This window comes from Anopheles ziemanni, chromosome X (genome assembly GCF_943734765.1).
Source record: "Anopheles ziemanni chromosome X, idAnoZiCoDA_A2_x.2, whole genome shotgun sequence".
Lineage (NCBI taxonomy): Eukaryota > Metazoa > Arthropoda > Insecta > Diptera > Culicidae > Anopheles > Anopheles ziemanni.
The window spans coordinates 8,263,244-8,393,406 of NC_080707.1; the positions used below are offsets into that span (position 1 = coordinate 8,263,244).

Here is a 130,163-nt window from a genome sequence, read left to right on the forward strand (position 1 = left end):
GTCTTCCCCTTGGTCGCCCCGGGAACGTGCCCCGGACAATAACAATCTCGGTCCGAAGTGGAAACCGGAACCGTGGTTCCAGCTCGCTAACTAATGCAGCCGCACGTTCGCGTTGTCCTTTTTTTTTGCTCTTTCGGTGGCGTTTGGTGGGGCACAGGCAAGAAAGAAAAGCAGAGAGAAAGAGAAAGAGGGCGAAAAAAAGAACAACATAGCAAAAGCCGATAAATGATGTGTAAATCAATGGCTGACAAGCCGTCGACGAGACGAAAGAGCATCAAAAATGGCCCAGTTTCCTGTCGTTTTGACGGCGAAAGAGCAAATGCCCTGGTTTGCTTCATGCAGAAGGGTTATTAGACTTCATCCGAACCCTTTCGTTTTATAACGCTGAAATAAACATCGGGAGCGGTTGATGGAAAATCGCGGGAAAGCTAGAAAGATCTAGTTTGAAAAGTTAAAAATAGCTCTACCATGATCACGTACCACGCAGTAACGTTGTAGTGACACTGGAATAGGGTTCCCTAGTGGAATAGTCTTTAAGACACGTTCCAAATCGACCGTTTTCGCTGGACTCGCTTTGGTTGTCGCCGTTCGAACGTGATCTTCTGGGAAAATAAACCAAAACAGTTAATACCATACGGTGATGTCAAAAATTGACTGTCTTCAGCAATGTCGAACGAACTTATTTTACTTTCGAATAATTATTCAAATATTATTTTACAAACAACTTAATAATTGATAATTATAGCTAAATAGTTGAAGCAGCTCGAATGCGGTTAACGCACCGGAAATCTGTGGTTCCACCGTTTTCCCCCGGGGTCGGTCATGTGCCACAGGTATTTCCATCCCAGGCACGGGCAGCATACCTACCCCAAGCTCCTGAACATATGCATCAAGCCGGGAACATAACACGCCCACCGGTGCACAGCCAACTCGATGCTGATTGGTCGCTATAAAAAGGCAGACAGTGCCAACTACCCCTATTCACGGGGGTTGCGGCGTGACTCTGTGCTCTTGACGTGAAAGGGCGTACCCTAATGTCGTCCACGAACAATCTGGGGTAGACTTTGGAATGGCATTCCTTTCCCAACCAGTCTTTCAGCTGGTTTCAACGATTTTGCATGTTAAAACCAAAAACGCTAAGAGCTTTCTTTAGAAAACATAACCAAGAGTAGCATTTAGTTAGTGTTTGATAGAAATCTGACAGCGTTATCAAATAACCCTAATGCTTACGACCTGTGGATGTTTTGTAACTCTGAAAAATCAATAGTTCCGTGCATAGAAATACCAACTTCCTGGAAACAATAATGAGAAATGAGCGCAGGTGACATTACTTGATGTCTGAGAAAAATTAAATTTTCCCTTCAATCTTTTTAGACGTTTAATTCACCCCATGGGCAGAATTTTATTCGTTAGCTAATCTCAAACTAGCGGCACGAAGGCTATTTAATCTCCAATTATGTAGTGAAAATCTTATGTTTCAGCAAGCTACCACACCAGCAAGTTCGCTCTTCCTACAGATGAAACTGCAAAAAACTTAATCTTTTCGATTAAGCCCTAAATTATATTCTTGAAGTAACTCTTCATTGGCTAGATCTGTTGTTTTTTGTTGCCAAATAGATGTGTTTACTATCTGAGCCTAAATATACAATTTCTCGAAAGTAGCCTTGAGCCATTTTTGATAGTTAAGTTTATAAAAAAGTATACCAAATCGAACTGTCTTGAACACTATGTCTTGATAACTAATTGAAAAGATTATTGTCATTTACCAACGTGTAAAACATATTAAATCAATCCATAAGTTCAAGGCATGGTAACATTATGCTTTTCAAACCCTATTATATCGTATATCATGCGGTCATTTTGACCGCAAAGCAATTTTCGAATTCAATACCTCGAAAACAGCTGAATATTTTTTCAAATAAAAATGTCTTTCTTTTTCTGTGGTTTTACACCAAGCTAGCGGAATAATGAAGAGGTGTATCAAAACAGTGTATTCTTGTATAAAGAAACCTAATCGGCCAACGAATCATACCTAACATTCCAACATCAGCTATAGCTAAAGTTTTCTCGACTGTAGCTAAAAATTCAACCAACCGTCGAAAGCCGCCGGACAAGACTTTGTTTTACAAAACCTAAATACAGACGAATAGATAGACGAATGTACTAATAATTAGTTCATATTGTTGGAAATTTGATAAAAAAAACGAGTCCAATTACTGTAGAGAGCAAGCACGCTAGGAAGATGATATATTGAAACTCCCCTCACGATGGCCCATTTTCGAATTTGAAAAACCAAAACTAACGGCTGTTTTCAAATTTTATTGCAGTTCAAACGATCGAAGCTTTATAAGGGGCTTTGTAAAGCTCCCTTTGATGAGCTTAGCTCCTCTTGTGCGAGCTTACTTCTAGCTGCAAACTGCAACGTAGTCCTTATTTTATGGCATGCATTAATAAAGTGCATTTTTTATGACGTTGCATTCATGATATAATGTTGGTGTCGTGCAAAAGAATGTTGTCGGTAGAATATTTGATGTGTTTTTTGCAGTGCCCGAGGACGATGTTGTCTGTGATATCTTTGTTGTGAATGATGGAGCGGTTTACATACCATAGTTCATTACTTCATGCAACCGATCCAGTCACGATCGTTGCATTCCCGCACACGTACGTACGGTGTGTACGTACACGAACATCAGGAGAGCGCTCTCTCATGCTCTCTCATATTCCAACCGGCCACGAACACCACTGAGCCGCACCACAGAACGCTACCTGGCAGCGGAACTTCTACATTCTTGCATACCTGATCGTTGAGCAGTGTACGTGCGAACACCGAATGGCGCCCCGTTGATGCTGTAGTGGTGCTGGACGCCGCAGCGTACCCTCGGTCACTGGTAGCGAGAACTGCAACGGCAGTAACAAGCCAGCTAGCTGCCACAGTCCACGTTTCGGGGGTTCGCCGTCGGGCTCGGAGCACATCGTCGACGCCTGTGACCTTCCAACAATCAAATCCCATTGGGAAAGAAACAATAGGCACAAAGTGACAAGAAAGAAAGACTGGCGTCCTCGGCAGAGAATAATCCGTCCATCACCGATCAGCAATCAAGCTCCAGCAGCAGGAAGTGGCAGTTGAGTGGAAATGTGGTGCGCGTGAAACAAAAGTTCGAGTGTGAATCGTGCGCTTGGAACGCGCTTTGCAAGATCGCGTTGTGTCAGAGTGAGCGATCTTCCGAGTTCCAGCGGGGTTAGGGCAGCAGAGTGAACAAGTGGTTAGGAAAGAGTGAATGTGTGTGCTTTTTTTATTTTTGTATAGTGCAACCTGGTCACCGTTGGCAAAAGAAATGCTAGAAGGAATGTCGGCCGAGTGTCGTGTCCGCCCGTTGGTACAGCAGTTCTGACTAAAGGCGTGAGCTGTAAGTGTGCACACACAATACACGCTGGCGTGTACGTACGTGTACACTTCGCATCAATCTACACTCGGAGAGTGCAGTGCGAAACCGTAAGTGCGCGCGCCCTACATTCCCACGAACCCCGTGAGGCAACACCGTTCGTTTGCACGGGAAACGGACGGCGTTCTTTTTGTTAGCACCTGAACCAAAGCGAAACGATCGTCGTCGCTGACTGTATTGGTGCGGTTTCGAAGTTGCAGTTTGTACGGGGCTTAGAACAGTCAACCGATCGGCAGAGACAAGTTTTCTTGCTCTAAAGCGCCTTGATAATCCAACGTTGATGATGATGATGATGTTGCGAAGCGGACACCAGTAAGGACCGGAGGATAGGGGGTTTTAATGCAAGCGGGCAGCGGTGGCCTACTGTAGCACCCTCCCGCCATCCCCGGAACTATGCACCACCGGTACGACCGTCATCATTATCATCGTGGCCGTTGTTGCCGTTACCTGAAGCGCACAGAAAGATGGTCGACGGTGTGACGGCGTCCTATAGGAGGGTAGGCCAGCGGGCTGCCATTGATCGTACCCGCCGTTTCCATGCCCGTCTGCCGATGGCAAGCGACGAGCTGCCGAACGTCGATCGGATGCCAGGGGGAGACGACCCGATCGTTCAGCGACTCTGGGGAGAGCAACCAGAAGGAAGCATTCTTCTCGCCAGCGTAGTGAGGGAATTTTACCAGCGCCCGTGGGCGCGGTCCACCGGTGTGCTGGAGCCGGAAAGATGTCCCCGGGATGACGCAAAAGTCCACGCAATACTAGCAACCGATCGAAGCGACACACCCGTGGCAGAGAGGCGACCTCCGGGGACAAGTAATGGACGCCGGTGTCGTCCGACGGTGGCCTGCAGTTTATTGATAACGCTGACGCAACTGCTGATAGTGCTGGCCTGTCTGCTGCCATCAACGAGTCGCGCCCAGGCAGCGTTCGGTGGCCCATCGGGTAAGTGTATGCGCTATCGCTTCCGCAATCGATGCCATCGGTTTGCCAAACCCGGCTGGTGCACACTGCCTTTCCCCAATCACATACCCCGATCGATGGACGGCGACAGCAATAAATAGAACAAAATTAATAATAACATAGTTTCTCGATAGCATGCTTAAAACATCACATTTCCAGCCCTCGCATTAAATGGTTATGGTTTCTTCTGAAGGCAAGGAAAAGGTTTCCGCTGAAAAGACGCGCACCACTTAGGGACATCGATATTGTCGTAAAGTAAAAGGGGCGCACACCCTCGAGGGGCAATTGGCTCCGTTCCCATGTGCGTACATACGTCACCGACGTCATTTTCCTTTCTCCCAATTCTACTAGGCCTGGGTTAAATTTCCTTCACTCCGGTGTGCGGTTCGTGCGACATCTTTTCCGGTCTAGGGGTTTTCTTTCGCCGATCGATTGGATTGTGGGATTATGATGGGAATAGCCTATGCCTAATGCCAACGACTTTCGCTTTGGACGATGAAGGCGAGTGAAAAAACAAATCGACAAAAATACCCTCTGGTGGAAGCCAAAAAAGCAGCGGCGGGGTTGCAGTTGACGCCGTTTTCATTTCGTTGGTACTATGTACATGGCTCCCATTTTTCCTTAAGTTTTTTTTTACCTTGCTGTTTCTTGAATGCATCTTGCCCGACGTAAACAAACAGTGCCCTGTGTTTATTGGTTACTCTCCAGTGCGCCGGCGGAAACATTGGAAAGCATTAAAACAATTCCTGTGCCACACCGAATGAGCCGGTCGAGGAAACCACCATCAAATCAACTGCACAGAATGTGTCGAACAGATGGAGTGTTCCTCGAATGGATGGATGCAAGGATGCCGGGGATGGCAGGCGATAAACCCGGGAGTGATGGTGCAAGCGTGAACAACATATTTCGTGCAGCAGGCCGTATTTTTAATTTTCATCCATCCCGGGTACCTTTCGTTTGCGGCGTTTGTTTACGTTTATGACATGATAACTGTCAACTTGTATTCCAACCAATCATAAATTCTGTTATACGCCCGAATAGAACTGTACTACTCGTGACGGTATTAAATCGTTAAATTTCAAATTAGAGCAGGGGAAAGAATGCAAATTTATTAAAAATTTAATAAATCGCGGTGGCCAGCTTGTCAATAAGCCCACGATTTCCGTCGATATGTTTTTTACGATAATTATTTAATTAAAACAAACGACGCTACTTTTGAAAAAGTACTTTGATATATAGGATAGTTATTTGATCCATACCTACCCGTTATAAAAACGGGCGTTTTTACCGAAATTTTACGATAAAAACTATTTAAAAACTCTCATGAATCTTGCCAAATTTTAGCGATTTCAATTGCAATGTAAATGCTGCTAGCGTATTCGAACCACTGCTGGGCCATAGGCAGAGTTCGGGTGTATTTTCCTTGCACTACATTATAGTGCATTTTTAATCGGGAATAGTAGGCATCACCTACCAAATCATCAAAGCAAGCTGTGAGCTCGAAAGAATTCACACTTTCAGTCGCTGTAACGGAAGCCTACGGAAAGACGTGTCGTGCATACAAGCTAACCAGAATGGCAAACATGGTGCAGAAAATTTGTTTAGTAGGAAACGTTTTGGAAATTGGAAAAAAATTTTGGAAGGGGCGATTTTTGAAGCACTACGTGAATCTAATGAAATGCTCCTTGGACCACCGGCATTGCAGCAAGCTGCCAGAGTGTGCAATGAGTTGACCTACCAGCAGACAGAGGAACCCGTTTACAACAACGTCATGCGTGGTTTTGTAATCTGTTTTGCGGGTATTCGGCAGGAAAGTGAACGGTCACGGCTGGCACAGCTGATACGTTGGATGGGCGGCGACATTAGCGAAGAGATGAATCCAGACATCACGCATCTAGTTTGCAATGCGAGCGGCGGTAACAAGTATCGACACGCCAGATCGTCCCGTTTGACCATCGTTCGACCGAGCTGGGTGCTGAACGCTTGGTTAAGCCGTCACGATGTCAACTTTACCGCCATGTCCTCCTGGTTCACCGCCTACCAACGGGTGAAGCCGTTCGATGGCCAGAAGATGTGCTTCTTGGGCGTCTCGCCGGAAGACCAGCAGGACATGATCCAACTGCTGAAGGAGTACGGTGGCGAGCCAACCAACCGGGATGATCCAGGCTGTACCCATGTTGTTGTCGGACCCCATGCGACTGACGCGGCGGAAGTTGACGCTGGGGGTGGCGGTGGTGATGCTGTCGGTACGGTGGAGCGCCGAAACCTGAAGCGGCAACTAACATCTCGCAACATGGAGGCACCGTGCTGCAAGCGACAGAGGCTGGACGGCCAGACGGTGAAGCCTGTGCAACAGTTCATCGTTAAGGCGGATTGGTTTTGGATCACGGTGCAGGCAGGATTCGCAAGCGAACTCGATTATCTCTATGGATCGACACCGGCCGATACTGGCGTGCCGTCCCAACCCGACAGCTTCACTGAATACATAACGGATCTGGAAGAGCACCACCGGGAGTCCAGCGAGAAACACGTCACCGCCGAAGCAATGCCGAAAGCATCGATCGACGGTCAGCGAAGCATGCGCCAGAACCATTTCTCCGAGTTGGTCCAGACCGAGTCGAATTACGTTGGCATTCTGGACGTGGTGCTGACGCTTTTCAAGAAACCACTCGACGAGATGGCTCAAGGTGATGATCCGATGCTGAGCAAATCCCAGTTGAGGACCATATTCGGCGCGCTCTTGCCAATTTATGCCGTCCACAAGCGCATGCTGGTGCGACTGGGGCAAATTCAAGAACACTGGTCGGAGGACGTGCTGATCGGTGAGGAGGTGCTCGATCTTCGCGACGACCTGGTGGGCGAATCCGCGCTTTACTGCCTTCCTGGAGCAGAATCAGGCGAAGCGGGAGTGTGGCCGCCAATCGCTCCAGAGCTTGACGATTCGCCCGGTACAGCGCTTGCCCAGCACGCTTTTGGTTTTGAAGGAAATTTTGCGGCACACCGCCGGGACGAATCCCGACCATAAAAAGCTGATGGAATCGATACATGCGCTCGAAGAGTTGCTGAAGTTTATAATAGAGGACAAACGCAAAACGGAAGCACAGACGGCCATGTTTGATATGTTCCACCAGATCCTAAACTGTCCGCCAAACCTCATCGCGGCGCATCGACACTTTGTGTCCCGGTGCGACGTTACGGAGCTGTCCGATGAGCTCAGCGGTCGGGACGACCCGTTGGTTCTGTTCCTGTTCATCGACACGCTGGAAGTGTGCAAGAAACGTTCGCGGGCGATGGTAAGCTGCGGCCAATCCACGGCGACAAGCAAACGGAGCAACGGTCTTCGGAAGGCTAAAAAACCATACAGACACGTGCAACTGCTGCCACTCAGCTCCATCCGGCTGGTGGTCAACATCGTCGACCGTCCGGGCGCGTTCCTGCTGATCCGACGCGAGTAGTCGCATGCCGCTTGGGACCGGCCAGTACTCGTTCAACATGCCCAACGCCCGGGAGGATCAGAAGCTGGCCTTCCTCCAGAGTCTGGCGCAAATGGTGGAGAACGTCTCCCAGCGGGATCCGGGATCCGTCCTTGTCACCAGCACCGCCGAGCAGGCCCAGCTCGGCCTGAGCAGCACAAACGACGGCGGTTCGCATTCGATGGGTTCCAGATTTGCATCAAAGGCACGGGCAATGGCTAAGCGTTCGTTAAAGTTGACCTCCCCATCGAATCATCACGACGATGATCTCGGTTGTTTCCCGTTGCCCAACGAAGTCGATGGTGAATAAGCTGGTGTTCGAACCCATCTCGCCAAAGATCCCGTAACTCTGCAGCTATTTGAATCCTAAATCTTTTGTGTTATTCGAAGCCACAGACATTTTAGTCCTTTTTGACCAGGACGTCAGCCTATCCAATAATTCATCTCAAAGCGCGAAAAGCGATGAACAATATTTTTCTTTATGCATACATGTACATGTACGATTAATGTATGGACAACGCTGTGACTAACATTTGATGCAGGATAAACTAATCCGTGGTCTATTTGGAACACGATCTGTAGGAATGAAAGCGGAGTGGAGAAGGAAAGCTGTCTCCAGACAGTAAATTGTTTTTTCGTTGTTGCGTTTTGCTGTCGAAAACCCTTTTTTCGATCCTCCGTATTCTAGCTCAAACCATTATCTTCTTTCTTTCGTTTCAATAGTTGCTAGTTATTCCCCAGACATGCTGTTGCCGTAGAATGATTGCCGTAAAATAAGGACCTCTTCTACTTGAAGAAAACATGATCATTCGATGTTCCGTGATTTGTAAAATCACATCATTTCTGTGAATATAAACATCCTTACACTTCCGTTTTGCGTTAGCGTTTTCTTCCTCCTTAACCAGTGCTTATATAACTTTTACATTATATGTGGAATTCATTTTAGTCTGTGAAAATACGATTGACAAAAGGCCAAGCCAACTTAGCTGAATTGCGAGTACTTTTTGGCGATAAAATGTTGTATTTAATTGTTTGTGTTAGAACAAAGTTATAAACAATAAAGAGACGAGGGGGGATTTGACGCTGCACATGTTAATAATGTCGTTTGCAGGGCATATTATGTCTCTTAAAGTGTCCTTTTTCACCGTACCCAATTGTCTAGACTTTGCGCATAATTCGCAGTAAAATAATCGAATTTCATTTACCTTATCAATTAATTCACATTTCAGAAGAGTTATTGGACAGTAATGCATACTAGGAATGTTCCGGGAATGCTGCAGGCTGGCGAGAACTGATTAATTTTATTGGTGGAATGGAAATAGACTCGATGCAGATTAGTTCGAGAAACTCAACCCGATTAGGCCACCGCCTTCCACACCGTGCAACTGTGAGCTGATGGCAGTGCTTTGTACACACAAAAACGCAGTGTTCTCGGAAAACTGATCGGAAAAATGAGGCTCTGAATGGTCGAGCGACACGGAGAACATTTCTTACACCCGTTCTCCTTTCTATTTCCATTCCATTCCCCCTGCTTTCTTTCGCCCGCTGTCCTAAAGGGCCAACATTCTTAAGAAGGCCCGTGGCCAACATCTCCGTCCGTTTGTATGCGTGCGCGTTGTATCGGTCGCGTGGGAACTGAAGTGGCGAGGGTGTGTACGGCCGCAACAACGAGACACGGCGCAACATAAACCAGACAAAGGTGCTGACTGTTTCGTCGGTAACCCCGCTAACGCGAATAGGAAGGTTCGGTGTGCGGGTGTGTGTGCCTGCTTAAATCTGAAACCCCGTCTCTCGCTCTGGCTTTTAAAAACACACCATCGCGATGTGTGGCAGCAGCATAAAGAAGCATTAAACCGAAAGAAGTGTACAGCAAAGCAACCGGACCGGGGAGAAGAAAACACAAAAAACCTGTTTCATGGCTGCCTTTTTTACCCTCTCGTCCCGCGTTCCCTCGTTCGGGCTTCGTTTGGTACCTTTTTCCAGGCCCTCTCTATTGCATTTGCGGCTGCTAACTTCAACCAGATGCTCCGACCTGTGCCGCTCGAGAACCGTTCGTCTATACATGTTTCCTTCAGAAGAGCAGGGGCGAGAAGATCACATAAACATATCCTCTTTCCCCCGTTATAACGAAGGAGGAGGGAGGGAGGGGGACAGAAGTTCATCATGCTTCAAAGTTCATATGTATGTCGGGACGCGTCACAGTCTGGAGTCTATTTTATTTTACTCCACCGGACGTTAAAACATAATCAACGAAGGAATCGGGCTAAGAAAACCACGCTTCGAAACTGTCTGCATTTGTTTCTTCTTGTTCTGTTGGCTAGATTCTCCACTCGATTATTTGTCTTTGGGCTTCTGTTTTGTACTCCTCAATGCGCTTGATTCTTTCACACTTCCTCCCTTCTTCGCCATCCATTTTACCTCCGCCATTCGCTTTTTCCAGCAATTTTGTCGATCGTGCACGAAACACATCTTTTTCAACAAATCATAAATGCTAGGCAGGCTTTTTGCCCGGTTGAGGTTAGGATGGGGTGCTTCACGGAGGTTAAAGTGTTGCCTTCCCCTTGTTCGCCAACTCAAAACCTGCCTAAGATGGCCAACCGTCTATGGTCGGTTTCCTCTTCGCCGAAGATCGCACCTAGCACCGACCAGCATTGGCTTCCATTAGTTGCGCCGTTTTGTTGTGCACACACCAACCAACCCCCCCATTAAAAAGTACCATCGCCTTTTAATTGTAGCCTTCGGTATAGTGCGCTTCCATCGAACCAAAGTGCTGTAATTCATTCTCATCTGATCGTGTATTGCCTTGCTTTTTCGTTTCGTTTGTTAGACACTCAGCTGCAGGCGCCCCGGTTCACAACGCAACCATCGTCGTCCGGCTCGATAGTCAACGAAGGCCGCACGAAGATCCTCCAATGTCACGCACTCGGTAAGCAACTAGAAGGATTAGCTCAGCAGAGAGAAAGTTTCACTTCAACGCGGTCCGTTTCCTTTCAGGCTATCCCCAACCGAACTATCGCTGGCTGAAGGATGGCGTCCCGGTGGGGAACTTTAGCAACAGCCAGTACTTAAAAATTCAGAACGTGACACGGGAGGATGCCGGGAAGTATCAGTGCCAGGCGGAGAACAAGGCCGGCACGATCTTCAGCGACAAGACGGACGTGGTTGTTGCCTGTAAGTTGGCCATGGTGGTGTGCGGAAATAAGACGACACCCAAGTAACAGTTTTAGTTTCATCGAGTTAGTTAACGATGTTGTTGATGCTACACCATTTAAACACATCTTAAGAATACGTATTCTTAAATGCTGTGTCTTATATAATTCTTAAAACCACTCTACAGAACGTTCTGAAAACCATCCTTTAAACCAATTTTTAAACTGAAAAAACGTGAACCCAATACGTAACCTAATTAATAGAACCGCGTTACATACACATTAAAATCATTCATTTACATCAAATCCGTTCAAAACCAAACACAAAACAATTGCAGTGTTTGTGTTGTGTTTAATGCAAGTTGTTAATGTTACTGACATATTTTTTTGGACGGTAAAGGCAAATCCATAACTTTACCATATATTCATGTCAGCTATAGTCGCGACACGTTATTCTCATTTTAGAGTTTGAAAACTAAATTACTTCAGACGAGCAGAAAACTATGGCAAACCAATTTCATTGATAAAATATCATATACTTCGAAATATGATGAAGCGCCGTACTTATACGGAAAAATATCACGTTACAAATGCTTTGCGAAATAATTGTTAATTGATAGAATGACCCATATTCCCTCTTATGAATACCGATAATTTCAGATCGTTTGGGATTGATCAAATATTGTCAACACCTTGTTAAGTTGCTATTAAAACTAATTTTATAACGTACACGTAGTCTTAAGAAATCATCAACAAGGAAACGTTCCTTGTTTATTTTATCTGATTTAACACAAACTCTTTAAAGTCTACTAAGCAATGGAAATGTTACTTCGAAAAGGACGACTGATTGACCAACTTTCCTTTCAGACATGGGCGTGTTTACGGATCTGTCAGAAAAGGTTGTCTCGGTAACGTCGGGCTACGCGGCGATCCTCAACCTTTCCTACATCGACTCGGTTCCGGCCCCGTCCGTGTCGTGGCAGAGCGAGGAGGGTCCGCTCAGCTACGACATCAAGTACGCACAGACCGCGAACAATCAGCTGATTATCCTCAGCGCGGACGAGAGCGACATTCGGGCGTACCGGGCGCGTGCGATCAACACCCAGATCGGACGCGAGGAGGTGACCGGGTACGTGCGACTGAACGTGACCGGCAGCCAGCACACGGAGATCGCGCCGGAGATCATCGTGCATCCGCGCAGCATGAAGGTGGTGCGCGGGGCGCACATGGTCGCGCTGGAGTGCATTGCGAACGCGCGGCCCCTACACGAGCTCGAGACGATTTGGCTGAAGGACGGCATCCCGATCGAGAACACCGGCATCACGTTCGCGCAAACTGACCCGTGGAACCGGACGGTGGCGCTGCTGCACGTCAACCTCACGCACACGGGCGAGTACACCTGCCAGGTGCAGATGCGCACTGGCGGCCACCCGATCGTGTTCTCGATGGCGCGCGTCACCGTGCAGGAGCCGCCGACGTTCGTGACGCCGCTGCGCACCGAAACCCTCGGCGAGTACGGATCGCGCGTGGTGCTAGCCTGCGACGTCATCGGAGAGCCGCTGCCGCGCATCACCTGGTTCCGGAACGCGGCCCCCATCGAGCAGGCGGCCGGCAAGTACGCCGTGCAGGACGACAACTCACTCGAGATCTACAAGCTCGGCATGGACGATACGGCCATGTTTCAGTGCCTGGCGTCGAACGAGGCAGGCGAGAAGTCTGCCTATACCTGGCTAAAGGTGAAAAGTTAGTATCCCAGCCAATACCCTGCCCGCCTTTCCCCCTCGTCGCAGTCTACTAACGGCCATTCTATTTCCATTTTCCATTTTCTAGCTTCCACCCCAATAATGGAGGTTCCGCCCGGCAATCAAACCGTGCTCGATGGAAAGGACGCCACGATCAACTGTCGGGCGATTGCTGCACCAATTCCAAACATCACTTGGATCTACAATGGTAAGTTTGTTGTTCGCACGGGCACACAGTTCCCGTGTCTGCATGCCACTAATTCTCCACTTCCTGATTTCCCACAGAAACGCTCCCGATCGAATCGTCCACCCGGGTGCAAATTCTTGACACGGGCGATTTGCTTTTATCGAACGTGCGCGAAACCGACAGCGGTCTGTACACGTGCATTCGCGAGAACGAGGCCGGTCGTATCGTCGCGTCCGGTTTTCTAACCGTCCTGGGTAGGTATCCACATTCAATTAAATGTACACATCGGTAGTTCCGACAATATGAGGGCAGAAAAAAAAAATAATATAGGAACTTGAAAACTCGCTACAAAACATTCATTCAAAGAGAACTTGAACTAGAACAAAAATTCCGTAGTATAATTTACGTATGCTGACTTAATAAACGACGAAAAGCGACCTGCGTGAACGTGTACCAATTCCGGATATGAAAGGTTTTTAGTTTGTAAGAGTCATTCCAACAATACTTTATTTGTTTTTGTATTAATAATTTAATATTTAGAAAGAGAAACTCTCTTCATAAGTTTGGAGGATGTATTGTTGTAGTCTTGGGAGTTTCAATGTTTCTAATTTGTTCGTATTATTTGATAAGTAGCTTATTGTAATAGCTTACGTCTGATTTAGTATAGATAAAGTTTAGCTTTCCATTTTTTGTATTTGTTTTCCAATCCTCAGATCGTTTTGAGTTTAAAAATCCGCTAGGTGTAGGTATGGAGGCGTCATATTTGTGTTCAGAATGTATGGCGTGATGCTTATAGTACCCAGACTTACATTCTTACCTCACCTAACGAACGACGGAGAGCGACCTGCGTGAACGTGTACTAATTCAGGACATGAAGCTGTTTAGTTTAAGAGCCATTCTTTTGTTTTGTTTTGCGTAAATAATATACAATTTGGAAAGCGAAATTCTTTTCACCGAACGAATAACGATCTACCTGAACGTGTACCAGAACACGGAATTCTTTAATTCATAAGAGTTGCTCGGAGCGTGTTTTTGCTTGTTCTTTCTTATAATATTTGATGGAATCGCAACGTAGATAAACTTGTTTTTTTTTTAATGGTTTTGCTATTTAAGGTATATCTTGAAGTTATTTCAAGTAAATGTCAAAAGGTTCAGCTGTTTGTTTGTTATAGTATCTACATAAAACAGCTTGAATATGTTGAAATGATTATTGTTAATATTGCTTTTATTGTGTTCCTCTTTCTATTTGCAGTTCGTACACAAATCATCCGTCCTCCGGATGATATGACGGTGTTGCTTGGGCACTCAGCTTCGCTGGAGTGTGGTGTTTCTAGTGATCCGTCCGTGCCGTACAATATCGATTGGTACCGGGAGCCAAAGTAGGTTTTTGAATGAAGCGATGTTTGGTTTGGAGATTATTTAAATCCAACCTCCACTAACGTATGTCTCTTTGCAGTCGGTTGCCGATCAAGAATAGCCAACGAATCGGAGTGAAGGGTGATGGCACGCTGGAGATCACCGAGGTGCGCCCGTCGGATGTAGGCCAGTATTCGTGCATCGTGACGTCGCCGGGCGGCAACGAAACGCGTTCGGCCCGGCTCAGTGTCATCGAGCTGCCGTTCGCACCCTCGAACGTGCAGGCCGTGCGACTCAGCGCCCCGCAGCACCGTGCCATCAACGTGTCCTGGACGCCCGGGTTCGACGGCAATAGCAAACTCATCAAGTTCATCGTGCAGCGGCGCGAGGTGCCGGAACTTGGCCCACTGCCCGACCCGTTGCTCAACTGGATCACCGAGGCGGCCAACGTGTCGGCCGAGCTGCGCTGGATACTGCTAACCAACCTGAAGGCGGCCACTGCCTACCAGTTTCGCATCAGCGCCGTTAATCGCGTCGGCGAGGGCTCGCCCTCCGAACCGAGCAACGTCGTGAAGCTGCCACAGGAAGGTGAGCGCTTTATGAACCCATGCTTTATCTCAATGTCACCGACCGTTTCATCTGGTGAAGTTGGTTAGCACACAGTGCAAAGGGAAAAACCAATTGGGATACTTTACAGCATTTGTTTGACACTGAATGAATGAATGAATTAATTAATGATTCTTTATTGATTGGTTAAACTCGTATGAGAGGGCACATATCTCCTGTAAGATTATTTCAACATTGGTTATAGTTCGTTAGCTTAGCTGGGTTTGATCTGTTTTGTCATGTAGGCATGATTGGAACCTCCGGAAAAGTTGCCAAAAACCCACGAGGCCAAAATATGAATTTGTTGTCTAACTCAAATACAAACTAAGCTAATCGAACATAAAATCTAAATAGATCAACTGATTCACCTTTACAGCGTACATTTAGTACGTATTCAATAAAAAACATTCTAGTGGAGGTCAATTTGGTGCTCGGAAATGGTCAAGCTCGAACATTGCGTTGCTATTTGAATTAGTCTTCACACAGATAGAGTGTGTACGTTTGTTTTGAGGAGAAAATTGACATTAAACAAGTCCAGAACGCTTCGTGGAGCGATGTATGGTTGGATTCATCCAGTTTCTTCCTCTTTGAACGTGTGTAGCGCCGTCGGGGCCACCGGTCGGGTTTGTCGGATCGGCCCGTTCGTCGACGGAGATCATTATCCAGTGGCAGCCGCCGGTCGAGGAGCACCGGAACGGTCAGATCCTGGGCTACATCATCCGCTATCGGTTGTTCGGGTACAGTGCGAGCCCGTGGAACTACCGCAACATCACGAACGAGGCGCAGCGGAACTACCTCATCCAGGAGCTGATCACCTGGAAGGACTACGTGATACAGATCGCGGCGTACAACAACATGGGCGTGGGCGCATACACGGATGGGGCGAAGATCAAGACGAAGGAGGGTATCCCGGAGGCGCCCCCGACGGACGTGCGAGTCGTTGCGCTCAACTCGACCGCCGTGCGCGTCTGGTGGACACCACCCAACCCGCAGCAGATCAACGGCATCAACCAGGGCTACAAGCTGCAGGCATGGCGCTACGAAAGGCCACCGCCTCCTGGTGGTGGTGGTGGTGGTGGTGGTGGGGAGGAGCAGACCGCCTCGGGCCACTCCACCGAGGGTGAGGAGCCGGTCGAAACGGAGATGAAGGTGCTGACGGTGCCGCCGAACCTGCTGGATCCGCTGGCCGAGCAGAGCGAGGTGATGGTGGGCTTGGAGAAGTACACCGCGTACAATGTGACCGTGCTGTGCTTCACCGATCCGGGCGATGGCGAGCGCAGCACCCCGGTGCCGGTGCGCACCCTCGAGGACGTCCCGGATGAGGTGAGCGCGCTGCAGTTCAGTGGCATCTCGGACCGGGAGGTGAACGTGACGTGGGAGGTGCCGCGACGCACGAACGGCATCCTCGTCGGCTACCAGGTGCGCTACTACCGGAAGGAGCATCCGGAGGCGGCGCGCACGGTCAACCTGACGGCGGAGTCGCGCAGCCTGCGGGTGACACACCTGACCGCCACCACGCACTACACGTTCGAGGTGAGCGGGTGGACGGCGGTGGGCGTCGGTCCGCCCAAGATCGCCACCATCCAGTCCGGCATTGAGCCGGTGCTGCCACACCCGCCCTACCAGCTGGCACTCTCCAACATCGAGGCGTTCTCGGTGGTGATTCAGTTTACGCCCGGCTTCGATGGCAACTCGTCGATCGCGCGCTGGATCGTGGAGGCGCAGACGGCCCGCAACCTCACCTGGTTCGTCGTGCACGAGCTGCACGACCCGGACGCGTCCACCGTGACCGTGCTCGGGCTGACCCCGTTCACCAGCTACCGGCTGCGGATTATCGCGTGCAACGTCGTCGGGCGCTCGGAGCCGTCGGAGCCGACGAAGGACTTCCAGACGATACAGGCACCGCCCAAGCACCCACCGTTCAACGTGACGGTTCGGGCGATGAGCGCGACCGAGCTGCGCGTCCGCTGGATCCCGCTGCAGCAGACCGAGTGGTACGGCAATCCGCGCGGCTACAACATCACCTACCGGAACATACAGGAGGGCGGCCCAGAGGAGGCAGAGGTGGTGACGACCGAACTTGCCACCTCGGCGTACGGTGTGCGAAGCGTGCTGATCGAGGATCCGACCTCCAACTCGCACGTGCTCGACGGGCTGGAGGAGTGGTCGGTGTACGAGATCGTCATGACGGCCGTGAACGAGGTGGGCGTGTCGGCGGACAGTAGCCCGCATGCGTTCGAGCGTACCCGCGAGGCGGTGCCGTCGGGTGGGCCGGCGGTGGTCGAAGCGAATGCCACCTCCTCCACCACGATCGTGGTGCGCTGGCACGAGGTGCCGAAGGTGCACCGCAACGGCCAGATTGAGGGCTATCGGGTGTACTACGGGTCGGCGGTGGGCCGCACCCGGCCCGTGCTGCACAAGACGATCGCCAACAACTACACCTTCACGGCCACGCTGACCGAGCTGAAGAAGTTCGTCCAGTACGACGTGCAGGTGCTGGCGTACACGCGGCTCGGCGACGGCACGCTCAGCACGCCGCCGGTGCGCGTGCAGACGTTCGAGGACACGCCCGGCGCCCCCTCGAACGTCTCCTTCCCGGACGTGTCGTTCAGCATGGCCCGCATCATTTGGGACGTGCCGGACGAACCGAACGGCGAGATACTGGCGTACCGCGTCACCTACCTGCTGAACGGCTCGCAAAGCCTGAACTTTACGCAAGAGTTCCCACCTTCCGACCGGACGTTCCGTGCGACGCAGCTGCTCGCCGAGCGCTACTACCTGTTCAGCGTGACGGCGCAGACCCGCCTCGGCTGGGGCAAGACGGCGGCCGCGCTCGTCTACACCACCAACAACCGCCAGCTGCCGCAGCCACCGTCCGCGCCGCAGATCTCGCGCTCTCAGGTGCAGTCGGAGCAGATCACGTTCAGCTGGACGCCCGGGCGCGACGGCTTTGCCCCGTTGCGCTACTACACCGTGCAGCTGCGCGAGAACGAGGGCGCGTGGACGTCGATCCCGGAGCGCGTCGACCCGTCCGTGACGTCCTACACGGCGAGCGGGTTGCGGCCGCACACGCACTACATCTTCCGCATACGCGCCACCAACGACCTCGGCCCCTCCAGCTACAGCAAGGAGAGCGGCCAGATCCGCACGCTGCCGGCCGCACCCTCGGAGGGCATCACCGGCCTCAAGGTGGTGCCCATCACGACGACGAGCGTGCGCGTGCAGTGGAGCGCATTGAGGGCGGCCGCCTGGAACGGAGACGCGGCGACCGGCGGCTACCGGATCCTCTACCAGCCGCTGTCCGACTTTCCCTCCACGCTGCAGAGCACGCCCAAGCTGGACGTGCCGGGTGTCGCGCAGGAGTCGGCCGTGCTTGCCGACCTCACGCAGGACCGCAACTACGAAATCATCCTCCAGCCGTACAACTCGCAGGGGTCGGGGCCACCCTCGCCACCCGTCGCCGTGTACGTTGGCGAGGCTGTGCCGATAGGCGAACCGCTCGACATCGACGGCGTGGCTGTGTCGCCGACCGAGGTGCGTCTCCGCTGGAGCCCTCCACGCCAGAACACCCAGAACGGCGAGCTGCTCGGCTACAAGATCTTCTACCTCGTCACCGACTCGCCGGAAGGGACGCCATCTCCCGTGGCAACGATTCCTGCCGCCGACCCGGAGGTGCATCTCGCCGAGGCGGAAGTTCAGCGGGCCCGCCACGGTACCGCCGGCAAGCCGCAGGCGGCCACCACCACCGAGGAGGAAATCGAGGTCGTGCCGGCGTCCTACAACACGCACAATCTCGTCTTCCTCGACAAGTACACCGAGTACCGCATCCAGATACTGGCCTTCAATCCCGCCGGCGACGGGCCCCGCTCCGCACCGATCACGGTGAAGACGCTTGCCGGGTTGCCCGGTCCGCCGACGCATCTACTCTTCGGCGACATCACCATGAACAGCCTCACCGTTAGCTGGGAGGCGCCTCGCAAGCGCAACGGGCTCATCCTCGGTTACATCGTCGCCTACGAAACGACGGAGGATAACGAAAGTGAGTATCGCTGGGTGAACGTCGTGCATCTCATCCTACACAGGACACATAAGCACCATTTCGTGATGTGAATTACCCCATTTTAAATTATTGGCAATTCCATTAACACATGTTTTGGGAAAGTAAGAAATCCGAACCTGTTACATCATAGTTGTAGGGAAATTCACAAGAAGAAGTAAACAAAACTATTCGCAGTATTTCATTTCATATCTTGCGTAAAGGTCAACGTCTTTTAGAAGATGCCGCGTGACAAATGAACATGGATTGTGGACATATGACTGTTACAGTTTAGATTGGAACTTCTATTCACCCAATGCCCATTTCACATGGATCGAAAATAACACACTGAAACCAGTTGTGTTTAGGTATGTGGTTTAATTTGAGTTAGAACGCCAGATGTTGCTTTTTAAAAGTATTTGACGAGAATTTAGTTGGAGTATAACGTTTCTTCTTTGTGTCACTGGCGCTTTATTAAACTCGTTCTTCCTGTGGTTGCGATCAAAAGAGATCCCCTCGAGCGCGAATCTCGATTGTTTTATATTCTGGTTGCCTACCTTCCTACATATCTCATTCTATTAGTTTGTGTGTGGGCTTGACTTAGTGTATCTGTGCTATCACTGCTCGCACCAACTACGCCAAATGTCAATTTGGCGGCTTGCGGCAAAATGGCTTACGGATTGATCTATCCGTGCCGGTATCACTACAGGTGCATAGGATGGTGGGATTGAAAGGCCCTATTGTTTCGCACTTTTTAAACACTGCCATACGTAATTTGTTCAATCTGTTTGTTAGCTCCGAAAGTACGGCTCTTGTTGTAATGATTTCGAAAAGTTACATACCAAATCTTCTTCGTTCAATTATTTGTGCTCTGGATGCGATTCTTTTTTCGGCTCTTGGAAGGAAGAGGATGTTGATCATTTTAGTTTGGAAAGTTTATAATACATGGTGTCCAATATATTCGCATACAAATTCAAACATCAATTATACCATATCGAATATATTCCGATTTACTTTTTTTTTGTAAACAAAGATAGTAGCATGTTAAATAATCATGTAGAAAATAAATAAAGTGTAGTGTGTCCACTAAGGCTCGATGAGTATGGTGTATGGGAATATATGGGACCCCGTGTAATAACAACAAAACAACAACTAAAAAACATACACCCTTCTGTCTCGACAGAATTCAGCAAGCAGGTGAAGCAAAAGGTGACCGGCACCAGCCTGGTGGTGCAGAACCTAGAGGAGGAGGTAACCTACACGTTCACGGTGCGCGCACAAACCATCGACTACGGGCCGGCGATCAGTGGCAACGTGACGACGGGACCGCAGGACGGCTCGCCCGGGTCGCCGCGTGAGCTCACGATTGCCAAGTCGCAGGCGAGCGTGCACCTGCACTGGATCAACGGCCAGTCCGGCAAAGGCCCCATCCAGGGCTACTACATCGAGACGAAGAAGCGCGGTAAGTGTGGTCGGGCACGTACTTTTTTTTCTTGGTGAATTTATTTGTTTAATTTTGTTCCGTTTGCAACGTTGCAGATGATCTGCGGTGGGAGACGGTGGCGCGCACGAACAACGGGCCGCTGCAGGAGTTCACCGTCAGCTTCCAGAACCTGCTGCCCTCGACGGCATACAAGTTCCGCGTGATCTCGTACAACCGCTACGGCATCAGCTGCCCGGTGTACTCCGACGACGCGGTACTGACGCCGTCGAAGCTGTATCTCGAGTATGGCTACCTGCAGCTGAAGCCGTTCTACCGGCAGACCTGGTTCATGGTAGCCCTGGCGGCCACCTCCATCGTGATCGTGATCATGGTCGTGGCGGTACTGTGCGTCAAGAGCAAGAGCTACAAGTACAAGCGTAAGTGACTCTCACTCGTGCAGAGCTTATCTGTGTTTCTGTATTATTTCTAACTGACCACACCATTGCAGAGGAGGTCCAGAAAACGCTCGAGGAATCGATAGCGATGTCGATCGACGAGCGACAGGAGCTGGCGCTGGAGCTGTATCGCTCTCGCCACGGCATATCGGCGAACGGGGGCGGTGGTGGTGGGGGCCTGATTGGGCCGGGTGGTGGGCTGGGTGGAGGCGGTGGCACCGGCACCATGATCCATAGCACGCTCGGACGCCGAACCGGCACGATTCTCGGCCGCAAGGGTGGAGGCAGTGGGCCGGGCTCAAGTGCGGCAGCAGCCGCCGCCTCGCTGGGCAAATCCCCGCCTCGACCATCACCCGCCTCCGTGGCCTACCATAGCGACGAGGAGAGCCTGAAGTGTTACGACGAAAATCCGGACGACAGCAGCGTCACTGAGAAGCCGTCCGAGGTTAGCTCCAGCGATTCACAGGTATGCTGTTGTACGAAATGTGTTCAACAATATCCAATTTCATGTTCCTACCAGAAGTTTCAATGCCGTAAAGCGTTAGCAAAACGTTACGACAGAAATAAAACATATAAAAGATACAACTATCTTTTAAAAACGCGATAGGTTCATCGAGTATCATGCAATGAAATGTAGTTCAATATCGTATTTGTTGGAAAAGATCCCCAAACATACTTTATCATATACATATACATATTCCCTTGTTTGTAAACATAAGGTTTAAAGAACTTAATATGTGTTAGATGTAGTTTGAAACCATTGTTTTTGTTATCTTCTAAAGGTAAACAATGAGAACTACGTTCGTGAACTTCCAACGAATCTAAATTTTCATCGTCGAGATCATCGCTTTAGATATTAGCACTAGTTCAATAGCGGATAGTTCAACTAAACTCATCGGAATTGCAATGTACTGTAAAAGTCTGATTTTGCTCGTCAGTCATTGTAATTTAGATATTAATACTACTTATTCTTCACTTAATCCTTTAATGTTGTTATAATAATTAAACCAAATCTGATTTAAATACTTCTGACAGATTCATCTGCCTTACCAAAACTGACTGACCAACAGACCAAGACTGGAAATGTATTTAAATATTGATCAAGTTCTTGTTACTGATCGTTTTCATATCTTCATTCAATAGGCGTCGGAAAGTGAAAACGAGAGCGTCCGCTCTGATCCTCACTCGTTCGTGAACCACTACGTCAACAACGACCTGCTGCGCCAGTCGTGGAAGCGCCAGAAGCCGGTCCGCAACTACTCCAGCTACACCGACTCCGACCCAGAAGGTTCAGCCGTCATGAGCCTGAACGGGGGTCAGATCATCATGAACAACATGGCGCGTTCCCGGGCTCCGCTGCCCGGGTTCAGTTCCTTCGTGTGAGCGGTCGCATCCGTATTACTGGCAGCTTATCGGCCACCCTTTCGGTACACTTACTTACTTACTGCCACTACTGTCGTGTTGGGAAGGGCGCGCAACTTACTCATAGATAGTTAAGCTATAGAATTTGACTGCTACGGCATGCGAGGGATAGGACTTGATCTGAAGAAGGGAGGACTATGTACTTCCGACGCGCTTATTGGTCGTTCAGCTGATAAGTTTTTAACTTTTATTTTTTACTCTACTTTTGTGTATGTTGCCGTACGTGTCTTACGTGGAACCTAGTAGTAGCATAGAGGATTAAATTAATGTGTAGTATCAATGGTCTTAGAGTAGAGTAGTGCCTAGGAGGAGCTGGTAGTGTTTCGAAGCAATTTATTGTTTAGCACACAACGCGAGGGAGATCAGAAACGGACATAACGATGTCTTTATGCTGTTGCTCGCCACTGCCACGGTCCTTGTGCGTTTTTTTTTACGAAACACAACATTAAGAACGTGATGCATATTATTATGACAATGTCGCCCAACAAACGTTTTGAAATGATGACGATCCGTTTGCCTTTAGCGAAGGAGATGCGATATACGATAGTTAGCCTAGTAGCACCAACCCTTTTTCATAGTGAAAACGGGAAGGGGGTTAGAATTTACTTATATACAACAAATATACAGAGTCACACGACACACGAACATGCGAACATGCAGAGCAAGCAATATATCTGTACACGCAGGAGGAAAGTTTTATGTGATAACAACATATATTCGACAAACAGGAGATAGAGAGCGAGCGAGAGAGGAAAGCAGGCACGATTAGGGAAAACGCGCCGAATGGCAACTAGATAGACGAAAAAAATGAAGAAACATGCAACGGTTGTGCTGCTATTTGCCTTTGAAAATGACCAATTATTCGTCCATTTGATACTAACTGAAATTTGTGCGCGTAATTGCAACCTAAGAAAAAGCCATTTTCGTAAGTAAAATTATTATACAAAATAAACTAGACTCCCGCACGTCCACTGGGACGGAGCGCTCGTAAATCAATTATGCACGTGTGTGCATAATGAATTTTCCGTTTTTATCCTTGAAAAAAATGATGTGGGTGTGTAAAGTAAGTAACGCATTTTATTGAATCCTACTTTCGGTCTCGAAGCTTGCAGAACTCATCTAAATCGTAACAATTATGTGGTGGTTAATTTGTTTTATTTTTACCTCAGTTTTACCTTGACACGAGGCAATTAGAACCACGTTGCTAAATGTTTGTAATGGCTGCTGTTTTACATTGTACTGCTTCCTATCACTGTTATAAAAGAGAGGTGGGTGGCGGAGATACGTCAGTAACTTAACTCCTTCCACCTCTCTTAGCTCGCTTTGGGGCATGGCAAGAAGGATGCGAAATAGAAGCGCCACTAATGAGAGCGAAAGACTTGATACGGACTGGCTGGAGCCTTTTGCACGCAAGGTTTGTCCTGACTTCGTTCCTGTGCCAAATTTTCTCCAATGCGCACCTGGCAGTGATCCTAACATGGATGCACCATTCACAATGTCTGAACTCTCACTAGCTCTTTATTCAGGCAAAAATTCCTCGCCGGGAATGGACCAGATTGGAAATAAATTGATTCTCAATCTACCAGACGTGGTGCGGAAACGACTGTTGTGTTTATTCAATAACATGTTTGAGCACAACATCGTCCCTCCTGAATGGAGAGAAGTGAAAGTAATTTCTGCGTTGAAAAACGGCAAACCTGCATCAAGGCACGACTCATATCGCCCAATTTCGATGATGTCCTGCCTGCGAAAATTGCTCGAAAGGATGATTCTACGCCGCTTGGATAGTTGGTTAGAAACAAACAACCTCCTGTCCGAAACCCAATTCGGCTTTCGCAAAAGCAAGGGCTCTAATGACTGCTTAGCTCTTCTTGTGACTGAGATTGAGTTGGCTCATTCTCGAGGCGAAATGATGGCCTCAATCTTCTTAGATATCAAGGGCGCTTTTGACGCAGTATGTGTAAATATACTGTGTGAAAAGTTAGAAAACGCGGGATTGGGACCGCGGTTAAACAACCTTCTTTTCAATCTTCTTTCGGAAAAGGTAATGAATTTCGAACATGGTCAGACTAAAGTGCGCTTGACCAGCTACTTTGGACTTCCGCAAGGGTCCTGTTTGAGCCCGTTATTGTACAATTTTTACGTGAGTGATATTGACTCATGCCTGGCGCCAAATTGTACCCTTAGACAACTAGCGGACGACGGTGTTGTTTCAGTCACAAGCAACAGCATCATCGGATTACAACGCCCTTTGCAAACCACGATGGATAATCTTGTCACGTGGGCTGACAACCTAGGTATTGAGTTCTCTACTCAGAAAACGGAGATGGTTATTTTTTCTTTTCACTACAACACGGCGGAAAATAGGCGAAAGAACCTAGTAAATCCCCAATTTGATGTCCATATCTATGGCTCAAATATCAAAATCTCCAGCACGTTTAAATACCTAGGTGTGTGGTTTGATAGAAAGAATATGTGGAGAAGCCACATAGACTACCTCGCTCAAAAATGCGCTAAAAGGATCAACTTCCTTCGAACGATCTCGGGGTTCTGGTGGGGGGCACACCCACAAGATCTCCTGAGATTATATAAGACAACTGTACTGTCCGTCTTGGAATATGGGAGCATATGCTTCCACTGGGCGGCCAAGACGCATTTGATCAGACTAGAAAGGATCCAGTACAGATGTCTTAGACTTGCACTAGGGGCTATGAAATCCACTCATACCATGTCCCTAGAAGTGATGTCAGGAGTGATGCCGCTTAAACTTCGCTTCGAGCAACTTTCGCTTCGCCTTCTCATCCGTGCCTCAGTATCGAATCCGTTAGTGATTGACAACTTTAGCCGGCTGCTAGAGATGCGCTCAAAATGTAGGATAACAAAAACTTTTCATGACTACTTATCCCTACAGGTAACCCCTAGTCAATTGTGCCAATATCGTGCCAGTCTCCCGGAGTCCTTCAGTTCCTCTTTTATAACTGATTCCTCAATGAAGGAGGAAATGAAGGCTATTCCAGAAAGCCTTCGCTGGACGCAGATTCCCAGCATTTTTATGGAAAAGTATGGCCACCTAGACAACCAGTTCTACACCGATGGCTCCTCATCAGAGGAAGGCACGGGTTTCGGGGTGTACAGTAGTTCCACCGAAATCTTCTTTAAGCTGAGGCAACCTTGTACAGTGTACATATCAGAGTTGGCCGCAATATTTTACGCTCTGTTGATTATCAGCGCGAGCCCTGCTGATCACTACCATGTTTTTACGGACAGCCTCAGCGCAGTGGAGGCGCTCAGGTCAGTGAAGGCTGCTAAGAGCCCCGATCATTTCATAAAACAAATATTGGAATTGCTGGGCTCATTGTTTGATAAATCATTCAGAGTATCTCTGATATGGATCCCATCTCATTGCGGCATCACCGGCAACGAGAAAGCGGATGAGTTGGCCAAACAGGGGGCCTTAGCCGACCTGTTTTTCGAGAGACCAATTCCCCCTCACGAGTTCCTCCGTGTCCCTCTACAGCTCTGTCTCTCACGATGGCAGGGCTTGTGGGATGCGGATGAGCTCGGCAGGTTCTTATATTCGATATCACCGCGGGTTTCCCTGCGACCCTGGTTCAAAGGCTTTTCTGTGGGTCGCTCGTTCATTCGCATGATGTCGAGGCTAATGTCAAACCATTATGAGTTGAATGCGCACCTACAGCGCATAGGAATAACTGATAGCAAAGCATGCAGCTGTGGCAACGGATTCCACGACATTGACCATCTCCTCTGGTCGTGGAGTTTGAAGCCGCCAGACCCGAACTATTTGCCGCAGTCCGAGCGGCAGGAAGAGTCCCTGTGACCCCCATCCGTGACATCTTGGGACAGAGAGATTACAAGTATGCATGGATCATATTCGCTTTCGCCAGGGAGTTTGGAATCACTCTCTGACCTTCTCCTCTTCCTCCCCATATATCCCTTAGCCTCCCACGTCCTATCCATTCCTACTAATATATGTTAATCCTTGCTCGTAGTCTCGTGTAATTAGTATATCTAAGTAGTAAATGTTATACGTCTTGTTCGGCAGGGCGGTTGCCAGGCCAAGTATCGGGCACTGAGCAACCGAGCAAGACAAGCAAGAATGCTGAAGAAGCATTAATACGGCCTGGCCGTTCAAACTAAAAAAATTTAATTTATCACTGTTATAAGTTGAGCGTGACTGTATCGGGGAAATGTAAAAACACAAGTTCTTATCAATTTATTTATGTTCTTGGTACCATATTTGTATGCATTTTATGAAGATGATGATGACGATCACGTGATCATTATGCATACACATAACTGATACTCCGTATCAGTATATCTGCAATGATTTTGTTTACTTCGACTCCGTCAAGTCGAAATGCAGATGACGATCGCATGATCGTTATTGTAAAATTGCATTTCTAGATTCAATGGATTGTCGAAAAAGGATAATTAAGAGTTAATAAGCTGACGCGTTATCTCAGCTACTTGGAGAATAGAAACAGAAGCAGCGGGAAAAAAACCAGAGCCTTCAACATCTTCGTTTTGGTCCCGGGCCGAAAGTCCTCGGAAATAACTCATGTCAAATCAAAAAAGAATGTCATCACAGTGCAGATAAACTATTTCAAAAGCCGGCGTGTATTGTTTTCCCCTGTCTTTATTTCTCCGACCCTTTGTGTGTCGTATATAGTCGTATATCGCACGCATTAATCCCTAGAAAATGTATGTCCGGCAGCCGGATTCGCGTCTCTGCTCTCCCACTGCCCTGCTTAAAACCTAGACGCACAAATCGATAGTATTTCGTGTAAATGCATGCATGCATCTGTGTGCTTGCCTCGCTCGAGATAACTCCAATGTAATCTCGGGCGCGTGCTTGCACACCTTAAAACAAAATGAACAAATGCTGTATGGCTATATTTTCTTGCTGTGTTATGTCTCTGTGTTTGTTGTTTTGTTGCACGCTGTGCAGTTTGACAATTCGCAGGACTGAATCTGCCTTACGAAAGCCCTACAACACCGAAGCACCAAACAAGAAGAAAATGCTACAGGGTGGGTTGGGTGGTCGCTTTATCCACAAACCGGAAACACAAGAAAATGCTACGTTTCTTGAAAACGAAAGCAGTAAAATAATAATGGGTTTTAAAAACATGCCTTCCATTATCGACACGCCATCACTTCCTTTTCCTCATCTCAGTCTAATATAACGCGTTTTGTGTTTGTTCGTTTTTGTTTGCTTCTTGTTTTGTTCTTGCACGTGTAATAGGCTCAGCAGTAATTCACGCTATGCTACTTCGTCAGCCTTACTCTTCTAAAACAATTGTTGGGCTTTTGCTTCCTGTAAAAATTTAATCGATGCGCAATGCTGTCTAGCTCTCTCTCTACATCATAGACATATTTCAATACAACGCATCGTAATACGGCCGTGACTCTGCGCTACTTTAGTGGAAGGTTGGGACCAGTTAATAATTTTCTTCTACGTCTTATGTATATATATATATATTCATATATGTATGTATATAATATAATTATTGTGTTAATTTATAATCGTAATTATAATTGTAAAAGTAATAATAATCCTGTGTAATTCGAAAAACGCTGCGCAGATCACAGTAAATGTTTGTTTTTTTCTTCTCCACTTTCTTTTCTTGCCCTTCTCTCTTTTTTTCGCCTTCTCTCTCTCTCTCTCTCTCTCTCTCTCTCGCTCTCTGATCCTTTTTCATTCCTTGAATTTCTACACCACTAATATGTTTGTTCGCTTATAACATGTATATTCCTATTTCCTGTTTCGTCTAGTTTTTAAAACCACGTCAACGGTACACACACACACACACGTACACACACTATATGCGGTAAACAAAATAAACAAAGTGCCACAATGGCAAAGAACGTTTTGGACACAACGTTCTGTTCTGTTCCGCGAGTGTGGTACAACCAAAAATTCGAAAGGCAATCGCGCACGCATCCTCCATGAATAACACGACGATCGGTGTATGTGTGTGTGTGTGTATATATATGTGCGTGTGCTTCCAGTTCGAACATTGTCCCGATAGCTTCGGAGTTGGCACACGTTTGGCAGCAACTGTCGCTTCCTTCCCTGGCGTAGAAATGCTGTGTGGTTTAAAAACAAGCTGGCATTCCTTCCTACTTTTTTCCGGTTTGCCCTTTTTAATTACACTTCTACAACACCGATGGTTAAAATGCGTTAAAATTCGTGGATCGCTACACGGACGGACGGAATGGTGGTGCACACAGACACACACACACTCTATGGGCGCTGGTCGGATGGGTTGGTTGGTTGGTTGGTTTGTTTGTTGGTGGCTCTGGTTGGATCAACTTCTCTAGTTGTGTCCAGCAGCAGCTGCAGCTGCTGCCTTTTTGGCCACTGGCGACGGAGAGTTGGAGGACGAGCCGGCCGGTGACGTGCCGTCGTCGGAGGAGCAACCGGCGGACGAACCGATCGATGCCGACGAGCGTGACCCGGACGACGAGGACGATGGCGACGGCGAAGAGGGTGAGTGCGATCGCGGTGCTTCCGGCTTTGGCGCTTCCTGCACGGCCTGCTGCTGCTGTTCGCTGTCCTTCATCACCACCTGCTGCTGCTCCGATCGGTTCTCCTGCTCGCCATCGTCGTGGGCATCGTCTTCCTCCTGCTGGGTGAACATTCCGGCGGCGACGAAAGTGGAATCGGCACGCGGCGAAGGCGAAGATAAGGTACCTCGCTGTTGTTGGTGGTGGTGGTGCTGGACGTCGGTGCTGGACGACGATGCCGATGGGTAGCGGAAGTCTCGGTGCTGGAGCGCCGCTTGGAGTGAGATCGCCGGATGGTGTGCGTGCACCGGCCGGCTGTGGTAATACTGGTGCTGATGGTGGTGGTGACCTTGCGGATGCTGCGGATACTGGTGCCAAAATTGGTGCCCAAAATCATCCAGCTCTCCTCCCCCCATGCCGAATTCCTGCTGATGGTGATATTGCAACTGGTGCTGCTGCTGCTGCTGCTGCTGTTGCTGCTGTTGTTGCTGCTTTCCGGAGGTGGTGGATGTCAACCGTCCATGGAGTCGTCGGAAGCGATTCCAAAAATTACCGCTGCTACCACCGTTGCCTCGCTCGGACGAGCGGGTGGAGGGTGCGCCGAATGCGGGCCCAAACTGACCCGCCCCTTGGCTACCGATGGTGCTCCAGTGCGTCGTTGTTGGCGGGTAGCCGACCGGAGGTGCAGGTTGCTGGTGACGATGATGCTCGGTGAAGAAGCAGCAGGAGGCGACCGTATCCGGTGGTGGCGGTGGATCCGGTGCGTTCGTCACGTTCATCATCCCCCCGGCGGAGTGAGTGGAGGAGTGAGCCGCCATCGCCGTCGCCGACGACGACGATGTTGACGGGTGCAGAAAGTGGCTACCGGTGGTGGTGGTGACCCGCGCGCCGGGCAGTGTTAGTGCCCCCAGCGGAGCGGTGCGTAGACCGAACATTGGCAGCTTCCGATGGGGTTGGGTCCCCCCACCACCTTGGGACGTCGACGTCGAGGAAGCGTCCGGCTGCTGGTGGTAGTTGGTGATGCTGCGGTAGAGGATACTGCTGGAGTAGCTGGTGCCGCTCGTGCTGCTGCTACTGATGCCGCTGTCCACGTCGCCGTACGACTTGCCGTACGAGATGGTGGGCGAGTGGCGTTCCACCACCACCAGCGAGGTGGACGCTGCGCCCGGCGGTGGCGCTGGTGCCGTTATGAAATGAGGGCGTTTCAGTACGGTGGGACTTGACGGACTGCCCCCGGCTCCGATCCCCCCACTGGCAACGACACGGTGGACTGGTGCTGGTGCTTGGTAGGACAGCTCCTGGTTCGCCTGCTGCTGCTGGTCCGGGCAGCAGTGTTCGTCGTCGTACGAAGGCATGATGAGCCGCTCGACGGACAGATTCAGCTCGCCGATGATGCGCTCGTGCTGCACCTGCACCCGCTGCCACTCGGCGGCCACCGAGTTGTTGTTGACGGGACTGGCGGCGGCGCTGCCAGCCGGTGGCAAGGGTGGCGGTGGTGGCGGCGTGCTCACACTCGCGGACGGCGGTGTTGGTGTGGTGCTCGCCGTCGCCACCGTGGTCGTCGTCGTGTTCGTCGCCGCCGAGGCCGCCGCCGCTGCACCGGCTCCCGATGGCAAGGATTGTTGGAGGGCCGACTGCGACCCGATATCCTCGTAGATGTTCTCCTTCGTACCGTAGCAGGTGGTAAAGGAATGGCGCTCGGGTGGTGGTGGCGGTGGTGGCGGAGGCCCGACTAAACGGTGGTGCATGCTGTTGTCCACCCCGCCCCCTCCTGCACCAAGGGCGGCATCGAGAAACGGCGGTGTCGAGGAGAAGGCGGCGTTCAGCATCGCCCCGGACGACGACGATGAGGATGACGACGACGACGACGCTGACTTCCGGAAGAAGTTGGTAAATAAGGCACGCAGTGAGCCCGTCGTCGTCGTCGTTGTCGTCGCCGCCGCCCCCGCCGTCGCCGCCGTTACACCCTTGCCGATGGCGCTGTTCGGCAGCGTGTAGTTGTGATGATGGTGGTGATGGTGATGGTGCATAGTGGTGCCCACACTGCGCGCCACGTACGAAGGAACTACCTTAGACGACGACGACGACGACGACGCCGACGGGAAGCCACCACCAACACCACCACCCCGCATCGACGACCGCGCCAGGGGTGGCTGCAGGGGCAAGGGCAACGCGGGCGGCTGATGGTGGTGATAGACCGGCACGCAGTACGCGGACGAGGCCGCGGGCGGTGGCCCGGAGAGCCCCGCCATTGGTGAACCATCCGCCGTCGCCGCCGCCAGGGGTCGCTGTAGTAGTATCGGTTCGCAGTAGGCGTACGAGTACTCGGCACTTCCGACGCCCGACGAGCCCGAGGTCGCCGGGTCGGACGCGCACGACGTCGTGCCGTCACTCCCGAGACGCTGCTGGCGGTGGTTGTGGTGCTGGTGCTGGTGGTGGTGGTTGTTGGGGGGCGGCTGACCGCCGCTGGCAAGATTACCCAGCTCCGAGGAAGGTTCCCCCGGGAAGGCACTAAACCCCCCATCGGCGGCACCACAAGCCCACTTGCTACGATACTGGAAAGGACAACAACAAAATGGACATGTTAAGGTGCAGATCGATGACAGCAACTTTCACTCACTCAGAAACATTCCATCTTCATTTCAGTTGAAATTTTCCGAACTCGGCACGTTTGCATTAAAAAAACATATGAGGCTATTTTGATTGAAAGGACCGAAACGACACAAACTGTCAGATTTCTCATCGCTGTCCAATACAAAAAGTAAACAAGACATCTTGGACAAAAGCGGAAAAATGGCTACCCTCAATAGACAAATTTTCGTCGGCGATAAGAAAAAAGTGAACCAAGCTAATCTAAGGAAGTAAATTTTACTGTAAAGTTATATAACTTTAGTACTTTCGAAAAATATTCTGACGACCAGCCAAAGGTTGTTCAAACCACTGGATCATACTCTTTATGACGTTTTCTGGTGAAGTTGCTTAACTTCCGGAAGGCATTTCACACTATGTATACACTTTTCCATACGCTGGAGGTCTTGATAGAAAGAACAGCGACTTTGCGCATAGCCTTCTCGCTGATTTACAGCTACGAATGGGAGTTAAGGGTCTCCAAAACATTTGAAACATACTGTAACATGCTTCAAAAGCAACATAAAGTATCTGGTTTTTTTTACCAATCGTCGCCATTTCCAAATAAGCTATAATAAATAAGCAAACTTAGTTGGTTTGATGTTTTGGACACGGTGGATTCGATTTAAATGATAAAGTTGTCCTAACTTGTTCTGATTTTAAAAGAAATGCTACTCTTTATTTTGGTTTGAAAAGAAAATGTGCTAGCGTTTTCCGTTTTGTGCATGAGAAGCCGTCAACATTTGTGTATTTTAACTGCCCGAATAACTATACAGACAGCTGAAATAAACCACAAACAATGGACAGTTATGTTGCGATTCAAGATTCATACTCTGTAAAGTTTACACTGAGAGCGGGAAATGCATTTTGCGGTGTCAGAAAATATTGACCAAATATGTTTCGCTTCATCGAAAAGCATCTGATCTTTCCTCGATGCATCTGACTGGCTGAAGGAAACGAAGAGAAGACACGTTTTATTTATTGAATTTGTTTCATTTTTGCTCCACACCTGGTTTTTTATATGTTCCAATTCGAACGCTAGAAAGACTATGTTTCGTATGCCGTCTTGTCAGACAACGAATATGCAAAAGAAAGGCAACGGAAACGGTTTATTTGTGAAAAAAAAAAAACAGAAAACATATCGCACATCTGGTAGCATTAATCAAATAATGGTCTTGATGTCCGCACTTTGGTCCGACATTTGAGTGCCTGACACAACAAATCCGCACTGGCTTACAGTATAATTGTTGAATCTCAAATGAAGGAAATATCTTAACTTGAAAAAAATCATCTGAAAAAATGGAGATTTACGGTTTTAAAAAGCAATTGAACGACGAAAAAGTTAGTAACGATTTGAACAAAACTATCCGGATATAACAACATTAAAACCGGATTAAGGAGCCAAAGCCAAAGACGGTCTTATGGACGCGTATTTTAGAACGAAAACAATGCAACTGTAAAAGAATGCAACGACATTCATGTCGCAACCCTTGATGACGTAATGTGTAACTTTATAAAATGTACATTCGTTATAAAGAATGAATACACTCGTAAAACGCAACGCTCGCAATGGGTTTGCAATAGTTTCGAGAAAACGGAGCAAAAGGCAAACGCGATGTCAAGAGAAACCTTTTGATAGAGATGAAAAATACATTCGTTGTACAACTGCTACATAACACATTTAACGAAACCGTTTTCAATACGATTGGGAAGAAGTCACGTAAACAAAATATTCACCACATCAGTGGTCAGAAAAGAATGCTTAACCTAAAAATTCTTTTTTTAAACTGACAGAAACAAGTTTGGGGGTCCTGGAGGAGTCGAGCACAGATTACCGAGTGTATCGAGAGAGACCCACCTGATGACATGGACCACCTATACCGGTACATTGGTCCGCCAGATCCATCCGCATGTTTGGTGCGTGTGAGATTCCTCCCTGTTGCTGCAGCTGCTGCTGCTGCTGTTTGTCCCGGTACAGCTCGATGCTGTCGGGATTGTCCTCCGGGTAGCAGTTGTTGCTGGTTCGCTGATCGCTCCCCTTCCGGCAGCACGCCTTGGCGGCCGTGCCGGTGCGCGTCGCTTCATCCAGCGGCGAGGAAGCGACCGCCGACTTCAGGCCGACAACGTCGACATCGATGACGGTGGAAAGGTTGACGCCGCCGCACGGTTGGTAGAGGTTTTCGTTTGCCGGCACCAGCCCGGGTGCGTTTGGGACACCGCCGGCCGCCGAACCCCCGCCCGCAAACTGCAGATACTTCTGTATGGTCGGTGGAGCGTTCCGCTCCGAGCGGTCCTTCTTCCGGTGGCGCTGCATCGTCCCGTCGACACAACTAGGCGGTAGTCCCGCCGCTGATGCTACTGTTTTTGCTCTGGTTCTGCACTCTGCAGAGAGTTTTGTAATTATTGCTTCGGTGTCGGAGCCGGAATCGGTCGATCCACTCCGATCCTGGGTGCTCCAAGGACCCGCTAGTGATGCTGCCGGCCTGTTCGATGATCTCGTGCGTAAGGCGTACGAGGAAAAGGTCGAAGAGCACGTGCTCGGCTCAGTCGTTGGCGATGGTGACGACGGTGGTCTATTATTGCTGCTGTTTCCACTATTGCTTTGCTGCTGGTGCTTACTAACACCACCACTGGTGCTGCTGCTGCTGCTTTGTACATCGGGACAACAAAACGTTATGCGCTCGCTTGGCGACGGTAGTGACGAATTGTGTATGCATTTCAACGATTGCTTTTCGGGTGCTTCCGGGTGACGCGGCCACTGCTGCTGCTGCTGCTCCGGCCACTGCAGGTGCTGCTGCTGCTGCTGCTGCTGCTGCCGAGAGGCCATATGACCTCCCGGTGGAGGGTGCTCCATTTCGACGTAACATTATCGTACAGGCGAAAATGTCGTGCGTTCGTCCTGCAGCACCCCAAAACGGTGTCTCGCCACCCACCCACCGCTAATAGCCAGGGAATTGTTTATGTAAATAGCTTCTCTCTCTCTCTCTCTCTCCTTTCTACACCCCCACAAACACCGGTTTTTCCGCGATGCACAGGGGCGCGTCGTCCCCTCCTTTCCCAGCTGTTTGCTGGTTTTGTTGTTGCTGCGTTGCTGTATTCGTTCGCTTATTCGTTTTTTTATTCTTAATTCGCCTCCTTAGGGACGCCCTTTAACCGGTCCCGGGCATAACAGCCGACATCTTCACGCTCCTGCCTGCATTCGCTTATTTTTCTTCGTTGCTTGTTGTAGTGCGCAAGGAGCAGCAGCCTTCCGAAACGATAGTCATTGTAGTAGCTTCGAGAGCGAGGTGTGGTGGCTGTACGATGGTGACGATGGTGACATGAAACGAGCCGAAAAGAAAAGAAATGAGGGAGAATAAGTACCTCGAAAAGAGTCTATTATGCAGCTATATAGCAAGCGAAGACGGCGGAAGAGCAAGCGGCGGGCTTGGAAGGTAGCACGCGTACGCGCAATCAGCAAACTGCAGCCAATTCTGCCAATTCTGCCAAACCCAGGGGGAAGGCACCCGGTTTCCATACCGGCGGCAAATGCAGTAAAGTGCAGTCGGCTTACCATTTGAACTGTGCTACACAGTGCTGCACACGAAAACATTGCACAGCGCTAAAAAAGGCCCCGCGATTCGAAGTAGAGAAAACACGTCAAGTTTATGCAATGAATCACTTCAAATTAAAACGATCTTTGTACACAGTTGCAACGATTTGGCTTCAGAAAGAATTTTGGCAGCTGTCAATAGATATTGTCAATAGAGCTGTCTATAAGCTTAGGTTGAAAGTGGACTTTTTTGCGAAATAGGAAGAGGCCTTCTGTAATTCACATTCAGATTGATGAGGTGCCGAAGTTTTTAATGAGGATATTCATAAAGTTTCAACATAGATCATAAACGTCGAGTTGATGTAATGTTGGATTTGTACAATTCTACCGATGTTGATGTATGTGGTTTTGTTTATTGTCGCAACATTCTAAATCTCATAGATAGATTCCCAGGACTATACACTAGAAACCTATGTTGAACACCGCGTTTGCCGTCAACTGCAAACATCGACGGGGATGAGAACGTTGCTTCAAGAAACAGGAATTCTAAAAAAAAATAAAAAGTAATGACGGACGTAGTATTCGTAGTTCCAATTCGGCGTTGCATCAGAGCGGATCGTTAGCAGTGCACGGGGTTCCTGAAATAGTTAGCGAAAAGTAAGGTTATCTTACGGCACGACCGCGTGGTGACGCCGAGCTCGAGCTCAGGTCAGACAAATCCTAGCTGCCGCACATCTCGTGCCGTTTGAGACAATCAAGCGGACCACGAGTTCTTGTGTCCTGACAACGGAAGGAATTATCCCTCCCGTGGACGGCGGGTGGACATATGGCTATTATAGCCGGTCGTAAAGGACGAGCCCCTTCATAGGAGTTCGGACAGAGTCGGTAAGCCTCTGATTACGAGTAAGGGAACAAATTGTTCGACTTAGCGTAGGAGCATAAACCCCGATTCGCATAACGAAAGAAGAAGAAGAAGAAGACGTAGTATTCGTATGGCACACCAAAACTGAAACGCAAATTTCGAGTGCAGCACTGTACGTCGGTGGAATCGAAAGACGAGAGGGGATAAAAGAGCCACGCAAACATCAGTGGCAAGAAGAAACAAAAAGAAAACTCTACTGAACCAGGGTTAAGGTTGCAGGACAAGAGGGGTATATAAAACAAACTGGAAAATATCAAAAGCCAATTATTAGGAGACCGAGGCGCGCGAACTTCACTCTCCAACCGGGGGACTGGTGCGTTCTGAAGATAAAGCTATAAGGATGCTCTCTCCAGTGGCGAAACGGAGGGTGGAGACGAATCGCGGGGCGACGATGAAAGCGGAACTCGCTCATCCGTTCGCACAACCCGGCACCGTTGCGTTTTCGTTGCAAATGCACGCATAGTGCACACACTCCATATGCACCAACGGCGGCTTTCTTTGCCTCTCGGGTTTTCCCTTTTTTCTCTGTTCATATTCGTTAGGTTCAAAACACTGCACTGGTTATGCACATTTTACACCGCCACGTCCTCCTTCTCTCGCTTCCTCTTGTTGGTACGTTCTCTTCCGGCGCCCCCCCCCCTCCCCCCGCCCCCTTAGAGCACACAATACGGACGAATGTGGCCCCTTTTCCCAGCAGGATTTCAATAAATAAAAAATCCAAAAACAAAAAAACGGTTTCTTTGGCGGCATTTTTGCTTGTTGAGTTTCGTCGCCGCGTGTGACATTGTTTTGATTTAACGCAACCGAACAAAAAAGGATGGAAAAAAGTGCCCCCCCTACCTTGGGTTCACCCTCATCCACACCCCCTCATGCAATCCAGCCCAATTCTTCTCCTACTGTTTACGGGATTCTAATTTTTCATCATGTGTGTGCGCATCATGTGCATATGCGCTGTTGTTGTGTTGCACCGAGTGTGCGTCTATTCGGGGGCAGCATCCTGCTTCGCTGGAAGCCAGCGGAACTAGACCGGGACATGTACGGCAACATTTTGCATTGATTTCAACTTCGGTGTGACGGATGTTTGCTCGGTGGGCATTGGCACACTGAGGTGTTTTGCAATGCGGAACCTTACCGTTTTGGCGTAGCAAAGCGTGCATCGTAGTCTTCGGTCCGAAACATGTCTTTATGCTGGTTTCGGGGAAGGCTTGCCCTTACGCAGCGCAGTTAGGGTTACGGATCCACATTCTGCAGCGCCTGCAATCCGAGCCGGCCAATCCCCGTACCGTCGGCCGGTTAGAATAAAGGCCCCCTTTCCGGCCGGGTCGAGCTGCCGCTGGTTGCGGTAATTAATTGATTTTACGCTCCCCTCCCCGCTCTGGTTCCGGTTTGTTTGAAGTGAAGCCGACATCCGCACGACTTCGATTGGCAGGCACAGGACGCAACGCAATGCAATGAGCTCGAGCTGTATATGCATATCCCACAGAGCACACACAGGAGGGCAGGAATAACCTAACGCCGAAAGGGAAACAGGATCCTCCTCTCGGGGACTTACCAAATGCGTCCCCCCCCACTTTCCATCGAACGACCCCTCGTACAATGTCATCATACCGAGAGCGTTCTTCCTGTCGATCAATATTCTAAGGATAATGGACGGTTGCTTCATCACTCAAATCCAACGGCTTCCGTTCAAAAGTGCGCACCCACGGGGGGCAAGGGAGCATGCATTTCAGTCAGGCACTTCCGCATCCTGACCCTTCCTCGTGCCATTCCTGGAAAGCTAGTTACAAATGTTCCTCGGGAGACAACCCCTTTCCTGGCACATTGATGTTTGGTACGTACTAGGTGTAATGCCCCAGTTATACGGACTCCTGTTGAGGAAACAGTCTGCAGTACTAACCTAGTGATATTTTTTGAGGGTTTGTAAATTTAACAGTCTGCTCGTACCGGACAGTGGTCACGAATTAGTAACTTGGTAGCGTCCATCTCTTATTGCCCGTGCCAAATCTCCAAACAATATCATTTCTCTACCAAAATCGTTGGAAAACAGGAATGTACTTTGATTATCCAAGTATCCTTGCATTTTCTGCTACCGAGCTGGTTGCTCTGGCGAGTAAAATAATGCAATGGGATTTCCGTGTAACGTTGTTGTATGCAAAGTTGAGGTTTTGCACCGATTTTGATGCGCTACTTTTCCAAAGTAGGGGAGTCTCATCATCAAGTCGATTTATAAAAAGATGTGTTTTCCTGTTCTCTTTCTGCATCGATTGTGCTACTTGTTCCATTGCTTGGAATGTGTTGGGGGACGAAGAAATTATTTTCTAGGCGTGCAGAAAGTCGTTTTTAAAAAATGCCATTCGATGGAAAACGCCATAATATTTGAATGAAATAGAGAGAAAGCAAATGAGGATCTCAAAACAAATGAGGATGGCAACAGTCAATTGGTTTGATTCTCTATACGTTTTACAACGATACATGCATTCATGTGCAGTGGGTATCTTTTAACTAGTTTAAATCAGTACATTTTTTGCCGTTAAATCTATCGCATGATGAATTTATCGTAAAGAGAATTATGAATTACTCTTTACGATAAATTTGCCAAATGAAAAACTTATTAATATTTCAATTTGACGGGCTTGAATTCGCCGGATTGGTTTGTTTTTTTTTTTAACAAAAATTGATCAATGCTCAGCATTCTAGCTTTCATGGGGAAGTCTTTCCCAAGCATCGAGATTTTTTCGAATTCTCTGCTTCGTCAGCAGTAAAACCAGTACAGTATAAACCTCTCCGACCACGTAATGGGTAAAGGAGATTTATATTTTAATTCTGTTTAATCAGCTCGAGGCTCCTTCGGACGCCTTTTGGAATCAAATCGAACCCTTGCGAGATGGGAGGTTGCTGCAAGATGTTTTGTGCAGCGTAAACAAAAACCATTCTTATCGCTAGGGCTCGCGTACGTTCGAGTACACCTACACATACACGCACCTTCTCCCGAGAAATTCTCATTCACCCTTTGTGATCTTGTCGGCCACCAGCACAGGGAGGCAGAACAGCATCGCGATGCTGTACCAAAACCTGTAAACATCTTGGCATACCGCAAAAATAGAAACTCCCGAAGCAACGGAGGAGGAAAGAGACAAGAATGAGAGAGAGAAAGATAGAAAGAGAGCAGGAGAAGGCAACCAAGTTCCCAAGAACATATAAACATAAGAAGGTAGAAGGTACGGGTCCGCCATGCTGCGTTTTTGCAGCCGCATTCCTCCAACGTTCTCTGGATCTGTATGTTTGCGCGCGTGTGTGTGTGTGTGTGAGCGAGCAGACGCGAGTTTGATGAAGGATAAATTGGGCTGATTTAGCGATTTTTCGTTTGCAAAAAAGCCAGTGTAAGCCTTGCCGGTTTGAGAAGTTTAATACTTCATCAACGGAATTGTGCTTGGTTTGCGTTCCTCTTATATTCGCTCCCTCCTTAGACCGCCCCCTTAGACCCTTTCGTTCAGGGCAGACCAGCCGCTGACATCGCTGACATCGCTCGCCATTCCCCTGTGTCTCTCTTTGTTCGAGAGAGTGGTTTCAACAAGGACTCCGGGGGGTTCGGTGGGACGGATTACGAACTCCTCCGCCCTCACGCGCGCCTAAGAAAAAGCCTCACGACAGAACATGTTCGGGGCATGGTGCTCGAGTTGGTGATCTTTTGTACGACCTTTGAGGCGCAGGTGGGTCCGTCAAGGGTGGACGAGGAGAAAAGGTGCTCCGTTGCAGCAGAAGAAGTGCAGCTAAAGTAAAGATCGTTCACGGCACAGCGACGACTGCTGGATGTGGAGGCTGAGGGAGATGAGGGACGGTGGGTCGGGCAGAGTCTATTGATCACATTCGGCAAACTTGCAGCCAGCAGCTAGCAGCAACAGCAGCAGCAGTGGGGTCAATGGGCAACGACCCACGGGGATCGGTTTGCGTTTGATGGCGAATGAAGGAATTTGAATTTTTTGATTGGCGAATCATTCGGTAGCAGCGAGGATGTATTTCTTTTTTTCCATCTCCATTCCTGGGATGTATTTCTTTTTTTTTTCATTCATGCTCTACCCTCACTCTCTGCGGTGCCAGACGACTCAACGGTCTCTAGCATTCGGGCGCATACCATAGAAATATGGGCACAAACTCACGTACGTACGCACACACAGGCACACAAACGCACGCGGCGTGAATGGTAGGAATAAAGAAAAGTAGCTGTTACACGGCATATTAACATTGCCACTGTGGCGGCCGCCCGTGTTCTTCGCTTTAAGGTACAAAATAAAAGCGTTCTTTCACAAACATGACGGTTACACGGCGTTACACCAACCGTTACGGGCGTCCGTCACACGAAAGATGACAACAGAAGAAGAGGAAGAAGAACCAAAAGGCAAAGAAAAACAATCATACCACACGGTCGGCCCGCGAGGTGCGGGTGGACGCTGCACACGGACGGCGGGTTACTAAACACGGTGCACCGTACACAACACCACCGAGCGATGGCACGGGCCACCAGCAGCCCCGTTGGACATAATTTTCACTTTACGCACGAAATCGCTGCTCCCGTAACCGCATGTGAACCTTGGGCTGCTGTGACACAGCCGCCGACGGAGAAAAATAGCGAAAAAGGCGAAAAGAAAAAGTCTCCCGAACTGAAATCAATGAACCGAACCGAAAGACACCGCTTGACAGTTCATGAACCAGCCTGCGACAGGCTGGGATTGAACGTGGACCGCGAGGAACGATGTATGCGAGTAAACTGAACCACCGTCCATCCAGCATGGCCGTGTAGCGCACACGCAACCTTCGACTCCGGCGTGACGGCGCGCGTGTGTACGTGAATTCGAGTTCGAAAGAAGCGCACACACATCGCTGTGTGTGAACCGCACCACGAGACGAACAATACACCCTTTGCTGGAATAAACCCATTTAGTGGATCGTTCAATGTTAGCAGCGGGTTTTAAACCAGTTTATCGTTTTTATTAAAACACTATTACTTTTAGTTCTCACACTAATTACTTTTAGTTTATGTTGCCTAGGTATTTTTACATGGTTTAAAATCAACATTAAAAAAGTCCAGGAACACATTAAGTTCCTACTGTACCAACATAGTTAGGCGCCTTCTGTGCTTCTGTCCTGATCATCTGATTTTTCATGCTTTTAGAAAAGCTAGTTGGAAGTATGTTTTTCCCACCATCCTTGACACTGGACGTAAATGTTTTTCTTGAAAAAGTTGCGAAATAGTGTTGTTATAATTTGTTGCTTCCTGGGCCTTTGCAAGCATTACTTGGCTGGTGATATAAACCTCTAATAATAGTACGACTAGCTACTAAGGCTATATGCTCATTTTTCTGTAAGTGTGACACACTTTCTGTGCTAAGGACTCTGCCTTTCTGACTTTCTATTGCGAAACGTTTGTCAAATTAATGTTATCTGCTGATCTTTCAACGTCTATCATTTATCCAGCGTTAATGTCGGTTCGATGTTTCTACTTGTTCGCTGAGGACTCGACAAACCTTCCGTGCTGTCGCATCGGGATCATAACTCACCGCGGCTTTGACAACATGTTAGACATATTCAACGAAACGATACACAGGTTTAACAAACCGCTAATGAAACTGCAGGAGCCATAGAACAGTTTTAAAACCCCGTTAAACTGGTTAAAGGAACCGCTATCGAACACGCTAAAGGGTGTAATACGAGTCCGCTCCCCTATAGCTGGAGATGTGCATGTGTACATGGCAAATAGCATAGCGACAGCAGCATATGCTGTTATGTGGTATGCCACTGCTCCATCCTTTCTCCATATCGCTCTCTCCCTCTTTCTCGATCAGTTCTTTATTTCCCCCCTTCTGCTTCGCTGTCGTTGCGTTTTCGTGATTTTTTTTAACGTCGCCGCGGCCAAAGATGAATTTACACGCTCTCAAAATTAAAAAGGACAAATTCCGAGACGCGGAATCAAAACCTCGCGCCCGCGATTCAGCGGAAATTTATTGCTGGAACCACTTTAGAGGCATCGTTTCATGCTCTGCTTGCCAGCTTGTGGTACACAATGTGGCGCAACGTACTTGTGTGCCGAAACTGCGTTTTTTTTCTTTCGGAATGCTCGATTGGTCTTTGCCCGCAGCTGCCGAGCTGGCGCGACTCGTGGTATCCATCTCCTTTTCCGTTTGCCCGAGAAGTGACTCATTTGCTGGGTGAGTGCGTTTTTTTTCTCCACCGAGCTGTTGGACAGCGAGGGCGGGAGGGCGGGAGGGCGTTAGGGGTGGCGGGTGGCGTCGTTAGCTGCCAATCGAATTTGTCGTCACCGCACAAATCAGTCAGCATACATACAACCCCCAAACCCCCCAATACCCCCCCCCCCCCCCCCCCCCCATCATCCTCTACCTCAACACACCCTTGCGCCGTGCCCTTTTGGGTTAGACAAAAATTGGAACGAAGGAACACGGAACGGGATGCCTTCTTTTCTGGTTTTCCTTTTTTTAAATAATTGTTTAAACTATTTGTTCCCTCTTCAGGGCAGATGCTGCACACGGGATTTTCGCTTAACACTGTCGTAATGGTTTCGCGTTTTCTCCCTTGGTAAGCATATTTTTTTCCCCACCTCAGCCTCCCTTTCTTTCGACGACAACATTTCGGGTTCGGTTTGTTTATCGAAATGTTACCTCGCACCCCGCTCATTCATCCCCGCCCGTACCCACGCCAAGCCAAGCCACCCCCCCCCCCCAGCATCCCAGTGGCGGCATTGGCATAAAAATGTGGTTTACGTTTGCGCGCCTTTGTTTGATTAGTTTCGCTTCCCAAAAAATCCCCGTTTGCCGATTGAATGCGAAAATGCAAACATTCCCGTCCCCACGACGGGCGGACGATAAGCGAACACGGGTTGTCCCATTCGCCAAACCTCCCGAAAGTGGAAGGAGCGTCATGCGACCTGACTGTGCGCTCCATCAATTGTGGGAAATGTAGTTTCCGTCCCGGGCGGTCGCGTTCAAAATTCAATTATGATTTTGGCGATGGCTTGTTTTATTGCACCGAGCGGTTGTCTCCGGAAGCCAGCCATGGGTTGCTGGGAAATGGAACGGTTCATTTCATCTTTACTGAGCTTATATACATTCTCCCTGACCCAATGCGGGGTGAGGGCACGGTAAGCAACGGGGTTTTTCGCCTGCAACCCTCTACCAGAACTATCGTTCTGGGGCAAATTTCCACGAACCAGTTTTTATCGATTTTTGCATGCTTTCACGATCGCGCTTCGGTTGACTTGGGCGCAATGGTTGACTTGAGACTTGGCACGGCATGAAATTACCTGTGTGTCAGCAAAAAAAAAAAAACGCGATGCATCTACCGGCCACCGGGAAAGTAAACCACGGAATATTCTTCGCCCGCTCTAAGTCGTCACTTTCCGAGTCCGAGTACATCCGACCGAGTCAAACAGTTAACCTTTGAGTAGGAGGAGACGTTTTTTGAATTTCATAATTAAAGCATATTCAAATGAGCTGTTGCAAATGTCGATAGGTAGCAGGGCAAACATAAACAAACGTTTTCAGCTTCAGCGTTTTGGGCTAGTTGCAGTGGCCTACGTTAAGCAAAACATCCCGATGGTATGGGACTTCCGAGCAAAATCCACTCAAAGATCTTTATGTATTTTGCACATTTGTCAAATGTTGAAGATGGTCGTGAAAATGAAGAAATTTCTTGTATAATTCTATGTTGGTACACCTACCTACCCCTCTATTGGTCACGCTCACTTATCCAAATGATTCGCAGCGTTTTCGCATAGAATCTTCCAGTACTTTGGCAACTCGCCCCAACCGGGGAGCGTCTTGTCTATCGATTGCGGTTTGCCGTGTTGTTGCTTGCGTTTTCCACTCTCTTCTCAACAACTGCTGCAAAAGAAAGTTTTGTTGAGGTACCGTGGATTTGGGGAAAAAAAACATGGTCCATTTCATAAATTGCGTACATAATCTATCTAGTCGGTAGCCGAAACTGATCGCTTCCGTGTTCCCCGGCGCTGGCCAGCATTTCGGGAATCGGGCCCGTATGGCTGTTGGCATTACGGTAAAAATGGTGTGTTTGAAAATTTCGCCATTCCCGTCCGGTTTAGCACTGCTTCGATGCAAATGTTTCTTCTTCCAACGAACAGTCGTCGCTGGGTCCGCTGTGAGTTTTGAATCCGATGAGCGTTGTTGTTGTTGTTATTGTTGATTTTATTTTTGAGGTTGAAACAGATTATCAGCCAAATTGATTCCTTTCTTTGCGGGCCGGTGCGATCCATGTGTAGACGGAACAGGGCATCGCTGTGAACGCGCGATTCTTCATTAGTTAGCTATTATAACACATTTATGTTGTTTCGATTCCCATCGCGTTTTGTCGATCGGAATTTTCCCGTTTGCTGGTGCTCCGTCTCCGACTCGCTGCCTCTCGCACCCGCTACCGTGCTCCGCTCGGTCCGGCTGGCTGTTCCACCTTTCATTCGCTTTTGGCCATCTTTACCTTTCCTTTCTCATTTCGATTCACTTCCATTTGCTTTCATTTAATTTTATTTCGTTTTATCGCAACCGGGGCCTCCTCGATCAAGCTCTAAAGTGGAGAAAGCCTGCCGCTCGTGCACCCCCGGAGGCGGCGGCAGTCCCACCGTCGCTGCCAAAACCGTGCCGTGCTTCGTCGTTCACTCGCGGTGGACCCGCGTGCAATCGTTCCTTCCCGCTCCGCCGTGCGCTGTCTGTAGTCCGTCTTTCTCGCGCTGCTGGCGTACACTTTCCAGCCACTTTCATCGACAACCAGCTCGCGCCGTACTTACACCTCGCTCGCAACCAAAAAGTTTGCACTCCGACAGCGTCCAGTGCGCTCTATTTAGCGCTTCTGCACCGTTCGATGGAGGTCCCCGGGATGCTGCGCTGCTGCGCGGGGACGGGGCAGACGAAGCTTTAGCTTCACTCCACTTACAACTGAACAGGTTTTTCCTGCTGCACGCACGCACAGTTGTAAACAGTTTGTCGATGTGTTTTCTCTCTACCAGTCCACGGCCACTTTGCGCCCCGTTCGGTACTTTCTGCGGAGCCCGCGCAGAAGTGCGCAGTTGAACTAAATAGCTGGTCCGATCTTTGCCCAGCGGTATGTGTAGGAAGCAGCAACTGCTGAGCGTTTTTGCGCCGATCTCAGCTCGACACTCTTTTTCGAGCCACACGATTCCAAGCAATGCAGTTTTATCCTGAACGAAGTGAATCTTTACATCTGTTGGCAGGACCCGTTGGAGGGGCAGGGAGAAGAGATCTTCAGATAGCTGCAAAACCATGCTTTCGATAACGTATCGATTTTTTACACCGTAACATTCCTATTTCAAGAGGTTTTTAAAGCTCTACTTGTAACGCTTTTACTGTATCCCTCAAACAACACGTCAGGATTATCACGACTTTATTGTGTCATCAATAGGTTCAAAGGATTCAGATAAAGCATTGCACATCGCGTTCACAGGTGGCGAAAGGTGTAAATTCCAAAAAGGTCTAAATTACGTCTATTGATGGCATCGTGTGGCGGCCACTATTCCGTTTTTTTTTTTATTGTCTGGTGCACAGTGGACCGAAGGGCGGTCTTAGTTTATGTTTGTTTCCTAACTAAAAAAAAAATTTCATTGTTCGAGCTCTATTGGTAATCCTTTTTTTTGTTGGAACACACAAAAAATACCTTTATTTGTATCACCTAGCAGCACTATTTAGCTTTTCCTTTCTTTGAGTCTTACGATTGGCCTGCACAAACTTATAGCCTATGACTTAAAAACAATCCTGATTTGGTGGACTTGATTTCAAAATAGATTCAAATTTTTCAAATTTGTCAAACCCGTCAAATTGAATATTTCAAATTTAACTGAGATATCACAAACTAGGGAAACCAATACATATTCGCTGTTGGAGCATCAAATCTGTAATTCACAATAGATAGGGAAGTTCTGGCAGCTTCATCTACTTCATTGGAGAAATGAGCGTCTTCGGTTCTACCTGCCTTTTAAGAGATTATTAGATTCCTTTTGCATGCGTGGAAAGCCCGCCCTCTCGTACAGGAGAAGGTCCCATCTCGGTTATGATCCGAAAAACTCAAATTGTTCTCAATATAACATTTCGCTGACACTATACCGAAAACTGGGGAAATCAAATACGGTATTGGTTTCGGGAGCAGCTTGTGCAGATGACCATTTTCGAAATAAACATTTAAGATGGAACATCTTCTATCCTACATAATTGGTAATCTACTGTTCTTTAAATTATATTATGTTTTTAAATTGTTGAATGAGACTTGGATGCAAAAAAATTCAATAACTTGTATTTTGATTGCCAGGCTGAGGTAACATTTCGGCAGGAAATATTTCAAGTTGAGAAGAAACAAAATCTTCGTGTGTAAGGTGTCAGCCGGGAGTTATTTCTAGCCTATTGGAATTGGAAAAATGGTTATGATAAAGAGCAGCGTAAGAAAAGGCTGTGGCTTCGTTTTTCACGTTCTTTATCCTTCTCATTTAGTACATAACGTACTTAAAAAGTAAAACGGCAATTGTGCCTACGAGGCTCCACCGGCTCGCCCACTGTGCGGCGCCTCGATCGCGATCGTACTAAAGCGGTACACGGCGGGGGAAAACAGAAAGAGAGAAAGTATAGGGCGCCTTCGCAGCCTTGGGGAGAAAGGCAGAAGCCACACGCGCAACCGCAGCCCTCTCTCCGACCGCTCGGAGGGAGGGAATGTACCTGTGTGTGCGTGTGTGTGTGTGTATGTGGCCGCGATTTGACAGCGATCTCGTGTCTGCCTTGGTGCGCTTCGCGCAGATCGAGCCCAAGTCCGCGGAGTCACTACCGTTTCGACCGCGCACCGAAGCGGAGCTTGAGCGAGTTCAGGTGTGTACGCGCAGCCTCTGCAGCCCCCACGGAAAATCTCGCTCCCCCCCAAAAAAAAAAAAAAAGGAAAACCAGGCAGACAAACTCGGAACCGCGGTGTTGGAAAATTTTGGGAAAAGCAAAACGTAGAACAAGCAAGCAACAAACAAATCTGAAGCCGAAAAGCAACAGAGTCCAACCAACAGAGGATGTAAGAAAATAGCATCCCCAAAAGAGTGCACTGTGTGTTCGAAAGGGGGTTGAAGTTTTCCGTTTGAAGAATAAGGCAAGCGAACAGCGTGTCCTTCTCGGTCTTCGTTCGGGAAAAAGGGATTGTTCCGCGGTTGTGTGTAGCTGCCTGTTGTTGAACGTGATGGCTAGTCGGTGCATCGATGAGTGTATGTGTGTGTAGTGTGTGTGTGTGTGTGCACACGCGTAAGCGTCTGCTAGCCCGAATTTAAACCGTGTTAGCCAAATAAAAAAAAAGGCTAGCAGGCTTAACGGCTTTTTCCAGCATATTTTTTTATGTTCGAAAGGCGGAATGAAAGCGCAGTGCGTCGTAAGCAAAGTGAAAAGTTCAGCCGAAAAACCGGGCACCAGCGAATAGTAGGAAGGTGGAAAGAAAAACAAACAGTCGTCAGGTTTGCCGCTTCGCACGCCGTGTGTTAGAAGAACCTAAGTTTTCCACCGAAAACAGCATCAAACAATCGAAGAAAAAAAAACCACCAATCAATCTCAAACGGGGCGCCACACAGCACCAAGGAAGGGTTTATGTGTGTGTGTGTGTGTGTGCTGTGCCACAGGAAAGAACTGAAAGAGCCCTCCGCATGGGAGGCACCAGTTTGGCCGAAAAACCAAACAAGCATTCCGGAAAAGTGTACCATAGCGTAAATAACAACGCGACGTCGGAAGCGGCCCCAAAAGCACCCCAACAGGTAAGCTTTGTTAAAGTTTTTCGGAGGGGGGGTTGGGGTGGGAGGGAATGCGGATACAACAGATACAGCCCGTCGCGGGGCGGGCGTCGTGAAAAGTGCACGAAACAACCAAAAAAAAAAAACGCCAAAAATGAAAACACCTCACGGAGAAGCCACCGTGGCGAGGTCAACAATAAAATTTCGAAAATCAGATCCCCAAGACGGGGATCTATTGTTTGTGTGCTGGTGGTTTATCGAATTCCTCTATTTTGTTCGGTGCTCTCAGCGTGTGTGTGTGTATATGTATGTGTGGTTTGTGGTGATGCAGTTTTCCCATCACCGATCGAAGATGAGCTTCGCGGCATATTCTTATTTGATTCGTTTTTCCCTCCTTCTAACCCGCCAAGGCTTTTCCTACTATTTCGAGACGCGTTACTTGCTTCTAGTGTTTTCCTTTTAATTTTCCTTTGCTTTTCCCCTCCAATCGCCGAACCACAGAAATCGTTCGGCCGAATGAAGAGTATTTTGTAATTGTCTTATTAGAGCTAGCGTGTCACGATCTGAGTTTACCCCACCTTTCTCTCACCCACCCTCACTGGAAATATTTCCATCATCGATATCACTTCGAAACCCCCCTCCCATCTCCATCGTTCCATTCATTGACACTCGAGTGACAGGTCGAGCTCTCGGGAAGTGAGAGTGAATGGCCGCGCGCTTGGAAAATTGATTTTCGTGGTGATTATTACAATTTCGTCGAGCCCGCGTGCCGCGTGTCGGGGTAGGTTTTTTCCTTTTTGTTTTTTGCGGTCGGCTCTTTTGCTTCTTTTTCTTCACTTTCGATTTCACCTGCCCCCCGAATGGTCGGAAGGGGGGGGAGAAAAGTGCGTGCGTTGCGTGTCGGTTCGAAACGAAATCAATGGAAGGTATTACATGCGAGGTTACCGGGGGGGAGGGAGAGAGGGTGGAGGTGAAGGGTACGGTGTGTGGTGGTCTTTTGGGTCTTAGGAAACCGGATAGACTTTCTGTCACGCTTTTCCGTCCTACGTCGAATGTCATTGCACGGCGCAACGGTTATTTCAAATGTTGATTTTCCAGAAAACAGTTTCCCTTGCGAGAGAGGAAATGCGGAAAACCAAGGGATTGCAAATCAGTTTTTTAAGAGCAACCCACGGTAACGGTTGTCGTGTAAAAATTAAATCATCGTGTCCAAAATGGAGGAGAGACCCTCCTCTCAACTGGTTCGATTTTCCGACTTTTCACCGATCGCGTGCATACGCAGCATGCACACACACACGCACAAAATAATATCGTGCGCATAACTGTACAATCGTACTTTTCGCGCAAGAGTTTTCGACCAGCCGGAACGGAAACGGGAAAAAGGCAAGTTGGGTGTCTTGGCAAACCAACGGGGAAACAAACACCGAGAGAGGGAAAGAGAGCTGCGGGGAGATAGAGTGAGCGAGCAATGGGATTCCCAGGCAAAAGCAGCAAAAGATGCAGAAACGGACGGAGCAAAATAAAAACGGTAAATATCTAACGGGCAGCGGAAAGAAAAATTGTCCGGAAAAGCACATCGGAAAACAAGACCAACGCGAGAAAACACAAACTTACGCTCGCCTTGGGGGTTGTTCATCTGGTGGAGCATGTTGTGTTGCGCTAGATACATCCCCCCCTCCCCCCCCGCCCCCGGAGCCTGTCTTGAGCCTGCAGTTTGTGTGCTAGTTTACTTTGGTGAAGAACTCTCCGGTCCGCCGGACCGGGTTCAAGTTTACCCCAGACCGGGGACCGGTCGGGATTCCTGCGCTCAATCGATGGATAAGCCCTTGTCCCGGGGAATCAGGACTTGGGTGTCTTGTCCTAGCCTACAAAATTCCGCCGGGGGAACGAAAACGAATGTCAAACTTGTTTCCGTTTCGTTTGGCGTGGCCTACTTGCGCGGCGTACAGTTCCCAATTCCTGGCCACCTGCTTTCTCTCCCGTAGGTCAGGTACCGGTTTTGGAGCACCAGCACCCGACAGCATCCAACCAGCACTGGTGGAAATTCGCGTGGTCAGGGAAAATGGCACAATGTCACCCGTCCAGCGTCTTGGCCAAATGTCGGAATCGCTTTGGTCGCCTCGATTTGCTTCGGTTTGAGCGCAGGTGCAAAAAAATGCAAAACATGCATTTTGGAAAACGTCTAAGACAAACATCGTAGAACAAAAAAAAAAAGAGTCGAAAAAAAACGAAACACAAATTAAACAACAGGGAAATGGCGAACGACACAAACCCGAACCGAATGGACCAGTGCCGACCGAGCGGCAACCGGAAGCTCGCGGACAGGGCTTTGCACCTTGCTGCTACGACGGCACGCTACTGGCCAATTAGGCACGCACAATTTCCCCGGGACTTCCTGGGGCCCTTTCACTGTGCATTTTGCACGCACTGAGCGCGATCAGCGCCTTAGTGCAGGGGTTGGCAAAGTCCCCGGTCTGCCAACTAATTTTTTTTCGGGTCGTAAGAAAATTTTGGTGCATCATACAAAAAACACATCTCAATTTTTATCGGATTTGTTCACGATGTCAGGATTGTTTTTCACCCAAAAATGATGATTAAAATTGTTGAACAAAATGTTCAATATCAGGTGACTTCCTCGTATACTTTTTGTTAAACTTTTTCTAACGTACTTGCATTATTGTTCGTTCTAAAATTTCCTAGTCTCGAGACTCACAAGATACATTCAAGAAATACAGTTTTTATACTCATTACGATATCAAATAAGATTCGCAACATTGAAAACTTTTAGTAGCTGAGTTATTTTCACTATTGCGAGTACGCTAGTAAAACCAAGATATTTAAAAAACATTTGAGTAACGAATTAATTTTAAGTACAGTTGAAGAAATTAATCAACAGTACTACGAAATAAAATTTATTTGTTCATAAAAAGATCAAAATGCAACGAAAAGAAGCGCGAAAATATTTTAAAAAAGTTTAATGATGAAATTTCGAAAAGAAAAATTTTCTTATATTTTATCTTATACTTCTTTTTAATATAACCTAACTTTACTACCCTTGAAAAGGGTTAAGTCTTACTTTGAAAACTTTAAATCATCGTTTAAAGTCTCCGGCCCGCGCTTTCGGTTTCTTTTAAATCATCTGGCCCTTTTAAGGAAATGTATGCCGACCCCTGCTTTAGAGTAAGGTGGGGCCAAAGTGCGCAAACACGCTCTTTCAAAAGGTAAATTTCTACAAAGCTGCACAATATTGGCGTAGCTTGTTTGCGCTAAAGCTGATTAATATTTTTAAACAAAACATCGATTTCAAGCTGATTTAATCGGCTCAAAGGCTGGAAATGGTCGGGCAAATTTAAAAACCAAAATTAAAAGCCCATCGCGAATGAAGTGTTTCCGTAAACGAGGGCGAATTTTCCCACAATGCGACCAACCAATTGTGTAAAATAAACGGAGTTTACAGCGTAGTTGTTTGACTAAGTACTAAGTTCAAATTAAAACGCTCAGACACCTTACATATTGAATAGTTATTTGATACTACTCTGTGGTGCAAAATTATGAATCAGCTGAACCTTTAATTTGTTGGTGCAATTTATACTTTACTTTACGACTCAGTTGTGAGAAAATTGTAATAGAAGCAAGCATTCGCAAAAACAATCTATAGGTACTTGTTTTCTTCCACCTGAGTGTGACTAAACCATTAACAATTGTCAAACTATCTTTTGAATTGAATTTGAGCCCGGAAAAACTGTTTTTGTGACGTAAACAGTGGGCGATCTTGCAGGATATAAAAATATTCTTAAATGTAAATCAAACAAGTGCATAAGGAGCTGTATTTTCGAAAAAGTATACTTTTATAAGCAGGAACCTAGACTGTTGCTTTTTTAACGGGCAGATTGTTTATGTTTCGTGGTATAGTTTGTTTCCTAATGATCGATAATTGAAATAATCAGTCAACAGCACACTCTATTATTCCCCGTGGAGATCGGAAGGGCCAAGTTTGTGTGTGTGTGCAGATCTGTCGGTATGTTAAAATGAAAGCTTTCCTGAAGCTTAGAAAATACCTGAATTGTCACAGCAAGAAAATCGAAATAATGTCGTATTAATTCGATTGTTTTGCGCCGAACCAAATTCGATCCGATTTTCTGACGCTGGGTGAGTTAAATTTTTCCCCGGGGGATATGCCCGGGCTTCGCGGCTGGGAAATGCCTGGCGGACGAAAATGAATCCGCTCCGGGCTGCCTTTTAGCTACCCTTCTATGCTCCACTCCGTCCTCCCCCGATTTTCCGGACCTTTCGTGGGGAGCTACTTTTCCCCACCCCACCCGCACAAACTGTGTTGCGGGTGGGGGTGGGCGGCGAACAACTTAATCGCATCGCAAGGAAAAAGCTCCGGCGCGAAGGAAAAACGGCACTTCGCGAAAATCGCATCAGCCGGAGCGTATCGTGTATCGACCGTGTCTCGCCTTTTCGGTACGACAATACGGAGCACGGTGGTGTGGGGAGGGGATGAAGGAAGAGGAGTTTGAACAGAGGGAAGGAGGGGGATTGTGTTGGGGACGACGTTGGGAAATGGCTGGGCTTGCGTTTTGGTTTGACGCTGGCTGCAGCTGGGTGGCTGCTCGCTTTAATAGGCTCGTCGATAGTTAATAGTGCATTGAACTTCGCATCTGCACTCCGCTCCCTCTCCCTCTCCTCCCTTCCCATCCCCCCTCCATGCACGAACAATTAAAGAGAAATGAAAAGAGAAAACTTATGCACGCCACGCCACGCGAAAACGGATGTGTGCGCGCTTGGGAAGTTGTTGGGTGCGAGAAAACCAAGCAACCAGGCAAGCCCTCGACGGTAGACGTGCAAAAAAAAACCCCTCCACACACACACACACACACGCGGACATGCATGCAGTCGGGGGCTGCTTGGGAGAAAGACAACAACAAAAAGTCGAGGAGGAAAAACACGAGGGGTAAAAGCATAAGAAGACGATTGGATAAATCGCGGCCCTCAAAACAGCTGCTACCAATTTTTTTTTTTTGTTTTTCGGAGAAGAGGAATGGGAGAATTCCTGCGGGAAGGAATGCAACCGTTGGGAGGGAAATGCACTTACCACGTCCGTGTCCGTACGTATTTACCGCTGAAGCGAGGCTGATGAATGGTCACGGGGCGAGGGTTCTCGGAACGGCGTCTGGCGGAAGGTACAGGTGCAACCCCGTCGAGAATCGTTTTCGCACAGCGATTCTCAAGCGCAACGTTTTAAAGCGAGATGAAAATTTAAATGCTGAACGAATGGAAAATAAAACATTTAACAACCAAATGAATTACGAGCTCTTTAACACTAGAACTTACGAGCTTTTACAATCACATTTATTTCTTAAGGTTGAACAATTCTACCAAATATTAATGCATGTTTTTCACACATCCAATGAAATCTTTATTCTTTCTTTCTTTTTAATATTGAATATAAATAAAAAAGGTAAAGTTTCAAGCGTCCAAATCGCGTTAGTTTGAGTGTTAAGGCACTTAATAAAACTGATTTTTTTATGTGATCTTATGATTTCTCAACCTGCTGCAACACAAAACCGTCGATGGCCATCGTAAGGGAAAAACAACCACTTTTTGAACAGCAAACGAGTTCATTTCGGTTGTAACCTACATGCGAAGGATCATAGAAATCAAGAAAAATAGAAAGGACAGAACAGAGTTGGGTTTTTGTACAACTAACATTTCAATGTTTACATTGTGGCTTTGCAGGCTTTTGTATATTGAGATTAACAACAAATGCCATGCTTACTTCTTTTCGCTTGCATTTAATGAAGGATTTGTTAAGAAAATCATGATAAAAACATCACGTTATATTGCATAGCATTGATTTTATTAAAAAAACTAATATTTATATTTGTGATAATATCGAGTTTGTTTTTTGTCTAGACAACAAAAGCAACTCTGTTATCGCAATATTTCAGACGGTTTTCCTATGCATTCTGTTCGTCCGTTTCAAGTGAAACGAGTTGACATTTACACCAACGTGAGGTGGATGAAAAAGCAACCACGATCATAGATGGTACGAATGTCGTTAATTTAGATTCGAATGAATGAAAATATATTTTCAGTCTCTCGCTTTGCCATCGTCAATACTAGATCACACAAGAAAAGCTTTTGGACATTCGTTGAATATAAAAATAAATAGCATGGTTCAGGTTGTTCTTTCACCTCCGCGATCGGTTTGAGAAGCACTGCACATTAGCAGCAGCTCAGTTGAACATGCGAGCGGGATCGGGAAGCGAAACAAGAATGCCGGAAGCGGGCAGAAAATTGCGCGCTGCAGTAGAGAACGGAAGAGACGATTAATCACGGCCCTGGAACAAGGGGGGGGAGGGGGGATGGAATGTCTAATAAAACGGATGAAAATACAGATGAGGAATTAAATTAAATAATGAACCGGGAAACATGCAACCGTGGGGAAGAGTGATTACGTACGGTGGATGGGCTGGCTTGGAAGGTATGGTTTGCGAGAGATAGCAAGATAAAAAGCAAAAAAACAACACTCTCCCATGCACATGTAACACTTACACACACACACACCCGGAGCATTTTCCGATCACCGGGTTGGGAAGATGCAAATATGCAGGCAAGCAGGAAAAGCATTGACGCCGAAGAAGGAAAACTTCTGCGCCAAGGAGGAACCGCGCGGAGCTTTTCCGTGGGTGGCTTTTTTAATTAGAGGGTAGCTGGATGAGGCTTTTCCTCTCGCTTGACTACCCTAAACACTACTTATGCCCCCCCACCCGGCACTGTAAACGCGCGCCGCACGCTTCCTGAGTGCCTCTCCTCTTGTTTACGCTTCGGTGTTCACTTCCTTATTAAGGGAGCGCCTTGAGCGAATGTTGTTTTTCGCTGCTCGCCGCGGGTTTTCCACCGGCCAATATTGTTGTTAGCTGTAGCTGTTGTTGTTGTTGTTGCTAGTGGGGTACACCCTTCACCCCCTGTGGCCGGCCATCTTCCCACCCTTCCTTTAAACGACAACAACCAAATGGTGTCCACACACGGTAACTGCTTCGTGAAGCAGGTTGTTCGAATAAACCACACTCCGTTGGCGTTTTCCTTGGTTTCCTTACGGCTGATGAGCTGTATTTGTCTGTGTGTGTGTACGTGCGCTGTAGATTTCCTTTCTCCACTTCTAGCAGCAACGCTAACAGAGGAAGTCCAAGTTGTGGTCGGAAAATAATAAACCGTTCTCGAGTGGAAATAGGCAATACCATAGGCTGCTGGGAGTTGGGGTTGCGAGGGGTGAAACGGGAACGAGTGATGAATTTATGTAGTGTAAGCATGCAGATCGTCACTACCCTCCCCCTCGCCGAGCCCGCCCGAACGCCCAAGTGGTCCATTTTGTTTTCGCTGCCTTTTTTTTATTTGCTCTCGATCGTTCGAACTGGAACGTCCAAGGTCCGATTCCTTCTGGATCTCGCGTAAGAAGTAGTTGGAGATAAGTGTGGCGCGAGTGTACATGTGTGAGGGTTTGCTCCACATATCATTGGATTGGAAAACCCGAGGGAAAGAACAATCATCTTTGGATCTGGTTCGCTCGAACGAGCGGCCCGGTCGGAAACGGGTTTGAGGAGAATCTAGCACACACCGAGCGTAGTGTTGAGGTTTGATGATGATGCTGATTGCATTTTAGCGAATGGCGTTGGCCTTCTTATGGTGGTTTTCCTCAACCCCTTGTTTTCCGCTTCCCAGTTTTCCAGCGCGTCGTAGGCGGAGGAGCCCGTTCTTTTGAGCCAGCGAAGCCAAGACGCGCGCAAGTCACGCGAGCCGGCCTCAAAGTGGAGTACGGCGGGAGCGACTACAAGGAGTCCAGATACCGGCTGCATCTGGACACGTCCCATGCCCAAACGATGGCCTCGAGCGAGCGTCCGGCCGGTGGCGCCCTGGCGCTGCACTATGCCGCGGCTCGCGGCTGCCTCGACTGCGTGCGGCTGCTGACAGAGGCTGCGCCGGACATCAGGTAAGAGCAGCAGGGGACCATTTATTTGGGACTCGGTCCAGCCAGCAGTTGGAGAGCTGGAAGCGCTCAGCTGACACGTCTCCCGATCTCGTTTTTGTCTCGCGCAGTGCCAACACGCAGATGGACAACGACGTGACGCCGGTCTATCTGGCCGCCCAGGAGGGGCACCTGGAGGTGCTGAAGTTTCTCGTGCTCGAGGCGGGCGGATCGCTGTACGTGCGGGCACGCGATGGTATGGCTCCAATCCACGCCGCTTCCCAGATGGGCTGCCTCGATTGCCTCAAGTGGATGGTAAGTGCAACACACGCAAATACCAACGCCATTGATGTCATGGATTTATTCCAAAATGCGACTACTTCCTCTAACCTTAAGTATTTAACATCCCAGACTCTGAAAACCACGGTTTTCATGGTCACCAATCCTATGTAAGATAAACTGACTTCAATGCAGCGTGTGGAAGTAGTCCCCTCGAGATCCTTTAAATTCTAGTCTAATTGCGCTCCATACAACCCTCTATAGTTGGGACTAACAACCCTTTTCAATTTGAATCAGACTGAACTGAATGATTCGATTCGTTTTGTTACTCTTTTGTGATTGAAACGCGAAAGATGAGGTATTAGTCGCCACAGAGAGTCTAATACTTAACAGGGACTCCAATCCCAAAAAAGTGATAGAGTGGGCTCTCTCTCTCTCTCTAGTTTATTACATTTTTGAAGTACTCTTACGATTAAGATTCGAATCCCTGATGAGGATTTGAATCCCTACTTGGCAGTCGATTCCTTGTGCGGATTCAAGTGTCAACTCAATTGCTTAGTCAGAAAAGTAAACGTAGAAACCGTGTCAGCCTTCAATTAATCGTATCATCTGTTTGTTTGCAATGTTCCTGAGTCCTATTGTGCGATGACTGAGTTCTGTGTGTCCTATGAGGGTTCCTTTCTACCACTAACTAGTACATAAGTTAACTTGGTTAAGTCCTTGAGCCTTTTTGAATGTTTGTGTGTAATGACAACTGTGGACGCACTTGTGCACCTTGCCTACAGATTGAAGACCAAGCGGTGGATCCAAATCTGCGTGACGGTGATGGTGCCACCCCACTGCACTTTGCCGCGTCGCGCGGTCACCTCAGTGTGGTGCGTTGGCTGCTGAACCACGGTGCGAAGCTGTCGCTGGACAAGTACGGCAAGAGTCCGATCAACGACGCCGCCGAGAACCAGCAGGTCGAGTGTCTGAATGCGCTCGTGCAGCACGGGAACCTGCACGGAACGGCCGGATCGGCGGGTGGCGCCGTGGCCGGGGACGTGCCGGAGAGCGTCGGCATGCAGCAGCCCGCCGCCTCACCGAAGCAGCCGGCCCACCACAACCACAGCCACCACAACCACCATCAGCTGCAGGACGCGTACCATTCGCAGGTGCTGCCCGGGCACGGATCGCTGCCGAAACATGCGCGCGCCTCGCGGAAGAGCTCGGCCGGCAGCTACACGCGCGCCGGCAAGTCCCTGGCGGTGCACGGTGGTCACGGGCATCACAACAGCAACACCATGCTGTCGACCAAGTCCTCCACCGGCAGCTCCGACTCCGAGCCGTTCTATCTGCATCCACCGACGATCCGGAAGACTAAGGTATGTACATTCCTCAAACACTCTCCCCTTCCAAACAAAGTTCCGATACGCTTCCTGCAAAAGACCAGTCAACTATTGGTTGATTCCCAGACTTCACACTTCTTTGCCACCTTTGCGATGACACCTTGAATGTTTGCACTGAATCGAGAGTGACACCCAGATATTTAACTTGGGAGTCTTCAGTCTGGAACTTAAAAATTATCCTCTGCGCTCTGCCTGTTAGATATCCACTGAATCAACTGAGTTACCTCTCATAAATACCACCGTTTCTACTTCGCGTGGCCCAGGAATAGTGCGGTTTCACAGGAATATCCTTCCAGATATCCTGACTGATCCCGGGCAAGCAAACCATTCTGGTCCAAGTATTGCACCAACTGGTCCTTGGTTCCAACCTCCAGGACCTGCTCGTCAGTGCCCAAGAATTTCGGTGGAACTACCCTCTTCCGCTTTCACAGCTCCAGCCAATTTTGGAATAGATACCACCAAAGAAAGATCCTTTTCCCCCTCGTCTTGGCGTCCTCGTTCCTCGTTTTGGCGTTTTGGTTCTGAGTTCTCCCGCTCGACCTTCTACCTTTGTTTTGATGTATAAATTTCCCCAGGATGGGCTGTACGCACGCCAGTCACCGGACAGCTACTACGGCTCGGTTCTGCCTAACGACGGTGTGTACGTGAATCCGATGCGCCGCGGCTCGTCGACGCCACCGAGCCCGAGCGGGAGCATCTCCGGCGAGTCGTTCTTCCTGCACGACCCGCAGGAGGTCATCTACAACCGCGTGAAGGACCTGTTCGATGCGGACGCCGTGTTGAAGGAGGAGAAGATCGTCAACAACCGCTCGATAGGTGAGCAAACAGTAGCAAACTAGCCAATGGCCGGGAGTTTCACGGACTCCATTTTGCATTGCAGTGCAAGCGGAGGTACACTCGAGCAGCAGCGGTGCGGCTAGCGGCTCTGATGAGGATCTCTCGGTGTCGTCATCGCATTCCGGCGGTGATGGAGGTGGCGGAAATGGTGGTGGCGGCGGCGGTGGAGGCGGAGGTGGTGGTGGAGGCGGAGGGGGAGGAGTAGCTGGAGAACGTGGTGGCGTCGGTGTCGAGCTGATCAACGGCAGCGTCAGCAATGGGGGCGTCATCGGCGGCGGTGGCAGCAACCATAAAGCGTCGAGCAACGTCAACAACGCGAACGCCGTCAACAGCCACGAGCACGACTACGAGGACATCTACCTGATGCGCGAGGAAACGCAGTACGGTGCGACGCAGGCAGGCTCCAACGGCCGGCTAGGGGTAGGACGCAGCCGCTCGAGGGACAGTGGCAGCCACAGCCGGTCGGCCAGTGCCAGCTCCAACCGGAGCGACGTGATACTGCAGCTGACGGGCAACAGCAACCTTCACCAGGTGAGATCTTACTTCTTTCTTTCCTTTTTTACATATTTCACAACGAATACCAAGGCTTCCGTCGGCGGTTGTTAGCTTCGGTAGGTCTCACCATAGTAGTCAACACTAGCGCATATACTTTGAATAAACAAAATGTAGAGAACAGCTAAATGCTTTAGAAAGCTGATGAGAGATTGTCCCTAACGCTAGACGATGCCGGTTCCATGGATCATTCATAGATTTCGAGAACCAGACATATTCTATACGTCCTTGTGTGATGAGTTGCATAACAAATCTGAAGAAACTAAAACCAGTCCAAGAGTTGAGGAAATCTCAAGAGAAATTTGAAGGATCCTTTTTATTGAGATCTGGTTTGAGATGTGCCCGATGTAGGGTTGTTTCTAATTAATCTTTAGATTACCTTCGGCGAATCGGGTCTCTAGATGCTAATCAAACTATAAACATTCAGGAATCTCTATGATTCGCCAAAGGTTCATGAATCTCCCAGTCTTGATGATTGATGAAGCTGTCATTCAACAATTAAGATTAGATTCATTTAATACTAACTCTACCTACAAAAGTGCATACCTTAACCTTACAAATTTATAGACATTAGTTTTTACAGATATTAGTTTTTACTTATAGTTTTCACTTTTCGATATGAGCGGCGAGCGAGCTCAATCTTTTTTTTCTAGTTAGAGTTTTGGTATACTTTTATATAGCGTTATTATCGTTAATGTTCACCTGGGTAAATAATGTTTTCATTCGGTCTTTTTCGGTTTAATCTTTCCGTTTGAAGTGCCTGCAATTCACAAGCAAAAGTGTGTATTGTTACGCATGCCTAAATTTGTATTTTCCTCATCGTAATTTAAATTGAGCAAAGGATGTAATCATTGAAAAACGATTTCAAATTTATTGTGCAATTAAAAAATAAATAAAAATAAATACAATGGTAGCTATTTGCACTTCTTATAAAATATCCTCTATTAACAAACGAATAGATTCAATTAAAAGAAGAAGAACATAATGCAATCACCGGAGACGCAAAAAAGTTGTTTTCAATAGACAACTATTATGTCTGCTCGGTATAGGATTTGAATTGAAGGCCTTAATGAACAGCAAGATTCAGATAGTTAGGGAAGTTTTTTACTTGTTTATATTGTTTAGGTGAATATGATGAATTCTTACAGTTACATATCAAAAAACATGTAAATGGCGTACTGTTGATGAATTTATAGAAATGATTGAAAATCGAATCTGAAGTGTAGAACTAATCGGAAGTGATCAATCCGGTTTAAAACTGTAGCTTGTTTAAAAAAAAATTCTTCTCCTAATATTGCCCATGTCGATCAATTGACATTTGTTATACATTATGAATCGGAGGAACAGAAAACTTTTTTATTTGTTTTAGAACTTATTACTATTGATAAACATAGCAACCATATGACAATATTGCAAACATTTATAATGGATAACAAGATCTTTTAAATCAAATAAGTCCTACTTTGGCATTTGGTATAGACATATTTGATTACCCCAGCGCTGGGGGTTAGATAGAACGCTCCGCTTCTGGTCGAAGAGCTGCTGTTTGATGCCTTATCCATTTTTTTTTGGGGGGTTTTCCAGATTAATGGGCCAAGAAGTTCCTAAAGGGGAGATGACTGAGAGCGTGACTACGGTTTGGTTTAGAAGTCGAGACTAAAACTTTGCGTTTCTATCGTTGCATTGCGAACAGGCCAACAACAAGGAACATATGCTGCTAGCCAAGCGGAACAATATGCTGTACGAGCAGCATCAGCAGCAACGCAGTCATCATCAGCAGCATCACCTGCAGACGACCGGGACGAAGCCGCTGCCGAAGCCGATCTACAACAACATGGGCGGCAAGGCAGGCAAGGGCCAGGCAGGTGGGCCGCACAACCCGCAACCGCCCGCCCTACCGGCCACCGGTCCCCCGCACCGGAAGTTGATGGCCACCGACGATACCTACTCCAGTGCCACGCTCCGGTCCTCGTGCGCCGCCACGGACAACGCGTACGAGAGCGTCTGCTCGCCGGAGGACGTGTACGAGCGGGCCGCCGAGATGGGGCTCACCACCGGCAACAGCAACCTCCTCCAACACCACCACCACCACCACCACCGGCAGCAGCAGCATCAGCAGCAAGCCGGTGCCGGAGCAACAACAACTGGAGCAACCGTTAGCGCAAATGGTGCCACCAACGGTACAGCCTCGGCAGCCTCAGCAGCAGCAGCAGCGCAACCACCACCACAAGCGGCAGCCAAACGAAACGGGCCGCCACCACCGATGGGCGAAGAAAATGAAAATGCAGGTAAGCCACCGCCGCCGCCACCTTCCTTTTACAGCCTCTTCCACCACGCGAAGGAGCGCAATTTTCATGCTCTATTAAAATCGGATTCCAGCCGCGCGCGGAGTATCATTCGAAAAAACAACAACAACAACAACGGAAAACCTCCTTAATGAGCTCCCACCTTTCCCCCCTTTGGTTTCCCTTTGCTTGCCCTGTGACGAAAACTCCGCGCATTCCAGCCAGTTCTTTCTTTGCCGTTTAGGCTTTCCTTTCCTTCTGCGCTGCGCTTTTTGCTTTGTCGGCAAGCCAAAAGGTGGCATTCCGTGCTGTTTTATCTTAGAAGGTGTGTGTGTGTGCGCGCGTGTTTATGTGCATTCTCCGCGATGTGTCACGCATTTCGGTCGTAATTTCGATCTCGACCCGACGCCTTCGTTGGTTGGGGGGTTTTCCTTTCCCGGGTTTTCCACGCGGCCCCCCCCGCGATGCTGCAACGATGAATGCGATGGATGGGCGCATCTGACTACGTCCCTCCCCATCATCCGCCGTTGATTGGGCTGAAGATGCAACTCCGCGATATCGTTGGCCTCTAACGCAACCCTTTTGGCCAACCATATTATAACGTTACGCGCATCACACACCACCACCGTGCCTTTACGCAATCCATCTTCTCCTCCGGCCACACGCATCAACAAACACACACACACACACACTGGGCTCCTCTTGTTTTTCTTCCTTGTGGGTCCTTTCGAGATGGTTGGCGAAGCGTGGCCGTTTGTTTTTTTTCGTAATCCTCCAATACAAGCACTGCACTTTCGATTCGAACGATATTTTCGATAGTCGGCTTCGTGGCCAACTGCCAACGGAAACACATTTCTTACTTTAGCCACCTTGGTGTAGTAGTTTAAATATTGAGCAATGAAAAGGGAAATCGAAAACAATAATAAAAATAAACCACATCGAGAGTCGGGGAGGTTGTGTTCGATAGGCTAATCTGGAACGTTGCACAGTGGTCTAGCGGCGGTGGCATTTTTCGGGCCCCCCCCCACATTTGTTTCTAGGACGATCGTCAACCGGGAGATAAATGCAGGTCTTACCGGGCTGACAAAAAAAGAAAAGTTTATCCAAATTCTATGGTTTAGGTTTGGTTTTTAGAAGTTTTACTTTTTTTTTTTTAACCAACAAAGTTCCACTGCAGGCAAAAGGCCACTTCAATAGTCGTCTGGCTCGTATCGGATGAAAGTTCGGTGGCACAAATATGTTCATGAAATATGTATTTGATTGTTGTTTTGCACAACAGTGATTGAAATCGGAAACAGTCGAGACGACGGTACCAGCGGCCGATCGCGTTTTGCAGGATTTGGTCAACAATCGATTATCCTGCGCAGAGGAAGTGTATTTCGCTGTGTGGTGAATTGCGAGAGCGAGACAAATTTCGTCACGTAAAAATTTAAATACAGAGCGTTAATTTTCCTTTTGTTCTTTTTTTGTGTTGAGTCCAGCCTACCGTAACCTAAACCCAGAACTGTCATAATGCTTTTAACTACAAATGTTAGGTTGAAAAACATGGAACAGATGATACACACTGCGGCAAACTGGAAGTGCAGTTGAAGTTTATAACAATATTTTTTTATAGTTTTTTTGCATCAGAAATGCAAATTCGTATTATTTTGAAAACATTACGCTTCTCTTTAATCGTTGTACATATGAAACGCCTTCCTTTCTGCTCAACAGCAACCAAAATGTTTGGAAAGGGGAAGAATATATTTCCTGGATAACAAGAAACCCTTTCTCTCTTCCCTAACCCCGTTCACAGTTTTGCCCGAGTGTTATATGTTAGTACCCGAGTTATTTCGAGTGCACCTGCTTCGAAAACACGTTCTTATATGTTTTTAAATGTCTATTCATTTATTTGACACTAATCGATGCAATTGAACCAAAGCTTTGCTTAGTATTGACAAATCATTGCTGATCACAATCACAAATAACACATATGGTAGAACAATAATACTTGCATAGTTGCTTGCACAAACTGACCATCAGTTAATCAATAACATCCTGCAGTTTTTAGAAAAATATATTTTTTAAAGACTAAAAACCATACATAAATGTAAAAAAGCAGTGTGACAATTTTTGGAGCCATTTTTCTCGACTGGTGTGAAGAGGTTGTAATGTAGGACGAAATATTGTTATGCCGATGGCCCACTGTGCAATGCGGTAGGTTTACATAAAAGGCACCTTGTTCAAGTCATGAAATTAGCATTCCGTTAACACATTACATCGAGCGATTTGATGATGCCGACCAATAACTTGTTGTCACCCGGTTCGGAAATTGGGTTTACAACGTGCAGCGAGTGGGGTTCATCATCCGCCCAAGGGAAAACGGGTGGTACAACGGGAGAATTGACCAGCTTCTTCCAGTCCGTCGCCGTGTGCGGCACACTTTCTCCGAACTCTGTGAGTTGTGATTTAAAATGCACTTCTTCACGTTTGGTAAAACGAAATGGAAGCACCGCAAATGAAGCAAGTGTGTGTGTGTGGAAAATCTTAGATAACGGCCTGTATGGGGGGGTCTCGCGCTTGCCAGTTCTGTTGTTCGTTGTTGCTATTAATTGAGTGATATCTGTCGCCGGGGCAGAGCAACGAAGCGGTCGAAAATTGGGCAGAAAACAGTTTTCACTCCGCGCATTTTCCTCGACGACTCCTTCCCTCCTCTCGGCGTTGACCTAATTCGCGCACACGACTCTTACGTACGTCTCTTCTCCCGTTACGAACGCAGGACCACCGCCACCGCCGCTTCCGCCGCCGCTGAAGGCGAGCAACTACGGGTTCGCCGGCAGCGGCGCACATCCAGCCGCCGCGGCCGCAGCCACCGCCGCCGCCGCCGCCGCTGCCGTGGCCGCCGCAGCGCTAATTGGCGGCTCCCGGGGCGAGGGCTACGGCTACTCGAAGAGCGCCTCGGCGCGAGCTGCAATCGAGCAGCAGACCGTGGCGGCCTACGTCGAGCAGCAGCAGCAGCACCACAAGCGCCTGGCGTCGATGATGCACCACCATCGGGACGGGGAGCCGGGACCGGGCGGCGACCACCTGGACTCCGACTCCGGCCTGGAGGTGCTCGAGGAGTCCACGCTCAAGCCGTCCGATCTGATCCGTGGCAATCACAACCGAAGCATGTCCATCATTTCGGGTAAGTTGGCGGCTCTAAGCAGGCGATTCTCACCAGCGGACGCATGCTAATGACTGCTTGGCGTGCGTTTAGGCCAGATAGCGAGAGGCAACTGTGCGTGAGCTGTGGCACACATCTTGAGGAGATACTGGACATAGTACACAGGGGAATACTAGATTAAAACCGCACCCACCGTTGTTTGGAGTTCGCTCCGAATAGCTCAGAATTGTTAGGACTCGCTGCACATTCGCTTCAGATATATTCTCGATCACTAGAAAGCTAAACAACTAGAGTCCTTTAAGCTACTCCTTTAGGAATACAAACATTTTAAGCTCACCCGGTTCATCTCCATGAACTCGAAGCTGGGAAGTACCAGAAGATGCCGCGAACTTCCAGAAGCAAAACCGATCGGTACATCGCAGTGCAAGGCGTATTCGGCCCGGATTGCGATCGATTTTCACTCCAGCCACCCGCCACCCCTCCTTCCTTTCCGCATGCAATTGTGGTTGAATTTTCCCCGCGTGGCACTTCGACTGATTTATTATGATGATCACTATCCGATACATATAGATGCAGCAAGCATATATAGGTAGGAAAAGGATTGTGTGTGGCGATTGAGCCAAGCAAGCTGAGCAAGATGCGCGATCTCACGATCGCTTGCGCCCGCTTCATCGTCCATAAAACAACAGGGAAGGTTTTTGCAGGAATAATAGATGTGGTAGGAAAGTTTTTCGCGAGCGACCGGTACCACGGAGACACGGGTGCGAGGAATTAGGAGAAGAAAATAAATTAAACAACCACAACAATAACAGCAACCAGCGCTGCTGCTGTTGGCTGCTCTCTCCCCCTGGTGTCCGGTGCATCTGGGGGGGGAAGGGGGCTAGTTAGGGGTGAAGTGAAGCATAGATAGCGAACTGCGCGGAAGCGCTTGACGAGGACGAGACGAGACGGCTCGCCGCTCGCCGCACGCCGGAACCCAGAAAAGCTTATTTTCTTTTCCTTTTCCGTTTGTTTTCCATGCTTTCTTTCTTGCGCCGATCGCCGTGCCGTACCGTGCCTGGGGTTCCCCCCCAATTTGTGGCGAGCAGCGAATAAGAAAGCCAAGCTGATCCAAGCGAACGGCATCGGTAATGGTGGCAGCAACCTACATAGCGGCGGCGGCAGCAGCGTGTGCGCGGCGGAAAATGGTTCACCGTACGGCGGCTCCAAGGCGTCCCGAGTCGGTGCGGCAGCGTCAGTCGACGAGCAGCACTGCCATCAGCAACATCACCATCAACCGCGACTGTTGAGCGCCCAGCCGCACCCGGCAGCAGCAGCAACCACCGCATCAAGCAACCACCACCACCAGCAGCAGCAGCACCCGCACCACCACCAGGGACCGAACCTGGTCAACAAGCAGCTCGTGCTGCCGTTCGTGCCGCCCAGCTTCCCGAATGGTGCCGGTGACGGCTCCAACCATCTCATCAAACCGTCCGAGTATCTGAAGAGCATCAGTGATAAAAAGTCCAATGCAGGCTCGCAGAGGTTAGTGTCGCTGAGGTCCTGAGTGTGTCGCAAGTGTACCGCCTTGCCCGGGTCGAGATATACGAAGCGCGCGACGTGCTGAACTTGAGTGTATTCCCCGGTTCCTCCGAGCAACCCAACGTGTGTTCACACTACTGGGAGCTGGAGATCCGGTACATCACCGTTATTTGCTAGGGTTTTGCAGTGGATCAATGATGAAGTTTTACGCTCTAAATCTGGCCCATTGGAGCCGGAACACGTCGACTTTTCAGTGTGTGCTGCCAGGTTAGGCTTCAGGAGTCCCTGCTACCAGTTAATATGTTGCTTGTGGCGTTAGAGTTTAGGAGTTCCGGCTATACGTTTACAGCAGCAGTGAACTCCACACCAAGAGGGACAGTTTCGGTTCTAGGCAAGTTGGTATAAGCTCACCGAAAATCTTGGACTATTCGGGTGTGTGTACTTCCAAGTTCAGCCTTCAGGCTTTCGACAGGGATTCAATCTTAGGAATTCCAGCTATAAGTTTACCGCAGAAGTGAACGCCACTCCAGGTGGGACAGTTTTGGTTCTAGGCAAGGATTTCTTGTCGTTGTTTTAAAGCTCACCGAAAATCTTGGACTATTCGGGTGTGTGTACTTCCAAGTTCAGCCTTCACTCGTTCCCGCCGTAGGGCTTTCGACAGGGCATTAAGTCTTATTAGTTCCGGATATAAGTTTACAGCCTCCAATGAACTCCACCGGTGGGAGCTCGATCCTTCTGCGGTGCATCCTTTGAAGGATGCGTTGACTCATGCTATATATCAGGGGACCTAGACGAACTCCTGCTGACCAATGGCGCGATCTCGTTTCCCTCGTCCCCAGATCATCCGACACGGAGGATTATATGCCATTGAACACACCCCTGATAGTGCAGGCGGGTTCGGAACCACCGAAGCCGCCCCCTCCACCGCCGGCACCGCCCCTGCACGGCATCCATAGCGCGGCCCCATTGCACTCCACCCTGTCGCACGTCCACCATCACGGCGGCAGCGGCGTCGGAGGCGGCGTCGGCGGCGGCAACAACCACAGTCACACGACGGGTCCACGCGGCTCGACCGACGCGGGCGGCGCTGGCGGTGGTGCTACCGGCGGCGGCGATAAGGCAGGCGGAGCGGCACACCCACCGCCACCGCCGCCCCCGCAGGACACCGACATCCGGAAGCTGCACCAGCCGCTATCGGCCATCTCCATCCAGGACCTGAACAGCGTGCAGCTGCGCCGGACGGACAAGATGCTAGCGAAGACCTACTCGGCGCCGACCAGGAGCATCAGCATGCAGTGTCTGTCCAGCACCAGCGAGCAGTTCCTCTCGCAGAAGACGGACCTGATCGCCGAGCTGAAGCTGTCGAAGGACATTGCCGGCGTGAAGAAGATGAAGGTCGAGCGGGCCAAGCTCGAGGACCGGCAGGCGAACGAGGTCTACTCGGAGGTGACGCGCCAGTTCACCGCCCAGAACTACGTCGATCAGGTAGGACCTCTCAATTCCCATTCCCTACCCATTCCTACCTTCCTGCCCTATCTCTGCACCTCTGTCTGGCGCTTTTCCGCCCTCTGGTTCGCACCAACCCTTTTCCCCTGCACCTCTCCCCGCTCAAGAGGGGAGGGAGAGTCCCTGGGTTTTGCGTGTTTCATATATTCCCTGCGCCTCTCGCTCGTCGGTTTCATTGCCGCGTGGAAGTAAACGCGTAGGTAGTAAACCTCATTCTCATATTACCGCAATTTATTGCCTCGCGTTTCGACCTAATTCAATCTTTTTAGTAAGCGAACGGTCGAAAAAGAAATAACAAGAAGAAGTAAAAACGCTCCCCGAAGCAAACGACGGAGTAAACAAGAAGAGAAGGAAAGCAACCAGCGAAAACAAGAAACACGGAGATGGTTTTGGGGAACGCGCGCCTTCGTGCTGGCGTTTTTTTCATTATTTTCTTCTGGCGTGGCCAGCTCTATATGCGTGTGCTCCACTTCTTCCACTTCTTCTTCTTCTTCTTCTTCTTCTTCTCTTTGTTTTTTTTTTTATTTTTTTGCCCGGTTCAGTGCGTTTTTCCTTCGTTCCCCACGACAAAAAACCTACCGAACCGCGGCGGCATCTTCCAATTCACACTCGCGCTCGCATGCTCCAATTTTCCAATTGCTCGCTTCGGGACTGAAAGAAGGAGGAAGGGAGGGGGGGGGGGGGGGGCGGCGGTTTTAGCACGTATCCGCAGCCTCACAGGCACCAATTTTCCCGTAAGTTACCGGGGAAAAAAAAACCCCATACCCAACAACGACCCGAAACCACTCATCTGTCGGTTTCGGCGATGAAGCGCCGTTTTATATATTTCGCCAAAACCAAAGTAAAAGAGAAAGAAAGTTAGTAGAAAGTGTCAGAAACCAAACAGAATAAGTTCGCAACTTATGAAACAAAAGTCCTGCAAACAAAATGTTCTAAATCAACTGTGTTAGGTCCTTTTTTGATGTTTTAAAAATGCAATTCGTTGCAATAAGGACCATTTGACTTTACTTTGGTGATTTATACCAATTTTTAAAGTTTACGAATGCACTAATGAGGTTCGTCTATGAGCTTTATAGATCACATTCATTTTAAAGAGATATCATAAGCGAGCAAGTACTTTGGCTCACAAAGTTTAATATTGTTTTAAAAAATCGAATCTTGTAAAAGCCTCAGGATTAAAGAGTAGAGTTTTCATTTCCGGAGTTTTTTTTTTCATTAATAGGATAGATGTGTGGGAACCGAAAATTGCGGTATTTTTCGATGATTTGTTTCCTCGTTTCTCGGATATGTTCTGTAACCCTCAAATGATGATCGTAAGACATGTTTGGCCCCGCAAGTGTTGAACTTTTTTTATCTGAGCTATTTAAATTTGTTAAATAGGAAAAATTTCGTTTTTTTATATAAATCTCAATTGATTTTCACGTATATCGCGCACTTGCACCAAACCATGTTTATGTCTATATTTGTAATGTATGCTTTAGTTTTTCCTCTGCTCCTAGCTCCTTTCTTCAATGAATCCTTTTCTCCACCGGTGTTGGGTTTTATCCATTGTGTTTGCACCATCCCGCATTTGCACAGTCACATTCACACACACACACACACACTCACGCGCGCGTCACGCTATCCATCCATATCTTTTGTGTTTTTTGATCTGCTCTCGATAGCCTTATCATACAGCTGATAAGATCTTTCAGGTACCGGAGCGGGATAACGCGGGCAACATCATCCCGGACTGGAAGCGCCAGATGCTGGCGAAGAAGGCGGCCGAGAAGGCGAAGAAGGAGTTCGAGGAGCGGCTGGCGCGGGAAGCGGAGGACCGGCGGCTGTCCGCCATTCCGAAGTGGAAGCGGGACCTGATCGCGCGCAAGGAAGAGGCAGAGAACAAGCTGAAGTAAGTGGCGCTGCGGGGAGCGCACATTTTCTTTGAAGTTGACCGCTCTAACACCCCCATCCACATACACTTCTTGCAGGTCGTCCATTTACACGCCGAAGGTGGAGGAACCGCCCCGTCGCTCGGACTCCTGGCGCAACCGGATCTCGCAGCGCGCGATGTCGATCGACAACATCAGCTCGTACGGCACGACGGACCCGGATCCGGCCGGCACCGGGTTGCGCTACAACAAAGAAAACCACCAGTACCAGTACCCGGGCGGTGCGCCGCCACCGGTGGCCAACAACAACGGTGGCCGGGCGACGTCGGCGACGAACGGAACCGGCACACCGCAGCCCCCGCTCACGTCCAGCATGGCACCGCGCCGCTCGATGGAGAACATCAGCAACGGGAAGCTGGAGGGTGGCACCGCGCACGGCTACCACCTGCCGGACATGGCCCCCTCGACTCCGAGCGAGTCCGTGTGCGCGGCCGACAACGACGACGACAGCGAGCAGATCATCCCGTGGCGGGCGCACCTGCGGAAAACCAACAGCCGCCTGTCGCTCATCGGCTAGAGGCGGAATGGACGTAAACAACTACAACCCGCAACAAACGTACTCGAAGCGAAGGAACGCAACTAAAAGACAACTGAAAGACAAGCTTGCTCCCGAAGGCAAGCGAAACGATGATCACGTGGAGGTGGAGAAAGTACGCAAGTGCGCAAGACGAAGATAAAAGTTAACAAGAACAACAAAAAAAGACATGATTAAAAGCCGAAGATTTCGTTGCAATATTATTTTTATTATTACGATTACTCTCCTGCCCGAGTGGGACCAATTCCTACGCGACGTGATTCCTCATCGACATGACGAAACACCTGTGGACCTAATATACAATAGGGGGGGGAAGAAGAATATACAGTTAGCGAAAAAGGATTTATACAAAAAAAAAGAAACCCAACTGTTTAAAAAACCTGCGTTGATGAGGTTGCATCGCAAGCCGGAATAGCCGCGAAATATTTTTACTACTTACTACTCGATATGCTATTATAATAATTATAATTACCCTGTATTATGTTATCTTAACGCAATAGGAAAACCTCCCAGTACGTTACTAGTTATTGTTTCTTGTTTCTTGTTCGTTATGTTATAGTAATATATTATGTACTGCTTGGCGCTACTCGTTTGTAAGGTCGTTAGTTGGGTGGCACGTTTTCACCCTCCACGACATACGTACACAAACACACTAGACCATTTTCCCAACGGATCGGCTGTCTCAAGGCAACCTCCGCTCAGCTTCGGTCGGAGAGCTGTTGTTAGTTCTTGTTTATTATTTTTAGGTACTGTTCGGTAAACTGTTTTCTCCTGTCATTTAATATTGTTGTTTATTGAGCGCGCATTTGCGTTTGCGAAAGGCTTCCCTTGCTCTCTCTCTCGATCGAAAGGGAAATAAAACATGCCCAGGCAAAAGGAAGCACTAACAGTGGAGGAGGATGCACAACGGGAGAAACCGGCCCCAAACCGGCTCCCGATCGGTCCCAGAGGAAAACCGAAACGGTGGACCCAAGACACGCAGTAATACATAAACCGCCCGGCATGCGTCGTGGAAAGTATCTTTATTAGTAGGCTTTAGGCGAGCTTAGGGCTCTAGCGAATTTATATGGACAAATAAATCAATTCAACAATCATATACCGTCGCTGCAATATGGCTGCTCAGTTCGGGGGAGCTATCTGGCGTGAGTCATTTTTATTTATAATGCGACAAAACGAATACGAATGATGACATTTCGTGAGGGAGGTATCAAGCGAAAAACAATTATTTGATTTACTACATCGCACATTCTAACACAGGTGTTTTTGTGCTTTACAACCTCAGCAATCGAGTGCGATACATTCGCTTGTAACTTGGGCGACTCGATTAAATGACTCAAATGTGGACTTATGTCATGTGATAGAAACGAGAATGCAGAACAAGTTGTTGTTCAATTAAAGAATGGAATTAAATGATAGATTTGAAATGAAATCAAACGAATAGGATAGCGTATTTCGTTGCTAACCACGCGGAGGAAAGGGACCATGGTCGTCAAAGGCGCGCCGTGGAAAAACAGCGAGTGTAAGGAGCTTGTCTAGCAGCATTAGAAGGAGCAGGATGAAAAACCCGTAGCTCGGTGCACCGAACAGCATGCCTCCGAGCAGCAACGAGCAGGCGATGACGGCGAGCACCTTGTAGGAGGCCAAAAAGCGGAGGCTGATGCGAGCCGGCAGACACTCGGTGATTAGTTCTTTGGTACCGTTGGCCTGCCGGGCGAACCGGTGGACCGTGCACGGTGGCATCAGTAGCTGGCGGGCGACCATCCCAGGCAGGCCCTGGTTGTACCAGAGGGCATGCATTTCCGTGCCGTACATGAACTGCAGCTTCGAGCTGACTGTGTACAGGAAGCGCACCAGGAAGGCGTTTTCGTTGCCCCGGATCGGTAGCAGCACCGGATCCTTCCAGTCGACCGCTAGCACCGGAAAGCGCCCGACGCCAGACACCGACATCGAATCTTTCAACTCCGTCATCACGATCTCCTCGCATGGATCGTCTCCACCGGACGGGAGGTCGAACAGAGCGACCAGGACGGCCTCGATAAATTCGAGCCGACATAGCACGTTCGGCAGCTCGGATTGCTCCTGCTGCGGTGGCTGGAACAGCGCGATGAGCCAGGCAAACCTTGAACCAAACCAGGAAGGTTCTTGTTTGCTCACCGTGTGCGACGCCATCGCGCCGCGCACCTTCCGCACCAGCGTTTGCAGATTAGACAGTGTTTCCTCGCTGAAGAGCGGCACGTAGTACTCGCCACCACCAAGGTGGAAGCTGGTGATGGCTGGCTGCTGTTGGTCTGTCAGCTCTTGCGAGGTGTCAGCTTCGTTTTGCAATGCCGTCGTCGGTATGTTGCGCTTGCTGGCATCAACAAAATCGCGCTCGAGTTGGCGCAACAGCGAGACCAGATTGTGCTGGCCGAACACGCGGCACAGCCGGTACAGAAGGTTCGCGTTGATCAGTCGGCTCAGGTCGGCACTGATGAAGCAGTTCGTCAGTTTGACGAACGTTTGCGTGTAAATCTCTATGTTGGCCATGATGAACACCTCGTACTTGGATTCAATGGCCCGGTCCACCTTGGGCACCTCCTGGCTTGGCGAACAGTAGCGCCACGGTTGGATGAAGCTCAGCCACAGCTCGACCAGGTTCATCAGCGATACGTCGTACAGCGGCCAGCGTGGAAAGGCGAGATTGAAGAAGCCGTTGAAGCGCTCGCTCAGCAACTCTAGCGCCTTTTTCCGCAGCGCAACAAAGGCCGCACTGTCTCGCCGGTCGGTGCTGTTGCTGAAGGTGTGCACCTGCTTGACAAGGCCGCGCATGCATCGCAGCAACTCCATGCTTGGCAATCGGTTCGCTCCGGTCAAGTTCATGCCGAACCAGATGTCGAGGAAGATATGTAGGATGCTCGTCGAGCGCCAGTGCACGATCCGGGCGGTTTCTGGCTGGGGATGGTCGGCCTCGACTGGCCCATGCAGGTCCAAACGGTGTGCCAGCAGATACTTAATGCTCTGCATTGGGCTGTAACAATAGAAAAATGTTCGTCATACGGTGCTGCGGGGTAGGCCTCGCACCACCTATTTCTACTTACGCCTTGGCGGGCTCGATATCCGGCATCGTTCTAACCAATACATCCGCGTTTGGCGGTAGCACTATGTACTGGCTATCCACTGGCAGGAAGGTGCATATATACGTGGAGGACAGCAACACGTAGAGCGATTTCCCTTGCTCATGCTCTGGGGTTGCCGAAAAGCCGTACGGAGGAAGGATGGGGTGCGACACCGTACCGTGGATGGCAAAGTAAAAGAGGAAGTAATCAAACGGATCTGCAAGGGACAATACCAATAATATAAATGCAACCAGCATCATTTAAGTAGCTCGTAAAAGCTCGTGTTGCACTTACTCATCTGAAATCCTATCATTTGGTTCTGGAACGGATCTATCGAGAGAAAGCTTTTGTAAAAAGCTGCAAGTGTCCCATAACGGATCGCATCTTGAAGTTTGACCTGCAAACCGGATAGAGTGACAAAAAGTGGTCAACCACTGCGCATAAGCTTGCAGTTACGAAAACATAAGCGAAATCAAAAAGGTACTGACCGGTATATCAGAGAAAGGTATTCCAAACCTGAGCGACTCACCCGTCAAGCGGTACAACATGCGAAACATTGGTCCACTGATGGGATTGAAAAAGTTTTCCAACGCCTCGTACTCGGCCGGTGACTGCTCGCGGGTGATGAAACGGAGCCGCCAGCCTGCCCCGCCATCACCGTAAAATATTGACCGAATAAGCATCGGGAAACTGTCGTGCAGATCCTTTAAGCTGGATGGAAGATAAAGCAGAAGATAATATGTTTATTCCGTTTCGAAGCACCATCTTGCGCGCCACAAGAGTTATCCGTATGAGTACCTTGCGAGATCGAAGTAAACTGCCACTTCTTGACATCGGTACAGCAACGATAATTGCAATATATTCTGAAAAACGAAAATATATTGGATATTCAAACTGGCAGTGTGATGCACATGATCGTGAACTTTTACCTTCAAAGTTTTCATTTTGGCAGTCTCTTCGGTGGCGATTGATGAAGTGAAATCCGAAACCTTAACTTAATGTATTCCGAACGGCGTCTGATGATCACATAGCTTACTATGATCACAGCACAATACTGTTCTCATAAACCCGCACTTCAAAGTCTGAACACAGCTCAACGGAACTCGTTCAATCCAGTCGTCGAACGGTACCCACGTTTACCACAACAGACTATATTTATACAAACTCGTCAGATTAAATTATCTTCTACTAAACTAACGCATCGCGCAATACAATCTGATTGCTCCTGCCTAAATTTGTTGAATTTTAGCAAAAGAACACAAATCTGCAACCGCGTCGCTACCGGTCGATTGACAATTGCTGTTAGAGATACACCTTCGGTGCCGGATCGGATCATCAATCCGAACGCTAAGGGAATCACTTCTTCATACGAAAAAAATGTACATATTGCTAAGATATTGGTTTTACTACCCAACCTGTGCTGAATAAAATCACCAGTTATTTCGGGCTTGTAAAAGTACATTAACCTACATTCGACCTCCCCTGCATGACAAGTTTAAAACTTTATGTTCTTTCAAGCGAACCGTTAGCGTTCAAAGCTATCAGTAGGAAGATGAGGATCTATGCTCATTTACCCTTTAACTGTAGTCTTCAATCGCTTCAATCAATGGAGAAGTAAATGTTTATTCTTGGGAAATGCTAGTATTGAAATTCACAGATTTTTATTGCTTCGCGCCAGGAGCTAATTCAGAGAGTTGTCATTTGTCGTTCTTTGATCCGCTCCGCTCTGATCTGGATCAAGTCAAGGCTCCTAAACTGCCATTATAGCAGGTTATGTCAAAAGGTGCTTATGTTGTTCAGCAAAAAGAATAAGTTGGGTTTTAAATTTAGGGTAATTTCTAATATTCACAAATGAATGCAATGAAATAAATCAACAATTTCTGGTTATTGATGCCATTAGTTGAATAGGTTTGTTAACAACAAACTGGCTTCGAAAGCATAGCGACCAAGAGTCGCGACGGCTTATAGCTGATTATACCAGTCAAGGCATGTATAAACGGCCTATACCACTGCTTCGGCCGCGAACCCGCTGGCAAGCACACTTGTCAAACCGACCGAGTGAGCTTAGCAGCGGCTGCTGGCTAGGTGTGCCAATCATCCCATTACATCGGTGTGCCATTTGCATGCGAACTGTTTGACAGGAAGGTTTCGGTGTGCAGTGTCTTTCGTGAGAAAGAGAGATTCAGCCCGTGTAGTGTTGTAAAAGTCAGCTTTCGGTTCGGAAGCTGCATGTTTCTTGTGTTTGCCCGCTGCTCGTCGTAATTTTTGTCGGTTGTGTTTCGCTGCGTTACCCGTGTGCCGTTGCGCGAGCGTCAGTTCAGTGCGCCACCGCGGGGCGAGACCAAATTCCAGCCAATCGGCGTCTCTGTCCGTTTCATCGGCTGCCAAAACCCAGCCCACCAGGTCGCAGCCTACTTGCTGCGCTTCTACGTCCGCGACAAAATACCAGCGCGCTCCTGGGTGGCTTCACATACGCGAACCTTTTGCATTTTTCCTGCTGCCTGGTGACAAATGACAGAACGCAGCAGCGCAAGGTAACCTTTCCCGTGTATAGTGCACGGCCTGCTGCTTTGCAATTGTCACCACAGGCACAGGCGACCCAGGCAGCAACCCGTATCATTCTGCATCATCATGTCACGCTGTTGCGCGCTATCGCTGCAAATAAAGGGAAAACTAGCAAAAAGTAACAAGTTCTAAATGTAAAGCAAGTGCATCAAAGAGGCCTTGGGGGCGAACGAGAACACGGCGAAGACGACGACGACGACGACGACGACGCTGTGTTGTGTGGTGGAGAGTGTGTCAACAAGTGGTACTTAATGCTTATACACAAATAGGTACGGCTTGGCCGAATAACAAACAAACGGGGAAAGGCTGCTGTGCCTAATCTCTTCCGGACGGGAGGGGTGGTGCTGTATGTGTGCGCACACACAACGGGTTAGCAAAACAACGTACGACTCATCAATGTAAAAAGGAAAGAATAAACAGAGCGGACACACGGACACCAGCACACACATACACAAACAAACACCCACGTACACACAAGAGCAGCCAGATGGAGATGGAATCATCGAGCAAAACCATGGACGACGCTCGTCGGAAGCGGTAAGTAGTGTTTTGTCTGGGAGGACACCCCCGTACGGGTGTCAATGTCCAAAGGACACCAACATGCGTCTCCTTCCGTGGCCCTTATTTTCTTTCTTCTTCTTCTTCTTCTTCCTCCCTCGCCCAAAGGCTGATGGAGTTGGAGCAGAAGATTCGCGATCCGTCTGGCATCGCGAATATCGACTGCCTGCTGGACGCGGTCACCGCGCTCGTGGCCGATTGCGATCACGACACTGTAAATATAATAAAAAACATAGAAATTTTCATCGGACGATGTAAGTAGCGCCTATAGTTTAGTTGATGTGCCCACCCCTTGCTACCAGCACAGGGGATGGCCATACGCATATAGCGGTGTGTACTGTACGTTTTGTCTTTGTTTGCTTTTGTTTCTATCCCGTGCCTGGGCCGTGTTGGACAACCGGATGAACCCCATCACATCCGCCCATAGACAAAGACTTCGCGCAGGACATCGTCAACCTGCGCATGAGGCCGGACGATTTCACCTCGATCAAGCTGATCGGACACGGTGCATTCGGCGAGGTGCACCTCGTGCGGCACAAGAGCTCCAAGCAGGTGTACGCGATGAAGCGCCTGTCGAAGCTGGACATGCTGACGCGCCATGATACCGCCTTCTTCTGGGAGGAGCGGTACATTATGGCGCACGCGAACTCGGAGTGGATCGTGCAGCTGCACTTTGCCTTCCAGGACACCAAGTACCTGTACATGGTGATGGACTACATGCCGGGCGGCGACATCGTCTGCCTGATGAACATGTACGAGATCCCGGAGAAGTGGGCGGTATTCTACACGATGGAGGTGGTGATGGCGCTCGACACGATCCACAACATGGGCTTCATCCACCGGGACGTGAAGCCGGACAACATGCTGCTGGACAAACACGGCCACCTGAAGCTGGCCGACTTCGGTACCTGCATGCGCATCGGTGAGGACGGGCTGGTGCACTCGTCGAACGCGGTCGGCACGCCCGACTACATCAGCCCGGAGGTGCTGCAGTTCCAGGGTGCTCAGGGTGGATACGGGCGCGAATGCGACTGGTGGTCGGTCGGCGTCTTCCTGTACGAGATACTGATCGGCGAGACACCCTTCTACTCGGAGGGGCTGGTGGGGACGTACGCGAAGATCATGGACCACAAGAACAGCCTGCAGTTCCCGGAGGACGTGCCGATCAGCGAAAGCGCCAAGTCGATCATCAAGGGCTTCCTCACCGACCAAACGGTGCGCCTCGGTCGCAACAACGTCGACGAGATCAAGTCGCACCCGTTCTTCAAGAACGACACCTGGACGTTCGAGAACGTGCGCCAGTCGGTGCCGCCAGTCGTACCGGAGCTCAGCAGCGACGACGATACGCGCAACTTCGAAGAAGTCGAACGCAAGGCCACCGTCGACGTGCAAATCCCAAAGCCAAAAATCTTCTCCGGCTTCCACCTGCCGTTCATCGGTTTCACGTACACCAGCGACTATCAGCTGCTGAGCGGGGCGTCCGCTGGTGCCGCCGCCGCACAGGAGGATGCTACCGACCACAACGACCACCAGGGCGCCCGCGCCCAGCATCGCCACCGGCCGTCGAACAACGCCGAGCTGCAGCGGCTGGAGAACATGCTGCAGCGTGAGCGGAACGCGGTCGAGACGCTCGAGCGCCAGGAGCGGACGCTCCGGCAGCAGATCGAGCTGATCACGAAGCGCGAGTCGGACATCCAGACGCTCGCGAACGAGTACGAGCGCGAGCTGACGATGCTGAAGCACAACTACCGCGAGCTGCAGCGTAAGGCCGACGGCGAGCAGGAGACGCGCAAGAAGCTCGAGGGCCTGCTGCACGAGACGAAGCAGCAGCTGCAGGACGAGCGCAGCAAGCGCACGCGCGAAATGAGCAACCTGCAGCAGTACAACGATCGCATCAACGCGCTAGAGAAGCAGCTCGCCGACGTGCAGGAGAAGTACAAGGCGGAGGTCGAGGGTGCGCAGAAGAGCAAGAAGCAGATCGCCGAGCTGCGGATGGTGGCGAGCAATGCGGAGCAGCGGACGCTCGAGCTGCACTCGGTCATGAACGGGCTGCAGACGATGCGCGACATGCTGCAGCAGGAGGTGGCAGACCTGCAGAGCCAGCTGGCGCAGGAGCGCAAGACGCGCCTGAACCGCCTCGAGCTGCAGAAAGAGCTCGAGGTGAAGATTCAGTCTATGTGCGGCGATATGGAGCGGATGGCTGTGCGTGAGCAGCAGGTCTTCGCCGACAATCAGACGCTCACGGATCGCATCTCCAAGCTGGAGAAGGAGAACGCTTCGTTCGAGTGCGAGTTGAAGGCGCTCATGAATCGCTATCAGCAGGAGGTGAAGGCCCACCAGGAGACGACCAAATCGCGCCAGCTCAACAACGAGGAGACCAACATGCAGGAGGTGAAAGGTAAGTGTTCACCATCCGGAGCTGTGATTCCGTTGTATCCGTCCAACCGTACCGTTATCCATTCCCTTCTTTGCTTACAGCCTTGCAAAGCAAACTCGCGGAGGAGAAGGTAAATCGCCAGAAAGCGGAGCAGAACTCGCAGGAGAAAGAAATCCAGCTGTCTATGCTCTCGGTGGACTATCGCCAAATCCAGCAGCGGTTGCAGAAGCTGGAGGGTGAATTTAGACAGGTTAGTAGCGACGAACTCACAAATGTTAAAAGACCGTCCGTACGTACCCTACCGTAGATTCTGGTAATCGATTGTAATTTCCCCCCTTTTGCTCCAAACTTTCACAGGAATCCGAAAAGGTGCTCGCCTTGCACAGCCAGCTGGAGCAGGAGCAGAGCAAGAAGAACAGCCTGCTGTCGGAAATAAGCCTGCAAAGCTCGGAGGTGGCCCACCTGAAGGCAAAGGAGGTGCAGCTCATGAAGGAGGTGCAGCAGCTGCGCGACACGCGCAAGAAGCTGGAAGAGGACGTGACGAATGTGAAGAAAAATCACAGCATCAATATTCTTCAGGTAAGCAGGTCGTTTGTTTTTTATTTCGTTAGATTCACGATTCCTCTCGCCCGTTGTTACCGAACATCATTCTAACGCAGAGGTTGATCAATCCATTGCGGGCCCCAAGCGGTGGGAAAATCGGATAAATTTGTTGGTTGAACGCCATGTACGTCGCTTTATTTAAAAAGCATTTTACCAATACCAGAACATCACTCTAAACTTAAAAAACAATTGTAATTGGGTCTTGTATTTCTATATATCGTCAATTGTCTTCATAGGGTTTTATATTTCTCGTATTTGTCAGCTTATATGCTTTATTCTAAATTTAATGCTCGTAAAGTTTACGAATGATTTTTTTTAAACTCGCAAGTGGCATGTATTAAACATATTTTTAACATCGTTTGTACACTGGAGAATGCATAGTAAATTTTACTAGCATTTTATATACTGTACCTATTTCGACCTTGGTTTTTTATTCGGTATTATTTTCCTTTATGAAAATGGTGTAATGGTTTTACTTTGCCATTGATGTTCATTTTTTCGATTTCATTTAAATACACGATTAGTGACTTTAAAAATTATTAAGTGATGAATTTTCCCTTTCAACCCGAAGCTTGGTATTAATTGTTCCTTCCTCGACACTACAGTCTTATAATTTTAATGTAGGATCTTTTCTTTTTGAATACTTTTCCTCAATCATCTCTTCAATCGAATTTATTTAATTGTTAATAGGTGAATATTTAATTGTTAATAGGTTAATAATTTTAATGTAGGATCTTTTACAAAAAGTGTAACTCCGTAAATAGGTTGATCCGCCTCTGCTTAAAAGCTAGAAATGCGTTGGGAGCCCAAACAGAATCTTAAGTAAACATTTTGGTCGGAATTTTACGATTTAAAAATGTTAATAGCATGCGGGAGGATTAGTTCCAGCTTTCTGAGACCTAAATACAGTTTGAAAATATTAAATCAAACGTACGCAAACGGAACAGAATGCCGCGTAATAGAATAAACTTGTCAAATGCCAGATATTATAACCTTTTCAAATCCAATCAATGAAGCAAATCCAAATTTGGAAATTTAACTTTTGTTTCGTTTTTAGATGAAAGAAATGCAGGATCAGCTGGAAGCGGAGCAGTACTTCTCCAAGTTGTACAAAACGCAGTGCAACGAGATCCGCGAGGAGATGAAAGAGCGCGTACGACAGCTGCAGAAGCTGGAGGAGGAACGCGGCACCATACTGCACCAGCTGCAGCTGGCGAACGTGCGAGCCGAGGCGGAGGCGCTGTCCCGCTCGATCGCACTCGAAACGGTCACCGATCTCGAGAAGGAGAAGACGATGAAGGAGCTTGAGCTCAAGGACCTGCTGACCAAGCACCGCAACGAGATGATGGCCAAAGATGCGGCCCTCGCGTCGCTGAAGGACGTCGAGGCGGAGCTGAACAAGAACCTCAACAACAAGGCGTACGAGCTGGACGATCTGGCGCAGCAGAACAAGAAGCTGCAGGAGGAGATGTACCGGTTGAAGCTGGAGGTCGGCGAGCTGGACAAGTGTCGCGCGAAGCTGCTGAATGAAACCATCCTGAAGCAGCAGGCCGTCAACAAGCTGGCGGAGATCATGAACCGCAAAGACAACAACCTCACCAGCAAGCAGAAGATGAAGGTTAACTCGACGGCGGAGGTGCGCAAGAAGGAGAAGGAAAACAAGCGCCTGCAGCAGGAGCTGACGGTCGAGCGGGCCAAGTACGACGAGCTGTGTCAGAAGCATAACGAAACGATCAGTCAGCTATCTCGTGAGATCGACGTACGTATTTCCCCGTTACACACATATACACAACATCATCGGCGTATTGTACTAACATTCGAATTTTGCTTCCCTTTCTTCAGATCAAAACCAAACTGCAGATGGAAATCGACTGCAAGGCGACGGAAATCGAACATCTGCAGATGAAGCTGATCGAGACCGCCTCACTGTCGTCGGTCGACAACGACATGATGGAGGAGAACCAGGACTCGATCTTCGAGGGCTGGCTGAGCGTGCCGACCAAGCAGAACATCAAGCGGTACGGCTGGAAGCGCCAGTTTGTGGTCGTCTCGCCGAAGCGCATCATCTTCTACAATTCCGAGCAGGATAAACAAAACACTAGCGATCCCTTGCTGATCATTGATCTAAGGTAACGTACTCGCAACCTAGTTCCCGAGCGACGCAATGCTTTATTTATGTTTTAGCTATATGTCAATGCACACTCTCTTGTTTATCTTCCACTGCGATAGGCTCTTAGCTTATTAATCGAATTACGTAATTCGCTCATAATTTGGGGTTTGATTGAAAGGTTAACAATTGTAAACTGGCCTTTTTGCTTTACATAGAGCTAGAGGAATGATTGAGGGGTCCATAAATTTAGTTCTTACTGCTCAATCATGTTAATGTTAAATTAATTTATTTATTTAGTTCTTATTGCCTGTATATCAATCTTGTTAATTATTGAGGCGGATATTGAAAAGAAAATGATGCAAATTCGCTCGAGTTGAAGTGCAAGTAATGCAATTAATGCGATCTGCTTTATGTTTGATTGACCAGTTTATTGCTAGATTGCTTTCATTTTTCAATTTCTGTTATTTTATCTAATATGACAATCTTCCACATTCTCGAAGATAATACGTTTCTTTTTGGTTTGTATGTGGTTCCTTGATTTTGATTGTGACTGTTGTTGAAGTGAAAATGTTAAATGGAAATGTTTCCCCGGATGGAGAATTAATATGTAGCATGAACACGCATTCGTTAGTAGTTTTGATTGCATCGTTTGAGTGAGGATTGCTCATTACATTTCTGTTCATTGTATTCCCCTACAGCAAGGTGTTCCACGTACGCCCGGTAACACAAGGAGACGTAATTCGGGCCGATCCCAAAGAAATTCCGCGCATCTTCCAGCTGCTGTACGCCGGCGAGGGTGAAGCTCGCCGCCCCGACGAGCAGCAGCAGCTCGACATCAACCCATCCCGCAGTGAGGAAAAACCGTTGACGCTACAATATAAAGGTAAGGAGCTAGTCATTGTCTTGGTGTTGTTTTGTTTCACACGTTCCGTGCCGTTCTCGCCATTTGCAGGCCATGAGTTCCTACACATCAGTTACCATATTCCCACCACATGTGATCTTCCGTCGTGCCAGAAGGCCCTCTGGCACATGTTCAAGTCGCTGCCGGCCTACGAGTGCAAGCGGTAAGTGTGTTTGGTGATGATGTTTAGTTCGGGAGGTCCGAGTAGACGTGCTGATGATGCTTTGCTTTTTTCAGTTGTCGCTTCAAGCTGCACAAGGAGCATGTCGACAACAACAACCCGCTCGCACCGTGCAAGCTGCACCACGATCCAAACCACGCCCGCGAAATGCTGCTGCTCGCGACCTCCACCGAGGACCAGTGCCGCTGGGTGAACCGGTTGTCCAAGCGCATCCAAAAGAGCGGCTACAAGGCGAACAGCTCCTCCACCAGCTCGACCACGCTCGCCAGCGGCGGCAACACCAGTGCCACGGCCGACTCGACCAAGGGCATGCCGCGGTCCACGATGCCAAGGTAGGGTCGCGAAGGATCTTCCGATCGACCGGCGCACACCGACGCTCGAACATCCTCCGCTCCCATTTCATGCTTCATTTGTCCGTCGATTTGTTTTCGTTTGTTTCGTTTCGTTTCGCCCGTCTCATCATCCGTTCCAACGGTCTTTTACCCGTTTTTTTATAAGCGTACCGTAATCGTATCAATAATCTCTTCTAATCACTTCTTTTTCCTCCCTGCATTTCACATTCAATCCATCCTGCCTTCCTTCAATTTTACTTTCCTTTCTCTCTTTCTCTCTCTCTCTCTCACTCGCTCTCTCTTCGTTCCTATCTTCTACCCATCTACAGCCAGTCCACTCGGTCGAATTTTAAGCCGAGTTCCGCCGCGAACGTTCAACGGTCCGCAACCCTGCCGACCAACGCATCGCTGAAGCAACAGCCGCAACCCTAACCCTTGCCGCGGACCGGGTCCTTACGGGGGGAAGTTCGTGGTGGTGGTGGTGGATGTATCTTCTCTCTTTACTCGCTGCGCCCCCTCGCCCGTCCGGGCTGGAACTTCTTCATCTTTATTCATCTATTTCATTTCACTCACCTGCTCAACCACAATCAATTTCACACTCCCCGAAGAAAATAGAAAAAGAAAACGTCGAGTGTCGCATTTGGCGCGTCAAGCTGCCAAGGCTGGGTAGACCACTGCTGGCTGGCTGCGCTGTTCTAATCCAGCTGGGACCATACAACGTTACAAGAACGTTACCACCTCGCGACTACAGCCCTCCCGTTCAGATTCCGTTTAGTTAGGTAGATTTCTGTTTTACGAATTATCTGGCGGTAGAAGCGTAAGCTTTCTTTCGAATTTGTCAACCGTTGTCAAGTATTCACTTTGCGATTCGTTGACGCAAACCGCACGGTAGTAGTAGAAGAAGTCTAGTTTAGATCAGGCACTTATTCGATTTTACTACTTGTGTCGTTCTTACCGCTTCGAGCACGGTCCTGGGGGCGCTACAACACCAACACCCGTTGTACGCCTCAGGGTTTTGTGTGTTGTCTGTTTATCAAGTGCATTATCGAGAATGTACGAATTTTCTCCATTCGAATGCGCCGATTAGATAAACCGACGCGGTATATTTTTCTCTTACATTTTATTTCACGAACATGCACCATTATTTATGCATACCTTTATGACAGGAAACCAGCGCATAACCGTTCGAAACATTTGTAGTGAGCGAAGGGGAGGTAACACAATACGCATATCAATTCTTCTACGAAAGGAAGAAACATTAGGAAGGTTTGGCAGGTTTCGAGCGCAAGCAAAGAGAACTTTAAGGAGGTGCGTCTATTTAGAAGGTTTGAACGAACAACACATGGTTTTATCTTACGCATTGTCATTGTCGAGAGCATACGAATTCGCTCCATCCGAATGGCTTAACTTTCTCTTACTTTTTAATTCGCGAACGTGCACTATTATTTGTGCATACATTTATTTAAATTTTCAATCAAATTATTCAATTAATTCGAAGCATTAGAAGTCGCAGTATAGGGAGTCGAAAATCAGTAGAAAATTAGAACGTCTTTACAACCGTTGCCGCAGCCAGCAGTGGTCCCAGCCGGACGAAGGTGAGATGATTCGAGCCAAAACACACACACGAGAATTGTTAGCGTGCGACTGAAAACGATTGGCTATTACATTTTTACTGCGCTCTTTAATCCATTTCTGTTCAAGCGCTGCCAAAGAGACAGGCTTACAAACGATAACAAAACATGAAACATTCGCTGTAGATTATAGCAACCGATGTACTTCGTTTTCCATCAACTATAGTTGTGTTATTTATATACTTTCATCAAAACAAACCTTGTATGTGATCATCGTAAACAACATTTCCAGCCGCCTAACCCTGCGCGGTTTCGCCTCCTTTTTTGCTTGCCCGTCGTCCCCCCCCCCCCCCCCCTTTCCTCCATTTAAGGATACGTTCCTACACGCTTTCGGTAACTTCGAACCATTGCACATTCCTCATGGTACAACAATAATACTTCCGTGGCGCCGTGACGCCGGACACTAAAATTAATGCACTGATTTTCTGAAGCTCGCGCGTACACAATGCAGTCCTGAATTGTTCTTTTTTCCTACTTCATTCTCACTCGATTTGTCTTTTAAAATAGTTCTGTTTATTATTTTGATTTTTGTTGCCACTCCGCGAACTCCGTATGCCAAGTGTGTGTGTGTAAGAAAAAGGACAGAGGAAACGAAAGCAAATCTATTTTAATAAGAGGAACCGCGCGCCTCATGTTTGTAGAAGGCGGTCGCGGACTGTAAATAGGTCGTTATTACTCTTATCGATTAGTGGAGTCGTTTGTAATTATACACCCTTTTTTTTGTAAGGCAAAGCGAAAACGAAAAGCGGAGAAGCGGAGGAAAATTAAGAGAGGGAACGTGTGCGGGAATGTATAAAAAGTTAAAAAAAGGGATAAAACCGGATGGTCAGATGCGCGGAATTTTTGATCCATCGACCGGTAGTAATAGTATTATAGTGCTGCGTTCACACTCCCCCCCCCCCCTACCCCTCCCCCCTCATACCGTTCCGTAGCGGAACGGAAAGGTGGCGGAACAATTCCGTTGGCCGTTGCAGCATTTCGTTTGTTTGTTTTTTTTTATAGTAACGGGAAGTATTTTTAGGAGGTTAGTAGAAGAGAATTTCTAACGGTAGTGTATTTTGTTGGGAAGTTAACATATTTTAACGTAGCGCTAGAAAAAGGGAGAGAGAGAGACGAATTGAATCGATGAATGTGGACGCGTTGGTGTGGGTGGGAGGGTGACACAACCAGCCGGAAATGCCAACCGCGCTGCTGCGTGAACTACTAGATCAATGAAAAGTGGGGAATTCTGAATTCCCATCCCTAGGCTGATGATGCTGCTGACACTGATGAGGAGCTTACTTTACACAAGACACAATCAATCAAAGGGCGAGAAACGCAAGCGAGTTGAAGGAACGGATCTTTGCGTAACTAGCGTGATTTTGGGCGCCTAATGCCTCCCCAAGAAACCCTGCAGGTTCATTCATTAGGCTAATGTAAGGGCGGTTAGTATAGCATTTATATTTTTATAACACTTTACAAATCGTTATATCGGAGCAATCGATGCATTTTTACACACGCCTACCACTAATCAAAACCCTCGGTTGGCCAGCCACCACCGCAGAACACCAATCCTAAGCCGAGAGTAGAGAAACCGGAGAGAACAATCCCTGTCCCGTGAACGAACCGTGTTGTGCCCCCCAGCGGAAGTTGAGAAAGTTACGCAGGAAAACTTAAGTGCCTTTGAATGAATGAAACGAACGTCTTATGCCCCCCCCCCCCGAAACCGTTCTAACACGGTTCGACCAATTTTGCCCACAATCCGGCCCCACCATCGATATTACTTAGACGATCCTATACCAGCGTCCGAGGAGGTTTTATCATATAAAAAGAGAACGTTGTGTTACAAAAGTTAAATTATATAGACTGGGCAAAAATAAACGGGACGGGAACGAGAGATGTACATAAAACACAGTCCCACCTTTCGGCTCCTGCCAGGAAGGTAAAACGAACGCTGGAAAACGAGGAGCGGGGGCGATTGTAGGGAGAATCACTCAAAAAAAAAAAAAAACATTGTCGTTATGGAACTGCAAACATTCGGTTTTTGATAGCCAACCAAAAGATGAATGAATAAAGGGACAGTAAGATAATAAATTGCTCATGTTCGAAAAGGGCAGAAGGATCCTGGCTCGGGCTGAGCTGCGTTCGCTTAAAGCAAAAAAAAAAACTGTCGTTTGTTTTGGTGACTTCCGTCGTACTTCCGAAAACCGCGAAACATATATAGTAAACTGGCGAAAACTAATCTAAAAGAACAATTTGTTGAACTGTTTTATCTTTATTTACTCCTTTGCAGATTTACGGCGAAGAATTGGTTAACAACAATTGTACTGGAAAATGTGAAAAGGGGAATTAGTGTTTTCGCATACCCAGACAAATGGTATAATTTGTAGAGAAAATTTAAAATTCACCACGTAAAATTTATCATCGCTTTTCAATACCCATAAAGCATCACATACCAAACTATTGGTACTTTTTTGTTATCGATGTCGAGCCTTCTTGTGGGTTTCTTTAAAACAAAGTGACCAACAGTAAATAACTGTCGAAATGCTAAGAACTCATTGGATAGAATGGAAGGTAATCTACAATAAAAAATGCGATTTTGTCAAGTTTGGCATGATCAAGATAAATTTAAAATGCTTCAGAAAAGCCCAACTCTAAACGCGTCATGAGTTTAAATAAAACGTATGACTTATCTCCAGGTACGCGTCTTGGGTTTTAAACATAAAGCTAAAGAGGGGAAAGTAACACAAGGTGATACACGAGCTATGTCTCACGGATGAAATAAACTGTCTTTATTGGGCGACTTATATAAAAATATAATTTTGTTCTTCACGGGACTAAGCGTACAGTGTTTTTGTTCCCCCGCAGTTGTGTTGCAGATTAGCCGCAATCCGCCTTTTAATCATACACAAATATTGTTACTGGTGTGAAAAGTAATTTAAGAATCGTCAAAAGCGGTGCCTTTTGTGAACAGCATACTCAGATGCTAGAAATGTAAATCTTAGAAGTATATGCAAAAGCAACTGGCTAACGTTAGATAGCCAAATATTGAAATAGTACGTAATACATAGCATAGAAAATTATTGCACTTGTCATCATCAACTGTTGGGATGAAAATGTGTGTGTTTGAGTAAAAAAAAAACTATAAAAACGGGTTGCGGAAATGACATCACACAACTGCTGGGAAGGTGCTGTAAGCCTTTGTCCCTTCGCTTCGCGGGATTTATGCACGAACTCTGGCTTGTATCGTCTGCATGGTGCAATGCAATAAACCCGCGAGTTGTTATCACTCAGTGGATCCGGCCCCGAGCAGCGTGCGATTGCATCTCTCACACGCTGCTATTGGGTGGCACCGAACGTGTTGCGGCAGCAAGTTGAACTTTCTGTCGCACGTTCCGTCTCTCCCACCTACATTTCCTAACTTAACTTACAAATTTAACAATTTCAGCGTACGAATAAGGTTGTGGGGGAGCAGGGAAGGAAAGGGATGAGACTACATCAGCTTAGGGCGACTGCGGTGGTTCTCGGCTGAAGTAGGGCGCGGTGTCCTGTACCAGCAGCGTATGGCACACGTCGCAGACGCGCGCCGGCTTCCGGTTGGGACCGGACGGCACCGACTTGGATAGACACGGCTGACAGTAGATCGTACCGCAGTGCCGACAGTGCTGCTTGCGGCGCGTGACGGTGAACTCCTTCTTGCAGTTCGGGCACTGGTCGACGTCGTCGTCGTCCTGCCAGCGCACCTGCGTGTCGGCCGAGCGGATCTTTTCGAGCTGCATCTGCAGCGACTGGGACAGCTTGACGAAGTCCTTCTGCACCGCCTCGTTGTTGGCCAGATCCTCCTGCAGCACCGTCATCTTGGTGCGCAGGTCACCGTTCTGCCGATCGAGCCGCTCGTTGGTCGCCTGCAGCTCGATGATTTGCATGCGGAGCTCGGAATTCTGCTTCTTGTGCTCGGCGTCCGCCCGCTCAAGCTCGTCCCGCTGGCCGCTCAGCTGCTGGAAGTCGTGGTGCTGCCGCTTCAGCTGCTCCTGCAGCTGGTAGTGCTTCTGCATGTAGTGCAGCTCGGACTTTTTCGCTTCCCGGTCGCGGCAGTGCTGCTGCTCCTGCAGCAGCGTCACCTCGTCCTGCATGCTGCCCGCCTTACGCTCCGCGAACTCGCAGCCCGCCTTCGTCACGATCAAGTTCTCGTGCAGTGTCAGCACCAGCTCTTGCAGCTCCTCGATGCTCTGCGGAAAGTTGATTTCCAGGTCCTTGAGGGCCACCGAGTTGGCGATGTACTTCCCCGACAGGAACTCGTTGTCCTGCTGCAGGCTGTTCAGCTTGTAGTAGACCTGCTCGCGCTCTTCGGTCAGCTTGGCTACCTCCTCCGACAGGTCGACGTTCAGCTGCTCGAAGTCGCGGCGCAGCTTGTCCAGCACCGCTTCCGTCCGCGCCGCCCGATCGGACACTTTCTGTACCTCGTTCTTGTGCTCCTCGCGCTTCTTATGCCACTGCACCTCGAGGTCGGCCCGCAAGGCCGCTTCTTTGGCAATTTGCTCCTTCAGACGCTCGACGCTCTTCTCCCACGTGGCATTCTGCTTGCGCTCGCTCTCCAGCTGCTGGGCAAGCGTTGCCTCGAGTGCCGCGCAATTTTCACACGCCACACTCGTTTCCATCTCGGATACCTGTTGCACTGGAACCGTCGTGCTACTGCTGCCTATGCTACCTGCTGCGGACACCGTCAGCATGCCGATCAGAGCGGACTTTTGCACATCCTTCTTGTCTCGCGCAGCCGTGAACGTCTCTATTTCCTCGTACGCCAGCCGTAGCTTTTCCTTCAGAGACTTTATTTCCTCCTCCAGCGGCACGACCAACGATCGCAGCACTTCCGCATCTTCCTGCGCCTGGCATTTTACAAAGCAACCGGATAAAAAGAAGAAGTTCTAATTAGCTTATCATTATTTCCATCATCGACAAAATCGTAAGCGTTACGGAGTAATGTGGTACTTTTCTTTACACCGAAAACAGTTTAAAAAAAACATAAAACCAGATACTGAAAGGGTTCAGTTTCATCAAACACGAAAAATTAAAAAAAAACACGCTGCAGTAGTGATGTTATGAGCATATTTACACACACACAAGCGCACATTCAGATTGGCAAGCCACCTATGCTTGACGCACTCTCGTTTCGTAAATGTTTACGTATCCGTCTTTACACCCATTGGAAATGTTCAGCACGCGTTTGTGCACTCTATTGTTTGACACCATTGGTTTGTTTTTATTTTACCACACACAATCACACTGCACTCTTACCACGTCCACTGTTGCCGAGGGATCCATGGCGAACCTGATTTAAACAATTATTGCAATGGTTTCGTATTCATACTGCACGGAATCGCCCGCACTTGAGCGAGGGAAGCAGTCGAGATGCTTATGACAGTTCGCCAAAAGCACAGGATCTGAATGAAGGGTGTGGTACAGTGGTTGATAAGCCTGACGTAAAACCTTCATGCTAACATGGGCACACTAGCATGCTAATGCAAAAAAGCGAAAGTGCCTCAGGAAATAATATACTAAACACTTCGAAAGCATAATGACATACGTACATATTTCTTTACCTTCCGCATTGATTCCTCCAGGTTGTCGCAGCTGCCCGAATCGGCGGCTCCGAATTTGAGAATAATTTTTTTCGCCTGCTGTACCGTTTTGGCAAGACTGGGCGAAACCTGCAAGCCAGCAGTAAGCAGAAAAATAATCTTATGTGCTGATGGTTACCCAACCGATCACGTTGCTCCGCAAAAAAGGGTTGACCAACATTCGTACCTGATTGGAATCGGCAAGCTCCTCCTTGAGTTGCGTTATTTCCTCCGTAAGCCTACTGTTTTCGTCCTGCAGTTCTTTCAACGACTCGCGCATTATTGACGACTCGTCCAGCGTTTCGTTGACCAGCTGCTTGAGCGTGCGAACCTCGTCCTCATTTTTATTGCTGTGCTCTTCCGCATCCTTCTCCCTGCTGTACTCCAGGATCATAAACTGGGCCTTCGTTTCTTCCAGCTCCTTCCGCACAGTGTTCGCTTCCAACGCCAGCTTTCTGCATTCGTCTACAACCGGCGAACCAATTACATTTGCAGCATTTTCAAACACGACGAGGGTGAGTGCTCGAGTTTACGAGCGGTAAGACTTACTTTCTTTGGAAAGGTACAGCTCCTTCATCCTTGCCCGCTGCTGGTTAAACTCTTCCCGCACTCGCAGCAGTTCCTTCTGGGCATTTTTCAACTGGCTATCAATCGCTGCACTCTCCTCGGCGACAGCTGGTTCCGCCGCGCCACTGACCTCACTTGCCATGCTTATGAGTCCGGTTCGGTGTCCAGTGTGCCTGCTAGAAATAAGTTTAACCACATGCGGTGATTAGGGCGGTATGTAAAATTTTTCTCATTAAGACCACCAATGTTTACCAATCATCCGAAACCGGGCAGGATTACAGCAGGGTTGCAGGGTGAGCGAATGTTGAGACAGTTTTTTCGTTATTTTTTTAACGCTCGCATGTCAAACCTGGCCCTGGCTGATAATGACGTTCGTGTTATGCTACAAATCCTATAACTACAATGCTAAGGCTGTGTATCTCCGTGCAAACGATCGCTGCAGCACAAAAGCAAAGCACCCTCGAGCTCAAGCATGAGATTGATTTTAAGGAATTTTAAAAGTATCGATCGGTTCAAGCGGTGCCATCCAATTTTTCCTCGTTCCGCCTGAGGGTACTGGAAAGGCAATGGTAATAATAATTATTATTTTCCTTCGTTCACTGTAATATGTGGCCACCTTGTGCGGTACACCTGGAACTGTCGTAGCTTGACACCACTTGTTGATTGTTGTAGTCACCTTGGGTGGCCGTATTGACAAGTCAGTTTCTGCGCTCACGAAAACACTTGGATTCTTTTGATAACAAGCAGTAGAATAAACAACGAGGCAAGATATAATAATTGCTGTTGCGAAACGGAGTTACTAGAGTTGTGAGAAAGTGTGTTCGCATATTGTAGTTCTGTGAAGAGACTCAGTTTCATCATTCAACCACCCCACCCCCAGTTGAAAGTGTGTTTGTTTGCCAGCTAAGTAGTCAACTACTGCATGAGGGGTAGAACAGCAACAACAGCTTACCCTCCGTGGTAGCGCTACTTATAGCAGCTAGCTCCAAAAAAGCTGCGCCTCCACAGTATCGTCTCTTTTTCGGAACGTTTAGCTAGAGCATGCAAAACATCTAACAGGCGCTAACGACGCGTCTCGAGCACGGTACACGCCAAAGGCTCGCCCAACATGGCGCTAGTACCGTAGAAAATTTACCCATATAGTGTGTACGGTGTGGCCGTAGCCATCAAACGCGAGCCCCATAATCCTAGTACCAACGTGTTTGCACCATACATCGAGACGGTTGGCGTAGACAAAAAAACAAAAAAAAGGCAAAGGATCCACGAAAACAATATCTAGCAATGGCTTTGGAAAATGGCGCAACTGTGACCGTGCTGGGAGCACACTAGCACCAAGAAAGTAGTACACAGTCGCTAGGCTTTCGGCAGCGTCGAGGAGAACCAATCGCGAAACGACGATGCACAGCTTTTACAACGGTGAGTAATGCCAGCAGATTAGCGAACCATTTACGAAACGGGGCTCATATTTATAAAACCTTTGTCATACGTGCCCTGGAAAGGCGGATGTTATCTTGCATTGCGTGCGGGGCTGAGGTGGCAGGATTTTTTTTTCCATCCTCAATAGTCCATCCCAAATCCAACGGCGGTTGCGGATATTGGCTAAAATGTTACTTAGCAATTGGTAAATATAGCCAGGAGAAAGACTTTTCACGTGCAACAACATGCGCAACAAGCAGAAGAAGTATGGAGCGCTGTATGGGAAAAATAACCCACGTACCACTCGCATCGGAAGGTGTTTCGGGATGGGTTGTACGTATGTGGAGGGGGCATAGCACTGCGGCACACGGTGGTGCAAAAATGATATTCGCAATATACGTTATGAAAAAAATGCCAAAAATAGGGATTGTCGAACGAATTGGTTCTCCTTCTCCCCTATCTATATATACAACTCACTCTCTTTCTCTCTCTTTTAGCTTCCCTTTCCTCCCATGTGCTATTTTTAGCCCGGCTTGGCAATAATCAGCAAATAGTGAGATTCTAAATTTAGCCGTGGCCGCTGTTTCGTCGCCTAATCTTGCTGTGCGGTTGTATTTGAAGCACTTCTTCGATAAACATATCTTACGAGCATCCGTATGATTGTTTTGTTTACGCTCAAGGGAACGGTCGAGGGCGGGGCAGCGTTGGAGGGGCCGGTAGAACCACGGTTTCGGCACTTGTCTTAGGCTGGTTAATATTTTCCATTCGCGCTCTCCATCATTCTTTCCGGGGGCCCCACACTGCGGTAGTGATGGCGGTGCACAAGCACACATCGTTAAAATAAAGACAAAACCTGATAAGATGCCAGTCGAAATCTTGCAAAGTGTTCCGCATCCGTTTCTGGCCATCGTGCCGCATTGCCGGTTCCGATGCTGCTGCTGTATGCTGCGAACTATTTTAACATCCAACTCAAAGTCAAAGTCAACGCCAACAGTGGCTCGACCTCAGCAATTAATTGAATTATTGTTGATAAGAGGTCGCTTGTTTCGTGGTTGTAAAATTCAAAGTAGAGCACCAACGTCCGGGACAACGAAACCGACTGGCATTCGCGACCAAACATCTCCTGGCGCAAAATCTACCGAAACGCCAATGGCGTATGGCATTTCCCCAGGAGCCCATTTTAATGGTTTCCCGGATTAAAAATGTACAGCTTGTTAATTTTTGTTTATAAACCGGCAAACATGCTGCCTCCGGTCAAGTGGGGAGGGCGTAGACTACTTGTTTTTGCGCCGTTGCAGATAATTGTAGTTGCTTACACCGTTTCGATGATCGCTCTAACCAAGGCTTCCGATTTACCAAAGTACATGTTTCTAGCAAATGTTTCCATTCGCACTGCCCACCTACCTGCCCGCCTACGAGCAGCAATTTAAATTAAAAAACAAAAGTATCCTACCAATCGGAACCAGATGGGTGGGTCTAGGTATTTTGTCTTGGTGGGATGTTTTTTTGTATGTGTTTGGAACGGTGAAAAAATAACATAAATTAAAAACTAATTGGATTCACCGACGATAATAAAATACCAGGTACCTATGGATCCCGCCGATGATAATGATGCGCCGGCAAACATTTGTTTTTTGTTTAGGAAAAGACACACGCCCATGTACTAGACACATACACACGACATTCAAACGCTAAGTATGTCGTGACTAGAAGTGTTGTCTTTTAGCAATTTCTGTAGGTTCGATGGGTTGTTTTATTTCGTCTGTTGGCCTACTCTTTGGTTCACAGCTTCTCTGGTGAATGCGGAACGTCACAAGTCGTCTCTAACGGCGGACTCGTTCCTTCCTACAACGCACAACTTGCGAATATAATAGAAGAAGGTGCAGGATGTGTTTCATTTCCGGTTTCCGTGGCGATTTGTTGGCGGGCGTAGATCGTTCTGCCAGGGTATAGGGGGAGATGTATTGGACGTCCAAGCAAGCTCCAAGGTTTCCAAGCAAGCAGTAAGGCAACTCCTGGTTGTCGCCCAGGAAGAGCGCTATCGTAGCCAATTTTAGAAACCGGGAACGCTTGTAAGGAAGTGTCGAAATGCAGTCCAGTGTAAGGCTGAAGAGGAAGAAGGCAAACCCGGCGAGTATATGGCGGATAGCACAAGGCAGGCAGGATGTGCCCACAATGTGCCGTGTGGCGTCTTGGGCTTCGTCCGCGCCTTTATTCTAGACGCTTCGGTGTTTGCATATGCAGCAGCGCGATATCGGCAAAAGCAAACGGGAAGAGGAAACGGGTAACGAACTTCGCTTCTCGGTTGGCGGTAGCGGTTCCAGCCTCTTTGCGGCGGGGCAAGATATAAAATCAGAGAGATGTTATATTTATAAATGACAACAAGTGCGCAAACCGATACGGCGCAGTAGCTATTAATAGAAATTTTCATTATACATAGTATTCATCACACAGCCATACAAACACGCGTTCAACACACGGGTCCGCCGGTCCGCCATTAACGAGCCCTTGCCAGCGGCAGCCGGCCGAGCAAATGAGAGGACCGTGTGTGTGTGTATATGTGTGTGCAAGCGAGATGGGGGAAGAAGAAAAGTCTACCCCCGCTCCCGATCCGCCACAACATATATCATGAAAACACAACACCACTCCGCAGGTCGCGAGGTCCTATCCGATTGACCGCGGCCTACAACCGCCATTGGAGTTCTATTTTAGCATTCCATTTTCCGCCGCTGGAAGACCGACGGGGTCGACCTCAGAGCGTAAGTTATTCCTCACCATCGAGAACAGTATAGCACGTAACACTGCAATATACTGCAGGTACAAACAGTTGGCGAGTGTAACTCCCGATGTAACTTCCCAAACAATGTTACGACAATAGCATCGCTTACTTACTAGCTTCACTTGGAAATACATACATTCCATGGGGAATAGCACGTTCCCAATCCCGGGAGGAGGAAACCCGTTAAAACCAACCGCAAACCGTCTGGGGCGGTCGTTTGATGTGTGTCGCACGGGGCTCGCAAACGTGGGGCCAAAACTTTGCATTACGAAACGCTTCGCCACACATTCCAGCTGCTGCCAAACACGCCAAAGTTGCTCCGGTACACACGCTCTACGTCACTGGTGACATTTAAACTTTTGCCAGGCCGCTTCGTACCATTGCATCCTGACAATTGCCGAAACTTTCCTACGGCGATCTTTGTCCCGTGGATGTGGTTCCACGGAAGTCGTAGAAATCAAAAAGTTGACCCTCCGGACGGGGCTCTGCCCCGAGTGCACAGAAGTCCTCCAACGGGGAGGACTTTGTTGGGAAAGGGTTTCACTCGCCCTGTTTACGTCGCCCTGGAAAGTTATGGAAAAGCAAAATAACACACTGAATGTAGTAGAACTTGAGAACTTTCAAGCAAATATGAACGGGAAAAGTGATTCATCTGTTCCATCCTTTTTTTCTTGTTGTCAGCAATATATTCGAAGATTGCGTATAATTTGTGTTTGTTTTTATCCTAAAAGCAAGCATGTTTCCTAGTTCGTGATAAACTTATTTTTTATTTTATAAGTTACGTTGGGTTTTTCGAAAAGTTACTCATCTGAAACCGAATCCTGTCTTGCTTCCTCCAGAGGTTATCGAAAGGGTGACGACACAAAAGCAATTAATTGGGAATGTTTTTATTATTACAATAAAAAAGTAAAACGGAGAAGTTGGTGCTAAAATGGTGCTCTTCTTTTGATAAGATAAGGTATGCTATTCTTTTTATGTTTGTTGTAGGAACACTGTGAAATCTAGTTCCTTTTCATATTGTTGATTTTAAATAGGTCAGTTAACGATAAACGGTTGAATTTGATGTATTTCACCTTTGTCGAAAGTTTATCTCCATTTATTTTTGTCATGTGTTAACTTCACTCTCTTGTTTTGTTTTTCGACTAACTGTTTTTGTTGGTTTTGATTTCACTTCGTTTTACTGTACAAGTGCGATTAAAATATTTGAAGTTCGCTCTAAGGCAATCAGATAAACAGAAAAACTTGTTGAAATAGTAGAATCGATCGCGATCGTTGTTTTCCACCTTTTTACGATAAGCAGCGCATCCAGTTTAAAGCGTTATTACAGTTGAACGGTCCGCTATTGAAACTTCTAGATCCGTTATCGAGATTTTGCAATACCATTCAACATGTTAAACGTTCCGCTTTTCTCAGCAATAGTGTTTATCTGCTGCCAATGCAACGAAAAGATAAAAGTAAAACTCATATCCCCCTCCCCACCTCTTTACATCCTTCCGCCAGTGAGCTCTATTGGCAAAAGTAATCGCGGTTAGCAGCATGTTGCAACCAGATGAGCCGTTAAAATGTTTACCGATCGTAGAAAAATCATTCACGAAAAATCAACACGAACGGAAAGATCTTTAAAAAATAACCGTGATTCAACTTTTTTAAAAACGTTTGCATTTTGGTTGTGTTTGCTGCGCAGTGCACAAAACAGTTGGTGACCACTTACTTATTTGAAAAAATAAGAGTGAGCAGTTTGTTGAAACAAGGTGTTCACGATGGTTTCAAACAGTCCAGATGTTGTGTTATACAAATAAAAGGTAGCTGAAGCTAGGCTAGGCATCTGATTTGGCAGCCGTTGGTCGATAAACCGTTGGCGTTGCTGATTGCATACGAGATCAATCTGAGAGTCGCTTGGAGCGTTGAAGAGTATATATAAGAAAGTATTGATATGAACAATACAACATCTCTGGTTGCGTTTGAATACATCTTGTTTTGAGACCAACTGTTTTGTGAATCGGACGTTGACAACTTCAAGTAGTTTTCTAATATTATTCGACTTACACTATCAGCATTATTATTACCACCATTGCCACTACAAAGTTCGGCATCACTTTTTTTTGGTCCCAAAGCATTTAAAATAGTGACAAATTACAAGCACGAATTCACAGATGATCGAATTATTACGTCTCGGTTAATGAGTAAGCGATCGACTGGATCACGTATATTTGGTGCTGATAGATGTTGGATGTATTCTGCTGAGTGGACGATAATAGGTTTGCCGTAGGACAATAGATGGACAAAGTTCAATCAGATCAAATTGATAAAATTGCCGATCCTATGGTTCATGGAGTTTGCGTACTCTACAATCAAACTTCGGTTTGTATGTTTTACAAAATGCTATCGATGTGGTTTTCTTTTGGAAACGCTTAACGGTGTGTGCAACTTTTCGAGAAGCTGAAACACGATAATCGCTGGAATCAAACTATAAGCGAGATTTAAGAACTAATGTTACACCTACACTTTTTGCAATGATCTTTTCGGCAGTACAAAAATGAAATCATCGAAAACATTTTATATCGCATTCGAGCGATACCGGGGATTTTTGAATCGAAAATGAAGGATCTTTGATGTACCATTGGTGTTGGTTGACGATGCGAGGTTCCATAAAAGAATCGTGGATAAGCTCGTGAGTGTACAAATGGCTGAATAGCTTTGTAGCAAAAGTGTACGTATAATGGATTGGTGACGGCTGTCGATAATGGAAACAGTGGACCATTTTTTGAAAACCATTCCTGATAACACCGGCTGTGACAGGAATACGATCATAAAATGGCACCCCGTTGGCTATACTGAAAGGTATAAGAACGCCACATTCGGCACTAAAGCTTCCGTTACACATGCAAATTAATGAAACACCTGTTAGCAAGACTTCTAGACATCAGTTATAGCCAAGCTATTGAAAACTTAAAAGAAAATTGTTTGGGAACACGTACTTTAAATTGTAAGTACAAGTACTTTAAATTGTAGATTGTAGCCGATTTTCGACGGAAAACGGTCGACGGTGTTGAACGTGTGTTTCAGGTAATCATATTTGTTGTGACACATGAAAACTCTTACGATCGACTATGAATATGCCAAGCTCCCTTTCGTCAACTCATTTCAACAAAAAATGAACGTATGTGTGACACATGTTTTTTCTTAGCTTTGGCCTAAGTTATCGACACTACGATTTGTTGAGTGCACGAGCAATTTCACCTGCCAAAAATACCGATGGTAATGACTAACACTGGACAATACAAAATAATATTCCGGCAAATTTGCGCTATATACAAATCAATAGAGGGTCCGCGACAGCCGAGCGGTAGCGCCGGTTAGAAAATCGGTCCATGAGCGCCGGGGCTCACCACCTCGACGGCGTGGGTTCGAATCCCAACCGAGACCGCACCCTCCCCTGTACGAGAGGACTGACTATGCACGTACAACAGGGAAACAAGTCTCGTAAGCCCTTCGCGGGCAGGCATGACCAAGAGGTCGTTATGCCAAGAAGAAGAAGAAGACAAATCAATAGACCGTGTTGAAAATGAAATCCAAGCCATTGGTGTTTTTAAATTCTTTGGATTTGCCTGATATGCCACCACATCATTTGCGAATTAAACTTAGCAATATTTATGCGCCGAAACTGCGTATGTGATAGTGGCCAGCATTTTGGAAGAGGCTAACAAAAGGGACAGAATGTTTTATTCCAAATTACAATGATATTTAAGGAATTGCAATCATAAATATTGGCTTTAGAAAAAATTAAAAATGCTGAATTCACCATGGACGAATGTAAGAAGTGTAATATTGTTTAAGGTCGAGGATAGTCATTGCAGTTTTTTTTTATGTGACACAACATCATCCCCACAACATCCTAGTGGGACAAGGCCTCTGAAGAGAGTTATTGTGCCCGAAAGACGGTGTATTATAGATCAGCTGTTCGTAATACCGGACGGGTGCCAGACTCGAGATTCGATCCCCCACCTGTGGCGTGATGTTTCCTCGCACTACCGCTGCGCCATGGGCACCTCCCTTCTCTTGGTTTTTACTATACGCAAAAGTTCACAACAAACCGGATGGAAAAAGTGACAAAACGGGTTCAGAAATAAGAGATCAGAAGGAAAATGTCCCAAAACATGTGCAATTAGACAAAAAATATGCTGTACTGAGAAGAATTAATGGGAATGGACCAAAGTGGAAGTTTTAAGGTGAATTGCAGATGTGAAAGAGATAGGAATTTCACTGCCGACGAATCTGTGTTGTACGAGAGATTTTGGTTGTGCGAAATGATCATGCCTTGTGTAACTTCTTGGAGGCTGGATAACAACACTTTTTACAAGAACTTGATCCACCGGACGATGTTTCGCAAGATCATCTGGAAACAAGGTTACGGTACACCGGGCCAGAGGTCAGGCTATTGGTGCAGGTGCGAGATCAATATTGTTCGCATATATGGGCACGATACAGATCATCTTTTTCGAACGATTCTACACCTCGGTGGAGAGGCTCCGGGGTAATCAGAGCCCGCTGGCGATGTACTTTAAATCGTAATGATGATGATGTAAAGGAAACTCGCTAATGAGAGAGACAGTGAGCAGCCTGTCTGGGAAGCGAACGGCACGGGGAGATAATGTAGCTGCTGTTCTAGAGAGCCGGAACGAGAGCGCTGACATTTGCCCGCGGCCCGCACGACGCTGCTGGATTGTCTCGCGGTTCGCGGTTCGCGGTTCGGCGAACCAACAGCGAGATCCGCTCGGAGAGCAGGAAGCGCCAGCGAGAGATAGAGAGAGATGGAGACAGCGAGCGAGCGTTGCCTTAGCGGAGCAACTGGCGGCTGGATGTTGTGTTGTGCGAAATGGCCAAACCGATAGTACAGCGGTGGTTGACGAAAGTGCGCGCTAGGGCCGCCGTCTCTCTGTGTGGTGGTAGTAGCGCCCCGCGTAGGTTACACTCCGACTAGCGGCCTGCCTAGTAGCACAACTCTTTCCACCTCACTGGCGTGTCCTGCGCGTGGACACTTTGCGCGGGATCGAGGCCTGTCGCTCTGTGCCTGCCGCCGCTCAAACGCTGTCGAGCAGGCAAGGTGAACGGTTCGTTAGTGTGGTTCGTCCGTCCGTCCGGCAGCCCGACGTCGTCGTCGTCGTCGTCGTCGTCGTCGTCGTTTGTTGTAGTCAGTCAGTTAGTCAGTCGTTCAGTCAGTCAGTCAGTCAGTCAGTCAGTCAGTCAGTCAGTCGGCCACCGGGAAACCCGCGACATGCCGTGTAGTTGCTTCGGCTAGTGGTAAGCGGAACGTACACACATCCAGCCTGCGTCGGGCACAAACAGCACACGTACGCGCGTCGCCAGTGGCAAAACAAACCCAAGTCAAAAAAACAAAAAACAAAAACCAAACGCACAAACAAAGTGGTAAATATATTTGGATTTACTCGCATTAAATTCATCTATATGTGTGCACCTCGTGCTCCACCTCCTACTTCCATTTCCCCACCGTATTCTCACCACCGTGTTGCCGATACCGCGCGGTATCCACACACATCCCTTCAGCTCGCGGTCGTGTACTTGGTGCAAAATGTTATTTGCAACGTCGTATCCGAGATCTCCGAGTTATCTATCCGGGAAGAAAGGCCACCACCAACCAACCCTACCCCTCCCCTACGGGGCCCGTTTTGTCTCGCTACTTCGATACTCGATTGCCAGCACTCCCTTTGGGTTCGCGTGCAGTGTTAATGGCAGAAATTCAGAGGACGTGTCACGAAAAGGAGCAGTCCAAGACACCGAGACCCCGCGAGTTTCGTGAATGTGTGTGCGCGCCTTTCGGCGTGTTGTTGTTGTTGTTGTTGTCGTTGTTTTTTTTTTCTCACGAGCTTCCGTGCGTAAGAGCGCAAAGTACGGGCCGATTTGTTGTTGTGGTTGTTGCTGCCGCTCCGTGTTTGGTATTTTTATTTTTTTTCCACCGTTGCCTTCTGGCTCCTTATCGTGCTTTCTCTTCTTGCGAGAGGCTGCGTCTAGTAGTAGTTATCGCCGCCACCGCCGCCGCCGCCACCGACACCGTCTCCGTCGTAGGTCGCTCTAGTGAAAGGAAATAATTGCGTTTGCGGCACTGCGAATCTTCGCTTTCTGTTTTTGTTGTGTGTGGGATGTGGTTTTTTTTCATCTTCTTCTTCTTTTCTTTCTTGCTCTCCGGTTTTGCATTTTGGTTTTGTTGCACCGATTAGCGCGGTGTACGTTAGAGGCGGTGGCGCGCTTGTCCGGATCCGGATACATTCCTGCCTCTAAGCGGGGGAAACCATCAACCGTTGCCTTTGCCCCAGTCGTATCAGGTTGAATCATCCGGCAAAATCGGGATCGAGCTGACACAAACAGCGGGCTCCAAACAAATATCGAGAGATTACGAACGCGAAATGCCGGGCGATGCTCGCGAATGCATCGGAGCTCTGGCACTTGGATGTCAACTGTTGCACCAAACGTTGATACCCCGACAAGGGATGCAGACTGTTGAGGCGTTGCATCCGCTTTCAGATAACAACGAACGAGATGATGAAACAGCGCTAGCAAAAACAAAAAAAAACCTCAATGCTACCGAACTTGTTTGGTTTCACTGTAGCGATGAGATAGGAAAACTCTTACTGTTTTTAAGTTATCCTGCGTTTCCTGTTCTTTCGGACACTGGAAAGGCTTCGAAATGTAACTTTAATGCAAGCATTTTTGTAAATCATATCTGGATCCAAAATACTCTCAACAATCGTGGTTACAATTTCCTCTTCCATGTTGTAGTAACGTTATTTGACTAGATCCAAAGGGGGGCTGAAGAGCCATCAGACACCGGGCCAAGCGATTTTAACCGGCCAAATTCCGTCACTTTTCAGAACCCATGGCAGGGAATCGGGTGTCTATGTAGGATTTCCTTGTTGCCAACAAAACGTAGATAATAAAAATAACCATTCTGGTTTCCAGGCTTTCTGTTGTTAGTCTGCCCGGCTGGCGCCCTTTGCTCGCCCTTCAGTGACTAGGGGTGGGGAAAGGAATGTACATCTGCCCAGGGCGCGGACAGGGTTGTATAAACGCGCCGTAATCTGATAAGAGCGAGTACGGCGGTTTCGACAACAGCGAAGGAAATTTATTTATTTATAGGGGAAAATGGGGCGCCGGGCATCTTGATATGGGGTAAAATGTACCGACATGTTGCTAGCACCTTTTTAAACAAAATAAAGTAACAGAACCTTCATTAGCGTGTCTGATGCATCCTTAATGTAAGATTTCCCCGCCATTGTTTAACTTTAGATACCTGTCAAAATTAAATATGGCTATGTAGCAGACAATTATCAAGCAGATCAATACATAAATATTACCTGAAGGCTGCACATATTCTGTATCCGATGTAAACTTTGCAACAACAAAACAAAATTTGAAGTTTGAGTCTACCGTGTGTTGCAATAATAGTTAAAACAAATGCAATCTCCATAAATAGCCGTAGTGAAATAATAATTAGCGGGGTATTTTCTGTCCTACTATCTGGGTCTTGAGTCCTCTAAACAGTTTAGAAACATAAGAAAGGATAAAAGATCGATTTGTTTCTTGAATGGAAGGTAAGACATCGCTTAAGAGGTGCATCTTGCCTCACTTTACCTTAAATTTGCTTACAATTGTCGCCACAACGTATAAGATAGGTGTAGGCCACAAACGGGCAAAACATTTGGCCAAAAGGAGAAGCTATTACGACTCGTGACGTGAGTTTTATGCCGTGTCCCCTGGTGTGTTTGTTTGCATCTCGCGACCGCACAAGAGGTGGTCCCCATCCGGTGCATCTAGCTTGCTGCTGGCTCTTGCACCGCCGGTGGGTTGCTGTTGAAATGGGGCGGGAGGCAAGCGAGGCGGAGATCAGCATAACACAGCGCTATCGAAAAGGCCACATGAAACCGCACAATTTTGGGGTGCGTGGAAAAAAGGTCCATGCTGCTCCGACACTTCTAACCGACAATGTGGAGTTGTACGGAATGCGGCTATATAGGCTAACTGCGAAATGACACGAGCGAGAACACGATGAAAGTGGAACCGGTTTATTACGCGATCCCTCGCGCCCCTCCTCCCACCACCCTTCCCTTCGCAAGGCGGTGGGGGGGATAGAACAACCATTTGCCGCGGAGCCGGCGTGTAAGGTGTTCGCCAAACCGAACCCTCTAGGTTGTAGCTAGGCCAGAGTGTATGTCCCCGGGGTTTCGCTGGAGAGTGTCCATTTTCGTCCGGTGAACTTTTTTGTTTTTGTTTTATTTCTCGCTTGACTCGAGATTAGATCGATGAAATGATGGAAAAGCGGTGAGGTTGGGGATCATTCTTTCGCGCAAGAACGAGAGCGATTGGTGGTATCAGCCGGAAGATGGAGAAGCAGCAACGAACCGGCCGTCGAACGTCTACGCGACGAAAGAAAGAAAACCCTAAGCGTGTTGACTTGCGGTTTATTGTGATTTTTAATGTCCCCACTATCAACTTCAACAACACACCATCAGCAGCAGCAGCAGCGGCGGCAGCAGCAGCAGCAGCTGTAACACGATCGACAACAATCAATACACTCACTTCAACAAGCAATAAATACATCGTTTGTTTATAGCGAGCTAGCAAGCGAGGGGTAAAGCGTTAGAAGAAAAGAAGCGGAGCAAAAAGGTGAAATTATGGCTTGCGGTATAACTTTTAATCTTCCGTGTAACTTCGCGATAATGTGGCTCGCCAGTAAAATACGTTTTGTCTCGTCTCGTTGGGTACTACGGTCGATGGATGTGTAACGCAACGTCTAGCCGACTATGCATACTCACACACACACACACCCGCGCAAAGACATCGTATCGGTTTAAAAGGTCCCTTCTTAAAACCCGGGACATATGATCTAATGGATCTTTTGTTTTTGTGGCGAAAAAATAAGAAGCAAACTGGAGAGCCGAGAGCAAACGATGGCTAAGATAAAAAGGGAAACGAAAACCGCGAGCGGATGCCGCCCATAAAAGAAGCCCATAAGAACGGAAGTAACCACTACAGGTGTTTTAGTAGAGGCGAGTTTACTCAACAATTTGCACCCCCGTGTTTTTCTTTTTTTGCTTTGTTGTTTTTTTTGCGCGCGCGCGACTCCAAGCGGATCGAAGACGGCCATACTATTTGCCTGCCGTTGTACGCGCAATACAACAAAATCCCGTGGCGGGTTGAACGTACCTACACATGTGCAGATGCCGTGGCCGCTTCCGTTTCGCCATACGGTCGGGGCTATATATAGATTCGGCCAAACAACAACGCGCGGACGGTATGGAGTTTGACCTTGGGCAGGCCACGTACACTACGGTATTCCGCGTGGTTCCATCGTCCGGATCATCCGCACTATTATCATTACTATACTCCCTTACCTTTTGCCTAGCAGGAAATTATTTATTTTACACAAGTGTATCTAATCCACTCGCTGGGCTTTGCGCTACACGATTCGGATGAACATTGCTTTCATCTATCAGCATGTGCAAAATTGTTTTCTTTCCTTTGCGAGCCGTGTGTTTTCACCTGCTGCTCCCCGATATGTTATTTTCCATCTTTCTTTGATTGATAAGCTTGTATATTTTAGTACACATGTTCGCCTTCTGGATGGAATCTGAAGCTGAAAATTCTTCGGTGCGCATTTTTAATATCGACTTCCCGATTTTACCAACACCCTATCAACGATCCTGAGAAGATTTGCATCCCGAAACGCATTCCCTGCACACTACACAAGAGAAAAGATTTTTGAAACGTGTGCTCATCCAACGTATTGAAGCTTGATCAAACTTGCTTCCTAATCTGTTGCACTTTTCCTCCTACCATGAGTTCAACATACCAAGCATTAGTTGGTACTGGCATACCTTTGAGGAGATTTTATACGATTTCTAGTTTTCAAATTTGTTAAATAAGCTTAAAGGTTCTTTGTACGATAATTAATTCAGTGTGGAATGAATAATTTAACTTTTGAGGTATGGACGCACAACAAAACGTTGTTGTGCCGACGACTAAAACTGCTGGATCGAATTAAACCAGTTGCAAGAGGTGTAGTTTGGTAATTCTGTATATTAATATGCTAAGTGAATGTATTCTGTCGCAGGGAAGAAGGAAATGCAATTTTGCTCGAAAGCAAATCGACATTAAAAAAAAGGCAAAATTAAGGAGTTATATGCAGTTAAAATGTTTTGTTTTTGTATTTGCGGTAAAGATTATTTTCAAACAAATGTAACAAACGGATCATCACCTTAGAGAGGTTTCAGCTTAAGATTTTGAATTTTGTTATCAAAAGTTTTGTTTAAAAAAAATCTCAAACAGAGATTCGATTCCCATAAGAGTCTTACTGGGGACCTACCTAGGATTCAAATTACTTCTAACAACTCATTTGTTCTCTTATTCACTCTTTTGGGACTCGTTCCCTTGTTAAGGATTCAAACCTCTGTGGTGACTAATGACTCATTTTTCACGTTTTAAATCACAAAAGAGTAACTAAAAGATTTGAACCATCGTGATGCTTGTTTAGTTTGATTCAAATTTCTCAAACGAGTTGTTATTATAATCGCTATGAAATTAATCACTTTAGGGAAACTCTTTAACACTGTAATTGATATTTATTCCGATACAGTCAAATCAGTCAACCGTCAAAACTATCTCAAAACCTGTTTGTTGTCACAACCAGCAATGCTTTCTTTGATATATTTAAATATTGTTTGTAACGTTTTTAATTTTTCAAAACGTTAAAACCTTTGCATCGGGCAATAGAATGCAAGTTTCCAAGCCATGTATAACGAAGGGTTAGGAGGGGGTTTGAAATTGAGGAACTTAGTATCGGTTCATATAAAATATATTGTTATAACTTTCAAAAATTAACTACCTGATTTTTTCACTTTCACCATAGATTACAGTACATTTGTTTTCTGGAAAAGCTTAGCAGAAGCAAATCGATAGTGATAATTCGACTTGCCTATATTTTTCGGTCAACTACGCTTCATTCCGGTGTAAATAAGTTCTAGGTAATTTGATCCACCGTGAGTCGCTTCCTAGATTTTCCTGCCCGTACGGCTAAGAAAGCTTTGTTCGTAGACCGAATTCGAGGATTCAAGGATCAAAGGGGGCCCGGAAGGAGCGGGGACGCGCTGGCTCTTCGCTCTTCCTCCACAGAAGGGAGGAAAACCCTAGCCTTGGTTAGAGTTAGGGTTTTCCACCATTACATCCGGCTGGAAACCCCGGCAAACGGGATGTAAAACACTCGCCAGGTGTTTTTTGGGGCGTCCAAACCCCATGAAGGTACCAATAAAATAACGGTACCAGTGTTCTGCACCGACTCGGCATAATTTTTAAAGCAACCTTCTCGAACGCCTTCGGGTTTGCGATTTCCAAAACGCCTGCTGCAGCGCCCTTTTGTTGCAAGTTTACCCATGTGAACGCATAATGCAACATCGTAGAAAATTGATTCCTGGTGCAATTTTCCGGAACAAAACGAGGAAGAGAAGGAAAACACACAGGCACAGCGCGCGAAATGCAAATGCTGAGGGGCCCCAAAACAACAGTGATGTCACATACAGCGAAAGCAACAACAACAACAACAACAGCAACAGCAACAAAAAAGACGTCCAATAACAAGTGTCTCGTTATGCCGTTTGCCGTAACCCTCCCCTACCTGACAAGGTAAATAAGGGTTAGCTGCGGTGAGGGTGTGGAGAGAGGGGGGGGGGGTGTTTAGGGGGTGGTGGTACCACCCCACCGTCGTCGTCGTCGTCGGTGGTAGTTCGGTAGCTGGAGCCGCCCGTAGGATGTGTGTTGGGGCGTAATTCACTTTTTTAAAGGGCAGAATCTATCGATTTGTCTAAAAATAGCCTCTCCAGCTAACTGTGTGTTGTTTTTCTTCGCCGTTTACGTGTTGTTACTCGCCGCCTCGAGCTTGAGGAGCCCAGCAACGCCCACACACACACACACACACATACACCAACGCACGCGTGGGCACACACACACACACACACACACACTCACACAGGCATGTCCACACGAGTGTGTGGTACTTATCTGCAGCGGCACCGCATAAACCACCCTCTCCCCGCCCCAGTTTTTCCACCCTCCATCACCTTTTCGGCCAGGCTAGGCGGTGGAAAAGCTAGCGAAAGTAACGAGGGAACGCTGTTTCGCGTAAAAGAAATATCCCTCAGCTTCCCCCGAGCCTCCTCCTTTCTCCCGTTGAAGCCATGCGGGTTTTTTTTCAGTTGTGTTTTGTTTTGTTTTTGTTAGGTTAATGTTGCTCTTGCTCTTGCTTCGGTTAAAAATTCCTCATCGTTTCATCCACACGGCTAAAGGGGTGTATGTACCATACATAGAGGCTGGTTGTGTTGCGTGTGTCCGTACGCACCGGTTCCGCGAACGGTCCAATGTGTTGCCCTTGGTGCCGTCTCGCAAACAAACGAAGGCTCTACACACAAGGCACAGTGGGCACACGGTGGGATGAATTTATTTTTTATTTTCCTACTCTATCATTGTAAATCGTGCAATTTACCTTCAAAGTGTACCTTCAAACAATTGGATTACGAAGCCCTGTTCACCAGTCGTTGGTCAGTCGTTAACAACACGTTACTGAAGCGAATCGTATGTGAAGGCGTGCTTGCTGTACTTATGTTTTATCAAATGTTTTGTTTTGTGAAGTCTTTTACATCAACGCAATTAGATAGACGTTAAGGTTCAATATATGATTGCCTAAAACTAACTTTTTAGATGAAGAATCAGGACATGATGGTGACCTTGATGATAAAATATTTCTTCTGCATGGTTCGTTGCCCCTGACTGACGATGTGCATTGAAGCCTCTCTTCCTCAGGATTATCAGCTTTTGATTGTTGAAGCATTTATCCCGAAAGCAATAAGACTGATATAAACGGCTCGCAAGTACTTTTGAAATATGTTTCCAGAATTTGATTTCCCTCGAATCCTTGCATACGTGTTCTCGTTTCAAGGACCTGGAGATTTACCCATCGCTCGGTAGCTTCTTTGAACAGTCATCTCATCTGCCTCCACTTGTGCATCGATATTGTTCAATTTTTCTAAACATATTTTTCCGATATTTGTTTTTATTAAATCTTACTCCTATCACCGTTTTTTGGTATAAAAGATCAATCACACGGCTTACCATCTATTCAACTAAAAGCAGTTCGAACTGTATGAAAATAATGAATTTTGGTCTTGGAGGAAAAAAAAGCTTAATGTAGGAGTCACTTTTCACGATGGAGACGCCTAGTACCTGTCGATTTTTCCATGAAGGTTTAGTAAAATTATTTTAGTATGAAAAGTTGCTCAAAAGTTGTCAAAGTAAAAGCTCCATAGTAGATATTATAGTTTCCTTTCTAAAACAGTAATGACTATAAACATCATATCCAAAACAACAACAACAAACAACAGTGATAAACACAAAGATGCTAATTTTTTTTTCAATATTTGAATTTTCAAATGAATATCACTGTGTTGAGATTCAGAAGCCTTTGGACCTTTTCTTAGATGGAGCTTGTAGTTTGAAGGCATAACTGTTGGTAATACGTAAGTTGATATTCTGATTTTCATCCCGGCCAACGTCTATTGTGCAATTGGCCAGCTTGGTGCTAGAATTTGGCAGGAAATCGTTGATGGAGGCGATAGGGCAAAAGACCAAACAAAAATCATAAGGCCCAAGGGTTTGGTGTATCTTTTTTTTTTTTTTACGTCAATAGACACCAACAATGCACGCTCCCTGTTGCCCGATTCGCCCCCACCCCACCACCTGGCATACCTGGCGGGAAAGAGCATAAATTTGGGGCTCCCGTACGCCCTTGACAGGAGCGTTTTCGTGCTCGCGTTCGTTCTCCCATTTGTCACCCTTGGCCGCTGGCTTCCACTCCCCCCCACTAATGTGTGTATCGGCTTCCTTTTGCCCTTTCAGAAGAAATGGCACGTGATTCGACGATGGGCAGAGACCGAGTGCTAGTCGTACCGAACGCCGGCATCGCCCTCAACAGCGGCTCGTCGTCCCAGATAACGGCCCCGGCTGACATCAGTCAGCAGATACTGGAGGTGAGATTCCGTCGGAGAGGAGGGAGGGGGGGGGGGGTCGGTACCACATGTGTGCGTCATCGTCGCGCCGCAGACGAAACTTATCGGCACACACCGTTTCCCTACCATGCTGCTACACACATGCGTTTGCTATTTTTCTTCCATTTTCCCACCCAATCCCGCGGGCAGCTGCAAAAGGAGCAGGAGCTAGAGAAGCAGAAACTGTGGCACGCGTTTCAGGAGAAGAACAAAGAGCTCGAGATGCAGCACCGCCAGCAGTTGGAGCACAAGTTTCAGGTATATGCGTAAGGTTGCCGTTGTAGCAGGAAGCGTTTTTCTAACTCGTCTCTCTCTCTCTCTCTCTCTCTCTCTCTCACCGTAGGAGTTACGCGACCAAAGGATAGCGGAGGAAGCCGCCCAGCAACGGGAAAGGCGCGAGCGGGAGGCGATCAAGCGCAAGGAAAAGCATGACTGCAGTGCGAACGCCAGCTCGGAGGTGAAGCAGAAGCTGCAGGTGCGTGCTGGAAGCCCCCCCCCCCCCCCCCCCCCGAGGATCCTTTGGGTTCCTTTCTTTGGTGGCAAACGTTAACCGGTCACATGACGTAGTTGCCGTTGCTTGGACGAAAACGGTGTGGGCACCAGGGACTCGCTAAAGAACACCATCATCTCACCGTGTTTGCGGGATAGTGCTTATCCGGTTTTTTTTTTCTTTTTCTCTCCCCTCCCGATAGACATTTCTAATTCAGAAAAAGCAGGCGGCTGCATCGAACGGTTTGACGTCACCGTTACCGTACAGAAACTGGTAAGTGCACGCAAGCCGTTTGGCGGTTTTCGGCGGCATGTCGCAACTCACTTGGTTTCCCCCGTTTCTTGCTTCCAGGGGCGTGGTAAAGTCATCCTCGGGCGAGTCGCTCCCTGGCGGAGCGGTTGCCGCCGCGGTCAGCTCGCATCCGTACAAAATCCCACCACCGCCGAGCTCGATCGCCAAGTACGATGCGGACTTTCCGCTCCGCAAGACCGGTAAGTACGAGGCGCAGCTACGACGCTCCAGCGGCGGACGGTTCTCCGACGCTGGTGGAGGAGCCGCCGTTGGTCGCGCGCCCATCAGCATTTCCATCCACAGCCTTCTCGCCCTCCTTTGCATTGCTCCCACCACTCCACCGGCGCTGCTGGGTGTTTTCCCAGCGGCCCGCAAACGACCCTTTCGTCCCAAACCCGCGACGACCGCCATCGGGCGTGAGCATCGCATAAAACGCGACACGACGAAACCAACCTACTAAACGCCGTTTTGTGCCCGTCGCACGGGAAATTGTTGCCGCTTTTGTTGTTGTGTTGCGAATGTGGCGAACCGAGCGTACGAGAACGGCGCCATTATTAGTGAATCTCTTGCATGCCGAGTTTGTGCTCCGATTTGTTTCGTTTTTGTTTCCTTCGGTTCGATAAGTTTAAGCAAATTAACAAACGATATTTTGAGCCTTTTTTGCAGCTTGCCCTCGCTAACCAGGTTACTCTCACGCTCAGCCGAAGCCAAAGTGTATAGACGCATGCTCTAGGCCGCTGGCTGGCCGGAGGACCATAGGTTTTACACAGCGGGGGAAAAAACGTACGCGTATGCTCCAAAAAGAACTGCTCCGAGCGGGGAGAATACAGCAGGTTGCTAACAGCGGGATCATCCACCTCGCTGGCGTGTTTCTATCCTTCTCCTTACCCTTTGCCTCCTTTGTACAGTAGACATGGTACTCTTTTTAGATGGTAAACTTTGCTATTAATGCATACAATTGAAACATCTGACAGGGGGGGGGGGTGTAATAAGAGAATGTATAGTAATGTATGTATATTAAATTTTTGTTATTATGGTATTACAGGCGTTGCCATGTTTTAAAAGCCAATATGCTCTAACTGACATTGCGGTTCAGAGGGCATTGCAATGGATTTGAATATAATTTGTCCCTTTTTTGTTTCTGGTTCTGGTTATCTTCCTCCCAGTGGTTTTCCATTGCTATTTTTCAATACATCCCTTAGCGCAAGTGAAGTTCGTGCGGAATGGTGGAAGCGCTTTAAATTTCCTTCGTTTTCGAAGATGCGGGAATCTCCCCCCCCCCCCCCCCCCCTCCCCTGGAATGAGGGGAGCAATCACTGTGATAGGTAAAAATTGATAGAGAACATATGCGATTAGTCGTGTAGATTCAAAGACGTTTTCAATCGATTACCTTTTCGTCCAAAGTAGCATCGGTTGGTCGAACCAGGACACCCTACACTTCTCGTGTGAATGCGCGTGGCGAACAGTTCGCCAACGATCGAGCCGACAAGCCCTTTTTCCATCGATCGAATCAAGCCGAGAAGCGTCGATTTTCAGAGGCGGCTAGTGACAGCAAGTGAACCCGGAACGTGAACCCAATGAATGCCAGGATGGTACCTTGGGGTATACAGTGTTCTTCAGTTGCTTGCTGGCCATCTCTTTCTCTCTCTCTCTCTCTTTTCCCTCTCCATTCCAGTAAACCCCAGTCCTCGTTGTCCCCATGCTGTCAGTTGTTGTTTGATGTAAGCAAGCGAAAACAAACACAAACCCCGGCAATGGTTGCCGGTGCGCGCGCCGCGTATTTTGTCCTGCTAGTCTTGTTTTCCTGTGTTCGTTCTTTCCTTATTTTCCCTTCATTTTTCGTTTGGTTTTTTTTTGATATTTGCTGACGCACACCGACACACCGGCACTCTGCGTACACTGACACCGATTACTAACACCTTAACCACCCCTCCCGTACCGCCGCAGCATCCGAGCCGAACCTGCTAAAAATCCGCCTCAAGCAGCGCGTTATCGAAAAGCGTTCCCTCAATGGGCCGCTGGCCGCGCGCCGCCAGGAGCGCTTGCGCCGGCTACAGAAGCAGCAGCATAACCAGGCCGCCCTAACGCAGGCAGCAACAAGTACGTATCCGCCATTTCTGCTCCGTGCTCATTCCCACCGTTCATACTCACACATACACACACACGCGCGCGTATCGTCAGTCGCAAAATGGAGCGTACACTTACAACCATTTCAGGATGTTTGTTCTGAACTAAACCGATTTGTAAAACATGAGGCCAAAAGCACCATATTTTACATCGCAAAATAGAGCGTATAGTCATTTGCATGTTCCGTTCATTTAGGCAAATCGATGTCAAATAGAATGAAACATAACAATAGTGCTTGACATGATTACCTGAAACACTTGAGCACTTGTTGCAATAGTCGAAGCATCGATTCCACAACTGTTTTTTTTTTGTCAGCAACGACGGGACACTATCCCATTACCCTGTATCGTGGTTTTAGTTCTCTTTTCCCACCGTAAATGTGCTATATGGGGACTTGGGGACATTCAATAATATCAGTAGCGAACGACAAGACTGGTCACGGCTCAGAATGTCCAACTAGCCCATTTTGTTCATCCCGATATTAAAGTTCACCAGTTGGCATTAGCACAAACGTACCCTCTAAAGGTGTTAAAGGATTCCTAAGTCAGTTTTAGGATGCTTTGTTTTTAAGGCTCATACCTAGTTTCGTCCGCTGTCGGTAAGGATTTGCTGAGTCTCGTCATTACTTAACTTGTCCTGCACTTTCTTCTATGTACGACGTGACTATAACCGGGGTTCACGTTGTAATATTCTGTTGAGTATCAGTATTTAGCAAACAATACTAGTCGACGCACTGCTCAGACCCATAGATCATTGTTGAACAATTACGGAAGTTTCCGAAATCAGGCGATCCTTAGTAATGCAGAACCTCAATTTTGCAATGCAGAAAGAAACTTGTTTTAGCTTTTTTAATTTCGTGTAAAATAAATTAAACGAGTTAGAATAAAACAATTTGTACGTTCAAGGGATAACTTAATTTTTCAATGAAGGTACAGTATGTTAATGTTTCCTCAAATTATAATACAAAAAAACCCATCCTCCTTTAGTGTACGCTCAATATTGTGCCCGACTGTACACTCACACAGAAAGCTGTGTCCATCATTTTCTCCTTCGACTGTTTGCTAATAAAAAATTGGATGAAAAATGAGAAAAAGTTCGAAACAAATTTAAATTATACTTCATGTAGCTTTATCGTAGATTTGTATTGCGCTTATAAGTGTGTGTGTGTGTATGTGTGTGTGTGTGCGCGCCTGTGTGTGCGTTTGTGGTGTTATTGTGTTTCGTTTTCAAATAACATACACTGCATATCTATTGTTTATGCTCTAAAAGGGTTCGAATGTGGGTGAAGTTACGTGCGAAGATGTTTGCAAATTGACGCTTATCCAAATATCCTCTTGTGTGTTACTGCAGATTGCCCACCGGCGGTCAGTGTTGCCGGGACGACCGATTCCGGGCCGAACTCGCCGCCGACCGTCGGTAGCCGCGCGTCGCCGACGAACGCGCCGATTCAGGAGGAAAACGAGGACCCGCAGTACGGCAATGGGGCGGTCCGGTCGAGTATCAACGATCTGTCGCTGTTCAGCTCACCCTCGATGCCGAACATTTCGCTCGGCCGGCCGCACCTCGGGACGTCCATCACCCATTCGACCACGGTGGCACACCTGGTGAGGAATGGAACCAATGGAACCCAGCACTTCCCCGTTCTGGCATGCGTTTCTAAGCAAGCACCCTCTCTGTTTGCAGGCTATCAATTCGATGAGACCGGCACACCTCGGTCCCGGTGCAGGAGGAGGCCCGGCCGGCGGTCCGCCTCCGATGGGCAATCCCTTTGTCAACCCGATACTGGAGATGGCCGAGCAGCATCTACACCACAACCAGGCCGTCGCGGCAGCGGCAGCCGCAGCGGCGGCGGCCGCGGGCGTGGTCGGCCTCGATCGGACGCAGCTGACCGCCATCCATGCGGCCGGCAGCTCGGCCGCCTCGATCTACCACCATCATCACCACCATCACCAGCAGTCGATCACGGACGCGCACGTTGCCCAGGCGCGGCTCAACCGGCAGGGACATCGGCCGCTCGGACGCACCCAGTCGGCTCCGCTACCCCTCGGCCACCCGATGCTGGCCGGAGCGGCCGGCGCCGCCATGATGAACATCTCGCACACGCACTTCGAGAACAGCGACGTAAGCATGCGCGCTCTAGCGGCGCGACCCACACCACCATCACCAACCATCACCACCATCCCATTCTTACTTGCGTTTCTCTCGTGACAGGCCGAACGGCAGGCGTACGAGCAGCATCTGCTGATGAAGCAAAAGATCCGCCACACGGCACTCTCGCGCGCCGCCAACTGCGTCAACCGGGAGCCGCAGCTGCGCGAGGAGGTCGAGTCGAACGAGGTGATGGACCTGACGGACAAGAAGCAGCCACCGAAGACGGTGCTGGCGAGCAGCGTCATCAAGAGCACGTCGCACTCGCACCTGCTCGGACCGCCGTCCTCGCACGACGAGATTGGGCGCATGAATGCGGCAGCAGCGGCAGCGGCCGCCGCCGCCCAACATCACCACCAGCAACAGCAGCAGCACCAGCACCAGCAGCAGCAGCAGCAACAGCAGCAGCAGCAGCAGCAGCAGCAACACCAGCAGCACCTGTCCGAGCTGATGCAGCAGCATCAGTATCATCGTGAGCGGGAGCTCTTCATGCGCCGGTCGATGCACCTGTCCGTGCTGGAGGATCCGTACGCACATCATGTCATGGCCGGCGGCGGTGGCGGCGCTCCACCCGGAGGAGCAGCAGCATCCAGTCTGTCGCTGCGGCCACTCGCGCGAACCTCCTCCAGCCCGCTGGTGCACCTTAGCAGTGATGTAGGCGGCCAGCAGCAAAGCATGTTTTCCGACACTGGCCAGCAGCAGCAGCAGCAGCAGCAGCAGACCGGCGGACAGGGTGACGATGCACAGCCACCGGTGAACCTGACCGTGCAGAACCGCAGCCGCTCGCTGCTAAGCTACACGCACGAAGGCATTGTGCCGGCGTCGGGAGGCGATGGAGGCTCCGTGTCCGGCGGCAGCTCGCCGGGGGTGGCGCTGCAGCTCACTACCTCCGCGTCCGCGTCGGCCATCATCGGACACCACCACCACCACCACCACCATGAGAGTGAGGCGGTCCAGCAGAAGCCGGTACCGTCCTCGTCGTCGTCGTCGTCGCTGACCGCCGGCAGCACCGCGCTCGCCTTCGACAGCCTGATGCTGAAGCACGTGTGCGCGTGCGGCGACAACGCGAACCATCCGGAGCACAGCGGGCGCCTGCAGAGCATCTGGTCGCGGCTGGCCAGCACCGGGCTGGCGGCCCGCTGCGAGAAGCTGCGCGTCCGCAAGGCGACCCAGGACGAGCTGCAGTCCATCCACACGGAGGCGCACGCACTGCTGTTCGGCACGAGCCAGCTGAACCGCGCCAAGGTGGACACGAGCCGCGTCAGCTTCGTGCGGCTAGCTTGCGGGGGCGTCGGCGTCGATCTCGACACCACCTGGAACGAGCATCACACGGCAGCGGCGGCCCGCATGGCCGCCGGTTGCGTCATCGACCTGAGCTACCGGGTGGCGCGTGGCGAAACGCGCAACGGGTTCGCCGTCGTGCGCCCGCCCGGCCACCACGCCGAGGCGGACGCCGCCATGGGCTTCTGCTTCTTCAACTCGATCGCGATCGCCGCCCGGCTGCTGCGGCGCCGCCTGCCGCACGAGATGCGCCGCGTGCTGATCGTCGACTGGGACGTGCACCACGGCAACGGCACGCAGCAGGTGTTCTACGACGACGCGTCCGTGCTCTACCTCTCCATCCACCGGCACGACGACGGCAACTTCTTCCCCGGCACCGGCGGCCCCACCGAGTGCGGCGTCGGCGCCGGCGTCGGCTACAACGTCAACGTGGCCTGGTCCGGCGGCGTCAATCCGCCGCTCGGCGACGCCGAGTATCTGGCCGCGTTCCGCACCGTCGTCATGCCGATCGCGCGCGACTTCAATCCCGACATCGTGCTCGTGTCGGCCGGCTTCGATGCCGCCATCGGCCATCCGGCCCCCCTCGGCGGTTACGTCGTGTCACCCGCCTGCTTCGGTCACCTCACACGCGAGCTTATGCAGCTTGCTGACGGAAAGGTTCGTACCAGGCCGCCGTAAACACATTCCATCTCCTGTCCGGTTGAACATTAACATCATCTCAAACCAGCGCAGCATTACTTCAAACATACCAAATACCAAACACCAGCTGCTCTCGTTTACACTGAAAGAGTCAGAGGCATATTGTTTTTAAGAAATATGCTTAGATTTCCCGAATATGTGTGCAAGGCGAGGCATTGGGTTTCCTCGTCAAAAGTTGATTTTTAAAAGAGTTGACCAAATGGTAACAAACGAGTTAAACAAAACTGATTTTGTAAATTTACGATGATTTGCCTCGTGATTTGATTAATTGAATATGGCGATTGGCATAACAGAATGCATTGCGCAAACAGCAAAGATAAATAGTTCTGTCAGTCAAAGTAAATTGTTAAATGAAATTGGATGCTAAAACCCGTTTCTGGTACTGAGAAACCAGAATTATTGTACCTTTGTTGTTCAAAACATAATTTAGTGTGTGAAACTGTCAATCAACTGTTCTGTTGCTCCTTTTCTAGCTTGTGCTCGCCCTCGAGGGAGGTTACAATCTGCCGGCGATCTGTGACTCGGCGGAGGAGTGCGTGCGAGCGCTGCTCGGGGAGAGTACGTCCGCAATCGCGCCGTCGGAGCTGGGCCGCGTCCCCTGCCCGGCGGCCGTCGAGACGCTACAGAAAACGATCGCGATACAGGTGTCGCACTGGCCGTGCGTCAAGCGGTACGCCCACACGGTCGCCCTGTCCGCGCTGCAGGCACACAGCAGCGAGCGTGAGGAGTCGGACACCGTGACAGCGATGGCCGGGTTGTCGATGCAACCGTTGAAACGGTAAGCGTGGGTTGCGTCACCCACCCCAGTTGTTTCCGCTGCTAAAACTATCTTCTCTCTCTCTCTCTCTCTCTCCGTAGCACGTCCGAGGTGGCCTGCAAGGATTCGGAAGAACCGATGGAACAAGACGAGTCGAAGTAACCGATCGTCGGAACTGGACGTGCAGGAGGAGACAAATTCACTAACGAAAATGGGAGAAGAAGCTAGCTGCCTGCCAGCGGAAACGTGAGCTTGCTTGGTTAATGTTTACACACACACACATACACCGTACATGGAGTGGAGTTTTTGGACGGGTTTGGAGGGGGCGGGGGGAGGGGGGAGGGGGCATCGGCTCCCGGTACGTAAGAAAAGCCGCGCGAGGTTTGGGTAGTTTGTAAGATTGTTTTCCGTTTTGTTTTTTGTCCAACGCGTTTACGAATGCGCTCTTTGGCATGAGCAGATTATGAACATAGACAGAGAGAAAGCGTGAAAGAGGAAAAGAAATAATTTTATAATCCTGAGATGCAAGGGACTGCGTGAAACTTTAACGAAAAGGAATGCATGATGAATTGATTTCAGTCTGGGAAAATATCGCGCAGAAAAGGAAGATAGAATGAATTACAGTTTTTGTTGGTTTTTTTTTTCATTTACAGATAAGCAGATCGCACCTTTGCAGCCAAAGTAAAAAAAGGCGTTCGGCATGTATTTAAGGAAGGAGGAGTGTAATTGCGTAATATAATTATTGTACGCGTGAGCAAAGGAAAAACAATAACCGAAACTACGTCAGATGAAAGTCAATGGAAAGACGTCGAACGTAGTTCCGTGTCGCCTCGCCAGGAGATAATGGGAAAGGATAGCTGCAGCCAGTAGGGAAATGAATTATTCACGAAAGATATAGGAATCAAGAAAAAGAAAGTTAACTACTTACAGTTAACTAATTAGTTGACTCACAAAAAAAAAACAACAAAAACAAATAACGAACAGAATCAACAAAACAACGTATATATTATTATATATGCATTCAAAATGCGCGCGCGCACAATTAGCACCGACCGTTTGTTTTGTACGAATATAGACAGCGAATGATTGATGTGGAAACGGAACCTTTGTCTCTAATATTTTTCGTATCAAGAAAACAAACACAAACAAATCCGCGGGCAGAAGGCAAGCAAGCAGCCGAGAAATGGCTGGTATATTTTTGAAGGAGGAGAGATCATTGTTGACCATGACACAGGATTTGGCCGGGCCCACGCACGCATGCATAGTATAAGCAAAAGAAAAGAAGAAAAAAACATTCGATGGTGTGGTTGCGAGTACCTTTTAAAGGATATATCCTCCTGAAAATGATGATGCTGCGATCAGCAGAGTGAAATGAGCGAGCTTTTCCTACTATAACCACACAAAAACACCGGACCGGAAAAAAACACTTTCCCACACAGACAGACGCACGACCGGAGGAGGTGCAGATGAATTCATATCCCCCCTCCGCCCTACCCGCCACCTTATGCTAAGCCTACCCCCTGCCCTTCGGGTTTTTTATTTCTTGGTTTCCAATATTGTGGAAAGGAGAATGGAGGGAGTGGTTTGGGTATCGCACACTTTTAACGAACTTGCTTGGCGAGTGATTTTATCGCGAGTGTAAGGAGAAAAAAGGGGGGGGTGGGGTTGTAAGGAGGCCTCTGATTTGATGACAAGAGTTGATGAACAGTAAATGGCAGGCCTACTGGGAGGGATGGGTGGGAGTGTGTGGGGGGTCTAGAGGGTGGTTCGTCGGGGTTGTTGTGGGTGGTGGAAGAGCGGAGGGATTGGGGGGAGTGTGGGATGGAAGGGGAGTCGATGTTGTTGCAAAGAATAAGAAAGTAAAACAAATTACTGGTGTGAGTTCATCAAAGCTTTAGCTATCAACGATTGATGGTGATAAAGATTTATAAAAAATATATATATATTAACAAAAAAAAAAAAAATATATATATATATATAATATACATATTATATCGTGTGGCGAAGTTATTTCGTAAGTTAGCAGAAAACGAACACAGAATTGATCAGAATACTACTATAAATAAAACAACGTGGGGGCACAGCAACCGACTTTGTCACGAAATATTCCGTCTAAAATGTATCTAGCAAAAAAACAAAGCTGTTTAAGATGTGTCGTTGGGCGTACCGTTGTGTTTGAAATTCATACCAAGAGATGCGGATTTAATATTTAAACAGAGAAACCTAGTTTCAACGATGTTCGCGCGCGTGGGGTGCGTAGGCAAAAATGGCGAACATGGCAAAACAAAACAAACACATTAAATTAATTGTAGAACGAGGACGAGGATCATATAAAGCGCAAGCGGAAGTTGCAAATAACGACTAACACAGGGTAACGAAAACGGCGAGGAAGAGTTGGCGGACGATAACCTTTTTAACGCTTCAGGGACTCCCGGACGTGGTCCGATATCGCGCGGATAGTAAATTGTTTTTAGCTAGCGGCCACGAACGGTGCCACCTCAAAACCTACCGGCCCTGCCGCCCAACTCACCCCTACCCCTCCCCTCCCTCCCCGCCTTCCCACACCCAAAACGAGTGGGGAAGGGATGGGGCTTTTTTAGACGCTATAACTGGATTGCTCAAAACGAAGGATAAGTTGACGTTGAGGTTTAAGAGATGCGCATGATGTACCTATCTGTGTCCGCTTCCATCGCTGCCCGTGTGTACCTTCCCCCAACCCCCCCCCCATCCCAAACCCTGCTCACCTACCATGTCTGTGCTTTAGCAATTAGCCTTCTCCATCCGTTGCGTGTATGTGTGTTGGAGTGTTTGTGAGAGTGAGTGTGTGCACTTAGCCAATTAGTAAAAGTGTTTTTGTGAACCGGAATGGCAGGTTCAAACCCTGATCCTGATCCACTTCCCCCCCACCCTCAAACGCCCGTAACTGTTAACAGTAGCACCGCAACCAATACAGCTAACCACTACGCGCATAGATTTATCAGATATTCCCAGTGCTCTTGGGAGGTACGGAAAACGGGGCGGCAAGAAGAGGCAAACAGCAGGTGAAGAGCGTTGGGTTTTTAGAAGGCTTCCCCGTGCCAGTGATATGACAGTTTCAGGGTAACGCAACGTACAAAACAAAACAAAACTCAAAGAAGAAAATAGGAAACCACGGTGTGTAAACGTGTAACGCTTACATCGTACGGATGCAGCATCCCAGCTTCAGGAAGGACAGAGAAAGGAAAACACGACGGTGTAGATTCTTTTACAATTGCATGGCAGGGCAGTACATGCAATGGAGGCGCCCAGTCACCGTTAAGCAAAACAATTACAAGAAAAAATGAAATAGGTAAACCAACTACACATTGCAAGGCGATGAAGTCAGGGGGGAAAGGAGAGAAAGAGCGGGAGGGAAGAGGTAAACAAACAAAAACTAAACGAAACGAAAACGAGAACAAACTTCGAGGAAGGAAATGGTGTAACTTTCATTTCAAGTGTACAACTAATGTGATTGCGTGCGTGTGTGTGTATGCGCGCGTTTGTGTGTTGTTTGGAGTGCAATCCAAGAAGAGAGATGACGAAGATATTAAGCAGCCCAGGTAGTTTCCTTGGTTTTTTGTATGTGCAACAGAAGCACACATAAACACATTCAAGCAGGAAATTAATTAATTCGTAGGTCCGTGGAGGAGGTAGGTTTGAGAGAAGGATGAGGAAAATTAGTGGAATTGATTATAAGTGAAGATGGGGAAGGGGGGATTGAGGGGGGGGGGGGGGGTTGTAAGGATTGGGAGAAACACAAACCCAGATACGAAAACAGTAGATATTAAGGAATGGAAGATTCAATTAAAGAAGAAGAAAAACATTTTAAAAACTTTTCCTATTGAACTTGTTACAGGATAGAAAGATGGAGAAAATGGAGCCAGATAGAATCTGCTAGACTTACTGACACTTGCATCGACACGCACACGCACACTAACAAACGTACACACGCGAGACGCGCATATCCTTTGGTAAATTTCATAAACCTCCACTACCACCCGGAATACGTACGGGCGATCGGAGAATCGGAAAAACCCTCCCTGTCTTGCCTGCATGACACATTTTCCCATCATCCCCCACCCTCCCTTCCTGTCTCCGCTTTCCCAAGGGGCAGGACACCTGCGGCTAATACGGCTACCAATGTCGCACGGTACAGACTTATGCATTTTAAATAGAAGAGAAACGAATATTTTTACTAGAATAGTGCACAATCAAGGTGTCCGAATGAGGGACAGGGGGAGAGGGAAGGGGGGGAGGGGGGGGGCTTCAGGGCAAATAAATCGGAAGCGAAAGCACTACCGCTACAGGAAATCGATGCGAGGGCGATACCCCCTAGCGTAAGGCAAAATAGTAGCAACAGCTTAGATATATATATATATAGATATATATTCATATACTTTCACCTCGCTAGCAAAAGCGAGTGTGTGTGTGTGCGTGTGTGTCATGGACTTAAAAATCGAGAAAAAAAGAAAATCAAAAGAAAATGAAAATGAAAATGAAAACGAGAAACAAACAAAAAAAAAACATTTCAATGTTCAGTGTGCTCTCCATCACGAGGAATGTGCAAGTGGCTAAAAACATATTTAGTGCAAAAGAAAAAGATACATGTGCAAAAGCAAAAGAAGAAAACATAACAAAACAATGATGGTAGGCAGGAAACAGGAAGAGATAAGTGTGATGTTTTAATGGTACTATTATAACACTACTCCCACTACTACTACTACTACTACTACTACTACTACGACTACTACGACTACTACTACTTCTACTACTAATTCTACTATTATTATTATTATTGTTATCATTACTTCAACTCTCATTTTCTGAAAACTTGTCGGTGCCTCACCACACCAATATCTTTGCTAACACACAGGCACACACAAAACATTCATCCTATTTGGCAAGCGGGAAAGGTGAGAAAAGCGTGATCAAACAGTGCGTAGCGTGTAGGGTAGTAGTAGATGTACACTCTGTCGCTTCTTTTTTTTTGTTGTTGTTTGGTTTAAAAAAAAGAAAACCAACAAAACGAGAAAACAAATGATTATTATAAAACACAACAAAACGAAGAAACGAAAACAAAAAAACAATGCGATACTGGGATAAGTGCTGGCCACTTAGAAGAAAAAGATGCGTACATACATACATTACATAAAGATAAATGATATATTTTTTTCAAATATCATTGTCAGATGGAAAATGAACCATCCTGCTGCAGAGAGAGAGAGAGAGAGCATAATAGAAGGATAGAAACGAAAAAAACGGGCTAGCGTCGGCAACAAAATATTCATCAGAGATGGATCATGCCCTCAGGGTGAAATCGATCGAGTTGGTTCTGCTTCGGAGCTGAGGATCTGTTTAAAGAAAGTTGTGCGCAAACTGTGGGAAACTGTACCGGGCACTTCGAAGGACTCTCTTTCGATGTCAAACATCGTTTTGTTGTTTTTTTGGCTGGGCTGAAGAGAACGTTTATCTGCAGCAACACGGTTTCCAGTGCTCTATGGTACTACTAGCTGCTAATCCTTTTGACTTTTGATGTATGTGTGCGCGTGTGTGTGTGTTTATGTGTGTGTGTGTGTATTTGTTATCCCAAATTTGTATGCTCAATATTTTGCTCCTCCAACACGCGAGGGACACAAATCCCAGCTTTTTCCCCTCATCTCTCTCTCTCTATCACTCTCTCTAGCTCACAGTTTTGTCCTTACATCCCCGTACACACACTCATACACAAACACACACACCCGACGTACTTCGACATCGACATCGGTGTGTCCTATTCTGGGGGAGATCAAGGATCGGAACCGATCGGGGATAGGATTGTTTTTCCGCATTTTCCCACAACCCAATTAGGGGAAAGAAATGCGGCAAACCGGCTTCAGACGGATGGGAGTTGAGGGAGGTGGAAGTGGTAAGGGAAACAAATGTTTCGAAGCTGCGGACGCTATGCCATTTTGGAGGGAACTCCACTGTGTTTCGACCGTTGTTTTTGAGTGTTGATCCTTGATGGTATGTGTGTGTGCGTGCCCGGAACGAAAATCGAGTTGGGAAGGAACAAAACCTTTGCAACATAAACAAATGAAGAAAAAAAAAAAACAAAACCAGTAACGAACCAATTACAGCCGAACTAGATGCGGAGCGGAGTAAAACGGAGCATTCACAGCAAAAGGAGGAAAAACAAACAAAAAAAAAAAAACACAGAACCGGAAGCACACTTGCATGGAACAAGAAAACAAAACAATTATACGTCAGATATGTAACAAGTAACGCATACATATAATTAATCATCTTGAGACATTCCTATTAAACAAAAAAAAACAATGTTGTTATTCTAAGAGAACAAAAAGTATTTTATGAGAGAAAAGAGTATAATAAAATATGTTATGCATAAAAAAAACAAACAAAAGATCCTTAGGTTTCCCGACCAGAAACCGAGTTCCAGAATCCAATTCCGAACCGATTTCTTCGAACTAGTTGGAATCTACGAGAAAAAAAAACAGGTGTAAAAAAATAATTTCATTTGGACGATTGTAAGACGATCTCGTTACCAAACATCCAAACGAACATTCTTAAACATACATGTTAACAATGTGAGTTGCATTGTATTGATTATAAATTATTTGAATTGATGCTAAGGAAAGAAACAAATTGCTAAAGAGTGGGAGAAAGAAATTGAAAAGTTGTCCCGATGCATTTAACCCAACTTGTGTATGAAAATTGATAGCCCGATTCGATCGAAGTCGTTGTTGAGGCTGATTTTCACCTCACCAATACACGGATGAATTGATGCACATCCTTCCTTGACTTCTTCCTCCCCTTTCCTTGCCGAATGTCAATGGGACAAATATTTATAATTTGATTAAAATCATAGTTTTATTTTTTGAAACAGCTTTCATAAGATGTATGTCGATGATTTATACACAAAACAAGAAACAATGAGACACGTATGTAATGTAAAACAATAATATCACGGCGCCGCTAAATAGCTTAACTAATGGCCGATGGCGATGTGCCCGAAACCTGGTGGTGTCGCATGCCCCCAGCCCCGTATGTTGGTTGTGTAAGTATGTGTGTATGTCTTCTTCGGCTTCTTCTTCTTCTTTATCATTATTCTTATTCTTCCTTTTCTACTACTACTACTACTACTAGTTACGCTATGCGAGAACAACACATGTTCTTGCAATGTTGAAGCTCCATTGGCTTCGCCGTTGTGCGCTTTCCGAGGTTGACTGATTCGCGTATCGAGTTTGGTACTGCAATGTGTACGGTGGTGTAGCCCTAATCAGCTACATCCGGGAGGTAGATTGCGTACAAATGCGAGCTACACCACTCGGCCTGATACCCATGCGAATGTGTTATCCGTGTGTATGGTAGACACGACTTAAAGGTGTGCCACTGTGTCTGGTGATGGTGCATGTCTTCGAGTTGTAGGCTTAGAAGAGGGTTGAGTCGTTAGCAGGGCGTGCTATCGTGGCACGGGCCGACGAACGGGCAGTCAGCACGAACTGGTTCAGATGCTGCGTGAACGTCGGCAGATCCTGGTGGAGAGAAATGAGTTTCAATATCATAGCGTTCGGGGAAGCGAGACGAGAAGGCTTACCGTGCACTGGCAGAGCTTATCCCGCAGCTCCGGGGTGAGTGTGTGGCACACGCTGGTGAAGAGGAGATCGTAGAAGTGCCGCCGGTTGGCGCTGGCCAGCTCGAACAGCAGCGCGACCAGCAGCTCGTGGTGCGCCTTGCCCTCCACCGTGACGAGCAGGTTGAGCACGGCGTGCAGGAACGACGCGAGGTAGTGGCCGGCGAACAGTGGCTCGCGGAACAGCCGGCAGCGCTCGTTCAGCGCCTGCAGCGACTCGAGCACCTGCTGGACGAGGTCGCTGTCCTGGCTGGTCGTGATCACGCGCCCGTACGCCTCCACAATGGCCCGGTACTGACGTTCGTTCTCCACCGATGTCGGCTGGGCGGCGGCAGCTGCGGTGGCGAGCAGCTGCGCCTTCACGAAGTACCGCCAGCGGTCGCGCAGCAGGGCGTGGAAGAGCTGGAACAGGGGCGCGCTGAGGTTGTCCGAGCGGGACCCGAACCCGCACCGGTGCTCGTCGGCGAATGCGACGGGCAGCACGTCCTGCACGCACAGCTGCACGATGTCGCCGATCAGCGTCCGGTTGCCCGGCTGCTCCACGATCAGCCGGAAGATGCCCAGCAGCGCCTGGAGGGCGCGCAGGTGCTGCCGGCTTTGCGCCTCGGCCCGCGCCTGCCGCATGAACAGCTGGATCACCTGCTGCAGGAACGGTTCGCCGAGCTGCACCTGCAGCGACTGAATGGCGGCGTGCGCGAACTGCACCATCAGCTCCGGCGTGAGGCCCACCGTCTCCTGTCCGCTCACCGCCAACCCGTGGCCCTGCGTCACCTCGTACACGTGCAGCACCTGTAACGCACCGGGAAACATTTCAATTAGAGAGATGTGCATACCAGTGATGAGAATAACAACTCTTTTTAAAGATTTGAATCAATCTGAACAACCATCACGATGATTCAAATTGAGATTCGACTCTCTATGGCGCCTAGTAACTCTTTTACTCACTCTTAGGAATCGGTTCCTTATTTGGGATTCGAATCGCTACTTGAGATTCGTATCTTCACTTGAGATTCGAATCTCTATGGCGACTAGCAACTCTTTTACTCATTCACTCTTTTGGGATTCGAATCCCTGTTAAGGATTTAAATAAAAAAGGAGTAACAAAAACTATCCGTTAGGATTTAAATCAATTATTCATTAATAAGATTCAACTCAATCATTCATTCTGGGGTGAGTAGAATCTTATCACGGAATTGATTGATTTAAATCCTCACGGATATTTTTACTAACTCCTTTTTTATATGAATTTTTAAAAGGGATTCGAATTCTAAAAGAGTGGATAAGTAATTAAAAGGCATGCGAGTCGCCACACTACCAACTTTTCTACTTATTGTACTCAAGTGCTAGTCGCCATAGGGATATGAATCCCAAAAGAGTGTATTTTTGGGATAAATAAATAAATAAATAAATGTAGATGTGAGAACGAATGAATTATCTGAATTGTAGTTTGGTTGAAGAAAAGGTCACCAAAAAACAACTTTTCGCGGTTTTAGGATTAAAATTTAACAGATTGAAGAACTAACGTAGAATAAAGAGGTCAGTGTGAAGAGTTTATTGAAAAGAAAAAAACATTCTCAGCATAGTTTGAGGATTGTGGACATGGGTTAGTGAAAGTAACGTCCTGGACGTTTCCAAATATAGTAATAATGCTTAACATTCTACTAACTCTGTCTTTCTCAAATATTTGACCAAAAGTAGTTTTTCAGTTTTAATACGGCTGAAAGTTGAAAAATAAATTACTTTTCAATCGAATAACACTAGGGAAAGTTTAAGTTTAGTCTAAAATTGATTCCTTACTTAAAATGTGTAGTTTCGCACAGTATGTAGAAACACAATACCAGATTCTCAGACATTTGGATTGAAAGGTGAGCTCTTCAACGTCCATGAATTATTTGAGTGTTGGAGTCACAACTCATATTATTATTTTACATATTTTTACAATTATTGTACCACATGTTCTACTTAATATAAATGATAAAAAGTGAGCATATCATACCTTATCGATAACGTCGTGGAAGGCACCGGCCAGCATGCCCTTGGCGGCGGTGCCCAGCGACTGGAAGCCCTCGAGCAGCTCGGCCAGCAGCTGCATCTCGGCTGCGAGTCGCTCTACGCTGGCGCGCTGCTCGTGCGCCCCCCGCGCCCCCCATTCGGCTGGCCCGACTGCCAGTGTTTCGCTTGCCAGCAGGTGCACGTACTGCGTGAGTAGGGCGCAACGTTGTGCCAGCTGGCCCTGCGCCTCGTTCGGCGGGCCGGCGGCAGCGGCGGGGGCGACGCGGATCTCGACGACCGTCTCGTTGGCGTGCAGTAGTTTGCCGTACCACGGCGACAGCAGGCTGTGGATGATCGCTAGACGCACGTCCTGCGCCGTCGGGTGGTCGAGATGCGTGAGGCGGGAGACCGTGAGCGGGCCGTGCAGCAGCTCGTACAGACAACGGGCGTTCACCAGCTCCAGCTTGGCCACGTACAGCAGCGTGTTGGCGGACGTGCGCGTCAGCACCTTCCAGTCGTCCGAGCGAGCGTGATCCGTCGGCAATAGCTGCTTGATTATCTGCCCGAGCAGCTGCAGCAGCTGTGGCTCGGTCACCACTGACGGCACGCTGGACGCCGCATCGCTGCCCAGCAAGCTGCGGAACGTCCTCAGGATCTGTGCGGTGCTGCGGGTGAAAGCAAAGCAAACAAACGGAAGGGTTAATGCATGCATGCGTTAATGAAGAATAATACAATCAAATCAACTGTGCAAGTTTCTGGTGAAGTATGTTACCATACGAACAAACATTCGGATTGCGAAAGTATTATATTAACTGAAATAATCCATTATATCTAAGATTTATTAGTGTAACGTTTGCATTAAAAAAATAGACAAATTTTAACGACTTTTCATGCGAAAACGGAAAACTCTAGAAACTTTCCGTTAAAAGCAATATAAAGAGTAGCATTTGTTTTACTGCAAGAAAAAGTTTGACAACTGCATCATTTAAATTGAATCGGCCGTAGCCAAAACATTAAATCAACTACGTTTGATTGTATGTTAAAACATCCAGCTTTATCGCGGACCACGTGACCAAAGATTATGTATAGCCAGACGGCGACAAGCAGTAAAAACCCCTGGTACATTACCTTTGAAGCTTGTTAAAGTATATTAAAAATGTTTTGGGGTTCCTTAACTCCCATAGAACGCCCTATCGTGGCTGAAAACCAGCGAGAAAGGTTTGCCTGTCAAGACTATGGCGTATGGAGAGGTGTATAGTGTACACTGCCTTCCGGAAGTATGCAACATTATCAGAAACCATAATAAAGAGTACGATTCAGAGGTTTGGATACACCTTGCTACAGTAAATCATGTCCAAATATCATCGGAGGTATTGAACCATTTACAACATTACAGGTAGGACCTATTCCAACATTTTAAAGTCCAAACGGAGTAGCATTTGTTCATGAATGTTCATGTTAATAACAACTGAAAAACATCCTAACATGACTGGTTTTGTCGGCTATCGGCGGAAGTTTCAGCCAAGGACCGTAAGGCCGCTTTACTGGCCCTCGGAATACTTTTTGAAAGTACTTGAAAGATGTATCTTTACAATAAAATTTACTTCATTCAATTAGCTTGGTTAACTTTTTTCTTATCACCGACGAAAGTTTGTCTTTTTTTGTTAATGCCCTGATTTTCACCTCTACATTTCTATTTAAATAACAAACATGTGCTTATTTTTGACAAACAAAAGAACACTTGATCTAGCTGATTTTCGTGTTGACCAAAGTGTGTAGTCATAATACATCCGATGATAATTATTCACTCTACTTACGCGGCAATCAAGTCTTGCGCTAGATCACTAGGCAACCGGTGGTAGAGCCGATCGGCCGGGTGCATGCTTTCGCTCAGCAGGATGAACAGTTCCATTTGCTCCCGCGCTAGCCAGCCCACCATGGTCACCATCGAAGGAACCTTGGTGAACAGCATGGGGCACAGATGGCCCAGTATCTGGTCGAGCGGTATGAAGTCGCGAAAGTACACCCGCAGCCGCTGCTCGTCCACCTTGGCACGCAGCTCCGCCAACCCGCTGTCCGGCGTGGTGGCGATGGTTTTCAGTATGTGCAGTCCCTGCCGGTACGGGCTACTGTCGTTCATGATCAGCTGCGACAGCACCAGGTCGTGCATCTGCTCGGGCGCAAGCAGTGCGGCCAACTCCACCACGTTCATGCACTGATTATAGTAGTACAGCATGGCATTTTCTGCGCCACACAACGAGGCCTAAAACAACCGAAAATGAGGTAAGGTTTGTGGCGGTGGTGGTGATGGTTATGGGCATGTCACCTCAGATCCTTCCAGCTCCTCGTCCATCAGCTGCTCGAGCTGGTGCTGCGTGTCGTTCTGATAGAGCATCCTCTCCATCGTGGCCATGGCCAACTTCACTGGGATCACGTCCGAGAGCACCTGCTTAAGCGCTGGGTTGGCGCTGCTCACCAGTCGGTTGCTGTACATCGAGAGCAGAAAGGACCAGACCTTGAGCCGGGCAATAAACGTGGCGGGGACGGTCGCACGAAACGTGTACTGGTAGAACCCGTCGAAAAATTCCTCCCAGTTGAGTGTACTGTTCATCTCTAGGCCCCGGGCCGCGCTCCACTGGGTCAAATCGTTCAGCTTGTCCTGGTACAGCTCGTCGTCCAGTGGCAAATCAGGCTGACTGTGCAGCTCGGTCACACCCTGCAGTACCAGCACGAAGGTGGCCGGTGCTAGCACCTGCTGGCGGTAGTGCAGCTCTGTGAGCGCCAGCATAGCCGAGATGGACACGTCGTTCGTCTCACGACCGGCTCGCACCAGGCTCAGTCGGATCAGGCACTGCACCAGCCACGGCTCGACGCTGCTCAGCTCGATCCAAGAGAAGTATTGTTGCAGCATCTGCAACAGCTCGATCGTGCACTGCTGCAGAGCGATCGGCCCGAACGCTGCAGGTGGTCCGTTGCAGTCGCTGGAAAGATAGTGCATACAGCAGGGTTCGAGTGCGCGCAGCAGTCGGGGAATGAAAGGTGCCACGTTCGATTTAAACTGCTGCTGTTGCGCGTAGGACACGACGTACTTCTCCTGCGTAATGCTGTCGCCTAACGCCCGCGCGAGCGCAAGCCCGATCGGGAAGCGCTCGTTCAGCAGCTGCAGGATGTGATCGATGTACTCGGGATACTCGGCCGGGAACTGCAGGCTGGCGACGAGCGACAGGATTTGCGCTACCTTATCGCGCTTCAGGGCGGGCGTGTCCAGCGGATAGTTTGACAGCAGCTTGATTAGGCCGATGCGTAAGCGCTGCGTTTCGGCCGCGCTGAGGGATGTGTATTTGTGCAGCGCCGACTCGAGCGTGGACGAGCCGAAAAACCATAGGTACTGGTTCTGGAAAGTGTTCAAGTTGTCGAGACAATACTGCCAGTTAAACACCGTGTCCCGCATGTGCTGTAGATCCGCATCGAGCTTTCTCTTCTCCGCGTTGGTCGTGTCGATTTGGTAGAATCGGACGAGCATTTGCTCCACCTCCTGCCGCATCCTGCCATCCTCAGCGGTGTACAGTTGCTCGGCCTGTGTGACAAATTTCAAATGCAACGGAATCACACCATCGTACGAAGAAAGCCGGGTCCTGCCTACTAAGTCTCTTACCATAATTACTGGAACGTGCGACCTGGGACGTCCTATGAATGATGGAATGGTTGATTGAATACTTTTATCCGTGGCATTCGGATACGAATGATTTCTAGACAACTATTCGCCGCTTTCTAATGCACATCCACTACGAGCGCATCCTCCACTTTTCTCTACTCCTGCCGTTTACTATCACTTCTCTTTTCGATGCCGGTAAACTCTTCCGCACGACCGAACCCGTCGCGACATACCAACAAAAGTGATTCCGCACTCGTAGAGTTCAAAATGAAGGTTGGGTTTTAACCAAGATCGGTTAAAGAGGGAGGTCACCATAGCGACTGGGAAAATTTGACAGTTAGTTCAAATGTTCATGGCTTCGCACCGAAGAGCGCTCTCAATAGTTTTTCGATAAAATGCACGGTGATCCAGAACTGCCATTTTTTTAAATTAGTTTTGAACTAACTTTCAACAGAACGATTTTAATGATAATAGGTTTGCGCTAACCTCATTCCTTATCAATCTTGGTTTGTCCTATCAAAAAATGTCGAAATCGATTATACAGGGTGCCTCATTTATCAGATAGGCTTTCACCTAGCAAAAATATTAAATTTAATTTAACTTTCGGTAAAAGGGTAAATGAGGCCTCGGCCTAGATCCGCGCCTTTAGGCGCGGGATTTGCGCCTTAAGCT

At 48.2% G+C, this 130,163-nt stretch overlaps 8 protein-coding genes across 9 annotated transcripts; 4 read left to right on the forward strand and 4 right to left on the reverse strand.

Moving 5' to 3' along the window:
- The first annotated feature begins 3,907 nt into the window (after positions 1-3,907).
- LOC131290705 (protein sidekick) lies at positions 3,908-22,636 on the forward strand. The gene is made up of 14 exons (XM_058319870.1): positions 3,908-4,382; positions 10,701-10,799; positions 10,868-11,044; positions 11,890-12,765; positions 12,853-12,972; positions 13,050-13,205; positions 14,204-14,330; positions 14,408-14,895; positions 15,515-18,952; positions 20,133-20,411; positions 20,489-20,809; positions 20,881-21,003; positions 21,037-21,293; positions 21,971-22,636. The coding sequence occupies exons 1-14, from the start codon at positions 3,908-3,910 to the stop codon at positions 22,208-22,210; spliced, it is 7,176 nt and encodes a 2,391-aa protein (XP_058175853.1). The 3' UTR covers positions 22,211-22,636.
- A 5,947-nt stretch (positions 22,637-28,583) lies between these two features.
- LOC131290961 (uncharacterized) lies at positions 28,584-33,719 on the reverse strand. Its single transcript, XM_058320153.1, has 4 exons — positions 33,264-33,719; positions 30,878-31,332; positions 29,255-30,820; positions 28,584-29,002 (listed from the first exon to the last, which is right to left on the reverse strand). The coding sequence occupies exons 1-4, from the start codon at positions 33,717-33,719 to the stop codon at positions 28,588-28,590; spliced, it is 2,892 nt and encodes a 963-aa protein (XP_058176136.1). The 3' UTR covers positions 28,584-28,587.
- A 21,802-nt stretch (positions 33,720-55,521) lies between these two features.
- Positions 55,522-69,568, forward strand: LOC131290962 (uncharacterized). Its single transcript, XM_058320154.1, has 12 exons — positions 55,522-55,631; positions 55,739-55,922; positions 56,672-57,250; positions 57,850-58,090; positions 58,155-58,642; positions 60,357-60,951; positions 63,707-64,114; positions 65,182-65,617; positions 66,454-66,659; positions 66,738-67,099; positions 68,815-69,011; positions 69,091-69,568. The coding sequence occupies exons 1-12, from the start codon at positions 55,522-55,524 to the stop codon at positions 69,566-69,568; spliced, it is 4,284 nt and encodes a 1,427-aa protein (XP_058176137.1).
- Positions 69,569-71,044: 1,476 nt separating this feature from the next.
- LOC131290963 (sphingomyelin phosphodiesterase 4) lies at positions 71,045-73,625 on the reverse strand. The gene is made up of 6 exons (XM_058320155.1): positions 73,611-73,625; positions 73,480-73,544; positions 73,170-73,392; positions 72,976-73,078; positions 72,664-72,898; positions 71,045-72,593 (listed from the first exon to the last, which is right to left on the reverse strand). Exons 1-6 carry the CDS (start codon positions 73,623-73,625, stop codon positions 71,045-71,047), a joined length of 2,190 nt encoding a protein of 729 aa, XP_058176138.1.
- Positions 73,626-74,860: 1,235 nt separating this feature from the next.
- LOC131291392 (rho-associated protein kinase 1) lies at positions 74,861-82,765 on the forward strand. Its single transcript, XM_058320597.1, has 11 exons — positions 74,861-75,783; positions 75,913-76,058; positions 76,232-78,202; positions 78,283-78,431; positions 78,539-78,760; positions 79,842-80,543; positions 80,627-80,913; positions 81,593-81,777; positions 81,847-81,958; positions 82,033-82,308; positions 82,638-82,765. The coding sequence occupies exons 1-11, from the start codon at positions 75,734-75,736 to the stop codon at positions 82,738-82,740; spliced, it is 4,203 nt and encodes a 1,400-aa protein (XP_058176580.1). The 5' UTR covers positions 74,861-75,733; the 3' UTR covers positions 82,741-82,765.
- Positions 82,766-87,415: 4,650 nt separating this feature from the next.
- LOC131290745 (rab GTPase-binding effector protein 1) lies at positions 87,416-90,252 on the reverse strand. 2 transcript variants are annotated; one of them, XM_058319916.1, is made up of 4 exons: positions 90,086-90,252; positions 89,724-90,001; positions 89,519-89,626; positions 87,416-88,804 (listed from the first exon to the last, which is right to left on the reverse strand). In XM_058319916.1, exons 1-4 carry the CDS (start codon positions 90,243-90,245, stop codon positions 87,422-87,424), a joined length of 1,929 nt encoding a protein of 642 aa, XP_058175899.1. In that variant the 5' UTR covers positions 90,246-90,252; the 3' UTR covers positions 87,416-87,421. The 2 variants fall into 2 exon arrangements, with proteins under 2 accessions (XP_058175899.1, XP_058175898.1); XM_058319915.1 differs by having other exon boundaries at positions 89,507-89,626.
- A 1,127-nt stretch (positions 90,253-91,379) lies between these two features.
- LOC131291254 (histone deacetylase 4) lies at positions 91,380-116,492 on the forward strand. Its single transcript, XM_058320442.1, is given in 12 exon segments — positions 91,380-91,519; positions 108,255-108,385; positions 108,554-108,665; positions 108,742-108,878; positions 109,096-109,166; positions 109,245-109,384; positions 111,132-111,323; positions 112,662-112,903; positions 112,977-113,432; positions 113,523-115,397; positions 115,913-116,217; positions 116,298-116,492. Coding segments are annotated over 12 exon segments (3,741 nt in total). The 5' UTR covers positions 91,380-91,500; the 3' UTR covers positions 116,359-116,492.
- A 7,118-nt stretch (positions 116,493-123,610) lies between these two features.
- On the reverse strand, positions 123,611-129,690 carry LOC131290344 (exportin-6-A). Its single transcript, XM_058319493.1, has 6 exons — positions 129,492-129,690; positions 128,163-129,413; positions 127,654-128,099; positions 125,841-126,501; positions 123,809-124,633; positions 123,611-123,746 (listed from the first exon to the last, which is right to left on the reverse strand). Exons 1-6 carry the CDS (start codon positions 129,492-129,494, stop codon positions 123,642-123,644), a joined length of 3,291 nt encoding a protein of 1,096 aa, XP_058175476.1. The 5' UTR covers positions 129,495-129,690; the 3' UTR covers positions 123,611-123,641.
- Positions 129,691-130,163: the final 473 nt, after the last annotated feature.

What these genes read in the sequence shown, in the direction of transcription:
- LOC131290745 (XM_058319915.1), bottom strand. Translation starts at nt 90,245, where the DNA reads ATGGCAAGTGAGGTCAGTGGCGCGGCGGAACCAGCTGTCGCCGAGGAG. An exon ending in GCTGTACCTTTCCAAAGAAA is followed by an intron (nt 90,002 to 90,085) that starts GTAAGTCTTACC and finishes CGCCGGTTGTAG; the next exon opens with ACGAATGCAGAAAGCTGGCG. An exon ending in TGCGGAAGGTAAAGAAATAT is followed by an intron (nt 88,805 to 89,506) that starts GTACGTATGTCA and finishes GTAAAATGCCAG; the next exon opens with GCGCAGGAAGATGCGGAAGT.
- LOC131291392 (XM_058320597.1), top strand. Translation starts at nt 75,734, where the DNA reads ATGGAGATGGAATCATCGAGCAAAACCATGGACGACGCTCGTCGGAAG. An exon ending in CAACATGCAGGAGGTGAAAG is followed by an intron (nt 78,203 to 78,282) that starts GTAAGTGTTCAC and finishes CTTTGCTTACAG; the next exon opens with CCTTGCAAAGCAAACTCGCG. An exon ending in AGCTATCTCGTGAGATCGAC is followed by an intron (nt 80,544 to 80,626) that starts GTACGTATTTCC and finishes CCCTTTCTTCAG; the next exon opens with ATCAAAACCAAACTGCAGAT.
- LOC131290961 (XM_058320153.1), bottom strand. Translation starts at nt 33,719, where the DNA reads ATGCAGCGCCACCGGAAGAAGGACCGCTCGGAGCGGAACGCTCCACCG. An exon ending in TAGGTGGTCCATGTCATCAG is followed by an intron (nt 31,333 to 33,263) that starts GTGGGTCTCTCT and finishes TGTCCTTTCCAG; the next exon opens with TATCGTAGCAAGTGGGCTTG. An exon ending in GGTGTTGGTGGTGGCTTCCC is followed by an intron (nt 30,821 to 30,877) that starts GTCGGCGTCGTC and finishes CGTGGCGCGCAG; the next exon opens with TGTGGGCACCACTATGCACC.
- LOC131290963 (XM_058320155.1), bottom strand. An exon ending in TACCTTTCTCTGATATACCG is followed by an intron (nt 73,079 to 73,169) that starts GTCAGTACCTTT and finishes TCCGGTTTGCAG; the next exon opens with GTCAAACTTCAAGATGCGAT. An exon ending in GATATCGAGCCCGCCAAGGC is followed by an intron (nt 72,594 to 72,663) that starts GTAAGTAGAAAT and finishes CTATTGTTACAG; the next exon opens with CCCAATGCAGAGCATTAAGT.
- LOC131290705 (XM_058319870.1), top strand. Translation starts at nt 3,908, where the DNA reads ATGGTCGACGGTGTGACGGCGTCCTATAGGAGGGTAGGCCAGCGGGCT. An exon ending in CATCACTTGGATCTACAATG is followed by an intron (nt 12,973 to 13,049) that starts GTAAGTTTGTTG and finishes GATTTCCCACAG; the next exon opens with AAACGCTCCCGATCGAATCG. An exon ending in CATCGAGACGAAGAAGCGCG is followed by an intron (nt 20,412 to 20,488) that starts GTAAGTGTGGTC and finishes GCAACGTTGCAG; the next exon opens with ATGATCTGCGGTGGGAGACG.
- LOC131290962 (XM_058320154.1), top strand. Translation starts at nt 55,522, where the DNA reads ATGGCCTCGAGCGAGCGTCCGGCCGGTGGCGCCCTGGCGCTGCACTAT. An exon ending in TCGATTGCCTCAAGTGGATG is followed by an intron (nt 55,923 to 56,671) that starts GTAAGTGCAACA and finishes CCTTGCCTACAG; the next exon opens with ATTGAAGACCAAGCGGTGGA. An exon ending in TCCAATGCAGGCTCGCAGAG is followed by an intron (nt 65,618 to 66,453) that starts GTTAGTGTCGCT and finishes CCTCGTCCCCAG; the next exon opens with ATCATCCGACACGGAGGATT.
- LOC131290344 (XM_058319493.1), bottom strand. An exon ending in GCGCAAGACTTGATTGCCGC is followed by an intron (nt 126,502 to 127,653) that starts GTAAGTAGAGTG and finishes TTTCACCCGCAG; the next exon opens with CACCGCACAGATCCTGAGGA. An exon ending in TCCACGACGTTATCGATAAG is followed by an intron (nt 124,634 to 125,840) that starts GTATGATATGCT and finishes GGTGCGTTACAG; the next exon opens with GTGCTGCACGTGTACGAGGT.